Source organism: Theobroma cacao, chromosome 3 (assembly GCF_000208745.1).
Source record: "Theobroma cacao cultivar B97-61/B2 chromosome 3, Criollo_cocoa_genome_V2, whole genome shotgun sequence".
NCBI lineage: Eukaryota > Viridiplantae > Streptophyta > Magnoliopsida > Malvales > Malvaceae > Theobroma > Theobroma cacao.
In genome coordinates, this window is record NC_030852.1 from 31,207,555 (window position 1) to 31,316,768 (window position 109,214).

Here is a 109,214-nt window from a genome sequence, read left to right on the forward strand (position 1 = left end):
CGATTTTTCTCTTTTACCAAATACTGTCAATCTCGCTACTCAACTCTTTTTTGTCGTCCTAAAGAGTAGATATGACATCAATATATGTGTTTTGGGTTCTCGGATTTATTGGTTTATTCATAGAACCTCAAAGTTGAGGGGTTGAAATTGATTAGACATATTTGTAAATTAGAACACTGTATGACTTTGGTAACTTAAATCTACCTACGAGCAGGCAAATCAATTAGTTATTAAGTATTGCATTACTGGTTTTTAGACATTATGTTATTGGTTTTTAGTTATTACGAGACTGATTTTTAAGTATTACGTGATTGATTTTTAAGTATTGTATGACTGATTTTTAAGTAATGCCTAAGTCACACAATACTTAAAAACTAGTTACGTAATGGCTTACTAACCAGTCATGCAATGTCTATCAACCAGTCATGCAATGCTTAAAAATTTATAATGCAATACCCAAAAACTAGTTAAGTAATATCTAAAAAATCAGTTATATAATGCCTAAAAATCAGCAAAACTATTGAATTCCATTTAATAAAATCAAGAACTTCAAACAATACATCATATTCCATTTAACAACATAATCAACGAATATACCTACTTGGCGTAGAATACTCAAAATACTCAAAAGGTTTTTCTTCATATATAAAAAAAATTCTAAAATGGTTAAAAAATTCATATCACTCAAAAGTTGTCTTCGTATGTTAAAAACCACTCCAAAATGCTCAAAATGTTTAAAAGTTTTTCTTTCTGGTAAGGAATACTCCAGATATGAATAGTCTGACGAGGAAAGCTCAAAGGATATGAGTTAGTTTGAGGTGTGAATCTAAACATATGGGTCAGTTTCATTAAGGGTAATTTTATTTAAAATTAACTTTTTTTGGCTAAAAATAGTTAAAATTATAGAGAATGCTATTTTCAAAAAACACTTTATGTATGAGGGGTATTTTTAAAAAGAACCCTAAAGATAATTCTAAAAATTAAAATTACATTACTAGCGAAGTACTTATAAACTAAACGCTGCAATATTATCTTTCCTATATTTTAATTATTACTTTGTTTATTTACCAAATACTACAATATTATCTTCCTTACAATCACATTCCTTGTAATCATATTACTTATAATCACATTGTATTGTAAAGTACCAAATACCACTTATAGCTCTTCACATGGTGATTTCATTTTTTTCTTTCTTTACCTCTATTGTTGTGTACATGACATATACTATATATGGTAGTATTAAGTAAAGAAAAAAGTTAAGAGTAATGTGCTCTGATCACTTGCATACAAGAAAAAAAATTAGGTCACTCTTGATTTAGCTCCAATCTGGCAAGATTTTTAACTCTTTACCTATTTTTTTTATAATTTTTTAAAAATATATTAATTACTTAATCTTGTGCATCATAATTATTACATTTCACTCCTTTACCTCTCATAATGAGTCGGATATAAAAAATTTAAAGCTTAACGTTATTTATACTTACTAAAAACAGATCGAGACTAATGAATACGTACAAAAAAAGAAAAATATTTTCCATGATTTTAATGTTGTATTACACGTTTTTTATTTTATTTTGTTGATCATGATTTTATGTATGGTTCAAAACGAGAATTGGAAAAGCAAGCACAATGACTTGTTTTCTACTTGCAATGAGTGTTCCTCGGGAGTGATCACCTTAATTTTCTAGGTCAAAGATTGTAAGCTTAATATGCCAAAGAAATGGAACTCGTAACCTACGTGTAGTCTTTTTTTAAGGGTCGTACACCTAGCTGTCTCTCACACCCACTCGTAACTAACGTCCAATCCTTTTGGGGAAATTGAGAATTTATCTTAATACCATTTGTTGATCAATATTTATGACATGCACATGCCCATACATAATTGCTTTCCGTATATTGATTAGCTATTTTTTGGAGAAAAAGAAACATATATATTCTTGACACGAAACAACTTTTTTTTTTAAAGAGCGACATGAAACAACGTAATCATGCAACACTTTCTAAATACTTCAATTATTACCTTCACTAAACCTTAACCTTTTATGCTGACATATTCTCATTCACTTCCCTCGTTCTCAATGTGCATGCTAACTAATTGCTATGGCTATTAGGGGGTTATGCTGACATATTCTCATTCATTTCCCTCGTTCTCAATGAGCATGCTAATTGCTATGGTTATTAGGGGGTCGACGATCTTATAAATTAATAGAGAATATGTATATACTTAATTTTGTTGTTCATTGATATTATGAAATAATATATATTGTTTTAGGGTTATGATTGATTGTACTGCTATTATTATTATTGTATTTTTGACAAGCAAAGATGAAGATTTTATTTTAAAAAAAAAGGGGAGGGATAAGTATATCCCCTTGCATCTTTACAAAGGGCCCGCAGCAACAGCAAATCCCGCAAAATTCTGTACGTTATTGTCAAGAGAACCACTAATCTATACGAGATCTATACAAGCTCATTACAAGTTACGAGCAGTTACCAAAATATTAGCCATCAAACGGGTCCGCCAGCATGACAGAGAAGGACATTAGCTTAGACAAGGACCCCGTGACAGAAAAGCAAAAGAGCAAGGATAAAGCTTTCATGACAAGAAATACCTCCAGGCAGGGAAGTAACCAAGAAAAAAGAACTCAAATAGTGAGTGCAGCCTCCAATTCCTGTTCAACAACTTGAGATGACCTGCTATCCTAAATCCAAAGAAAGTTCTCTGGCCTGAGAATGCCTTCTTTGACTAGGGAATCTGCCTCATCATTTGCCATATGCAATATGTGTTTAATCTCCCATTCACTAATTTTACTAGGAACATTAAGAGTTTGGATTACTAATTGTCTCAACCTCTATGGCACATCACTAGGAGAAGTGATTCATTTGACAACATTTCTATTATCAGGTTCTATAAGCAGAGGGTGAGAGGTGCACCATCTAGAGGCGGTATAAATGAGGGCAGCTTCGCTTACTGCCATTAATTTAGTCTTGTTAGAATCACAGATGCCAACAGATTTGGAAAAGAGAACCAGTACATCCCCGTGCTCATTTCGTAGGATACCACCAATCCCCGAGTCACCAGGGTAGCCTCTTGAGGCACCTCCCTTGTTAAATTTTAGGCTTCCCACAGGTGGTTTGGTCTATGCCATCTTTTCCTTGGCGTTCCTATTCCTCACAAGAGTAGTTCCCTCGCTTGGCAGCCTAGCAAGATCACCAATAGAGTCATTATGATTTGGTCATTTTGCATTTACCCACCATGCAACTCTAAGTTTCATAAGCTGAAAGATTTGTTCCTCATCCCAAATTTTGTCGTTAAAGATGACATTATTTCTTGTAATTTAAATGGTCCATATGATGACATACCAAGTCATTCTCCATATCTACCCATTGCTATGCTAACAGAGTTGGCAACTTCCAGCCAGGAGAGGAAGCAAACCAGAGGGTCTTTATGAACAACCCAGTGCACATTCCATAAGGCTCCCCGCTGAACTATTATTAATTATAAATTTATTGGAATATATAAATCTAAAAGTCGTCGTTTCAACCCTAGCAATAAAATTTTTTGTGAGACTACTACTAGCTATTACTGTATTATATATATGGTCTGCAAACTAAATGTTTCATGGTCCATGATTTTAATTAACATGAACAACCTTTTCTCTGTCTCTTTTTTGTTCATTTTTTTTTAAAAAAAAATTGTAAGTTCATTCATACAGGGGAGTCGATAATTCCCCTACAAAGGTACATCATCTCATAATCAGTGATTTGTATATTATGCCTGGGAACAACAAGCGAGCATAATAACCAAATCACCATCTTCCCTGTGTCCCATAGCATGCATGATTTGCATTCTACTTACTACACTTGTTTCATGGGAGAAAGTTGTAAATGGACAAAACACATGCTCGAGTACTCTCTGCTGGACCGATTGCATCTTTGGCTAGACCATTACAATCGCGAGTCTGGCCATTCAATAAACGACAAAATTTTCAAAAAAAAAAAAAGAAATAACCGAGCTCTAAATTTTTTTTTGAAAAATAAAGCTTTGTTCCTCCATTGCCAAAATGCCACACCAAGTTATTTGCTTGTTCGGTAGAAGAGTTTGTTGGGCATGAAGGACTTGGCATGGTACATATCATATTTATAATAACAAAACTATCATGCTCATGACATGAAAATTTAAATTAATATTTTGGTATAATATCTAAAAAGTTTTCGAATTATTTGAAAAATTTTAAACAAATACTTATTGTTTTATTACGTTTAATCAAATTTCTATATTTTTATTTTAAATCAAATAATACTTATAATTAACTATTGATTAAGTTTTGTTAATCAAAATATCACGTGATATGTTGACATATCATAATAAATGATGACATGACAAACGATGTGATATAATAATATGACTATATGATATTTTTTATTTTTCACTTTTCACATCAATGTCAGTTAACGAGGACATAAAATAATAAGTAATATTTTGATTAATGATAATTAATCAACCATTAGTTATAAAATTTATTTAATAAAAAATAAAAATACATAAATTTGATTAAATATAATCAAAATAATAAAAATTTATTTAAATTTTTTTAAATAATTTAAAGAATTTTTAAAACATTGTAATTAACATTTTTATACGTGACGGGGAGAAACCTTTTTCTGATTTTATCGAAACGTTGAAGTCATTGTAACTTCAAAGCGCCGATCAATAATTGATGCTATAGATAGAGATGTTCCAAAGGTTAAATCGAAGAGTTCAATTATTCTGGCGTAGGTAAAACTCACATCAGAAATAGGATATAATCCATGATAGAAAGGGTTAAAAGTTAAAACCATGGCCACATTCTTATAGGTCAGGGTTATTTACCGGAAAGAGATTTTGTAATTCTCTTTCTCGCAAATGACATTACAACTAGCTAATTGGATTTGTTTTGGAAGATAATGTTTAGTTTAATTTATAAATGGGTATGAAAATGACAGCTAGCGTCATTCTTGGAAAAAAAAGGGTTTCAATTTTTTGTTCATCCAGAAATATTACAAGATTCAACAACTTAAGTTGTTTGGTTTAACCTTCTTTATATATATATATATATATGTCCTGCATGGTAGTGGAATATCTATGTTGCAATTCAAAATATTAATTATTAGGTCCCATAGCATCAGAGATAATTGGCAAATTAATATTATAAAACAAGTAAAGGTATTGAGCTCACAACTCAATGTTATATAGACATCTTTTTGATTTCATGTTAATATATAGAATAGTTCAGCACAGTCGTGGTACGGAAAGGCTTCCTTACGAAGGAAAGTTTCCCTTTCTCCGTGATCAAACGTAATGCTTCAGATCCAAAAATGTTTAAAAATTGTCTAAGTCTTAATTAGCCTACACATTGAGGTTGTCATTTGAGTTTTAAAATGTGGTTTGGGGATATAAAGGAAAATGTCTACTAAAACATTTTCCTCCACTCTTTTTGTGTGCGCAAAAATATGATACAAGGTTCGAAGAAGAATGGCAGATAAAGGAGAAGGGTTGTTGATCATGCCTCTTTGGTTTGTCTCCGCCATATATAATTTGAAAAGAAATTCGACCCCTATAGACAATTAATTGATTGAAAATATAGCCAATCAAACATCAATAGTTAGTTCTTTCTATCAAAAAAAATATATACAAATTTTGTGCGAACTTGAATAATTCATCAGCTGAATGCACATGAGTAATACTATTTCTGGAATGTTCTAACTTTCATAGCTTTAAATTGGGGGACAGGTTTGTAATCTCATGTGCTCTATCTAGCACCTCTCTCTCTCTGCGGGTTCACATTTTCTATTTTTGGGTGAATCTGTTTTTGCTTACCTGGAAACCTAGAAGAAAGGAAAAATGGGAAGAGCCCCATGTTGTACCAAGGTGGGCTTGAAGAGAGGTCCGTGGACAGCCACAGAGGACACGTTGCTGACTAATTATATCAAGTCTCACGGTGAAGGCCATTGGAGATCTTTGCCTATAAAGGCTGGTATTTCTCTCGCTCATATTTGCAGCTAGCATTTCATTTCTCTAATTCTTGGACCATGGCTTCTTGCTTAGTTAACTTTTTCCAGCCAAACTGTAGGCTTATTTTGTTGCAAGTTCATTAATTCCCTTAGTTTTGGACTGTTTTGGCGTGCACTCCACTCAGGGCTGCTTCGGTGTGGGAAGAGCTGCAGACTAAGATGGATGAACTATATCCGACCTGATATTAAGCGAGGAAACATCACTCCTGATGAGGATGATCTCATTATCAGGCTCCATTCTCTTCTGGGCAATCGTTGGTCTCTCATTGCCAAAAGACTTCCTGGCCGGACAGACAATGAAATAAAAAATTACTGGAATTCTCATCTCAGTAAGAGAGTAAAAAAATCGGAAACCAATTCAAGCAATTCCAAAGAAGCATCAAGAAGCAGCCGTAAAGCAAACAAGACTAGTGAAAAGAAGCAAAAGAGTAAGGAAAAACAAGAGGGTGCAAATCCTACTGCGACGACCACAGTGCATCAGCCAAAAGCTAGCAGGGTTTCACCTTTTTCAGTGCTAACGGGGAGCAGCGGTTTTGACAGTAAGATAAGTGGGCCATCTAGCTGTGGAGAAGGGAGCAGATCAGGAGCTAATAGTGATACCGATGTCTTTGATTTTCCCCCTTATTGGCCTGACGGTAATGCAGGGGCAGCTACTAATAGCGGAAAGGCAATGGTTTATGATGAAAATCAACAAGAATTCCCTTACGGCTTTGACACCGGAGTAGGAGATGGTAACATGCTTGACGACATTTTTCAGGAATACCAGAAGCTTCTGGTGGTGGATCATGACCCTGGCGAAAGAAACTCCTTCGCTGATTCTCTCTTGATCTGACGGCGTTGCTTTCTTCCCACGGTGGTGATAATAAAGTTTTGTCTGTTCTAAGCTATCCTGATAGTCCAACATTTTGACCAAATTTCTTCAGTCTCATCAAGCTACAATCTACTTTCAATCCTAAAAACATAATTATATATGTATTTATCTTCACCAACAGGTATATAAATGAAAATAAATCTACCTATATATCATTTATTAGCTATATTCTGCGAGTTGTTCTAAAGTAAAGTGGAAGATAGTAATTCGAATTGTAAATAGGAGAAAGAATAGGGAAGAAAAAGAGGATCAGCCATTTCAGTTGTAGATCAGTGTTCACGGTACTCGATGTTAACTCTGGGAATTTGGTACTACCACAGCCGCCCCAATCATTCCACTGATCCCAGGAATAATAGAGCTGGTGAATGACGTATCTAATTAGTCTAACTCTAGCCCTAGCTAGCTACTATTTTTTCCTGGAAGTCCTTGCTCCATATCTTTGAATTTGAGTTCTAAATCAAGTACAATAGAATTCAAATATTGAAAAAATTATATTTTTCAATAAAATTTCAATTATAAAGAAACAATCATATAGCATATGATCTTCTATTTAGGCCACTTGCCATAGTACTTTTGACAGTGTGTTGATGTTGAACCACTCACTAAAACAGCTTTAACAGGACAGTTTCATTTCCAACATTGTTGGTGGAGAAAATAGTAGTACATGGTCCTAGCTCCCACTTGTCGGAGGGAAGCCATCCCGACAAGCTTTTAATTGGCATACCATCTAGACATCTCAACATTTATTATGGCAATCCAGACAAGGAGGAGACCGTAAAAGTTTTTCTATTCATCATTTATATGACAATTTATCATAATTTGCTAGAAGAATATATATACACAAGATGTTGCAAACAAAGCATATGACAGTATATGTTAACATGGAAAGGAAATTATTTTTTGAATAATTAAAAATTAATATGTAATTCTCTTTGACACATGTAAAAGCCTTTTGAACTTTAATTACACAAAAGAAAGTATATATCTTCCATCTCATAAACTTCATTTTAATTTTTAGATTTAAAAAAAATAAAAATATAAAAAAGAAACAAGGAAGCGAAGTCTAATTAGTGTTTAATCTCTATAATCAAACATATCCAAGTTTTCCGTGGAGTATCAATTAACATCAGTTTCAAAATTTGTCCTGACGATGAACTGTTCTTTCAGCAAGCCTCAAACCCCATTTTTTGTGGCGTCTTTTAACTCAAATCTTTCTGAATTTCATAAAAAGATGACCGAAGTTGGTCTCAGTACAAAAATTCTCTGCTCTGCCTTGCAGGCTTGAACCATAGCCACTGTTAATTTTCCATGTGCCCTGTTAGTTTTGCTCAGCCATAAACGCATTTGTCTGAAACCAAAAAGGGAAAAACGAAACGCTACTGACTGATGATAGTTTGTGGCCCTAGATGTTAGTATCACGATGAAATCATTCATCACGCACACATTTTTATAATTTTGTGGTGAATGTTAATGTTTAATATTCTCCAAATTGTAGGGATTAATTGTATGTTTTGGCATCTTCCTGAATAAAGGAATTGCTCCAGCAAAATTTAGCGGGCACCACTTTTTTGCAACTGGGTTTTATTTATTAAGTCTCAAGCTCAGCTGGTATTTTGTTCCCATGCTTCTGACGGAGCAAAATTTGACATGGGGCCTCCTGTACTGAGCTAATATTTAGGGTCTTTTTTGGTTTTGTTCCTCATGTAAATGCATTTAGCCGGGTTTATCCTGCAACGAACCTTCCTAATGAGTTAGGCTGGTTTTAGTTGTCGGTTAAGAGTACCTTACGGTGGGATAACAAATTAGAATTTTATCTTAGTGCTATATTGCCGAAATAGTGAACCACCCATCTTGGGCACCTCAAACTTTATATTAATATATCATTTGACTGGGCACTTTGCCCTCCTTTGTATATATATCATCTGCCTTCACATTCGTGATCATGAGACACTACCCGTTACATTCCTTCCCAAGGGCCACAAGTCACCCCAGAATGACCTTCGGGCCTGATGATGCAAAGTAGGATTCTTACTTTGTGTGATAACCTCGTGGTCAAATGAACCCTCTGAGGCATCTCCATTGGTTGGTCGACAAATATTCATGTGAACCTGCCTGCCTCTCCGAACAGGAGGGAAGATTATCCGTCCCCAACCGCCCCCAAGATCAGCAAGAGCTGTTTCTTCTTCTTGATCTTCTTCATCATTATCTTGTTCTTCTACTTGATGGTCTTCATCATTATCACTGACAAGATCAGTTTCCATAACATCGGAGTCATAGGCACTTGAATGCACTTCTTCATATGGAATGACATCAGCAGTTTCTTTTATATTAACTAGATCCTCTGTCAAGTTAAAAACAGATTTTTGAAATGGAAAATATCAGAATTAAGAGCTCTCCTAAATTCTAGGAATTAGTGTAAGCAAAGTGTGCTACTAGAGTTAAAAAGGTTAAAAAAAAGGAAAGATGATGGTGGAGACAAAGATGTACCATAGTCAATTTCAAGATCTTCCGGATTCCTCTTAGCACGCTGCTCTTTCAAAGTCTCAAATTTTATACCATCAAGAGGCCAAGATTCTCTTCTGAAATTTTTAATAATGGTTAAAATTAACAACATGAGACAATAGAGGGGAAAGGGGATGATGACTAAAAGTGTGGTCTATGCAGGGTTTGTAAAGACACTTAAGAGGTGTTAAGGAAAGACCGAATGACTCAAACCAGCAGACATACATGTTGCTAGAGCTTCAAATTACCGAAAAGAAAAACATTTTTGTAAATTACCCAATCCACAAAACAGCTGAGAATACTAACCGAGGTCGTTGTCCTCTTCTGAAAGCAACAAAACAAAACTTTTCATCTTCAAAGCCACGTAAAGGATCACCCTTGGAACGCTACAAAATAGTGATAAATGAAGATCAGTGAAAATTTCCTTATTCTGAGGCTTTCAAGATAAACTCTTCCAATTCCCAGAAAAATATATAATTGCAATGTAAAATATGTGATTCAGATTCTACTTTGAACCACCATGAGACAAGATAGCATGGACCTAGGTATTTCATGAGGAGATTAGCGCATTTATAAAAATAAAACATACTAAATCTTAGGTTGAAAGAGAATAGCAGAGCAAAAATATTACAAGCTCCCAGCATTGACAATTGCTGACTTGCATTAACATGGAATACTAGATAAGTCGACAAATGATAAATGAATAAAGGAGAAACCTTGTATGCACGTTGTGAAGATGTCCTCTGCAAACGCTGAACAAAATGACAGTACTTTCCAGATTTCTCCAATGGACAACACCCATCATGAGGGCACTGAATCAAGAAAGTTATTTAATTATCTTTTTAATGAAAGAAAATATATAAGTGAGATTGTGCAGCATTTTTAAGTATGGAGAAAAAGAAAAGCAGAGGAGACACAATCATACTTACCGGAGCAATAATGAATGCACCAGTTCTAAGATCGATAAGGTCCTTAGAACCTTCCTTGTTTGCCTTGGCTTTACGGCATTTCTAAGAAATCATAACTAAGCTATCATATAAGCATAGGGAAAAAAGAACAACCATAAATAAAACACATAATATTCACACAACATAACAAATTTATTTTCAAAAGAAAAAATAAACTCACTCTTTTTTCCATCCACAATATGTGAGATCGCATCTGAGATATAATATTAGATCCATGTGGTGTTCCTGGTTCAACTAAGACCTGCCAACAATCAAAATTTACGAAAACTGAAATATATAGGACAGACAACGACCAAAATAATATTACTACAAGGATAACAACTTATAATCTGCAAGTCATAGCTAAGGTGCCTTAAATCATCTCATCAAGTGTCAGAAGGGCTTCCAATTCAGGGTGGCATGAATGACATACATTAGTTTGTTTCCTCATCCATGGCACAAAGAGTGATACAAACCATTGATATTCCCCCAGCAAAATATACAATGACAGAAATATGTCAATAATTCGAAGAACATACCAGGACATCCCGTGTCAGATTCCAAAGTTGGCGCACTATTGTAATTCGGTCCTTCAGGGATGGTACCTCTCCAAGCACATAAGACTTTAACCCATCAAAAGAGGCATTTTATTTTGTTAGTACCAAGAAAGGGCATATCTCCAAAAGATTTCCAAAAAGAATTCATGGCATGCAGCAATTAAAGCAGTAAACTAAACAGAAACATTAATAGGCCACATCTGAGCCTAGACAAAACAATGACAAATTTGGGCAGAATTACAAACTTACAGCAATTACAAGGTCGTGTTCCCTCTCAGACTTGCTGATATCTTTTGTTAGTGTTTGAAGGCTAGCATAGCTATGAATAAGGGGCAAGTTCTTCAGGCCTAAAAACAAACATAAAGAAATGGCATAAAAATATCAGAAATTGCCCAATTACGCCTTAAATAATTTTGCCACACAAATATTAGGTACGATGATGAAAACTCTCTATGCTCATTATTTGCAATAGTTCCAATCTATTCTATCATCAAAAAGAAATCATCATACAGACAATTAGTACTGTCAACTCTTTTCTACCATCTGTCAAAGACACATGCTACTTTGATGTAATGCGCTTATCATCAATCATAAATGTTAGAATATCCATAATTATTTCATACTTTCTAACTTACAATTTACATTACCATGATGCAGCCAAAGTGCTAATCAGCTAGCTCTGTAACAAATGCATCAACTGCTCCCAACTACCATCAGATTTAATCTCAACGAAAATGTGAATATGAAAAATTACCTTGTATAAGACTTCGACCCGCACGCTGCATGGATTGAGATGGTTCCACTATGTTTATTTTCTCCACAGTTTTAGGCCAGACTTCTCTTATTGCCCTATAAACCCACAAAGTTTATTACTGAAACGAATTTTATATAACCTCAAGACAACTCAATATGCACATATATTTGCAGATAAAACCCAAACCATTTCCTACCAGAATGCCGAACCGGTGCCAGCACCAAAATCCAAAACTTTTGTTGGAGAGAAACCTGGTAGCCTTCTCCTCACCTAGCAAAAGCGTCAAAAACAAAAATTTACCCAAATTTAAAAGCAAAACAACAAATTCCACCTCTATACATAAATGCCCAGAAATGATCAATCATTGGCAATTATGGCACAAATTTTTATTATTAAGGTTGTAAACTTGTAATTTAGAGGAACAAATTTTTGGTACCTCACCAAGGACCCTATAACAAGCAGAGTAAACTGCGGGCATCCTGGAAGCAACATAAGCAACGGTCTCATCATCTCTATAAGTGAGACCGATATCGCCATAAGCACTCTTGATTTTCCATCTCTTTGACTGCTCCACTGACTTAAGAGGGTCCTCAACGAGCTCCTTCGAAGTCTCAGCCGTCAGATGCAGATTCACATCTTTAATCTCACTAAAAGACTCCGATAACCGCAACACTTTTCTCCGCATATAAGGGTCCTCTTGCTCTGTAACCCAAAATCCATAAGCCCAAAATATAAAAACATGAAGAGCCTTTTAGTTCGAAGATATTGAAATGGTCAATAAATTCACATAGATAGATAGATCACCTCGGAGGTATTTCTTGATGGCTCGGCGAAGGCGAACGGGAACGTCGAGGCAGCGTTCGGATTGTTTGGCTGCAGCACGGAGGGACTCGGGGGTGAAGATTTTTTGGGTTGTTTCTGAGATTAAGGATGCCATTGTTGGAAACGGGTGCTTGCTTCTGCGAGTGAAATGACGGAGGTTCGTGCTTTTGTGCTGAGAAGGTTTTCACTGTTAGGGGTTAAGGGTTTTAGTTTGTTTTGGGCTATGAAAATGGACCCATCACAAACTTCCAATAGTAGAGTTTAGAATCCAAGAAACCTTCTAACTCTTGGGCCCAAGAAATAAAATGCATTTTTTTTTGTCATTTATATATTTATTTTTGGCATTTTATTTAAACATAATGTATGTTCTTAATTTTTGCCTTCCAACATATAAAGAGTTATGCTCTATTTTTTTTTTTTTTACAATTGAAAAATCATGTGCTGATCAATAAACTAAACACTCAACCAATGAACCAAATGTTGGATACTATTAATAGTGACAGTAATAAACATATCTTCTAAGAAAATGAACATATAAGAAGATGATATTCCAATATCTCAAGAGATCTAACATATTTTCTAATAAGATTTTATTTCTCTAACAATCTCTTCAATATCTCAAGAGATCAACATATTTTCTAGTAAGATTTTGTTTCTGTAAAAATCTATCAAGTCCTACACTTGTACAATATATAAATACATTGAAATTGAATGCAAATGTGCAGACCTTATTTTCATCTTCAATACTATTTTCTGTTCATTTTTTTAAACAATTTAGGTCCTCTAGAAGGCTGATGCATATTTATCATTGAGTTTGTAATTCACAGATGCCAGGAATAAATTCAAAGTCTCATTTGCTTGGCCAACAAAATTTCCCTGGATCTATGTCTAGGGCTGAAAACAGCAAGATAGAAGACAAGGGTAAAGGGCCATCGAAGACAATAAACCAACGGGGCTAAGGAGATACTTAGGAGCATGAGAAAGGTTCTGAATACTTCAAAAGTATTGTTTCAGGTGCCTGAAGACTGGCTTGTGGCCAGGAAATGGCAGCATTTACTAAATATCTACGCTTTGGCACATGAAGGGCTTTCTTTGTTTTTCATTGAAATGAATGTAGAAACTTCTCAGTACTTTCGCGGAGCAAAGATTGATCGCTTGGCACAACTTGTATGTCTAAATTTTTTTGAGCCATTTTCAATTCCCTTGGAAATTATCTTGTCTCAACACAGTCATTGTATCATGACTTGTCTTGGCATTAAAATCTTTAAAAAGACAACATTGCCACAAAATTGAAATACTTACATCGTGTTATTAGAATTAAACCACAAAGTTATGATCGAGTGTTGAGATGATGATACCACCTTTTTCCAATTGTTCGGAGAAAAATGGGATTGAGTTAGACAGTATATCAACCTCCAAAAAATGGTATTGAGTTATATAGTATATCAACCTCCAATCAAGTTATAAATCTGGCAGCTGAAGCCATGAGTTTCGCTTGAGGGATGGTTGAAAAAGAGTGAACTAGCATTTCAACATAAGCATTCAAGACACCCATGTACTCGAAACAGTTTGAATTCCACGTGTTTTTGACTCTCGGTACTTGCACTTTTCTCCTCCTATGCGTACTCTTGTTTTTCTTTATTTATAGGTTTCCTGCTATACTCCAACAAGTTTCGAGGTTTAAGCTCGAATCAATGGAAAAAGATGCAATTTTTCAATGACATGAACAAGATGACTAAAGAAATAGAGAATTCTGCAACTATGTATCTATGGCTGCGATATTTTGGACTGGATGAAAAGGAACCTTTGTTTGGGAAAACTTGAAGATTGGGCATCCATTGATCGCTTCATTCTTCTCTTTTCAAAGGAAGTAACACCAAAAGCTTTATACCGAATTAAGCAATTCATCATACAATCACAGAATCTAAACAATTAAATAATAATATGAGAAAATAATGAAGAATAGTCTTTCTTGATAAAGATATTTTAAAAATAATCATCAAAATAAGTTTAATTATTTTTAATCATATTTAGTCATGACTTGATAAAAATGCCTTTAAAACTATTTCAAATAAATTAAACCATTCATCACAATTTCTCCTCATTTGTGTTTTTTATTTTTCTCTCACCATCCCAGTCTCTCAAATTTTATCGATTTCTCTATTCGGCATTTATCTGCTATACTTCTGATTTCTCTCTCCCGCATTTTTAGATTTTTCTTTTTTACGCTTTCAAGATACCAAACAATAGTTTTGATATGCTTGGGTAAGTGGTTATTTGAAAATTTTGATTTTCAGGTATTTTGGATAAAACTAAAACGGTAGAAATGATCACAGATGTTTGAAATAGCTTTTAATTAAATCAATTCGGGACTTAAACATCAATAAACTCAAAAAATTAAAATTTATAAACTTATGTTTTCAAAGAAATTTTTTTTTTATTTTTAGTTGAAATAGGTGTTTTAGATAAAAAAATTTATATTTTGATTTATGAAAATATGTTAAAAATACTTTAATCGGTGTCAAATTGTCTAAAAAAAATGAAAAGAGTTGAGAGGATTTGAAATTTTGGTTCGTAAGTAACAACAATATTTTAAATATTAAAATGCAACAAAATGTTTTTGAATATGGCATGTAATAATAATATTTTTTCAACATGGTATGTAACAACAGTATTTTTTTTTTCAACATGACGTGTAACAACCTTTTTTAACCATGACGTGTAATATATTTTTGTACATAATGTGTAACAACAGTATTTTTTTAACATGACGTGTAACAACAGTATTTTTTCAACATGACGTGTAACAACCTAACTATAGAGTATCATATGTTTTTGTATATAGCGTGTCACATGTTTCTGTACATGGTGTATAACAACCTAATCATAACATGTCACATGTTTTTACACATGACGTGTAACAACCTAATCATGACGTGTAACATATTTTTGTACATGACGTGTAACATCATAACGTGTAATTTAACTAAAGGTAATTTTATCTAATTTTATTAAAAATAATTAAAATTATAAAGAGAACTATTTTTAAAAACATCTTATCTTTAAAGATTATTTTAATTATTTTTAACAAGATAAAATTATGAAGAGAACTATTTTTAAAAACATATTATTTTTAAAATTTATTTTTAAAAATATCCCTAATAATATTCTAGAATCATTTAAGACCATTTCTCTTTTCTTTTGGGTGCAAATTCATGATCCTATTGATGACATTCGACTTTGCGTAGTGGGGTGGTAAAGTGAAGATTTCTCACCCCTTTTCTGCGTTCATTGTTCCTCAAGGTTTATATTTAGTCAATGAATTGCCCGAGCAGTGACAGAAAGGTACCTCTGCAAGAATTGAAGTTTATAGACCCCTACAAAGAACTGAAAATTGTTCAGAATCCAGGCTAATAATCTAAGATAAGTACATGATTTCACTTAGGTTGAGCTAAACATATTTAGCATGATGAAGAATTTCATTATATACTGAAGAATCGAATTGCTGTCGATTCAAACACCTGCACTTTTAAAATAGAAACATATTACATTAATTTACATAAAAAAAGGGTTCAAAATCAACAAAAAAACCAGTACATACTTCTATAGCCCTGAAGCAGCCTGATACTTAATTATCTTGTTATTGAAGTTAGTATTAACGTCCAGTACCATGATTTATTTCACTCCCATGTCAATCAAAAGCATTTTTTCCCATACTCTCGTATCTTTCGGTTCCATCATTTTCTTTGTGCCTCAACTTTCTCTGCTTCTTCGATCACGCAAATCCTATTGAAAATCCATGATCCTACATACAATGTCTTCATATGAGGTCTACCATGAAGGAGAGGGCATTAAAAAGCTGCGACCATAGCTGGCGAAACTCCAACTTGAGCACCCATTTCCTTTTCTTCTTGTTCTTGTTCTTCATCTTCCTCCGATTCCCACATGAAGTGTGCGTAAGAACCCAGCACCATGCTGCAAAAAAAACCCAGAAATTAAGTTTGATTTGCAGAGATATATAATAATAGTAGAGTAGAGATAAAAGGAAGGTGAAGAAAGTTACCAGTCATCAGGAGAAGCGGCGACGGCTCTGTCGAAGTAAGACTTGGCTCGGGTTTCATCTCTGTGTCTCTCCCAGATAAACTTTCCGTACAAAGACAAAACCTCTCCATCTCCAGGACTCGCTAATATCGCTCTCCCGTAATACTCCTCCGCCCTCTCCATATCTTTTTCCACCTTCAGAATCAAAACCAAACAACAAAGAAAAGTCAGATTATTTAAGTAATACAAATAAAAAACTAAGAAAGTTATATCAAAATAATATAATATTAGTAATATTTGTTACTGATGTTGGAATTACCTCGTGCAAGAACCTGCCGTAGTTTCTCAACAGAAGAGAGTCGCTGGGATTTAGTTTCAACATTTCCCTATAATAATCGCCGATCTTGCTCTCATCACCGAACGAATCATCTCCGTGATCACCGCCGGATTTCCCGCCATTTCCGAACCCGTCACCGGAGAACCCAATCTCCTCCATCGAGATCCCGAATTCCGGCCAAATTGACTCGAAACTCGCCCGATCACTTCCTTTTCCCGTCACCAACGTTCGAAACTCCCTGCCTACTTCACCATCCGACAAATACTCCTCCTCCGGTATCCCCGCCCGAAAACACCGAGATCCGCCGGGAATCCGAGACTCCGATCTAATGATATCAGTATCGGACAACGCTCGCCTCATATGCGTGTGAGTCTCCTTCGGCTTCCGTTTATTCATAGGGAAATGCAACGAGATTATCGGAGAACAAGGGGAGCAGCCGGCTCTCTCACAGGAGTAAATCCCGCCGATCGAACTTTGACGAGAAAGAGAAACTTTGGGCGAACTGCACAGAGCCGGAGACGGGACCGGAACCGAACCGGCTCTCAAAAGAGCAGCTTTCATAACTGAAGAACGCTCGGGTTCAAACTTCTACACCGATAGTAAAGCTTCGGCCTTTTGAAAGGGGGCTTCATGTTATATAAATAGATAGTTACGAGCCGTCGGACGTGGTGACGGTAGTTGACTTCAAATAAAATGAGATAATGACACGTGTTAGAATGAACGTGAACGGAGGCATGAACGTGGCGTCGGCTATGGCGAAGACTGGAAAACTTTTTCTTTTTCTTTCTGGGGTCACGAGAAAAGAGTGATTGAGTAAGCTGGTGCTGCCACGTGTTATGATGGGTCCCGCACGAAATGGTACGGATACTGTAACAGTGCGATGCGTGCTGAAGCAACGAGCTTTATAGAATAGAGATTTTTTTTTCTTTTTCATTTTCCTTCTGATAATATTAGAAACCGAATAACTTTACTATATAATATTTGTTCAAATTTTAAGTAGATTGAGTGAGAAATTTGAAAAGATAATGAGCCAACGTTAGATATTAGAATTAAGTATTTGTATAAGTGAAAGAATCTAATTTTGAAGAATTAAAAAAATGTCATTTATTATAAAAGGTCAAAAAAAAATATTTTTTTTTCAATTTTCAACGTCGAAACATTTTATTTAATAAATTAAATGCATAACATTTTGTTCAAAAACTAAAATTTGAATTTTTTTAAAATAAAAATAAAATTATTTTTCAGATTTCAATTTATTTATCAGCCATAGTACCCTCTAGGTGCATGGTAAATCTCAAATCATGTATATTATGAATTTAAGCTTGGTTTATACTTTATATATTCATGGAAAAAGGGAAACAAAGTTCATTTTTGAGTTTTCTTTCTTTTTCATTAATAGCAATCCCCAACCTCCAACCACATATTTGGTTCTGGAATTCAAACTCAACAAATCAAAGGTCAAAGTGTGGAGTAGAATAAAAAGACTGGGATATCATACCAAAGTAAAAACCAACCCATCTTATCTTAAGCATAAAATATACTAATGCTCGTATTACTAATAAATAAAGAAAACAACGTTCTCTAACAAAATACAAAGGTGGATTTGCACCTCATGGGCAAGGCGGCGAATGGATTTCGTTGTTTCTGTGTTCCCATTCCGTGTTCTACCCAAGAGCCAATGAGACAAAGGCCTTTTTTTTTCTCAAACAGTGTTTTGTGGATAAAGGAATTAAATAAAAAGTTATAGGATGCTTTTCAATTAATAATATGGAATCTGATATTATTCGTCTCGTTTATATAAAATTAAAGTACTTTATAAATGAGTTAAAAGTATAATACAAAGTAGTAATCTTAACATATTTATTATCTAAATTGAATGTTGATAATAATTTTTTGAATATTATTCTTTTACATGTTTTGTTTGTAATTGATAAACTATTTATTTTAATTGATAAATTATTTAAGTATAAAATTTATTAATTTAATTTTGATGAATAAATTATATAAAAAATTTATTTTTATTATTAAATTTGAATCAAATCGAGTTTTGTAATAGTATTCACGATAATATTTGAATATTAAATTTTATAATTGAAATTAAATATAAATACCTCAAAATTAGTGAATATCTTATTAGTTTCCATTTCTAATTTATTCTTTTCTTTCCTTCAAACAAAGCTTCATTAAACCAAACATTAAATATAGTTTATTCGTTTAGCATGTGATTTAGATACATGGGCACATTTTCCTTGCTGCTGTTGGACTTTGAAGTTTATATAGAGTACAGTGCTTTACTTGGATATGGGACCACCGGCCCCATGTGATGCCACGTGCGCAGTTTTCAATGCACTCCACGTGGAGTGAACGGTCCATGTGGTCTCACATGACAAGTTCACTGCTCACCCCGCCTCGGCATGGTTCTTTTACGTGCCATCTGGACCGAAAAATTAACTCTCCATCTCATCTCTTTTCCATCTCCTTATCTCCACCCGTTGGGCAGTACACGTGTCTGATTTTATTAAAAGTAACGTGAGTAATTTTTTAAGTATTAAGATTAAATACTCCTTTCCTCTCGTTATTTTATTTATTATTTTATTGTGTTAAAATAAATTTTTTATATTATAAATTTATCTTTTATAATTTGTAATACGTGTTCATATTAACAAGCATTAAATATGTATATTAAAATTTTATTAAAATCAAAACTTTGATGAAAGCACCTTTATGATTTTCGAAAAAAAAAAAACCGTTACTTTTTTTTAATGCTGGAATAACTTTCAAGGTCAACTCTCTGTTAAAATTTTATTAAGATGAAAAAAAGTACAATAAGAGGACATACACCTTACCCTAAAAATTACATGTGAGATTGTAAAAAGAAATATTTCTTTCCTTGCATATATTTTATGAATACATGGGATAAGTAATATTACTCCTTTACAAGACTTAATAGCAAAAAATAAATTAGGACTCTCAATAGAGGTATTACTTTATTTGTATACTTTGTATGGATACATAAGATAAATAATATTACTCTTTTAGAAGAAATTCATTGTAAAAAATAAATAAAGAGTATTACTCATTTATATTTATTTAAATCTAACATATAAAAGATTCAATTTGTAAAACTTCAAAGTGACATTTAATTCACATTCATAATCGATGAATATGAAAAATTCTAAAAATTAAATGTTTCAAACAATTCCAAATAAAAGTTAGAATATATCTAATATCAAACGAACCTAGACTGTTTTTTTTATCAAATGCAACATAACCATAGCATTCATCTCAATCAATATTTTAAAGAAATTGTGGTCATGGCATAAAAGTAGTCCTCTCTCAAAAACAAGTAGCTCGACTTTCAAAGAATTTTGGAATCAAGATTTTAAGAGAAACTAAATATAAACATACTTGTTGATTACACACAACTCCTCCACACAGTTTGAAAATGGTCTTTAGCACTCTCATCTATGTTAAATTTGATTTCATTCATGTTTGGCTTAAGCTATTTAATGATTTTTAATATATGAAAAATAAAAAAAATAAAATGTTTAAAATGAAAGAATAACAACAAACACTTATCCAATCTTTATCAAGAGGCAGTTTTTTATATTAACCATTTGGACTTTTCCTACCAAGTCATTGTTAATTTATACCCAAGCCCTTATCCTCATGCACTTGTTTTTTTATTCTTAGTTCTTCAGTCTACCCGTTGTTAGGTTGTCTATGATCCTAGACTAATTTGAAGGCAACCGTGGAAATCTAGATATATGATCAGAAAGAGACAAACCCATTCTATGGAAATTAGGCCTCGGTATGTCCAAAAACTAAATTGCAAATGAGATGAACATCCTGGCTTACCTTTAGCGCAAATGAAAGCTTGCCGGACTATGGGCCTTACGTTAGCCCAGATTACATGTAAACCGGACCCTCACTTCATTGTGGTCTTGTGGATATTAATACATAAAAAACAATTTGCTTACGTCACTTAATATGTTTTTCATAATTTTGTACCATCTATTACAAAAATCTTAATTCTTAAATAATAAATTTTCACAATGAAAATAAAAAACTTAACAAAAAAGTAATACGAATATATAAAATTTATCACACACATAACATAAAATTATAAAAAAAAATCAAGTAGATATTAAATGCGGATAGAAATATTTTGTTGTTAGTACACATATTGAACTTTTCTAAAACAACCAAGTGAGCACCAAATGGACTGAGGATTTTTGTTCTCAATACATATATGTTCAATCTTTCTAGAATGAATCCTACTTCAAATAGAAATAGCTGTACTAGTGAAATTGGACTCCTTCGAGGTCAAGGATTTAATCACATCCTTTGTTTAAAGTTCATTCTCCCCCTTTCAACGACGCTATTCTATTTTTCTCTAAGAAAAAAAAGACATTATTTTATCATCATGGCTACCTGGTCTGCTCTCCCGAAATCTATCTTGATCGTGGTAATGAAAAAACTAATAAATCTTTCTGACAAAATCAGATTCAGCAGTGTTTGTTCATCATGGAGATCAGTCGCTCTCCAGGAACGCTTCCAGCTCCTCCGTTGCGCACCTCCAGGCTTCATAATTCCCGGCTCTCCGAATAACTCATGCAAGGCACGCTGCTTTTTACCCTTTACAAAGATCAAGCTCTGCAACGATGGTGATACCCTTGTCCACAATAACTTACCTCTGCTTTCACTTCCAGATAAGAGTCAGTGTTGCGGGTCTTACCAGGGATGGCTCGTGATGGTGAACCCCAACCTAGACATGGCCATGGTAGACCTGGTTTCAGGTGTTAGATTCAGACTCCCTGGTGTCACGACTCTCCCTCCAGTACCTCAAGCTTTAGCCTTGTCAAAGACTCATGTGTTTTACTCCATTTCCTCTGTGAACAAGGCTTTCATCTCCTCGAGCCCTACCTGCAGTGTCCCTTCCAAGTGCTTTTTCTTTGTTATATATACTCGCCATCATGCCTTGGCCTATTGCAAACTAGGAGACACAACCTGGAGCCCCTTAAAATCTACAGATTCAGTTGGCAAACCGTTTAATGGTTTTACAGATGCCATATATCACAAAGGACAGCTGTATGCGTTGCATGAAACCGAAAAAATCTTTACCTGTGAGCTCACTGCCCCTTCTCCAGAGATGACTGAGTTCTTAGCCAGTCCACACAGATTTATTAACAAGCAGTGCTCTAAGGAAGTCTGCTACCTCGTCGAATCAGGAGGAGAGTTACTGCTTGTGTACCGCAGGAAAGATAACACTCGCACCAGAATAGGTTACAGAACAAGGATGTTCGAAGTATACAGATTAGATTTCAGTCTGAAGAAATGGATTCCAGTAGTAAGTTTGGGTGAATATGCCCTGTTTTTGGGGCGTAGTCAGTCTTTCTCACTATCTGAGTTGAAAGTGGGAGGCATTAAAAGGAACCACATATATTTCATGGATGATTGTATTCATGCTGATCACTATTACAAGAAGGACACAGGATATGACATGGGGGAGTTCAATTTGGAGAGCTCAACCATTGATTTCTACCCTACCAGCTTCAGGCTACCTTATCAACCTGGGTTTTGGGTCACTCCAGCACTGCAATCAAGTCTTACCTTAGGCTACAAATCCTTTGATCTATATCTTTCGAGGAATTTTGATTCTTCATGAAATATATACCCAATGTACAATTTCTGTATACATGCAGCAATAGGATATCTCTAGCAATTTTACATCCAAATCATAGACATTAGAATGTGAAACTGCTGCTTAATCCCATTGCCACTGCCCTCCTTTGTTTTCTTTTATATTTCTTCTACTTGTTTAGGGTTTTTTTTTAAAAAAATTCTCAAGTGGGCTTTACGATGTCCTTGTAAATACCATTATGGTATTTTATAATCTAATATCAGGTTCTATCCAATTGGATTAAATAAGATTAAAATATTTTATAATCAGGTTCAAACTTTAATTTACTTTTTAATGAGAATTTTAATTTATTAAATTGATTTTTATTCAAATATATAAAAATTGATATTAAATTTATTTTTTAATTCGAGTTTGGATATTAGATGTTGATTTTTGATCTGGTTTAGAAAAATTACGAATAGTTAAATTTTAATCAGGTTCGAATTTGTTGATTTAATAAGAGAAAACAGGATAGCAAAAGAAAATAAAATTGGGAAGAGGAGTGTGGATTACAATAAGAAGCCCAACCTGAAGTTAGGGCTGAAGGCCTGAAGCAGATATGTTGTTTGTGAAGCCTAAGCCCAACGTGAAAGAAAGAAAAAGGAGAGATTTTACTTATCCTATTATGCAACCCGTGCTGTGCAATAATTTTGGTTTAAAAATATTACACACTTACTTTAATTATATATACAAATATTCACGTATAATGTAAACATCCATTTTAAATACATTTTTATATTCAGTATAAATTTCTTCGGTACCATTTTTATCATTAGGATTGTTTGAAAAATTAACCTTTATGTCAAAACACTTTTTTCAACTTCTCCCAACTCTTTGGTGTGACACTTTAAATTCTTCATCATTGTAGGATTTTTTTTGAAAAATTATCATTACAAATTTTCATGAAATTTCTATCATTGATAAATTTTTAAATAATTATTTTTACTCTTTTATAATTTATTTATTGATTTATTTATCTAACAAATTAACGAATATATTTTATTTTAATTAAAAAAACAGATAAAACAAAGAAACATTATATTTGACAAATAAAAAGGAATTTGGGCCAAAGCAACTGGGTCTATCCATCAACAGCCCACTCCCATCTCCTCCTTTAATTTCTCTGTTTTCTTAATCAAAAACGATGTCGTTTGGCTAAGTTTTAATCACATCAATCAAAACCCTAATCCTCATGTTCTCGCAAAAGGCGCAACCCTAACCCTCATTTTTTCCACATCCCTTTCCCTCACTTGAGCCGCTGCTCTCTCATTACTCACTCCTCACTGCCGACGCCGTCGCCTGTGGCGCTAGTTTTGCCGCCGGTGATGTTTTTCCTCCATCCTCTTTTCTTTTCCCAAACTTCTAGATCTGTTTTTTGTTGGTATTTTTTGTTATTTCAAAAAATTTTAAAGCAAAATTTCGGATCTATTTTTTTTATTTCAGCTCTTTTTCTTGTTAGTGTTTTTCATTTTGTGCTTCATTAACACAAAAATCCAATATTCAAGAACCCTTAAATAGGTTCTCAAGAACCCTGAAACCAATACAGAAAAAGCCAGAACCGCTTTTTGCAAAAACCCTGAAACCGGTTTTTTTGAAAACCTTCAAATCGGTTCTTCAAAACCCTCAACGAACCGTTTCGAAAACCCTAACCAAAAAACCCCTATTACCGGATTAGAAACCCTACATAGCAGCCCCCTTTCTCTCAGCCCTCTCTTCCTCGGTCTCCGGCGCGCCTTCGTCAGCCTAAGCCTTTCCGACAGTGGCTCCCTCTCCTTCGAAAACAAACCTAGCCACCATTCTTCTTGTCGGAGGGCAAGGTCTTATTCACTCTTAAAACTGTATAAATACCCCGAAATTATCCTGTCCGCATCACCCACCTTTCTCTTAAAAAAAAAAAAAACTTTTCTTTCTCTCTTTCTCTAATAATTCATTAAATCAGGTAGTTTTAATTGAATAATTCTCATTTAATTTTTTGTTTCGTTTGCATTGTTTTAGCATTTATAAGCTCTCTTCTCCAATAATTGATCTGAAAAATACATAATCTTTGCTGAATTGAATCTAGAATTGATTTATTTTGTATTTAATGTGTTATTTTTTATTAGGGTGTTTTTAATTCTTTTAAAAAGTGTCAGATTTAGTTTTAATAATGGGTGATGATCATTGGTGATTTTTAAAAGGATTAGATAGATTTCTAACTTCATATTATTGGAGTATGTGTTGTTGGGAGCTCAAGACTTTTTTTTCATTTTCCTGGAGTGGTTTTTAAGTTGCTTCCTTGGGAAAATCGTATGAAGGGGATTGCTGCATCTGTGAAGGTCTGAGGATTGATACGTGGCTTCATCCGGGGTCTCTCTTTTTGGACTTCCATATTAATGGACACGTGTCATTACGACACGTGTTTTGGGACAATTGTTTCTAATATAAATTACTTGAAGATTATTTTAAAAATTTACTAGATCTTCCTATAAAAAAAATTATTAAAATCTGGAGGTAAATGAAAATTTAGTGGGTTTCTCACATAGCAGTCCCAGCAACATTCTAAATTTTGATTTGATTAAAGAAATTAATTTAATTAAATATTGAGATACACACATTAATAATAAATAAAAGGATCAATTATAGATGACTATTTTCCTTAAACAAAATTTATGCAATAAATGTTGTACATATATCAATATTGTCTTAAAAGTGATGGTTTAAGAAACTGTTATAAAGTTTTGTATCCTCCAACGACCAAATTCTTATAAAACACATTAAACTACTAATACAAATATAATTAAGAGATGTAATATATTTTAATTAATTAATTAATTATGTAACTTTTTCTAGTTTTTATGGTACAAAACACTAAGTACCAAATAATTGAGATTCATTAATTAAAGTAGTATTAACAACTCATTTTATGTAAATGTTTATGTGAATAAATACTCTCTCCGCTTTTAAATATTAATAATTTTTTATTTTCACAAAAATCAAGATAAAAATTTTAATTTGATATAATTTATATTAAAATTTGAAAACAAACTATTGATGTTCGATGATTTATAATATAAAAAAGTAAAATATTAAATGTTTTAAAAAATAAAACAAATTTTTTTTTGAAATACCTCAAAAAAAAATAAAATAAGAGACGAATAGACTTTGGAAAACCTTCTAGAAAGGAGTTCAGTCATTAAATAAAAGCGTACAGTGTTTTCAAGTACCAATGATTTGAATGAGTATCCGAAAGCGATCCGTTGGACTAGGAATAGAACAATTTTATTTTTTATAATAAAAAATACAACACTCTATGGTCGACTTTATATGGCTTAAGGCCATCACAAATTCCTCTTAATTTTCTTGGCAACCGCCATGTGCAAAAGCAACTGTATATGGTAGCATTAATCATCAACGAAAAGCTACGACGAATTAGCGAGGAAGAAGGGGCCCCTCATTAGGGGCATTCATGTCCATTTCAAAATGTCTCCATATTAATTACTCTTGTTGTCACTAAATATTTGTTTTTGACATAATATTTAAAAAATTTTAAATTATTTAAAAAAATTTAAATAATTTTTATTATTTTATTACATTCAATTAAATTTTTATAATTTAATTTTTAGTTAAATAAATACTTATTATGATTAATGATTATTAATTAAAATATTACTTATCATTTTATATCATATAACGTTGATGTGTCCTATTGAAATATCATAATAATAATGATATGATATAATTATATAATTATATAATATTTTTTACCTGTCACGTTATTATAAAGTATTTTGATTTATAATAATTAATTAATTATTAAATATAAATATATATTTTATTTAAAATAAAAATATATGAACTTAATTAAATATAATAAAAAAATAAAGACTTGTTTAAATGTTCTTAAATAGTTCATAGCATTACGTCTTTTTGTCTTTCTTTTATTTTTATACAAATTAAGATAAAAGTTTAGATTTTAATGTATTTTACATTAAAATTAAAATATTTTTATAATATAAATTTGTTTTTAATATGGAAAAAAGTAAAAAAATCATGAAAATAAATTTGAAACGTAGGAAAAGGAAGAGTTTTAGGTGTAAAAATAATTAAAAAAAGAATTTCGAATATCTTAAAATAATTAATAAAGAAATGGAACGGAAGTAGTAAAATTTGAAATCAAAGTACTTTTAAAATGGTGTTCGGTAAAAAAAGTTTCCGTGAAAAAAAAGGACAGAAAGGAGTAAAATTTGATAACAAAGTAATCATGAAGACTGGTCTGTGTCAAGTAGCTAAATAAGGTAGGTTACTCTTGTGATGCAAAACCAGCTACACATGCATTCACGCTTCTACCAAACCCCTCTTTTTATGCAAAATCACATTTGTTGAAAAAGGAAAAAGATTGCAAAGCTCTCCTTCCAGTCTCTCTCCCTCATTCCAACAACTACCTCTCCCCACACCCATCTACTCTCCCACGCCCTTTGAATGCTAGGCCAAGCCAACCCCCTTCCTTCTTTATATTCTCGTCTCTACCATTTCAGGTCGACCCCAGAGCTTTTATTAGCACTACGTTTAACTCTTTCGATCAAATATAAACTAAATTTAACTCACCAGTCTGACTCTTTTTGCATCTTATCTCCCGAAGAAAGGAATGGCACCGGCTTCTTTCCATCACGAGAAAGTTTGCGTGATGGATGCCTCCGGTCGCCTTGGCTCCACCCTGGTTGACCGGTTGCTGCAAAGAGGCTACACTGTCCATGCTGCAGTTCAGGGCCACGGTTAGCGTCCAGAAATTATGCCCCTACCCGGCTTCTTTTCTTTCCTTGGTGATTATCTGGTTGATTATCTGTAGTACTGTTTTATGGTTATAGGTGATTTGAAATTCAATGGGGTGGCAGCTGGTGAAAACAAGAAGCTGAAGGTTTTCCGTGCAGACCCTTTTGACTATCAGAGCATCATCGATGCTCTGAAAGGTTGCTCTGGTTTGTTTTACGCGTTTGAGCCTCCAGAAGACCACCTCGCCTATGATGTAAGTAATTGTGTCACTCTTATGTTGATCTTCTTCATCAGATTTCTCTGGAAGTTCCTTGTTCTGTACTTTGATTCTCAATCATCAACACATAATCATGTTTCAGTTAATCTTCAAAATGTTAATTTCCTGATGATTTTCCAAGGAAGGTTAATCAGTAACAAAAGAATCAGTGAACTGAGGCACCTGCAATATGCGATCCAAGCAATTAAGATTTTTTCCTTTCTCTTTTTCCTATTGGCCAAACAAATATATTCTTTGTCCCATTACAGACATTTTCCACAAATTCATGCACTTTGAAAGGCCCTGAGAAGAGTATAGAAGTGGGGTTCGTCTACGACTCTTCCTTAGGTTCTGCCACTTATCATCACTTACTTGTAGTAGCTACGTCTGCATGATTTGACAGAATTTGAATAGGGATTTTAAATTCGAATCTTAATATTTCTTTAATAATTTGTGAATATTTCTATATGTAATTACTATAATAAAAAATCGATCGAACTTAAAAACTTTGTTCAAATCAAGAATTGATTCTAATCCAATATACATTTATATGTTTTCTACTATTTATAATAATTAACAATTTATTATTTTTCATTTTTTGCAATAGAACTGAACTTTCCAAAATGGGAAGAAAAATTTCAACAGATAAATTGAATTATAATAAAAGTACTAATAGTAATAGCTATAAAATCTATAGCACCATAACTATGAACTATCTCTTTAAATTAAGAAGATTATTTTACTTCTGGAACACTGAAATTAAGAATTTGGGTGCAATAACAATTTTGAGAAAACTGGCATGGATTTGGTGGCAGGAATTTATGGCAGAGGTGGAGGTAAGAGCAGCACACAATGTGATAGAGGCATGCGCTCAGACGGATACGATAGACAAGGTGGTCTTCACGTCGTCTGCAACCGCTATAGTTTGGAGAGACACCCCTCAATCTGTTGCTTCGGATTTGGATGAAAGGCACTGGAGCGATGAAAATTTCTGTCGCAAATTCAAGGTATATCAATTACTTACTACTACTATTTAATTATCCTTCCCTCTAATTCTAATTAACAAAATATTCTTCTACTAGTAAATGACATAGTATAATTCATAAATAAAGATGTTAATTAAGAACAATTATTTTCGTGTTTACTCACGGATACAATTTTGGACCCTGCTTAGGTTGTGTTGTGCATGCAGTTATAAATTGAAACATTGTAATTAGGTAAACTCTATCTACGTTTTTAATAATTTTAACTAACCTTCTTTTATATGACACTTTATGGTTTCTTTTTTTTAATTAATATTTTTTAAATATCTCTTTTCTCAATTAATATCATGTGGATAACTTTTATTTAAAAATAAAATAAATTATTAATTTTGTTTAACAAAATTATAAAGATATTATTGTTTGTGAACAAATAAGTTAATTTTGAATTGAAAGTATTTTATTAATTTTAATAGACAAAATTAACAATCTAACTTAATGAAAACAAATGTTATTCACATGATATTAATAACAAAAAAAAAAAAAGAGATATTCACGTGAAGCTAATTAGGAAAAAAATTATAAAGTGTTATCTGAAAATAGTTGTGAAAATAATTGAATTCTTTTTTTGAAAAGCAATAATAGCTTTCATACCTGTAAAGAACTTACAAAAACTACCCTTAGCACGATAATAGTGCTGGGATACCCTTCTTTGTTGCCCTACATATAAAGAAGCATAAATACAAAGTACATGGTCGCAAATATAGGTGGAATTTACTCTTATAATTACGCACCTGTCTTTGAACTTTATTGCAACTAAATATTGCAATAAATTTAACTTTTGACTTTATAAATGATTAAAAAAAAAAAACAGTTGTGGGAAGCCCTATCAAAGACGCTGACAGAGAAGACAGCTTGGGCATTGGCAATGGACAGGGGCATCAACATGGTGTCCGTCAACGGGGGACTGTTGACGGGGCCTCATCTTTCCATCACGAACCCTTACTTGAAAGGAGCGGCCGAGATGTACGAGGCTGGGACGTTTGTGACCGTTGATCTGAATTTCTTGGTCGATGCCCACATCTGCGTCTTTGAAGATGTTTCATCCTACGGTCGATATTTATGCTTCAACCACGTTATTAATCGGCACGAAGATGCTGTTCAGCTCGCCCGTTTGCTAACGCCTTCCGTACCTTCCCCTGCTCAAAGGTTAGAACTTTTGATAATAAATGAAGTGAGCACAATTAAATCTATTGATTCGGTTGGTTTTGATTTTGAGTTTTCTTTTCCGATTAATCAAATTAATCAATTTATAATTATAAGTATATTTTAATGTAATTTTATTTATGTTTGTTGAAATATTTTAATATTTTTAATTATGTTTATCGGAACTTATGATATTTTAAAACATTATAATTTAATTTTAGTTACTTTTTAATTAATATGGAAGAAAACCAAACTAAAAAAAATTAACATTAAACTTGAGTGGAATCCGATTATATTGTTGTCATAAAAGATTTCTGGATTTGTGCAGCTACGAGGAAGCTAACATGATCATCCAACAAAAGTTAAGCAACAAGAAGTTGAACAAGTTGCTGGTGGATTTTGAGAGTGAAGCTCTGGAGACTTGAAGACAGAAGCAATGAAATCTTCAATCATGTACTCTATCTTTCATCAGTCCTCACCCAAATGCAAAAATATTTGATACCACGTCTTAATTGGTGGAATTTGTAAATTATCCCTCCAAAAATGTAAAAGGAATGTCTCTAGTTTTGGGCTTTAGCTCAGGAATTGGAGACTAGTGGTTGTTTGTTAAGGAATGTTAATGCTATTTCTTGAGTTCCCATTATCTATTCAACTCTCTGTCTCTTTCATTTCAGTAAATTTTACAATATTTGGTAATAAACAACTAACATTTGACAATCAAATTGAATATTCCAAAAGATGAATTTTTTTCTTTGACAAATTTCAATGAAGATGTAAGAAATCTTATCTAAATTTGTTTAAACAAATGAAATTAACAATTGAATTTTCATTATTGCTTGGTTTTCTTTTTACAATTGACTACCACAATCTTGTTGATGCTACCTTTTTTTTTTTATTTCTTCTTTGATATAAGGTTTTGTATTTTTCTAAGGAAATTTTGCTAAGAAACGTTTAAGGAAAATGAAAAACCGATTGATTTATGCTTTTTAGAGAATGATTGTAATTGGAATTCAATAATTATGCTTTTAGTGATGCCTAAAGTTATACTAGTCAATTAGTCATGGTATCCATGATTACTCTAAAAAAAAAATGATCTTGTAAGAATATTTAAAATTTATATTTAATGCATTATCATTGTATGGATTTTAATATATTATCACTTTATTAATAAATAAATTTAAAAGTAAAAAGTTTTCTAAAATAAATATTTATAATTTATATATTTTTTTAATTTTTATATTAACATATCTATGAAGTGGCATTATGTGATTAAATGATAATATATAAATACTATATATCAATAATACATAAAAGTGTAAATCTTATTTTTTAAAGAAACAGGTGAGCAAAACAACAAGTATATTAGTATATCAAATTTATTAATTTTCATAATGCCTTTAAAAAGAAAAAAATATGTATCATATTTTGTAAGCTAATATTAACTAAATTAAAGAAAAATAACATCAAAATGTTACTTATTTTTATAAAAATTGAAGAATTAAATTAATAAATTCATTACACGAACATTTGTAGTTATATGAATTCGCTTATGAAAATTGTAAACCCAGATATTGTATTAACTATTTTCGATTATCAAACAAGCTTATGAAAATAGGGAAAAAGAAGAAAAAACAATACAGAATTAAGAATTATTAGTTTAAAGAGTACAATTCAAGGCATGTACCGATAGATTTTTTCCACGAAAATTGCAGAAAGAAAATCACTTTGAAGAGAAGGAAAGGACAAAACATACAGAAAAAAGAAAAGGTACGCAAGTTTACGCATATAGTTTCTTTACCAGTTTACCTCTTCGCCTGACTTCTTTGATTGCAGAGTTGAACCATTTTTCAGTCTTTTGCAGAAGTGCTGAAAAACCTTCTTTGCTTTCTCAATTTCTTCTCCTTTTGTTATCTAAACCAAATCCATCTCTAAATTTCATCATCAATTCGGTTCCATATATGTAGAATTCTGTTGCTGTATTTCCACTTTTATTATCCTTAATAAATGTCCTTCTTCCAACATTTTTTGACTTTCTTTTTTTTCTACATTATCCTATGATATTTTAAGGTTGCAGATCTAACTCACATCTTTCTACTAATTTATCCTTTTCTTGCATTTCTATCTTTATTCTGATCTATTTTAGCTGTTTTCGTTCTTTCTTCTTGTTGTTTTCCTCAAGAAAGGTTTTTTTTTTTTATCAAATTTAGTTTTTTAGATGTGTAATCAAATACCCATTTCTCAAGGAAATCATAAAAACTCAGTCTTTAACTTCAATTTTCATCCAATTCATGTGATTTTAGCTTCTGTGTACATCTCCTTCTTCATGTTTTCTTACCAAAATTAGGGTTTTTTCTTTAAAAAAATTCCCTTGTCGATTACCTTTTTTAAAAAAATAACATGGATTACGGTAGAGAAAATGTAGTTCATGTAATTCCGACAAATGGACCTGAAAGTTGGGTTCCAAATTCGACAGACCCTTCAGTTTGGGCAACAGAAGAAGATTACCGTGTTTGGAACAACCAAGAAACCTCCACCGACACACCCTCAAACTCCAGCTACGACCAAAGACAACCTCAATCACGGTCCAATTCGGAACAGCCACCAAACAAGAAATCAAGAAATTCTCAGGAATTAAATTCCAGGTCCAAAGCCATAGGCAAAATGTTTTTCAAGACTAAGCTTTGTTGCAAGTTCAGGGCTGGTACTTGCCCTTATGTTACAAATTGTAACTTTGCTCATAGCATTGAAGAGCTTCGACGCCCACCTCCTAATTGGCAAGAAATAGTGGCCGCCCATGAAGAAGAGAAAGGTATTTTATCCGAGCCAAGAGAGGAATTTCAAATTCCTTCTTTGGGTTCTTCTAGTTTTTCAGGGGAAACGCAGAGGTCATATAAAGGACGGCATTGCAAGAAGTTTTATACAGAGGAAGGGTGTCCTTATGGTGATAATTGCACGTTTTTGCACGATGAGCAGTCGAAGAATCGAGAGAGTGTAGCTATAAGTTTGGGCCCAGGAGGGTATGGTGGTGGCGGAGGAGGAGCAGCAGGAGGAGGAGGAGGAGGAGGAGGAGGAGGAGGAGGAGGAGGAGGAGGAGGAGGAGGAGGTGGTGCTGCTGCTGCTGGGAATGGATCGAATTCAAAGCCGTCTAATTGGAAGACTAGGATTTGTAATAAGTGGGAACTTACTGGGTACTGCCCATTTGGAAATAAATGTCATTTTGCTCATGGAGTTGCAGGTATGGTTTATTGATTGATCGATTAATTAATTAACGAATTTACTTTTTTTTAATCCCTTTTCGGTTTTGATTATGGAAAGTAATTACGGTTTTCACTTGTTTATAATTGGTGTTAGATATTTAGTTAATAAACTAGAATGCACATGATTAATTTGTTCAAAGAGTTTATGTAACTGAAAAGCTCCAATTTAAGGAAAAGGGCTGCGATTGTTAACCTCCTATGAGTATGCTGGAATTGTCTGCTTGGTGGATATGCTCCTGTTTAGCTAACTGCCTCTAAGCGGCTAGTACTTTGGACTCGAGTCTCTACTTTTGTTATGAAGGCAGCCTAATTCCATTTAAACAACCAGTGATATTTAAGTTGTTACCTTGACTACAGCCATCCAATTTACTGATGAGTATCAGGCAAGTTGGATGCTACTCAAAGTGGGACATATGGAAATCTACCTTCATTTGACTGCTCTCAACCTATGCTCTTATCATGGTAGTGTGCACTTGTTAAGTGAGAACCATGAACCTGTAGTTCATCTGCTTGTACCCTTTATCTCTTCTCTTGCTTTGGGTGAGTGAGAGCATTTTGTTATCATGCCTTTGAAATTTGAGAACTTTTGTCTTACTTTTACTTTTATATTTGCTTAAATCCAGTGCCCAATTGATGAGTAGCTAGCGACTCATGACGCAAGATAAATGCTTTGGTTGTTTTTAGTGTTGCAGAGATGGATGGTTTTTCGGTAATGAGTGTCTTCTGTGCTTTAGCATATGCTATTATATATTTTTTTGCTCAGCATATGCTATTATATTTGATGGAAACAAACTTTATTTTCAGAGTTGTTCTCCTTTTCCTTTTGCATTTTCATGTGATAGGGATGAATATTTCTTCTTGTTGCAGAATTACACCGATATGGTGGGGGGCTTGTGGAGGCAGAAGCCAAGGATTCTTCTGCTACCCCTTCTGACCCAAAGCAAGGGGGGGTACCTTCAAAAACTCCAGCAGATACTGTGGCTGTATCAGCCCCTTCAGTTCCGCTTTCAGATGTTTATCATCTTGGAGTTCCTTCACAGAGGACATCTCTTGTAATCCAGAGGCCAGGACAAAGAGCTCATCAGAAATGGAAGGGCCCAGACAAAATCAGTCGGATATATGGTGACTGGATTGATGATATTGAATAAACCCTGTTCCTTTAGGTACTCAGGGAAAAAAAAAAGGAAAGAAGAGATGGGAGCTGAAATTCTTTGCAGTAAGAAGCTTTTTCCTGGGAAAGTGAATAATTTAGATATTCCTAGGACAGTTGGGTCATGTACCTTCAGCTTATGCCCTAGGGAAATCTTCTTCTTTGCTCACTTCAAGTTTTTAGTGGATCCCTGGCTTATTGGCATCTCAGCTGCATAAATTTTCATGTATGAATATTCCCTCCCTGGCTTGGGAATATGACGTCTGTATTACTGCTGTAGACTTTCTCCTTTTTATCAAATACTATAACTATTAGATGACCCTTTTGATATGAAAAGAAACTTTATTCCACTTTGCTAAAGTTACCATTTTTGTTCTTCATTCTCTCTCTCTTGCCGTAAATATCAGTTTAATTATGCAGTACCAAACTTTTGAGCTGAATTTGGCAGGCATTTAATTTTGTTCATTTGAAGATTGCTTAGGAATCAGGAATCATCATTTCAGTAGGACTATGGTTTCTGCACTACATCACTGGAGATGGAATTGATCCCCGGTAGCAATCTTTTGTGGCGGGCTGATGGTGTTAAAATGAATCAGAAAAATCGTAAGCCCAAAATTAAAAAGAGGGAAAGGAGCTCCGGGGAAATGAACCAGCTTAACATTCATCTAGTTCTAACAGTTCAAACGATCCCAATTGCATCAACAATTTTAAGCTTCCCTGGAGTTAATGCCTCCTGTTTTCTTGCAACAGACAGTAATTAAGGAAGAAAACGGTGATTACGAGGTATGAAAAGAGTAGCTTAGTATATCTCTCTCGTGAAAGCAAGTTTTAAGCTGTGAACTTTTTTAGAAAGGAGACTTTCACACTTAGCTTGGACCAGACTGTCCGTAACCAAAACCACATTTTGTAGTTTACCATGTCGTTGGGTTAGCAAGAATAGTAAAAAGAGCAAGGACACATATTATTCAGACAAAGCTCCACATCCTTCTCACAAGGACTCGCTCAATAGCCACAATGCTTACCAAGCATCAGCTTTCCAAATTAAGCTTACCACTTTTTGTCATACTCATAAAAGACATCGACATGTGTCCTTGTTCTAACACAAAAACAAAGGAAAAATCTAAGCAAATAAAATAAAATCTCATTTTCTCTCATCAATGCAAAAACACAAGGCCGGAACGACCTACACTCCGGCCGCTGCTACCCTTTTTGTTCAATGTCGACATATTCTCCCTATGCTCAATCACCCTCATCAAACTACAACCCGCCAGTACCTATAATTATAGCTATAATTTTCGTCCTTTTGTTCTTCTTTGGTTTCTTCGCAATATATTTTTTTAGGTGTTTCGTGCACAATCTTGTTGTTTTGTGGAACCGACGGCGTAACCCTTCGGGTGCTCTAGTTGGCACAGCAGGTGCAAATATGAGTAATGGCCTTGATCCTGAGCTGATACAAGCTTTCCCAACATTCTCTTATTCCAGTGTCAAAGAGTTTCGTCGCGAGAAGTATGGCCTCGAATGTACTATTTGCTTGGGAGAGTTCAGCGATGAGGACATGCTTCGCCTTTTGACAATTTGTTGCCATGTTTTCCATAAAGAATGTGTTGATCTTTGGCTTGAATCACATAAAACATGTCCTGTTTGTCGTGGGGAGCTAGATGTGCCTAGGAAATCATTGGAGAAGTCCCCAATACTTGTTCAAACCAATTCCATGCATGAAATTGGAGCAAATCAAAGTTCAGTACAAGATGCTGTTTGCATTGACATTAAAGAAGACAACAATGAGGAAGTTGATGGGGGAGAAGCTGAAGCACAAGCCTCTTCAAATACAGGAGAACAACATCATAAAGAACGTGACCAGATGGAAAGATTTTCGAGGTCACATTCCACCGGGCACTCCATAGTTAGGACTACAGAAGAGGAGGATAGATATACTCCAAAATTGCTTGACCATGTCAAAACAAAAATTGTAAGGGGACATAAATCTGCAGGAAGTTGTATTGCATTTGGAGATTTTTCAAGCCCTTTGGACTACAAGAACCGGAGTTTTGGTGAAGCATCAGAGACTGGCCGAGCAGACATGGATAAAGTGTAAGTTTCTAGAGACTGTTTTTATTCTCTTTTGTTCATAGAAAAGCTCATTTTTGACATGATCTTCGGAAATTCTGAATAGAATTTATTACAAGCATTATGTGACAACCTTCTCAAGTTCTCATGTTTCTTCATAGTTATCGGCGGCCTTATTAAATATTCCATGAACTGATAATTGGCACATTGAAGTTTTCAAAAAATGTAGGTAGATAGATGTGTGGCCTTTTTCCCAAAGGAGATAATAGTGAGAGAACTGAAATAAGGAGGATCATTCAATCATAACTCTAATTGAAACCAGTGGTCCACATTTGAGTTCATTTATTTATTTGCATTCTATAGAATTCAAACTCATTTCTTCCAGTTATTGCTTCTTAATGTTCTGAAAGATGAACAATGAAGTTGCAGATTTTGGTATCTGTATTCCACTTTATTAAGCAATTTCTAGTGATACCTTTCTGTAACAATCCAAAAGGTTTCAGGAAGGTCCTTTCTGCGAGCATTGCTTTTGATGAGTTGCATTTGCACCAGTCAGGCTTGATACAGACTGTACTCTTTTGATTTTGTAGTAGCTCATGAACTTTGCTACAAATTCTGTTAGCAGGAAAAGGTAATGTTTAGTTCCATGGGGATCAACTGAAGGCATCATATGCTTTACAGCACTATCTATATTGTCCTTGGCTAGGGTTATGCTGAGTAAGAAGTAAAACTGTTATTTACCTTCTATTGTGGCAAAAGAAAACCGAGACAATTTGCGCATTCTGTTGCCTACTACTTCATCTTTGTAGCTTAGTTCTGCACTAAAATCTTCATTTGGCTTTGACTATAATATGCAAAAGAGGGTGTCAGAAAACTGGTATTTTACAGAACAACAAAATAATGGGATTGCAAAATTTTAGTTTATGCTTACAATTTCCTGGTATAAACTTTCTAAATCCAACTGAGTTTGGCTGTCCAGAACATGCTTTTTCAGCTCTGCCACTAGAGTCTGAAGAAGAGAAACATATTGATTTGGATTGCGAAGTCTAAATTATTCATAAATGCAGGGCAGGAAGATCTTACACCTAAAACAAACTCTCGACAGATATGGTGCTCCATTAAGCGTATAAACTTCTTTCTAACAAGAAACAACCTGCAGTACCAAAGCCAAAGAAGTCAATAAATACGAAAGAAAGAGATATGCATTAATGGTGAAATAATTTTCAATATTGCAACTAATTAACAACAGCAAACTTCATACTTTCAAAGCTCACAAGAAACAGAGGGCAAAACAAGTTTCTCATTTTGGTGTGGCTGGGAATGTAATTTAAATAACTCATCTTCATTGAATTGCATAAATGTGGAGGTTTTGTTGGCGTTTGCACATCAAATATCAAATTTCCTGTTATATAACTTCATTTAGCTGTCGACCTGACTGCTAGAAAGGCATCTTCAAAAGTAAATATTCCATGGTTAAAAAATGCTAGTATCTGCTTTTCTAATCGTTAGAACCAGTCTAAACAGTAGCATACCTACTAATATAGGTGTTTATGAGAACATCTGTTTTATTTTATCTTTTGGGGATGTTGGATGCTTTAATGTTTGGCTAAGATTGACTTGTCAAGTCTGCAACACAAACTGATAATTAGAAGTTTCTGTGAACCTGGTCAATTTTTTCTGTGGAAAACTTAAGATACCCTTTGCTGAAGCTTTAGTGGTAGGAGTAGAAAATGGTAGTGAACTACTCACATGTTTAGGCTTTGTTCTTCAATGATACTTTTGGCCATTATTGCAAGCTCATCTTCCCAGCCAGTCATAATTGATTGGCCTTCGTTAAAAGGGTAACTGTAAATACAGCATCACCAAGTTATAAAATTAGCTAGAAAGAACAAGAAAAATTTTAGATGGTTTACAGACAAAACTTCAATACCATTCGTTGTATGCTGCACTGGTGACAAGAACATATTATAGTTGACAGACTAAGTTGGCTTCAAAAGTCGGGCTGATAAACCATTCAGAGTGAAAAACCATCATGGTTAGGGGTTCTTTCACCATATTAAGACAATTTGAAGGGAATAAATCCTTGGTGCTATTTCTTTTTGATAGAATAATGCAGTTTCCACCATGTCAGACTACAGTGGAATGCCTGCACTTTGTTTGACTTACTCTGCCAGCCATGTGGCCTCGAGTGAACGAATGGCTTGCCTGAGGCAATGATTGGAATTCTCTGCTATGGTTTGGGCCAATGTATGAGGTAATTCAATATCTTCTTGTTTAGCAATGAAGTTTAAGACTCCAACAATCTGCAGAGTAGATTATGGTAAAATTAAGGACTCAAGAAAGAGCTTCAAAAATCAACAGAATCAGCTTCTTGAGATGAAATAGAGAACTTACCTCCTTGTTTGGAGGTGGAGGAAGATGGATAACTCTGCAGAGAGGCGTGAGAATTTGGAGCTTACAGATATCAGAGCAGCAAAATATAACTTTATACTGACCCTTGGAATTTTCTAAGAACCTTCGAATTTGGGGTTGAGCATTCTTGGATAATTTTTCTGCCTGGTGGAAAACAATCGCTGCAGAAACCGGTTTGTGCATTAGCTTTAGAAACCTTTAGAATTTCTTCAGGTTCTGGATGAAAACGATGTACACAAACCGCACCTTTGGCATTTTCAAGATTGTGCTGCAAGGGTGGTTGCTTTGTTAAAGCATTGTGTGTCTCCTTAATTATTAACAAGGCCACTTCTGTTGCATAACCTCTTATATCAGATTCAGAGAGGTCGACCTCTATGTGTTTAGCAGATGCTTGTACTCTTATCTGAATGCTCGATGTTAGCCCTCTTTTTAGTACACTCTTTAACATGAAGCACAAAATGATATTAGTACGTGGAATGAAATTTTCAGAATTTACGCATACAGCAAATGTTGCAACCAGGAAATTTAGAAACAAGTAAAACAACTTCTGGCAACTTTGGTTAGACTTCAGACCAAGGGGCCATTTGACAGTTGAAAGGGAGTTTTCGATCTTTACATTAAATGATGGGCGAAAAACAGTCACAAAATGGTGACACTAAGTTTCCAAAGCTTACCTCCAAATCCAATGCTTGGACTTGCTCCCTTGTCTGTTAAACAAGATAAGCAATCAACACTGAAATTCTTCTATTGAATGCAAACCAAACATTTTAATAGAGTTGTGTAAAGTACCTCTAAGATGTCCAGTCCAAAATTTTCTCTAAGCAGTGCTAGAGCCATTGTTCACTTCCCTATTCCTGGGAATCCATCAATTATTACATGCTTAGCATCTCCAACTGTCACCTGCAAATTCATCAATACGAAGCAACTGTCATTACAATTCCCATACATCTTATCTCAGTATCAAATATCAATCCCTATTCCCTCAGTTCTGTCTAGGTGCCATTTATAATAGTACATGCACAATCTTACTAGAGTTTCAACCTTCTCAGCTATTTCTCTGTGGCAGATGAAGTCCTTCAAAGCCTTGGGTTGATATTTCTTTGCCCAAGTGAATTTCCGCTGCTTTTTGGGAATCTCTTCCTTGGCAACTGAGTCATCAGACTGTCTGGCCTCCTCCGGCTTTCCTCTTTGTAAAAACTCTTCTTTCAATGAACTTGAATCAATCTTCTTCTTGTCCATGTTTGCTTTTGTCATCAAGGAAAACCTATGCTCAGTATTTTCCTTTACCAATGCTAGGCAGTAAGGTGTTTGCTAATGCCATGGTGCTAAATCATCATCCGGATTCGAAGCACTTCCTCCAAAATTCAAGAGGGTAAAATCATCTTAAATTGAACGTTCAAGGTAATAGGAGAGGGTCAAAATTATGATACAATCCCTGGTTAGCAGCTTCAGTGTTCAATATCGAGTGGCAGTCTGCTGGTTTGATAATTTCTTAAGAAAGCAGTGGTCGGAGACATCAAAGCATGGTGACAACAAAGAGAACATGGAGAAACAAGCTACGATCCAAACCATGAGAGGAGCTTCTTGGCTACTTCTGGGGAATGGGGGAATATTTTTCTTTGTCATTTTTTACTGAAGGTGACGGACGCATATCAAAATCTTAGGACAAACCATCTCAAATCATCAGGAAATGATTTGGGCACGAGCATTTTGTCCTACCATGTGTTTAGCTGCCATGCTGTTGAGAAATGGACAAATTTTATAGTTATCCAATGGTTTAGTTCTTTTTTTTTCCTAGTTTTCTCCTGAGAAATCAAAGACACTATTTGGCTTATGTGTTTCAGCCTCTTGCAAAAAAATCCTCACTTATCTTTTCTTCTTTTTTTCTTCACAATTTAAACTGCCACTCCAAGCTTCTTGGAAATAAAATTACATGAAGAATAAAAGAGGGGTTTAATTGAATATTTCTAAATTCTTTAGGTATAAAATTTGGATTTATATCTGATGTACAGTTCAATATATGTGTAACATTCATACCCTATCACCTAATCATGAAAAGTCATTTCATAAATGCATAAAAGTAAAAATTTAAGATTCATTCAAAATAAATATTTTTAAAATTATTAATATTTATTTTTGAGAATTCCTAATTTTAAAATTTATTTATTACCGGAATGATAACATTTGATTCCTCCATAACCATATTGTATAAAATATATATACTAACGTTACATCAAATATAGACCCATAAAATTTAAGGTTAATCTCATCCTTGTCTCTAACAGTGAGTTGAGAAGCTGATTAAAATAAATGAATTTGGCTGTCATTTTGGGCCTATATCAGTACAGACTATTCCAGGCTACTTTTGGGCCTTTTGGGCTTTTTCCAAGTTGTTCCCTTGTTCCCCTCCTTTACGGGCTTGTGACCCATGGTTGTCAGTTAGGAGGCTAAGTCGGTCAAGTTTCGGTTACAAAACAGCGGGCCATCTAACCGATTACCAAAAACTGAACCTACAAAAAAAAAATCCCAAACAAATCTTAGCGGTTGTCTCCGTTCTTTCCTTCTCTTTTTCTTTCGGTTTTTCCTGATCCTAGGCAACACGAAACCGCGCATTCTGATTTTAAACTTTTCGTCGATGGATTCACTACCAAGATCTTTCAATGCCAACAAGCACCTCAAAGAACAGTTACTCCCTTTCTCTCTCTCTCTCTCTGAGTTCTCTTCTTCTCCCTTTTCCTTCTTTGATTTTATAATAAATCTTAAATTTGTTTTTAAACCCTAACCTACAGATTCGTCAGCAATTTGACGGGATCGTCGATGCTAGAAATCTCCGCGCTTTTGACCACTGTCCCTGTAAGTTTTTAACACTTCAATTCCTTTTATTTATTTATTTCTCTAATAAATTTTTTTTTTGCATTCAGATTCTAGTACTTTTGCGGCCGTCCATCTGTTTTCAAGCCCTAACTGGTAAATTTATCGATTCTTTGACTTTTTTTTTTGCAAACTATTCTTAAATGTATTTTGTAAAATAATAAAGAGCTGAGAAATTTAAAAGTTTTTGCCATTCTACATTTCATATGAGCTTTTTTATGAATATGTTTCAACAGATGGTGATACCAAAGAGACCTCTTTAAAGAAAAATGATACTGCAATCGTTGCTTTTAAGAATTTAAAGGCTTACCTAGCCACATTAGTTATGGATTCTGTCTTCATTGTTCTTCCCACACTTTTACTTTTCACTGTAAGTATTCCCAACAAGCATTCGAAACATTTCGTTGGAATCCCAGAATTTCACTTTTGATTAACGTAATATTTATTGCATATGATAGGTTCTAGCTGAGTGGATATATGTATGGATGATTTTGTTATCGTTGTTGCTGATTTTCGTTATTGCAGGCAAAAGGTAGAACTTGTAAGTCGCTTGTACTTGTTACTTTAACTGTCATTAATCATTTTTCCATGGGGAACCCATGGAGGTGGCATATATAAGTTTCTGTCTTTGATTTAAAAGTATATTAACTCAAAACCTTGCAATACAGATCTCCTCATTCGCCTTACTTGGAAGGACCTAAATCTTTTAGGATGAGTATATCATCGTATAGGGTTGCTATGGTTAGTGTCTTACCTACTTCGGTATTCTTTATATTGTTGTCTATTGAATCAATTATCTTTAATTTGTGTTAACTTTTTTTGAATAGAATAAATGTTGAGTGGGAAAATTATTGCAGATGTTTGTTACATGCTTGTGTATCTTGGCTGTTGACTTCAGAATATTTCCTAGAGAATTTGCTAAGACTGAGACTTATGGTACTAGCTTGGTAAGATATTGTCAAGCTATATCCTGTAATTGGTCATTAATAATTTTCTTTCAATCTTGTGCTTCTTTTTTCTTTCTTCGCTATCAATTTAGCATTAAGTAGATTGTAGTTCTTCTGTAAAGGGGAAAACCATGTTAACATTTTCATACATAAATCTTTTGTTGTTATTGATCATACATAAAACTTTTGCTTGTATTTGCATCATAATTTTATGTTATTATCCTGGTGGCTAGCAATCTGAAAATTTTATTAAGTAATGTTAGTGAACCTTGCATAATTTCGTCAGATGGACCTTGGAGTTGGCTCCTTTGTACTAGTGAATTCAATTGTTTCACGGCAAGCGCGAAATGTCTCATCATCAATGTGAGTTATCCTTTGAAAATAGTTTTCCAGATGTTGGTATTAACTTGTTATGTATAATGCTTATCATTGTAAATTTTTTTCTTCTAAGCCTATGTTTATAACTGTGATGTCACAATTTTTGTTTTTGAGTTTGCAGTATATCTATATTAGGTATATGCTATGTCAGATTTATGTTGCACTAATTTTCTTAAATGCTTCTGAAGGGATTGGTGGAAGGCAGCCCTTAAATCTACGAGTCCACTACTACTGCTAGGATTTGCTAGACTTGTTTCTACAATGAGTGTGGACTATCAGGTAGAATATATTTCTTCATTCTTGACTTTTTGTAATCATAGTTGTTTGCAATGGCATATAATAAGTAGTTTTCCACATCTGCTTACTTAATATAAAGAATGGCATGTATCATCTTTACATGCTTTTGAGTGAAACAGATGGGATTTTGCAAGATGTGTAAATACATACTGCAAACCTGTTTGTATCCACAAGCAGAATTCCATCTGTATTTATTCAAACATTTTGCATAATTATTGTAGTATTTATACAAACTGGTTTGAGTTAATGATGTCTTTTTGAATGTTCACAATTCAACTATTCACCTGGTGATGATTATTACATGATTCTTTTTTTTTAATTCCATTTCTCCCTTGCAGGTACATGTGGGGGAATATGGAGTACACTGGAATTTCTTTTTCACACTTGCTGGTGTATCTATCCTTACATCCACAGTAAATGTTCCCTCAAAATATTCTGGAATTCTTGGTTCAGTAATTTTAGTTGGTATACCTTTCTATTGATCAAGTTTGTTGATATTTCTGGTAAATTCTGTTTGATTCTTCCTGTACAATAACTCGGCTTTCTAACTTGCAGGGTACCAAAGTTGGTTGAGCAGTGGGTTAAATGTGTATCTTCTTTCTAACAAAAGGGGAATGGATATCATAAGCAGAAACAAGGAGGGAATTTTTAGCATATTTGGTGAGGATAATTAGAAATATACCTTATGGTTTGTTGGTGTAAGCTGTATCGTAGTTTTTGTTTGCATTTGCAATTTTATTCTTAGCTATGTTCTTTGTAAGATTCCTGTGATCCCAATTCCTGAGCAAAAATAACAAACTGTATTTTTTGCATGATGAGGTTGATCTTTGATTCAAATCTCACCAAAAAAAGAAGCTTGTATTAATTTGAGGGAAATTGGAAAGGATGGAAAAGGGAATTCCCTAGATTAATTTTAATAACATTTATTCCATTGGAGATCTGTGTCTTCTTGACTTGTTCCACAAAATAATAGATTGGTCATTGTTCTATTCATCTAAAGAGAGAAAAATGGTTTTGCAATCTGTGCAATCCCTTTGATTTTTTTTTTTGTACTGCTTGTCAGCACATCATCCATGCAATGTTTTCTGAAGTAATTATTTGTTGTCGTTCCCAGGATACTGGGGTATGTATCTTATTGGTGTTCAGGTGGGCTACTACCTCTTCTTTGGAAATCATTCCTCTGTCATGCTGAGAAGCAACAATGGAACACGAATTAGAGTCTGGCTTCTTTCTATTCTGTTTTGGTATGTACTAACTCACAAATGATTTTTGTTACCCCAATATTGGTGTGTCCGTTCCCAACAAATTGATTGCTCATAAGGTGACCTGATCAATTTCCTCAATGTCTGTTGCAGGATTCTAACTGTGCTTCTAGACAGGCATGTTGAAAGAATTTCACGTAGAATGGTAGGATATATTTATAATGAGATTTACTATTTTATAGAACTATCTTTGCAATTAAAAATCATGAAAGCACTTGTTTCAATTTCTGCAGTGCAACCTGCCTTATGTTACTTGGGTGCTGGCTCAAAATCTGCAGGTTATTCTTATTTCCTCCATTATTTAAATATTTCAAGAATTTAATGGCAATGTTCATCATCTTATGTGGTATTAAGCTCATGAAATATAGAAGCTGTCATTGATTTTTTTGATTTAAAATATATAAGATCAGGACTTAATTATTTACAGAATAATTTAATGTTTATCTTTCTTTATGTAGTTTTATTTTTAGTTGTGATTGGGCACTTAATTGAACTATTGGTTTCTTAGTGTAGTATCTGTTTTCACATTGCATGGAATCTCAAAATGTACAGCTCTAGTATGGTTTTTGTGTATAAAAAGAGGCTTGGATGATGGTTCAATGTGTTATTTATGTCAACTATTTGTTTGAGTGAAAAAAAAGAAGGGCATTCTTTGACTTTGAGCAATTTTCCCTTTCTTTTAAGAAATGTATAATTTGACGGTGCTGTGAAACTTAGTTGGACATGTCTACGTCTATGTGTTGTGCAGAAATGGTGAGACTTTGAGGAAAATTTTTTTGTTTTGGCTTAGTGCTCCTCATCCCAACATTGATAGGAATCACAGAATCAAGTATCAACCATGACATGGATAGAAATTTTTCAGTCGAAATTATCCACATTTGTTCTACATCGGTCTCTCAAGAGAAGAACTTCACTCTTCAGAAACTTGTTACCCAAAGTGAGCCCATGTCAATTTACCTCCTTTTGTGTCTTTAATATAATCCTCTAACAGAGATGCAATTAATCATGAAAGAGAGCTGAAATGCTTGCTGAGGTTTCACATTAATTATGAGACTTTGCAAATCCAAATAATAGAAATATGTCCTAGTCGTTTTGAATTGTGATGGATGTTTATAGTTTTAATATTATCCATAGTCACATGTAGTGCATGGCTAACAAAAAGTTTACCCTTGTTTCAGCTTTTAGCAATACTAATGCTTTCTGATTATGTCCCTGGGAGCAAAATGTCAGCTCTTGAAAAGGCATTTGATCGGAATTTATTGGCTTCCTTTCTGCTGGTAAAGGAAACATCCTTTCTTTCACTCGCTTGTGTGCTAATAAAATCATTGTCTTTCTCCTCAGGCTCAAAGAAATAACAGAACAGGTTTTCTTGCTTTATTTATGCAGGCTAATGTGCTCACAGGGCTGGTAAACTTGTTTGTGGATACGCTGTTTGCCTCCTCAGTATCAGCTCTTCTAATCCTGATTTCCTATGCTTTGACTTTGTCTGTTGTCATGGGAATAGTAGATTTTTATGGTGTTAGGTTAAAATTTTGGTAGGTCGACCACCGTTCTATCTGTTCAAAATGTTTTATGAAAGCTGTAATGAATTAATTCGGTTTTGTTGTGCATTTGAAACAAACCACAAATTCATAGTTGATATTGTCTCTCTATCCAATGCTACTCTGGTTGACAGATTATTAATATTATGGCCCCTTAAAAGACCAAGCATGCCCATGATCAAACACATGGAAATGCACATGCATGTCCATGTCATGTTGTGCATGTATACGCCCATGTGGCACATCTCATCATTGGATGAACACAATTCACAACTAATAGAATGATGGCATGTCTCTATCGTAAGTAGTTTTGGAGTTTCTGAGGTGTAGATAAATACTGACTCTTTTATTTGTACGCAAAAGAACAATGCTGGAGAGGAAAATCTACTAAAAACTTAGCCAATTAGTATGAAAAAGGGGGGTTAGAAATTAGATTATGGAAGATTGCTAAAGTGTACTTTGGTGTAGGAAGCTGACGGCACATGGATAACTCTGCAGTGGGTCTGACAAAATTGGACCACAGTCCAAGGTCTTCCACCCTCCTCCACCAGTCCTCTACACCAGATAAGGCGACAATTCCCTGTGTTTCTTGTCTCTCTCTTTCTCTCTCTCTGTCTCGTGCACACGCGCTTGTGCAAGCATAGGTATATTCTTTTACGCATATACGAATTCGTATTTATGTTTTAGACAAATTGACATGTATCTATTACACAGACACCGGCATGCAAAGTAGTAGCAATGACTCAACGTTTTCTTATATCATTTTAACCATAAAAGGCACCCCCTATTGTTAAAATTCGATTAATAGGTGTTCATATCATCGTTCACGGACGAATTAGAAATATACTATAGATTAAAACAAAAGTAACAACACAGGACCCGATATACCAATTGAATTATTGTTTTAAAATCAACCTTCGTAATTATTGAAAATGGGTAGTAAAACCATACTTATTGCTTTTTTTGTTGTGTAGTTGGTACCATGATAGCTAGCATTATATACAAAGAGAGCAACCCAAGCACAGAGCATTCGTATCAGCATGTTTTGATGTTTGGCACAAAGTTGCAAATTCCATTATGACTCTGTCAAGCCTCTAATAAGCAAAATTTTCACAACGCAAGCAATCATTATTCACAAACGTTTGTTTAGCAATTTTTTTCATAAGATTTTTGGGCTGGTTTTTTGGTCCTTTTGCCTTGTTTTTGACTAATATCAGTCATTTTTGGATCATTATTTTACTGAACTTTGGGTCATCAATCATTTTCAATTACATATTTATTTATTTATTTACCATTGTCCTTTTTTCCATAATTATTTTCGGTACATTTGAAGATAAAATTGATTGGGAAAAGAGGATTTGAATATCAGAAACATCTCATGTCCTTCATGGAGGAGAAGCACGAGAGGCTAAGCGGCTACTCCTTCGGTGCAGCTTCTCATTTCATGAATATCTCGCTTTCAAAATGCTGACATCATCGGTATGGGTGCTTTCCAGTGATCATGAAAGTGCTGAAAAAACTCACTTTCCATAAATCTAATAGGCCTTTAATTTAACCTAAGCCCTGATTGTCATGGGTTTGCAGTCCTGTAGCCGATTCCACTGATTCTCACATTTCCATTACTTGCATTGTCTGAATGGCAAAGTCAGATGATAAGCGGCCTAGGTAGAATCCAATTTTCATGAACCAAACTAGAAAATTCAGGAAAAATATTTTGCCAATTATGCTGCAGAGATGGGTTGTCAAGCACATGTTAAACTTTCCATGTAAATAATGTGTATGAGAATCTAGGGTGCGTGAGCCAGTCCTTTTTTTCTCTGCAAAAAACAACACAGATTTGAATGTGAAGAGTAGCTTTTACCCAGCTTGTTGTGTTGTTGGTATGCATATTTCAATATAGATTTGGGTCCCCCACACACTCCATTGCAGAGGCTGTGCCAGTATTGACAGAATCTATGAAATCGGGAAGACAAAACCCAAAACAAGGATGAGTGAAGAGCTTCTTTCTTTTTCCCTCACTTTTTGTTTGCAGAAAAGAACTTCTCCTTTTCCCTGCCCCTCTCACGTGCACCATATATATCTTTCTCTCTCTATACATTACCCTACCGAAACCCCAAAGCCAAAGCCCCTCCTAGCCTCATTTTAACCTCTCTTTCGTCTCTCCATCTCTCTCTCAAAATTTCAAGCGCTGCTGGTTTTGTGCTAGCAAGTGACTTTTGTCTTTAGAATGAAACTAGGAGCAAGTTTCCAGTATTTCAAGTCATATTATTCGGAGGTGTAGATTGCGGAGAAAATGGCACTTGAAACTCTTTCTTCCAACGAGCTGTTAAACTTCATTATCTATGACACTATATCTGCAACCCCATATAGCAGCCATGACTCTTTAGTCACTGATTTCTCATTGGAAAATGGCTTCAGTACTTCCCAAGAACAAGCTAGTTCTTTGAATTGCTTTCCCCTGGTGACTCCGCAATGCCGCTCAACAGGAGTGGAAGCTACTGACCGGAGGCCGAACTTGGCTGTTCAAGGTAGGAAAAAGAGAAGGAGAAAGCCGCGGGTTTGCAAGAACAAGGAAGAGGCTGAAACACAAAGAATGACTCACATTGCTGTTGAGAGAAACAGGCGAAAGCAGATGAATGAGCATCTGGCTGTTTTACGCTCCCTCATGCCTGAATCTTATGTCCAAAGGGTTCGTCTTCTCCATCCTTTTTCTTTGATCATTCTTGAAGCATGGTTCAATGTTATAATGTTTTCTTTTTCCTGTTAACTCCACTACATTACCATATATTATTTAATTACTGAATCCATTTCTTTAAGAAAAATTGCTTCTCCAAGGTTTAAATAATTGAGACGATATACTTGAGTTGTAGAACTGTGATGTGATTCAGTACAGTTCTCCAAAAGTCAGGACTGATTGGATTCTAAAGCTAAATAATAGTCTGGCATAATGCTGGCAGCAAAATTTATCAGAACTAGTCAAGATAAAGTTCAGCTAGAATTGGCAAATATTAAAAGAATACTATTATTGCCTTTTGCTATACTTTGGATTATTCTCTTGTTTGCTAGTCATGTAACAACTGAAATTATAGAAGAAAAAAGCTGTTCCCATAACATCATGGAAATAGAAATTTATAAGGATATTGCAAAAGTGACCAGCTTTCTCCTTTATTATGATTTCACAAGAATTCCATCACCCCAATCATGATGGTCACAGCTTTACTTTCATTTGCGGTTTCAATATTTTCATCCCCTAGTTTGAAGTTATAACCCTTAAAACATAAATGATTGTTTTAATTGTGTAGGGTGATCAAGCGTCCATAGTTGGTGGTGCCATAGAGTTTGTCAAGGAACTTGAGCATCTTCTGCAAACCCTGGAAGCTCAAAAGCTTCAGGTACTGCAACAAGTACGACCAGCCAGCGAAGGAACCACCAACTCCAAACTGCTACCACCACCACCGCCACCATTTGCACAATTTTTCATGTTCCCTCAGTACACCTGGTCTCAGATCCCTAGCAAATTTACATCAAAGACCAAGGCATCAATAGCGGATATTGAGGTGACTCTGATTGAAACTCATGCTAATCTTCGAATCCTGTCAAGAAAAGGTCCCAGGCATCTTTCCAAGCTTGTTGCTGGTTTTCAGTCACTTTGCCTTTCCATCCTCCACCTTAGCGTCACAACCATGTATCCATTAGTTCTCTACTCTATCAGTGCGAAGGTAATATGTCAAGATATGCACTTTTTTCCCCCCATCACCGCCATCTTTCCTTTTTAAGAAAAATAATATTCCCTTGAAATTTCAGAATACTCCTAGTATCAAAAATCTGTAGTCACTGCAGATTTTATCCGAATAAATATATAAAATGGTTTCAAAGAAATTAAAAATTGATTTATAATATGGTTAGTCCATCCATATTTTGATTTCCTTAATTTGAGCAATAAATAGCCTAGTCGAGATGGTCTTCAATTATTATAACACGGTGGTGTGGGCAAGTGCTGTCTCTTCACCTGGCATATACTTTTGTTTTTCCCTTGGATAGGAAAAATGTCATTTTCCACAAGTTTAGAAAAATCAAATAAATTTTTAGAAGTTATAGTAGTACTTAATGGCCTTGAAATTATTTTCATATGGGGAAAGATGGCAAAGAAGAAAGATTGTTTTTTTCTCACTTACTACTGGTGCTTCCTTTGTTTAATTGGCAAAACGTCTTCGTCTGTATAATTTCAGAAACTCTCACATGCACAGTTTTGGGCTAAAATTCGAAACATTCTGAATGCAGGTTGAAGAAGGATGCCAACTCAGTTCAGTAGATGACATAGCAGGGGCAGTTCACCACATGCTCAGAATTATTGAGGAAGACGAAACTGCCTTATGTTGATCAACTTGTGCTAGCTTACCCAAATTATCCCTTAGGTTTATGGTGAAATCCCATAATGCCATCAATTTTTTTTCTTCACTTTTTTTTTTTATTTGAGAGAGAGAGTGGGTGGATTCTGGCCTTCTGGGTTGGGTTGGGTTGGGTTGTCAAGAGTTTCTGCAATTTTCTTTTTTTTTTTTTTTGGTTTAGTTTTTATTGTTCCTGTATGTAGTTTGAGTCAAATGAAAAGTGTGTTTTGAGTTTTTTTCTTAGTCTTGAATTGCCAGGATGTTCATCTGGTAAAGTAGGATGTTTTATTAAGAGTGCATCAAAATAGAAACTTTGTTAATTACTACTTGTTTTTCCCTTTAAAAGCCAATGGGGATGGTCTCTCAGGTCCCATGCATGCTTACAATACGCTTTGTTTTACATATGAACCTGCAGCTGGCTTGCCTCTATCCCGTCTCCCAATAATGAATTAACCACACTTTCCAGTTCCACAGGTTGTCGAGAGTTCTTGATTCTATTGCATTCCTGTCTTTTGCACTACAATCCTTAAGCTTAATCCTATTAGATTAAAATTTAGGGTCATGAAATATATAGCATGGATATATATGTGAATGTTGAGATCTTGAGTGAAAAGAATTTTCTTTTTTTCTTTTAAGTTGAAGGAATGTTGAGACAATATTAAAGATAGTTTTGTAGGTTGTTCAGACAAGATATCTCTCACTCAGTGTATTAATGTAGTAAGAAAAACAACTTCGCAACCGAAAATTCACTAGAAAATTAAATGAAGTTTTTACTAGCTAGGTCTATTCTAGAAAATTAACTTAGTTCAAGACAAGAAAATGGCATCCATTGGTGTAATTGTAATTGGTCATGAAACTATTAAATTTCTTGGTATCTCTACCTTGATACATAACGTTTACCCTTGTGAATTTAAAATTGTATGTACTGGTGAATAGATGTTTCAGCAGGAAGGCAGGCCATTCTTATACATGTTGTAAGGAATTGCCAGTGAAAACACCTTGGAAAAAAGTCTCACAAATTAAATTAACTTTGTTTGTTTTGTTCAATACCTTGTAAGAAAATCCAAGTACACAAGCACTTGATTGGCTGGCCCAATGTGTCTTATCTCTCTCTTCTCACACAAGAAGACAAATTTTCATTTCTTTGGTTTTTAATCTCGGTGAAGGAAATGGAAGGTTGACATTCACAGAAGTTGTGCTGCAAGGGCCGGCCGGGAGGGGAGTGTGGCCTTGGGAAAAGTGATAGGGTTTTGTAGTTTACAAGAGAAAAGACGCAGAGGGTAAGAGGTTTTCGTGGGATCGACACATCTTTCCTTTCAGCCTTCATTTTTGTTTCTTTGTGTAGCAAGAATCTGTACCTTCATTAAGACTTATGTCTTCTTGTGTTATTAGACAGGGACGTCGGCGGATGGATCTGGACAAAGTTACCCTTACATTACTACTATATTAACTTTGTTTCAAGCAGTAATCTTTATTTGGTGAAACTAACAGATTAGAACATTGAACTGGAAATAGATAAAATGGCTTCAAAGTGTGCATCTGTGTGATTTTTTTCAAATGATATAGAACAAGTCTGAAAACATCATCCATAGTCAATGTTGCACTTTAGCCCATTTTAGTTCAGACACACCCTCATTATCTTAAAGGCTCTTATTTCTTTTCCTTTTTCAATGTGAGATTCTATACTGCATACACAGGTTTTCTCATGCGTTCCTCCTAAAATTTACCTCCATGATGAACAATGTTTGTAACAACATATCCTAGTTGATTTTTGACGATGTTTGTTTTTCCCTTTAATGGAAATTTGAAAGTTAAATAAATTGTCTAAGCTAATAAATTTAAAATAAAATATTTACGTACATATATGTACCGAAAAATTTACATTTACATTTACAGTTAAAAATAAAATACGTGCATATCGATTGTATAAACTTACACTTACATTTAGCTCGAAATACGATTGGCTTTCTTTGTAAAGAAATTTTTTTTCTCCTTTTAAGGAATTGCCAACACACATGATTGTCTGTATTTTGTTTGTACAATGTCATACAACAGTATCTTATTTAAACACTGTCTCCTCTCCAAGTCCTTGTTAACCACATTTGTCACTAGGAAACTTTTCCATGCAGCTTTCTCTTTGCACATTACCCTTTTTGTGCTTGTTTTTTTAATTTGGAAAGGCTACATTCCATATGTGTAATTACTCATGCCTTATCTGTCATTGCAAAATGTGATAAGTACCATTTTTGCTACTTAGTCATGTTAATATGTATGTAACACATATCTATGTATGACCATGCATGTGGAACATATTGCCAAATGAAACATGGAGCAAACAGGACTCAACAATCAAATAAAAAGGAAAAAAAATTTGTATTTGATGTATCATCATTGAATAAATTTTATACATTATCAGTACATTAAATTTTGTTATGTATAAATAATATACACAGACAATAACAAACTTTTAGGCCCCAATTTGTTGGCCTAGGAACTCATTTGGGCCAGAAGAAGCAAGCTCTTCTTGAACCCATTGTCTAATGGACTTCGGTCTTAGTCTGGGCTAAAGATAATTTGGATTAAAAAGACCAAAAAATGGGCTGTTCAACATTCCCAGAGCCTCATCTCTCTAAGAACACATCAGGCCGAGAAAATTAAATCTACCTGTAGGGGGATGAATGATCTGACTTGGAAATTCCCTCTAGACGTGAAAACAATTAGGACCATCACTTGTTTAGCAAAAACCATGTTAATCTAATAAAATTCTTGTACCATGGTTAGGTCGGGATGAGTGTATATCCAAAAATACCCGCCCCCCAGTGACTTAAATTTAATCATATTCGACTTATTAAAAAGAAAAAAAATTCAAACATAAAGTTAAATTCATGTATATATATATATATATATATATATATATATATATGTATGTATGTATGTTTGTTTGTTTGCTGTAGATTTGCGGTAAAAGGACTTAGGCTGGTTATATTATAGATTTGTATGGTTGATGATGATGGATATGTTTTGCTTTTGTATCTTCCTGATTTCTTGTTTACTTTTATTTCTTTCCTCCAGTTCCCATTTAGATACATCAAGGAGTACTTTGGTATCAAACCAATGGTCAGGAAAGAAAGTTTGTATGTATCGAATTGATAGAAAGTGGAAGCAAATTGTAACCAGGAAGTAGAAGCAATGGGAAAAAGAAAGAAATATTACTGACAAATTACACATTGAGATGTCTTTGGATTTCATAAGAAGATTAATATATAGTCCTTACTTAGGCTAACAGAGTATCTACATCAATAAATAGATATAAATGTAAGACAGTCACACAAAATCTCTTTACCTCTTCATGATTATACTGCTATGAATATGATCGGTTTCTGTCAGAAAGCTATATTTAGAGAGGAATAGCTGGATCTCTTACTCTTCCTTGCCTAGTGAGAAAGAATCTACCACTGGAAAAGGATCTCTTCATTGCAACAGGGTTCATTACACAGTGCAACACCCTCATTTTATTGCTAAGCTTACTGCCTTCCGCTGATTGTTTCGATGATCCGGCAATACCTGATGAGAAGTGGCACTCTTCGACTCTGCTGTCTTCCTCTTGATTCATATGCAAAATGTCAGCAACTGAAAGTTGGCTTTGACATGGATGATCCATGGAAACTGATCTTCTCATCTGTTGATAACTTTCTTCTCTAATCTCAATCACGCTGTCCCTTCCTTGCGCGTTGCCTAAATCGCTGAAAGCACGCGATGGGGTTTTTGGCAATCGACTAAGATCACTCTGAAATCTGTCTACCTCCTGCATACTCCTCCTTCCTGAGTCTTGTGCAGCAGCTGCATATTCGTTTGTCACGGGTTGCCTATCCTGCAAAGATTCATTGCCTGGAGGACTTTCTGTCACTGCAGGTGGCAATGGAAGTGGTGAAGCACTAATAAAGATTATATTAGCACGGCACAAAGGGCAATTTGAGTGAGACCTAAGCCATGTATCAATGCAGTGGACATGGAAAGCATGGCTACATTTTGGCAGAAGCCTTAAACTCTCATCTTCTTGGAACTCACTGAGGCAAACAGAGCAATCAGTTCCTTCAATCAAACCATCACCCTTTTTGTATTTGCATACTGTAATCGACTTGATCAAAGCCTCATCCAAACCGGTTGTTGAAGTCTGCCATGGCTCATGCACAGATGGGCTGTGATTGTCTTCCAATACTTCACCAGGGTCATGATTCTCTCTTCTTCTTGATGGGTCAACATTCCCACAATATTTAGATATTATTGTGTAGTAACTTACTAAAAGAAAAGCACTGGCCAGAATGCCAATGATTGCAATCACAAGAGGGGAGAAATTTGGGCCTGAATCATCATCAGGAAATTCTATGGGAGGTGGAGGAGGGAAAATGATGTAGCACCATTGTGGACAATACAAGCTACAAAAACCTTGAGAGCAGTCTTTGGTGTTCATGTATGGCACCCAGGTTCTTGGGTTACCGATAGACCCCATGACAAGTTAAGGAAAACTCTACTGCATTAAACCTACTATCAATTCTAACATAATATCTCTCTTCTTCCTATGCAGGAAGGTTTCAGTTTTCAACAACTATATAATGAGGATGAATAAACAATTTAGACCATTTGCATCCAACCCCTTAGACAACAAAGACAAAAGCTGGAAATTTACAAGAACCTATTTCTAGAGACTCTTCAGAAATAATAAGATCATTAGTAAAGAAAGTATCAAAAGATTACCTTAAAAATGATGCAAACAGGATGGCCTGAAATGTTTTCATCTAAGAAACGGTTAGAACAAAAAGAGCAAAAACACAATGCATTACAATTGGACACTACATGTGAAAGAATGCTAGACAGAACAGAGTGTAAGCCTGTGAGGGGCTCCTGTGATGCAAATTTCATGAAGAGACAAGAAGGGGTGGAAAAGCAGCCCAAGGGGCTTACATGGAAAGCAAAGCGAAGACAGCCAAAACAGGAAGAGAGGTACTAATGGGTATTTCCTTTTTCTTCTTTTTCTTTCCCTTCTTTTCTTTTCTAGCTCTTCTCTCTCTCCCCTCTTTTTTGTTTTTCACTCTTCTTTTGCTATCTTTTGTACGTGAGGATAATGATATGTTGACTAGGGGGTGATGTTGGTTGGGAATTCATAAAAGTAATCAATGCTTTTATTATTATCGAAGCCGGTAGCAGTTGAAGTGAATATATTGCATATTTCTCGTCTTTATAGTTATAGGTGGAACTGCGGAAGCTTGTGATGACTTTACATGTATTCCCTAACCGTAAGTTAACAAGATTTAACCCAAAAATTCTGAATATCTGAATGACCCAATGAGCCGTCAGATTGGGTGTACCAGATGAAAGTTCAATAATGCAAAACTACTAGTTTTTTGGCACGAAAGGCAAGTAATGATCTAGCTTTTTGCCATGAGGGAATTTGTGCCCAAATCCTGAAAAGACAGGTCACACACTCACAGTCTCCCAAGGTAGGCCACAAGACCAAATATTTTCAAGGGTTTGGGGTCAAATGTAATCCCTGTTTTCATCACTTTATTTTCTTGACCTCAGTGAAATGAAGCTCCAGGGCAAGATGTAGTAGCCTTTTTCATGTTATATAATAATAGAAAAGCGCAACAGAATAAAAAAAGTAGGAATATTTCCTGAGACACTAGACATAATTATCCCAAGAAAAATAAAACGTAATGCTCCATTGTCTCTTCTAAATGCATCAAATTGTTGCTGTGGGGGCCTCGGCAAAAGATCTGTAAATTCTGACCGAGATGAGCATCTATTCTCCCACATTTCATAATCCAAGTGCCACTTCTTTTCCTAGCCATTGAAGCAAGGGACTTCGATTTTCTTACAATAAGACTAAGGTAGGAGCAAGTAAAAGAAAGATGGAACTCAGGTGACACCCAGAATGTTTAATCAAAAAATGACACAAAACTGTTTTCCAGGTCGATTCAAAGATATGAAATGACTTTTCTTTACTAGGTAAAGTTGTTGTCAAAACTAAAGATATAGAACAATGAGAAATAGGCGGTTTTAGTCAATGAAGAAGCTTTCTTTTAGTCAAGTGTGGTGACCAAGAAGCCTCTTTCTCTCTAACCAAACATCATAGTGTCGTCTGCCTTTTCTCTTCTTTTCATTTCTGCTTTATCAGTGGTCTCTCTCTCCAAAGTCACACCAATCCTCTAAACCCTCAGTGGCCTATCATAGTGACCTATTAACTTTAATAATCTTTGCCACCGTTTCTTTTTTGCACTTTCCAAAGCACCATTTGTATAAACTTCTGATAATCTTATGCAACCAGAGAACCATTGTCTCACCAACCCGTCAAAAAATAGTTTGTAAAAGAAGAAGCAGGGAATGGAATTTTATGATACAAAGAGATAGATGTGCCCACCATACCCACCATAGGGAGATAGGTCTGAGATAGCATAAGATTCCAATTAACTAGGAGGAGAAAAAGTAGATTAAATTAATCATCAAAAATTTGAAAAGCCTATGATCATTATGTGTTAAAACGATTCTGATAAATGTAATCATAACAAGAATAATACTAATAATAATAGTAAGATATTACCGAATTAGAATATAGATGTCCTTTTTTTTAAAAAAAAGTTCTGTTTAAAGTATAGGTATTTAACATGATCATGTTCCACAATCCACAATAGTATCAGTTGAAGTAAAAAGTTTGCTGTAGAAACTGATAAGAAGTGCATTCCTGAGGTGGAAGACGAAAAGATAATAGTTCCAGCCATGCGCAGTGAAAAGCAATCAATGCAAATGATAGAAATTAACATTCAAACATCCGAGTCTCAAGGAGTAATGAAATGTTTGATGGCTGGAAAAGAGTCTGGGTAAAAAACATATGGGGGGTGGGGGAAAGGGGTTTTTATGCAGTGCTGTGCTCTTATTGAGAATATATGAAAGAAGAGAAAGCATCTTATGAAATGGTAATTTCATGTCAACTGAACATTGTTGAGGTCAAAATGACATGTGGGTTGGGCCGACTGGAAGGATTTTCTGGTCGGGTCGAATGGTGATTTTCTCTTCAAATTTAAGTCAATATGTGTTTGGGAAAGAGGAGGCAAGAGGGAGAGAGAGTGAGATCATGTGTTTTGGGACGTATACTCAAATTTATATATAAAAAAACAGGTGTTTATTTTAACAATTCATCATACGAATCGCTAATGATAGCTGTCAGAAATATTTTATTTTTATATAATCATAAATCTATGAAATACATATTAATAAAAGTACTTGATAAATCTTTACTTGATTAGGTTTAAAGTCTCATGATACGGTATAACAAACATAAGTATGATCCACGTAATTCATAAGTTACATTGTCAAAAGACACAAATTTCTTTTCTTCCCTCTTGTCTATCTTGAGCCCATTAAAGGAAGAAACAAGTGGGAGACTTCGTGTGGGCGCAAGAACATGCGAAGTGTGAATACCATTGCTAGAGTGATTGATGAACTGGCATGCCAAGTTGCAAGGAGTCGTGCCTGACTCCCATTGCAAAGGAAACTAGGAAACACCATACGATCCCACAGAATTGTGGGGTTGCTTATTTCCTGCAGAATTCAGCATTCAATGGCTTCTGGTGCGCCACTATGTTATAATATAGCTAAGAGACACTGGAGACGACTAAATTTGAGTCTTATCAACAAAATTAAATGGTGAAATGAAGAGAAGCCGCTTTTTGGCCAACCATTAAAATCAATTCCCCAACCTCCAGATGGCAACATCATCTCTCAAAACTGATCACTTTCAATCTTTAAAACGGATGAACAACGTGAAGCTTGCTTAAGTCCATAAAACCTTTGGTCCTAGGAGAGTTAGCAGTTAGCCATTATTATTTATTAATTACTATTCTAAAACACTATGCACATAATAATTAGTTTATGCTTCAAAGCCTCATAAATTTACGAAGGCCATTTTTCAGCTTATACGGCTGCAACGGCCTCATTGTTTATGCCGTCTCAACAACCTGATTGCACATTGCAACCCTACTGGATTTCCTTATTAATGCAGAAGGCTACTCGACCATGAAAGAACGGCAAGATATAGTTTTCACTATTCACTCTTTTAGATAAGAAAGTGAAAATTGGAAAGACAGGAAGATTGAAACACTACTTTCTGGCATCCAATAAAAGTAGAATCTTGATGAACTTGCACGCAAGACTTCAAGTTGGGTATGATCAGCATTTCCCACAATTATGCGTTCACCAGTCAAAACATGGTCCAAGTTAAAACTGCTCTTGGTATTCATATATTGCATAATTAAGCTAAAAAGGAAAAAGGGTGAACCTAAAAGGCAGTTTGTATGCTCAACTACATCATAAAGATACTGTGGCCGCAAGGAATTATTCAGACTCCAAGAGTAATTGGCAACAAAAGGCAAAACTTTAAGGTACAATGATAATAAAGTCGCATGGTACAGCCAACCTGCCACAACTTTATAAAATTGAAATATATAGCACATACACATCTAATAACAAAAATGTAAAAATGACACATGCACTGTAATCTGATTGAACAATGACACTGGCATAACTAATGTCAACATGCTTTGTTCACAGATAAAACAATAAAGAGAAGGTATACACACTTTTCACAAGAATACAATAGGCTAATATCCTATCCTGCCATATAATTTTTGTGACATTAGCACAAAAATTTTCACAGATTAATACTATGACCTTCTATGATGCAAGAGACAAAGGCAATTTAAAAGGAATTTCCATGAAATCGTACATGCAATACAAAGCAGAGAAATTTAACAAACTTAATGAAATGAGGAAAAAAAGGTAAAGTTCACCAATGAAAAAGGATGAATTATTAGGTGAAGTTAAGCTGACTAGGCTAATGAAGAAGCATTTTCATTTTTTCCAACAACCACCAGCCGCCAACAATAAGAGGAAGTAAACACTGTATTCTCATCCCAAAAGAAATCAGCTGGTAAATGGAAAATTAAAAATAAATAAAACATTAGAAACCTCGACAGAGACAATTCATTGGTGACATAAAGGATGAAGGCTTCATAGATGTTATTCCAAAATGTTGGATGGATCTTGACTAAGAATCCACGACAAGAAACACTTGAACAAAAATTGATCTGACAACATATAGACTAAATCAAACCGATCCCACTTGTTAAGAATTTGGAGATATGATGGCATCTCATGGAAAGTCAAATTATCATGCAATAACCACAAGGTTGCTCTGAAAACTAATTACCCGCACAACATCGCTCCCCCTACTCTTTCTTATAACCAACCCTTTCATTAGCTACCAGCAGAGGTCAATGGATTAGCTCCAATGCTCCATGCCACATTTCATTTTTTAAGACAAAATACCTCATATCTGCATAATGCGACCAAAGCAAGGTGTTAAAATGGAAAGCTGGAATAGACATTTCTCTAAATAATCATTCAAGACAAAACAATTCCCATCTTATCAATTGAATATATGTAATATGCATAATAAATAATATGGAACTTTATAAAGATACAAATAAAAGGAGAATTAGAGAGAATGTAAACATTTACAGACCACTTCTATAGGCAGGTGACAAAACTTTCGACTTAAGTCTCATTTGTACACTAATTTGCAAAAGAAGGAGAAAGATGAGGTCCAAGCGAAGATCTAAGACTAGTCAGTTTGACCCTCACGCTCCTTTTCCTCTTTCTTTTCACCTCCAGATTCATCAACATTCCTTTCACTGAATTTTAAACGTAGAGGCCGATCCATCAATTCCTACAAAAAGAAGAATGATGAATTCCTTAAAACCATTTTTTAAGAAAAAGAACAATAAATGCCAAAATATTGGAGCTAACAAGATCAAAAGGCATTGATGTATGACAATGTTTATGGTCAAGCTGGTTCTTGACTTTACAGCTTATGGTTGTTTTAGGTTACAAAATCAGCTAGTAACAATTAAGAGGTAAGGGTTCAGATTTATGCCTGAGACTTGAAAGGAGAGAAAAGTGTAGCTATCTAGTAAGAATTATAACAAGGTGGAAGCTATTAGTGTGACTACAGAGACAAGTTTCTGTGAAGTGATATATGACACTTTTTATTGACAGAAAACATCAAACTTATGTCCTAGACAATCTCACAATACAAAAGAGTTCTACTCAGCTACCACCTTCATAAGCCTCAACACAAATGTAGTTAGCCTAGGGATCATATAAACCAACATTTAAGGTCTATGGAAAGTGTTTTCCAATAACAAGCATTAAATTGTGCAAAAGGATGCAGAGTGCTGAAAAGATGGATTCAATTTGATTACCTTCCCATTTAGAGTAGAAATTGCAGCGTCAGCTTCCTCCTTTGTGGCAAATGAAACAAAGCCATACCCGGCAGACTGTCCTGAAGGGGTACCAAAAATAACCCTAGCTGCAACTGGGTTAAAGGCAGAGAAAAATTCTCTGAGATGACTAGACCTAACTTTCCAAGCAAGATTGGACACATAAAGCTTATGGTGCGTCTCACGAGGAGGAACAATTGGCTGTGGAGAAGGTGAAGGTTTCTTGAATCTCCTAGCAAACTCTACCCTAATAATTCTCGCTGACACTTCCTGCACCAGAAATCATACATCAACATGCAGAATAAGATACATACAATGGAAAGCAATTCTCTTGTTTTATTCCTGATGACAATGTATTTCTTTTTCCTTTTTCATTTTTTGCTCCACCACAAGCTCATACAACAAAGGTAACCCTCAGCCTTCCAGAAACCAACACTCCCATGGAAACAGGCTCAAACCCAGAGTTTTAAAAGGAACTCTCCCTTAAAAGAAGAACAGGTGCTAATTAATTCACAGGACATAATTGAATGTCTTAAGAATTATTAATCATTCATGTATACACCTCAAAAAGACTATCACAAAAGATTTCTTTTAGTCCAATGTAACAATGAAAATGTGTAAAAGGATTTATATTTTCCCTCGGGAAATAAAAAACCAAGTTGATTAACCTTTCAGAGAATAAATGAGAGAAATTAAGTAAAGATTATAGAAGACAAATTAGCCTTTAATCATAAAAACCAAACAAAAGACTAAATAAAATTAAAAAAAAAAAAAAAAAAACTTACATGAGAATCGAGTTTATCGACAGCAGCCTGAGCTTCTTCTCCAGAAGCCATTGTCACAAATGCAAAGTTCCTACTTCTTCCATCTTTTTGCTTTATAATCTAAATGGCAATCCACATAACCAAAAAACCCATATCATAAATCATTACAAAAACTAAAAAATAATAAAAAAGGCAATTAATTTAATAAAAAAACAAAAGTTTTATAGAGAAAGAAAGAACCTCAACATCTGTTACGTTTCCACATTGGCCAAAGAGATCTTTGATATCAGCAACCGTATAAGACCATGGCAAATTCAACACAAAAAGCTTTCTTTTCACATTTGATTTCTGGGTTTTCTCTGTTTCAGCCTCTACATTTACTTCCTGAACTGTAGAGCAGAGTAGAAAGCCCGGCTTCTTTCTGGAATTGGTTAAAGAAGAGATGGAGAAACTGTGGGAAAGGATAGAGGCAGACTTGGAAATGCCGGAAGTTAAGCAAGAGAGTTTTGTGGGTTTGGGACACAAGAGGGATTTGGAGGAAGAAGAAGGGCAACGTGCGAAGGAGAGTCCTGCAACTGCTTCAACGGCCGCCATTGTCTTAGAGTTTTCGAGTTTTCGTCAGCAGGAAAGATTTCAAGTGGATAACAAGAGTTGAGATTTTTATTTGGCGGGTTAACATGGTCATTTCCTTTTCTGATTTTTTCTTTAAAAAAACGAAATTATGCAAATTGAGAGAAAATGACAAAAAAGAAAAAGGAAAAAAAACAAACAAAAAATGATCTGCACTTTCAAAAAAAAAAGGAAAAGCATTTTTTTTTTTAAAAAAGAAAAATTAGTATAGATATTTAAATAGAAGAAAAGTTAACTCGAATTAGATTGTTAATATTCTTTCAAGATGAATGTAATCTAAATTCAGAACAATCCATCTATGTTTTATTTTGTAATTTGAAAATGTATTGATCAACATTAATTCTCATCTTACTTTTTAAGTTATTATAGAATTTGAATTCAATCTTTTTATAAAGTTTATAACTTTTTAAGTTATTATAGAGTTTTGAATCTATTTTTTTGCATAAAAACTATAACTTTTTAAATTATTATAAAATTTTAAATGCATTTTTTATAAAAATTATATTTGATGCATTAACATAAAACCATAATATAATCAACCCATTCTACTTAAGGACAGACCTCTCTCGTACATTAAAAGTCACTCAAAGCACTTAACAACGCTAATATACCCCCTCTGCACAGAATTTTGATTTTTGATTCATTAGATGCTCGGACTTTTCTTTGTTTATTATGGTTCAAAAGAGAGAAAATAAAAAGGGCATTTAATAAAGGGATTTTTTTTTTACAAAATAGAGAGACAAATTGAAAAAGAAAATTAGAGTAACATTTTTATCTAATTAAAAATTTTAAATTATGAATATTTATATTTAAGGACTTCTTAACTTTCAATTTTGTTTAATAGTAAGGTGTCACTTTTTTATTGATGAATTGTGTATCAAATATAAATATTTCTAAGTTAAATTATACAATTAGTCATTATATTTAATTTTTATACAATAATTTGTAAAAATTAAATTTTTGTATTTTTTTAAATTAATAATATAAATCTAATGTATTAAAAAAAATTTATTATCTATATTGATATGATGTTCGGTTGTATTGACGTAATATTTTTTTATTAATGTGATATTGAATTTAATGACATAACAATGATGATGTGGTATTTCACAAATGATGTAATAATAATGTAACCAATAATTGACATATATTTTAAAAGTGTGAAAATGAAATTATCTAATGTGAACTAATAGTTCTAAACATGATTAAAAAAGAAACAAATAAAAAATATAAATAAGTTTTTAAGATTTAGGGAAAGAGTATTATAAGATGAGGAATTGAATTTCTATAATTTAGAATTTAAAGTAGTAAAAAGAGTATTGTGAAATAGATAAAAAATATCATGTCATCATTAACAGGTCATCGTATTCATGTGAATACCGTGTCAACATAAATAATAAAAAAAATTTATTACTATTAATAATTGAATTGATCTTGTCAATTTTAGAAAGTATAAAGATTTAATTTTTACAAATTATTATATAAGCACTAAATTTCCCATTTAGTTAAATTATGGAGCTAATTGCATAATTTTAACCATCTTTTTAATATACCTTTTCCAATATTATAATAATAATCTTGAATTCTAGTTAAATTAAAATACATAAAATTTAGTTAGATTAGTACAATTAATCTTTGCTTTTAATTAGATTAGGATATCAAATACTAATCAAACTAGGGTAAGGCTCCTATTAATTGGCCTGAATGTTAAAATATATTTTTAAGTTAAGAGTGAGTTTATTGAGCACTTGAATATAGAAAGAGTGATTTTGGTGTAAATAAGATAAAAGGTTGTCATTGTATTAGGCTTAGGTCATAAAAAGATCGAATCAAGTAAATAGATCTTGGGTGATTCTTTAAAGATTATTCTTTTATTTTCACAACATCGAAACATGCACATGTTCTATAATTGAAATTTTTGAATTCGATTTTTTTCTTTTAAATACCAAGTAAGTTTCCATTACCTTAAACTTTCCATTATGAAATTGGAAATTGGGTTAATATCATGCCTAGCCAAAATAGTTTTTATGTCTTCAATTCTTGAAATCAATCGTGAATTTTACATGTGCCCAAGGAAGGGATTAAATTTTCGAGGATTCAAATTAAGCTTAATCTTCCCTTGATTTCATACCCATCAGAATAGTCAAAAACATCAATTTGGCACATCTATGGTATCCCAAATTTACACTAAAAAACAACATGATCAAAGCCTTCAAAATCAAACTAAGAAATGTGTGGTATATGTAGCAATTTTTATGCAATGACAACAGCACCATGTAATTTAACAAATATTCCCTTCTTTGGCTTCTTTGGATGTTTGGAATTCAAATGGCACGTTCTAAGGTTACCAAATTTGTTCACAATTAGGATATACTCAAAATTATCCATTTACATATCTCCCATGACTAGATGCCACATCCTTTCCTACAAAATTTACCCTCCCATTCAGAGAGGAAAAAAAAAAAAAGATAAGATCTGTCCACGTATATTTGAATCAGCCAAAGATAAATATGGTTTAGAAATTGGATCAGGTCACGGCTTAATATAGAAGCCATATAGATTTTTAAGAAATTTTTGCCAAGATTAGCTGGATACACTTTGGATGGATTTTTTGTTTTGAATAATCCAGATTTGCTAAAGATAAAATGAAGGAAAGAATCCATGTACAAATTTATTTCCTGATTTTGAAAGGATTAGGTTTGTAGTAAATGGAAAGTGAGATTTTCTGTTTACGATTCCAGGTGTTCTCAGATATCTCCAAAGGACTCCCTAGCATTCTTGTATAAATTCCCATTCTGACAGTCTCATTTGTCACAACATCCATTGCCTTCTCTTGATTCTCTCTTACCTTCGTTGATTGCAGTACTGAAGATGACTATTTGCATTGAGAGTCCTGAACTAACAGGTATTTAATCTGCTTTTCATCTCCATCCCAATCTTTTATTTAAGATTCAATTGTGATCATTTTGTTTTAATCTTATAGTGTCTTTTAATTATTTGTTTAGCGGCTACTCTAGGAGACGAGAAGAAGATGCAGACTGATGCTGATAAACTGGCATCAAAAGAAGAATTTGCAGTGCCCGAAAACAATGCTTTTGGGAAGTCATTCAGGTAAATTAATTATTTTCTTAAACTTATATCTCAGGTTTATGTTATGGATATAGGTTCCTGGAATATCCAATGAACAAGACTCGATAATGGGTGAAATTAATGGTTTGGCAGGGATTATGAAGCAGATGGTGAAAGGAAAGACATTGTCGAGCAACACTACAAATTAAGTCATATCAACCAAACCTATGATTTTGTAAGTAAATTTTTATACAAACAATACATAAATATATATATATATATGTATCTAATTAAACAAATAATGGATGACGGTGTAAGTTATTGCTTAGGCATTGACTACTTTGCAAACAAATGTAGGTGAAGCGGATGAGGGAAGAATACAAGAAGCTTGATAAGGCAGAGATGGGAATATGGGAATGCTGTGAACTTCTCAATGAGGTTGTGGATGACAGTGATCCTGACTTGGATGAACCTCAGATTCAGCACTTGCTGCAGAGCACTGAAGCAATCAGAAAAGACTATCCTGAAGAAGACTGGTTGCACCTGACTGCTCTTATTCATGGTAAACACCCCTTGGATAAGAAGAAATTAATTCCCTTTTATCTTCACCCGATAAAATTTGACAATTAACTTACTTATCCGATTCCAACACGTTTCAGATCTTGGAAAAATCCTTGTTCTTCCAAAATTTGGAGGGCTACCTCAATGGGCTGTTGTTGGTGATACATTCCCTGTTGGATGTGCTTTTGATGACTCCAATGTTCACCACAAGGTTTTTGAAATCTTTGCTTTGATCTTTAATCATTTTACCAATTGAAAATATCAGGTTATATGATCTTAACTCAAATGAATTTATAATTTCCAAAATTTTTGCTGCAGTATTTCAAGGAAAATCCTGACTTCAACAATCCAAATTACAACAGCAAAAATGGGGTCTACTCTGAAGGATGTGGGCTTGACAATGTGCTCATGTCATGGGGGCATGATGACTATATGTACATGGTGTGCATTTCACTCCATCAATCAACCCTCCAAACTAAACTCACTTAAGTCTCTCGATACTGTTTTTTGCACAAGTTTTAGTTAATATCTATCTCAAAATCTTTTAGGTGGCCAAGGAAAATGGAACCACATTGCCTTCTGCAGGATCGTTCATCATCCGATACCATTCCTTCTATCGTAAGCATTCACAATCAAGTTGATTTCTTTCATGCGATTACTCACAAAAATTTTTGTTCAATTTAACTGATAGTATCATTTTCCTTCCCGTCTTGCTTACAGCATTGCATAAGCATGGAGCGTATACCCAGTTGATGAATGAGGAGGATAAGGAGAACATGAAATGGCTTAAAATATTCAAGTAAGTGTCCTCTCCCTTCTTCAATTTGTTATATTATTATTTTTTTTTCGGTAAAAGCTTATTGACTTGCTTTTATAAAATCTTGACAGCAAATATGACCTCTACAGTAAGAGCAAAGTTCTGGTTGATGTTGAAGAGGTCAAGCCATATTATGAATCTCTTATTGCAAAGGTAAGCTCCATTTCCTTTTTCCTTATACTCAGAGCTTATGTCTTCAAAGACAATTAATTTTTCTGAAAAATTGTTTGCAGTATTTTCCAGCAAAGCTAAACTGGTGAAACTTCAAGGCTCTAAGAGGGGATTGCTGCAGCTGCAAAGCTTGTCCTGATCTAAAGAGAAGTCAGTAGGACGACTGGATGAAGTAAAATGTCAATTAAAAAAGAATTGTTGTATATATTTTAATAAAATTCTTGAATCTTAGCTTTGATTTTTATCTCAAATTTGTTTTGGGTTGTTGTTCTATATTTTTAACTCCGTCATTTTTGTGCCCAAATCCATTCTAATATAGGGACGATCTCCACTAACAAATTAACGCACAAATTACCATTTAAACAGGCCCTTCTGCCCCATGCAAATGGACCAAAAACAGAAAAGATGCACTTTTAATTCAACAAGGCATAAGCCTGTGAAATTTGGCTGAATCAGAAATGCGTGGTGTGTTTCTTGTACAAGTCGTCAAACGAGTTCAACGTTGCAAGAAAGAAGCAAAGCCTAAAGGTAGCAGGAAAGCAAAAACCAAAGCATAATCTTTGCAGGTTCAAGCCTAAAGCCTAAAGGCATTTGGGAGTTGGGACGCATAACCGTCTTCTTTCTAAGTATTCGTCTTTTTCTTTGCTCTTTCCTTGGTAAATACTATAGTTGTGGACAACTAATCTCTTTTGTTTCATTTTCTTCCCATATCCTGTACAAGGTATTCCTTTTCAAAAAGTGGTACCCAAAGTGATTAGACTTGAAGACCTAAATGCCCCTTTAAAAAATTGTTATCAATTTTGCTTTACTAGCTTTCATGGATCCAAGGCAAAGAACAAAAACTTGTGGGGTTGCATGACAAAAGCTGCATCGTGCAGCCAATTTTTTCAACACGTATATCTTTACTCGAGGCAATTCCCTTTCCTTTTCATATATTAGAAATTTTCTTTTTTTGAGTCTTTTTCATTATTAGATCTCAAAACAACACCCCAGATAGCTCTTGACAGAACAATTCTCCAAACAAAATGGCATTAAGCAACAATGTCATCGGTGCAATCAACTTTGTTGCTATGCTGCTCTCAATTCCAATCATTGGTGCCGGAATCTGGCTTGCAAATCAACCAGACAATTCTTGCGTGAAGATTTTGCAATGGCCTGTTATAGTTTTGGGGGTCTTAATCTTGGTTGTAGCTATCGCAGGCTTTATAGGAGGGTTCTGGCGCATCCCCTGGCTCCTTATCGCCTACCTTGTCGGCATGCTCATCCTCATCATATTGCTTGCATGCTTGGTTGTTTTCATCTATATGGTTACCATTAGAGGTTCAGGCCACCTTGCACCTAGTCGCGCGTACTTGGAATATCATCTGGAAGATTTTTCAGGCTGGCTTCAGCGAAGAGTCAGAAGTTCTTACAAGTGGGAAAGGATAAAAGTCTGTCTCAGCTCGACAGAGATGTGTGCCCAGTTGAACCAGAGTTATACAATGGCTATAGATTTCTTTAATGCTCATCTAACTCCAATAGAGGTAAATCTCAGTTTCTCTGCTTAGTTTCAGATCATTCCATAAATCCCAAAGCCGAATATGGACTTCTATACGATCAAACCTTTCTGCTTGCTAGACTTATCCGCAGTCCCAACGGTCTATATGATTATTTCCTGATTTTAACATCTTTCGAAATTTCTCCTGTTATAGCCTCCGTAGCAAGGAATTTAGGCAATGTCTGCTTCTTAATATTACTTCAAATCTATTTGCGGAAATCAATAGCAAGAAACTTAATTTAAGGTATATGAGGACATGAATCTTAATGTATTGCAATACTTCAATATGGGGGCTATGCTATTTTTGAAATCTCCTACTTTTTTTCTGTCAGAATTCTTGAAATCTTTGGAAATTGGGAGTTTTTTTTTCCTTTGTTAGTCATGCTTAGCATAAAATCATCTGATCAGACCAAGTTTTCTAAGTATGAAAGTAAAGAACAATTGGACATGGTAAGGTAATTAGATTCTCCAACCACGAGTTAATCTTCTTTTCCAAAGTATTCTCATCTTATCTTTATTCTTTATGCCTTTTCTTTACAGTCTGGATGCTGTAAACCACCTACTGAATGTGGATACACGTTCGTAAATCCATCAAACTGGATCAGCCCCATCAACAACATAGCAGACCCGGATTGCATACAGTGGAACAATGACCAAACCCAACTCTGCTACAACTGTAATTCGTGCAAAGCAGGATTACTTGCAAATCTGAAGGAAGAATGGAGAAAAGCCGATATAATACTGCTTATAACTCTTATTGCTTTGATATGTGTATATTTGATAGGGTGTTGTGCCTTTAGGAATGCCAAAACTGAGGACATATTTCGAAGATATAAACAAGGTTATACGTGAGGATTCTAGGTGTAACCTGATCGTGGGGCCATTGGGGTTGGTTTGAATGGAGTTTTTGATTTTATGACTTTGTATAAGCAGATTCTTTCCTTGTTTACATGTGGTTGAAAAAGTGTGTTGGTACTGACGGTTTTCATTACAGGGTAGAAATTTTATGTAAAGCAGTGGTGAGCTGTGCGCGATATGCGGGTGGCATCGAAGATATTGCTTTTACTCAATCAATACACGAGAACATGGACTTTGAGGGTGGGGTTCATGACAAATTGTCAATCACTGTCTGACAAGATATAGAAAAATGTCTGCATTTCAATGACAAAACTAAGAAATTAATCATGCGCTTTCGGCACGAATCTCCATCACTTCTGCCTCTCTTCATGTAAATCTTAGTAGCTAAGTTTTGAAAAACACGATTACTTTTCCAGGAAATCATGAAGCATGGGGGGTAGAAGACCTGAAATTTGGAAAGAATTCTAAAATAGAGTAAGGCTAAACAAACATTGTTAAGCATGACTGGGAATGATACTCCTCCGAGAAACAATACCCCAAACTGATCTCCAGCAGTATGCTGAGCACTTCTAAGTATTATCCACCTTCACATCAATCTTCTCGTTGCTCTTTTACACAGGCCAAAATCCATTTTCCATATCTTCAAACATTGCAGACTCATGGAGTGTTTTATAGAATATTTGCTGTCTGTTTAGTTTCAGAACAATGAGAATTCGCCACAACTGAGCCATTTGCCCCGGAGTGTTGATGAATCTAGTTTGAACCCCTTGCAATTAAGTCATTATCAGCATTGCGATTTTCAGATTCTCAGGAAAATAACACTTGGTTAACATAAACAAATTCCGTCGAATATCAGGTGGAAATTAATACAAATTTTGCTTGCAAGATGTACAACACGGGAGATATATACAAGTTCAGATCTTTCCAAAGAAGGGATTCAAATCATCGTGATTTGTGCGCCTCTAGCTGCCTAAAATTGGATATTTAACATCATGATTCATGATCGTCAACATTTTCTTCATTATTTTTGCTCGCATTTTTCTCCAGTCTAAGCTATTCCATTTCCTGTTCATTATTAGATCTCACTCTCAGGCAACAAAGCCATCCCCAGAAAGATCTTCTCAGAATCCTGTCACCAAGATGGCAGCAAGCAATACCATCGTTGGTACAATCAACTTCATCACCTTGCTTCTCTCAATTCCAATCATTGGTGCTGGAATCTGGCTCGCGAACGAACCAGACAACTCTTGCGTGAAGATTTTGCAATGGCCTCTTATAATTCTAGGCATCTCAATCTCGGTCGTGGCTCTATTAGGTTTCGTAGGAGGGTGTTGGCGCATCACTTGGCTCCTCATCGTGTACCTTGTCGCCATGTTCATCCTTATAGTACTGTTTGCGTGCTTGGTTGTTTTAATTTATTTGGTCACCAAGAAGGGTTCAGGGCACCCTGCTCCAGGTCGCACGTACTTGGAACATGACCTTGATGATTTTTCTGGTTGGCTTCGTCGAAAAGTGGCAAGTCCTTATAAGTGGAATCGGATAAGAGCCTGCCTTAACTCGACAGATATGTGTTCTGAGTTAAACCAGAGATATCGCATAGCTCAGGATTTCTTCAATGCTCGGTTAACCTCTATACAGGTAAACTTCATTTCATCTTTTCAAGTTTCAGCTTTAACAATTTTCTAATGAAATTTCCAAAAGCAAAGAATTAGACAGAGCGATGTCCTTTGATTCTCCAAACCATGAACAATTATTCTTTTCAAAGGGTACCTATTTTGCATTTTTACCTTTATTCTTCTGTTCCATTTTTTTTCTCTTTTTATGTTCTTTACAGTATGGATGCTGTATGCCCCCAGCTGAATGTGGGTACACGTATATAAATCCAACGTATTGGCTTACTCCCAACAATACAGCAGCCAGCATGGATTGCTTGCAATGGAGCAATGACCAGATGCAACTTTGCTTCCATTGCGATTCATGCAAAGCGGGATTACTTGCTAACTTGACCAAAGAATGGAGAAGTGTAGACATCATATTGCTCATTACTCTTGTTGTTCTGATATGTGTGTATCTGATAGGATTTTGTTGTGCCCTTAGGAAATCTAAACCTGGAGATGGAGACACATCTCCCAGACGCAACAAGGAAAATACCTAGGACCGTCTTGATCTCCTTCCAACTACAATACTTGTTTTTGTTGTTTTTCTTCATTTTTAAGTTGCCATGTTGGAACTTGAAAGAGATGGGATTCATTTGGAGTTGGAACTTCAAATCCAAATATTATTTTTATCCATGTAAACTAGTAATTATCGAGATTTGGCTTTGAATGTTGTGTAAAGCTGAGTGCTGTTCCTTTGCGTGATTTGCGGAGGCAACCGAAAGATGATTGTTAATTTGTCTATCACGAGGAATTAGCAGGGCAGCAGCAAGTATTTGTGGGGTTTCAGCATTCATCTCCATCATTGTCTCTTTTTTTCTTTTTTAATTAAAAAAATTACTTTAAATAGTACTAATATATATTTAAATCTTATAAGGTTTTCTATAGCAAATTATATATAGCGATAAATTCTAGAAAAAATAACCTAATGTTAAATCATATTCAATGTTCTAGAGCTAAATAAATGTAAATAAATCGTATTTCTTCCATCTCAATTTCTTTATTAAAACCATTAACCATCTATATTATTAAAAAATTAATATAAAATACATCTCAAATCTTTTATTTAAATTTTTGTAAAATTTTAAAAAAAGACAACATTTGAAGACCATGAGAGTACTAAAATTTCTAACTTTATAGATGAACGAGGCATATTTGGGCTGGGTTTGTAAGTTTCATCACAAATGTACGTAAGCCATCCTGAACTCAGTCTACACAGGCGAAAGAGGATTTGGGCTTTCACCATTCATCACGAACTTCCCAAAACTGTTACACTGGACTATGACTCGTGTTGACCTGCTTTCTTGATTGGGTCTTTTCGTTTTCTGGATCTAAAAACAGCCCAACCTCTTCAGCAGCAGCGCTGAAAAACATCTCGAGAGTCCAGACAAGGACCCCTGCACACTTTCGTTTATTCGACTTTCAGTAGAAAAATACGAGAAGCTGGATTCTTAAATTTTTTTTCCGATAAGATTGTCCGCTTTACGTGGACAATAGCAATGATTTGTTTTGTTTCGATCATTGTCCCAACCCAAGGAAACAACAAGAATTCCCAACAGTGGAGCATTTGCTGGATGGTTTGGTGAACAGTGTTCCCGATGCTTGTCTTTGGTCGCATTTCAGTGTCTCATTCTAGAGCTTTTAGCAATGAATCAATCCTGTTCCGACTGGAATTTGCCAGATTCTAAGAAAATTATACCTTGTTAACATAAGTACAATTTCTGTCAAACATCACCTAGCTACAAATTTGAAGCCGTTCTATGAATCTGAGAAAAACTTTGTTTTGGATCCTGAAAACTACCCCAAATTGAGCAATCTTAAAGAGCATGGTATACGGACCTGATGACTTGAGCAAATCCGTTTCTTACAAGTCAGAAGGTCACATCTACAGAAGAAATTCAGGATTAGCGTCCCATTGAGACAAATTTTCTCTTCGAGTCCTATGATCTTCTAACAGGCCTAGGATTCTTCAACATTTTTATACCATAGAAATTACAGAATTAATTGAAACTCCCATAATAGAAATGTCATTCATGTCTGCTAAAATCGAGGCAATTATTTGCAGGGACTTTGACTCGAGTAAAGTTAAAGCCCATTGCTGAAGGCTGAAGACTCGTACGTTCTAGCCAGAGCGCACAAGCAACGGAAATTTCCTCGCCGCAACTTGCACTTCACGCGTAAGGGTGGGGCTGCTCGGAAGGACTGGACAGTTCGGAAGTGGGTCACTAAAGGACTCAGACTTGAAGGCTTCTTAATATAAATAATAATGGCCAAGGGAATATCATGAGTTCATCAATGTAAGCGAAGATGTTGACTTTGAAGTACAACCCCACCTCTTCCTACAAGTTCAGGTCAAAATAAAAATGTGGCTGTAAATGAACGCTGGCTTGAATTGAACAGGAATGAGGATACGAAGTTTCCATGCCTCAAAATTTGAATTATGGGCACAGGTTTTAAAATCAGAGATATTTTTGGTCAAGATGTGACTGGCCCTTCCCAAGGCTAAGCCTCGTGTAGGGAATTACGATAAAAATCCAACCATAAAATGTACCAACAGCCCTGAATCAGGCTCGTCACAACACTATCAAGAGACGGTTAATACCTAAACATTCAATACCAACGTGTGCAATTTGTCACGACATGCAAATCTTTGCTGAATCTCACATCCCTTGTGTTACAAACTAATATTGTACATTTATAAAAATCATATTTTTATTTAATAAATCAATATTTCGTGACAAATACACATGTTAGAATACAAAACATTCGTAATCCATAAACATCAAAATTTTTTTGAAACTTTTTTCCCATTTTGATAGCATTCCATTCCTGAAAAAATGGATTGTGTTAAATAACTAACTATTGTATACTCTTAAATATACGTACACCAACTTTGACTTTAGATAAATTAATTTAAGTCAGAGTTGACGTGTTTTTTCATGTTCTGAAATCTCAATTAATCGTTCACCAGTGCTTGCATTAAACTAGATTCCTGTCTCCTCTGCAAGCAATCTTGAATAGGCTTAGGTGACTCTTCTAAAATTTGAAGGCTGGATCGAAAAATCAACTGAATAATTGAGCCAACTCAAAACTACCCGGAAGTGATATATATATCTCTTCTTGAAGGTCAAGAAAATTAATGATATTGATATCTTACTTCTATTAAAATTCATTTGGTTGCCCTCAGGGAATGATGTCGAATTGAATTAATTGGCATTAATTAGGAGAAACTGGAATCCCATTTCAAGTCCTAGTCACACATGTCAACAGTAGGCTATGTTTAGAAATCAATGTTAGCATAAAACAAATCAGGCTCGAAAATGGACAAGCACCCGAAATTTACAAAACAGGTTGGAGTACCTAAACTAATTAAGGTGTTTTTAACATCAGAACTGACGAATATCTTAACTAAGGTTCTCAAATATTAACAATATGAAAACATAATAACCCAATTAATATTTATATTAAATAGTGGTATAATAGTTGAGCTTGATGAGTGATGACCCCACTTAACTCAAGTGGGACAATTAATGGTGACGACTCTTGCAGCCTCTTGTTGGTCAGATAATGCCACCCGAACCCTATCCAATAATGCCCCGAGTCACTCAACAAAAACTAAAAGCCAATCCATATCCAAATAATGAAACACGTTGGACTGTTGTTCAAAATCATATGCAATTCCAAAGGAGTTTGCTTTAGGGGCCGGAGAAGGAGGTCCCTCCAAGTTGTGTTCCATGACTGATTATTGAAAAAAATATGACCCCAACCCCACACATCGTGGGGTAGGGGGGAGGGGGTTGCATCATAATTTTTTTTTAACCAACTTTGGCATTTCGTAAGGGACCTAACATCAGTCTGTCTAGTGTTCCGTTCTTATCCACTTAATTGACATCTCCATGGCCTTGACAAAAAATTTATAAAAAAAAAAAATTGACTTGGCCCATTTTTTACATGGATGGACACCCCCGATCTCTTAATTTGTCCACAAGAAAATGGCAAATCTGTTGGTGACTTCGAATTTAGTATTATTGTTATAGAATTATGAATGTTCTTACACAAGTATTCTCGTCCAGGATTAGTGGGAATCGAAATGTTAGTCTTGGGATGAACATGATATGGGTTTCTTGAGGTTTGAAGAGAGAGAAATGACTCTAAGTGGATCAAATTTCATTGAGGAGACCGGATAAACTGGCTGACAAGTTGGTCGTGATTTACTAGCAATGAATTCAATGTCGACGGAAACAGAAAAAACAAATCTAGCTAAATTGCTCTTTCAATGAACAGAGATTTTCAAGGCAACCGTTTAGCGCATTTTAGGCCAATGTTTTTCATTGATCAGGAGCTATCCCTCCATCACGCCTCTCGGTGGACAGCCTCAGCCCCACTTCTCCTACAGCAGTGCCTGTTGTTCTTTATTTCTTTCAGAGGGAAGATGTTCAATTTTGATTAATCAATCAGGTTCTAGCTTTTTTCCAAACCAGCGCATATTCACCTCTGACTTCATTTCCATACGACAGATTCGGCTAACCTGGACTCTCCTCGCTCAATCCTGCCAGCATTTGGGGTTTGTCCTTTCCCTTAAAAATAAAAACAAAAATAAACAAACCCTAATAACAAATGAAGATATGAAAACTGAAAATGGGTTGTCCATTTCCTCAGATCATAAAACAAGTACAGCACATTTTAAAAGAATCAAAGCAGATGAAAAGTTGACAATTCAAAATTAATGGTGCCCAAAAGAAGAAAGAAAGGAAAAATCACAAACAGTACTAGTCAACAAAATAATGCACATCATTATCAGCTGAACTGAGATATCTAGAACCTATTCATGTCCTGAAAATATTGTTTTGTAGACAAAATTAGGTAATATCTTTGGTGAACTGATACTGGACACACCAATCAATGTGAAAGAATGGGATGCTCATGGACCCACAATTTAGAGATTGGGAAAAAAAAAATTGACAGATGCCCATCTGCTCTATATATCTAGCAAATAAGCATGGGATAAGAGTTAGTAAAACTAATGACATCATGGCTTAGGCAAATTGATTAAGATGGGTCCATATTCACTTATAGCAACACCCATTTGATGTGTATTTTATTGCATTAAAGGAAAGTGAAGGGTGCAAAATCACAAAAAAAAAAAAGCATAGCATCATGGATCATGCATTTCGTATGTAATACTAGAATGTTAGGGAACTTATTTTTTTTAAGGACTATATTTTTTTTTTAATTTTGAGAGATGGGGGGAAGAAAAGGAGTGATGGGCATTCCATCAAAAGCGACAAGCAAATCAACACAAAAAGGATGGTAGAGTGATATCAGTTCGCCACTTCCTTTTGAGCTTTTTTTTTTTTCCTTTTATGTGATATCCTACAAGGCCTCCACCATTGCCACTAACAACATTTATATCTAATTAAGATGAAATTAATCATAAAAACTTTCATCCTTTTGGCTAAGACCAAAAGCTGAATGAAGTTTGCTAACTTGTCCATTTATTCTTTTACAAAATCCCCACTTCGGTTTGCTTTTGATGGTCAGTTACATGGAAAAAATGCCCATTGGAAATAAATCCACATGTTTTTTGTGAGTAGACAGCAGGTTTTCATGTGATTTTGCGTCGTGGGTTTTTAGGTAACATAGCCACAAGGCTTGCTTCTCTGTCCTAAACAGACTTCCTCATCGGGGTGAAGCAAAGTGGAATGCACACATTACGCCTTCGAGTGCAAAGACTGCCGGACTGACAGTTCAGTTCCACCACCAATGTGCACTATCTTCCTTACTACTTGGCCCAGAGCAAAGTCGTTGCATAAGCAGCAAGGACAGAACACAACATTAGGATCCCCTAGGTTCCTGTGGCTTAATAGTCAATCCGCATGTATGTAAGGTTATTTGTAAATATGAAAGAGAAAAACAAAATTTGTTTATGCACAGAAATTATTTGCAATTTGTGGAAATGGCATTTCACACTTCCCAGTTCATAAAAGTAAATATCAATATCATATACGTAAAAAGAATTTATGTGAATTTATGTAACATATGTATATTTTTTCTGTTATTTAATTATTAAATTATAAATTCATACTTAATTTTACCGTTATTATATTTTAATTAAAAGAATTAAATTTCAAATTTTTAATCTTCAAAGTTTATCGTACCTATTAAAAGACTTAATATTATCTTTTGGTGAAAGGAGCAAATATAAAATTAAGCCTAACATAGACCGTACCGTAGTAAGGTCATTAAACAAGATTAGCTGATTAGGTATTGGCGAAATCTAGAATTGGTTAAGTGGTGGGCATGGCCTAGATGGGGAGAATGAAAGCAAATTGATATCAAATGCTACTTGTATTAATATTCCAATGAGAAAGATTTTTTTTTTTAATTTTGTGGTAAACTTAAAACTTTGTACCTTCCATTCCAACAAAGGTAAATTTTTTAACAAAAGCTTGGGCAAAATTATCAAATTTGAGAGTATTTGACAATTCAAACAAATATGAAATTAAAATTGATGATCTTGTTTTATTGAATATATAATTTTTGGTTTAAATTAACTAAGTCAAAAGAAAATATATTAATAAAAAACCAAAATTAGCTTGTCTGAGCCCTGAATTGAATGTTTATTTCTTCGGTACGAAGTTTTTAATGTACATACTTACTGGCAAGTTTTTCCTTTGACTTAATCCTATTCTATGCGAAAGTAGGTGCACTGCAATTTTTCCTACCCCCGAGGCCCAAGGTAGCCCCCTCCCCTTAGCCATATAAATTAACAAAAAAGAAAAAGAAATATCTTTTTATAACTAAATATACCTACTTTTTCATTTACTTTTATTTTCTTTCCTTTTCTTTTTTTTTTTTCTTGTCTATGCATCATTACATATAATCATTTCTTCATATTTTGATGGTATCATTTTTGCTTAACAAAAGATATACCACAGAAATTTAAAAGCAAAAGACCATTCATCAAAAATGAAAATAACAAAAAGAAAAATTCTAGGAAAATAAAAACCTCAAAAGCAACAAGCTGTCATTAATTTCACAACTTATTTTATCAAAAACATTTGATCGATAATTTTATATTAATTTTTTGAATTATTTTGAAAATTTAGATTTCATTCAATTCATGATAAATATATCAACATAACTAGGAGGAGGTCAGCCTCCAACCACCAAAACAAATGAATTCTTTCGATCGAGCAAAATAAATTTCACAACAATCCAATTCTTACTAAAATCATTTTATTCACATTTTCTTTCCTTTTATCGAAACCATCCAGCATTCATTACTTTTGAAAAAAGGTAAAAGAAATAGTCCCTAAAAAAACATAAATAAATTAAAAAGAAAAAAGAAAAAAAGCAGCCCAAAAAGAATCCACATCATCATTCACCGATGGGTATTGGTTTTTTTTTTAATTTTGCCATTCTAAAAGAATCTTGTGGCGTATGGTAATTTCACACGTGGAGCATGATGCTTGGATACGTGGACGGTTCACATGGAATTCCCAACTCTTTCACCGAAACGTGGCAAGAGATTCTTCAATTTTCCGGCGTCAGCGTTGGGAAAGAATAAAAAAAAAGGAAAATAATCTCCAAAAAACGACAAATGCAGCCCAACTTGGAGCTGCTTATGTCCCCAAGAAAACCGGTAAAGTAATGCGCTCACGTGTCGCTTAATAACATGCTTAGATAAAGATCTTTAATTTTATATTAGTGTTTAATTTTATGAAAATACTTTTATAGAAGAATGGGAGTATGATTGAAATATAAATAATCTATTTTTGGTTGAATCTATCCACATTCTGGATTCTTCACGTTCTAGTATGCTTATTTTTTAGATTTATCTTTTTCATAAATTTTTAGATTCTATTTAAATGTTAATATTTTTTTACACCTTTTATCTCTAAATATTTATTCTTCTTTAAATTTTACAAAAAATAAGATAAAAATTTGTATTTTATATTAAAATTTTAAAAAAATTATAATATAAATGTTTAATGCTTTATAGTGTAAAAAATAAAAGATTATATGAAAAATTAATTTGTAATATAGAGAAAAGTAAGAGAATTAGGTGTTTAAAACTGAAAAAAAGACTTTATAAGCCAAAAAAAAGCAAAAATAAATGATAAATACAAAAATCATACAAAAAAATATAAGTGTACGTAATATTTTGAAGTATTAAAAAAATATTAAAATGTTACATATTTTTAAGAATTCATTATATGCCAATAATCATTTTACCTTTTGTGTCTAAAAAATCGAAAACAAACTTAAAAATTTCAATTTAACTTACCATCAAGAAAAAATAAAAAATACTAATGAGAAGAAAAGAATAATTCTAAAATATGTGCTTATTTTTCTGAAAATTTAAAAAAAACCCAGAAAAAAATTATGTAAAAAATGGTAAAAATCTGGGGTGTATTATTTATTAATTTATTTTGGATAAGGGCCAAAGTCCAAAGATTTGAGTTAAGTATCTAACGTGTGGTTGGTAAAATTAACAGCATGAAAAGTGAAACTTGAACATAAGAGAAGAGAGAGCGAGTGTGTGGCAAGGGCAGCTGCACCACATGGCAGAGTCACGTGTCCGACAGGGGGTTCTCACCACGTTAAGTTTATGACACTTTGCAGGTATTTATATAAACCCTGTATTTCAATTTGTCAATGTGAAAGAAGCAAGTCAAAGGTAGAATCAAAGGGGAAAAAGGTGGGCGGTAGAAAAAAAGTACCACCTGAAAAATATTTAACTGCTCAGTGCTCACGGTATTTGCCAGATCTTTCAGGAGACAGGTCACGGTATCTTTGTCATATCCTAATTAGCAAAAGCTAAAAGCAGAGGGAACACAAACCGTTTTCCCCTACTATAAATACCATATATTCTATGTCCTTGAATATTTATTTTTTTTATAAAAATTAAGATAAAAAAATTGATCTTAATATATTTTATATTAAAAATTTAAAATATTTTTCTGATATACATATTTACGTTCAATCAACCTTGATAAAACGTTTGCTATGTCTTTACAATGGTTTGATGATTGAAATGTGAGAAGAAAAAAAATAAGGGAGTAAAGAAGAGGGGGGCCTGATTCCAAAATGCGCCTATCAACTCCGGAATACACAGCACCACCAATCCAATGTGAGGGCATGTTTTTGTTGCTTATATGTTTATAAATGGGAAATGCCACAAAATACTCCACCCACTGTCCCAATACATTCAAAAGCCTGCCATTTATTTTCTTATAAAAGTTGAACCAGAGCTTGTGCTGATATGTGGCCACAATATTCACCCAAAATTCAATTGGGGAGGGCCCACCGACCCTTACCAATATCGTTAGCTCGCCCCCATCATCAAACCCCCCCAATTGCAAGATCTGAGGGTCAGAATTGAATCACAGTTAGAAGGGGGCCCACGACGTATAGAGAAAGGGCCAAAAACCAACTCACTCGGCTAAAAAGCCAGAAAAACCAAACCGCCTTTCTGACACATGAAAATATAAAAACACAACTTCGCTAAGGGGGGAGGGGCGGCTGACCTACTCGGCGATTCCAAGAATCTGGACACACCCAAACGCAACCACCATTGCACGTTGGACAGGTGCGAAACTAGGCAAACCCCAAAGTTCCAAGTCCCCCACCACACACGTGCCACGACATAGATGGGGCCCAGGAAGTCTAGAAGTTAATCACCACCATTCAAAAGGTGAAAAGAAAAACCTTCTTAAGGGGGAAAGCAATCAATCATACAAACATAACAAAGGTAAAATCCTCTTTATTCCATTTCCCATAGTATAAACATCCACTTGCCTCCTGTAACGAGGAGTACATGGTCTTTTTCTTTTTTCTTCACTAACCTTTCCCTAAAACCAGAAAAACCCCTATTTACATCTTTCATTCCCCATTACTATTTTGCCAAAACCTTTATGTATAATCACTCTAGAAAGGAAAAGCACCCTATTTTATCTTAAAAACTAAAAATAGAAAATGTAAAAAGCTTACAGCATGCAAGTCCTTAACATTTGGTGGCTTATTTTTTTGCACTTCTTTTCCATCCTTTTCCCACTTCTATCTTTTGCTGCTTCTATACACAGAAATACTAGCGAGAGAGAGAGAGAGAGCTTAGGGGAGTGTGACAATGCCGGCTCTTTTCAAGGAAAAAGGTTAGGCATGGTGACCGATGAGTTTTGTATATGTGGGGGGGGAATAGGGTAAAATATATTTTTAGAACTTGAAAAAGCACTATGGTTATAGAGCACAGGCTAATATTCTATGATTAGTCCTCCCATTGGGGCTCTGTGGGGAATACCCTTTCTTCGCTTGGCAGTTCGGTAATTAACCGAGGTTGGAGGGGGTGTTGAAGGACTAAAGCTCTGCACTTTGTTGCTAATGTTGTTTTCTTTATTGCTGTTCTTCAGCTTTCCATGGCTGCTGCTGCTGTATGAATCCTCAGAGTCTGATGCCATGGCCAGGTGCCTCTTCTTCTTCTGGAAATTCTTTGATGTTCCAACAATCTGCAATTGGAAACATGAATGTGCAAACAGATTAGATTTCACAACAATCAGGATTTTACCAAAAACACATTCAAAACTTCTTTGACAGCTCTTTGGGGTCAAGACAAACTAAAATGCATTATCGTTGATTACAAGGACAACTCAAAATTGAATAATGATAAAACAATAAGAGAGAAAAGCCAATTGAAAAATTAGATTTACTCTTTTTCAGAAACCATTGTTTCACATTGCCTCTCCTGGCTACTTCCCAACGCCATGAAAACAAAAAAAGTCAACATAGTTTCACCAAACAAAATTAAGCTTAATTGACCATATTGGTTTTGCTTGGAAAACTAACACCTTCACATATCCCACAATTTCTCAGCTACCAAACAGCACCATTGACTACCAACAAAATTAATTTTCAAACAAAGAAGAGCTGATTTACCTTGCAACCAAGAGAGCAGAAGCGGAAGGAGTCCACAAGGCTACGGTCACAGACCTCACAGGTGTTGGTGACACCTTTTCCAGGCCTAGGCTGTGGCCTCTCATTGAGGAAAACAACCTTAGCACTGTTAATAACATAAGTTTGGACTCCAGATATGTCCAGGTATTTCTGTATCTCAGACACCCTTATCACATCATGGTATGAAGACCTCCTAATCTGTCCAAAGAAAACAGTGCAAATCACATCAGCAAATTGAAGTAATGTGGAATTTTCGTAATGAATTGAGAAACAACAGGCAAATCCCATGAGAAATTCGTGATTTGTAGCCTTATCTGTCAAGTAATGCAAAATCAAATTACACTCGTTCACGAGAAAAACATTTGGCTTTGTTGTTTAAAACAGATGAGAAAGCCGGGGAATTTTGTGGGATTGGTTATTAGATCGGAAAACTACCATTGATTAGCAGATGAAAAGGAGTCCTTTTTGATTCTGCCAAAATGCCTTTTTACAAAACAGAGAAAAGGCCTTGAAAATTGAGTCAATGCCTGCTTGGATGCTGAGAAAATGTGTAAAAAAAGAAAAAAAATGGAGGCTTGGGAAAGTACAAACACTTGCCCTGTACCGGGGCTAGAGTTCTAATCTTTTAGTACTTTTTAGAAAAACAGAACGAGTGTAAACCTGGCACAGAGCTTTAAAGAAATGTGCTTTAAATTAAAATTGGAAACAAACTCGATCAAGAAAGGACAGAGAACCGAAGCCCGGAATTGGAAACCTGAATGCCAAAAAAGGGGATAGAAATAACAGGATTCCCCTCATCCCATAAAAGGAAATGACACAAATTTCAACAAAAAACGGAAAATAGTTAGTATTTCTTTTGACAAAAGATGAACTCAAAACCAAACCAAGATGAAAAGATTAGATTAAAAAGAGAAAAAAAAAGGAAAAGAGGAAAATGTGAATTTGAAGGAAAATTATTGAACCTGAATATAACGATGATCCTTGTGATACGATAGGCAGAAAGAGCAGAGAGCACCATTCATGCAATCTAAGCAGTACATATTGCATTCACTCTTGTGAGAATCAACATGAAGCTTGCATTGAACAAAGAATTGCTCTCTTAACAAAGGCTTCAGCCATGGAGGCCACCTGTTGTCTTCTTCATCAGGTCCACCAGCTCCCTGTCAAACACCGAAAAAAGTTAAAACACCATTTTCATCAACACGCATTTTTTAATGAATACCCAGATCAAGAAACCAAAAGAACAATGTGAAAAAGTGAGTTAAAAAGTTGAAAAGGAACCGAACAATGAGGTAAAAAGAGAAGAGCTTTGAAGATACCATGATTCTCCTGTTCTTGGGCTTGATTTCACGGACAGTGGTTTCTTGATTTTCGATCGCCAGCTTGAACTGATTGAAAAGAGAAAACTCTAAGAGTATACTCTGTTTTTCTTGGTTTGAAATGGAATTTTGAGTGAGATTTTGAAGAGAGAAGTGGAGGCGGCGAGAGAGAGACAGAGAATGGGTCTTAAGTTATTATGTAAATAAAATGGAAATACACAAGGGAAGGGGTCGTTCTTATCTACACAAAGTCCACATCCGAACCTAAATCCGAAGCTAAGCCCTCGATGGGAGATGCGTTGGGTGCAAGGAACCGACCTCCTTCTTTCCTTTTTATTTCCCTTTCATTTTCACACACACTCTCTCTCTCTTTGGTCTTATCATTTATTTATTTATTTATTTTTCTTTTAATTTTCAATTTCTTTTTTTACCCCTAAGTGTGTGATTATTTAATGCCTTTATTGTCACTCACTATTATTGGTGATCAACATTTTTTTTAGTGATGTAATTAATTTAAATAGTAATTATTGATATTATGGTTTTTTATAATTTTTCATAGAATGGATAGATATGAATTTATTTCAAAATTTTATATTTAATATCGTGTGTCTTTATAAAATATTTATATCAATCACTTAATCAAATGTTATCATCTCATTAATATATTAATTTTAAAAAATAAATATTTATAATTTTAAAATTTTTTATTGTTATATATTTATAAAGTAATACGTTCTGATTAATTAACAATGTATAAATATTACATATTGATAATACACCGAATATAAACTCTTATTCTAATAGTACATCTAATGTATTGCATTTTGCTTATTCATGTCCATGTTTTTTGTCTCAATCCTTTGAGTTATTTTTTTAACTAATTTAGTTTATCTCATTTTGAATAATTCTTTGTCACTTATGTTTTGTTTAATTTCCTTTAATTAAATATTATGACAATTTCTTTTACAAAATAAAAAGGGAATATTTACATAAAATAAAACGGGGCAAACCAAGACAAAATTGATTGGGAAAACCTAATTCTCTATTGGGATGAAAGCTTAGGCATGTAGAGTAGGGATGAGACAGGTTGATATCAAGGTTGGCCCTAATAGCATGGAGTTTGGTCTCGGTCGGCCATCTCTTATTAGCAAACAAACCTATGCATTAAAACAGCTTGAAATTTGCTTGAAAACCACCTCCCAAAGAAAAATGCTCACTAAAATTATATTCACTCAAAGTTTTTGCTAGGGAAACAAAATCAACATTGTCCTTTTCAACTATGTTAGTTTATTTTCATATGTATATATATAATTTATATAAAATTTATTGTCAGTGAACCAAATATTACATATTATTAATAAAATAAATTAAAAGTAGAGAATTCTATAAAATAAATAGTTTTAATTTCAAAAATATTTATTTTGAAAGACAGTAGAACTTTTAGTTTTATATATTTAAGAAGTAGCACAATAGTATATAAGTATTATAGGTTGACAATGCCTCAAATATGTATGTATATCATCCAACCCATTAGGATTAAACATTCATCAACTTAGCAAATTGATAGAGATATGGAGAATGTTTAAGAGAGTGTTAATGTTCATAGAACTTGAGGAGTGATATTTGTAAATTAATTAAGGGCCAAATTTTTACAAAAAAAAAAAAACACATGTAAATTGTGCTTGAGAAAAGAGACTTTAGGTACATGACTAAGCGATCTCATCAATCAGTGTTGACTATAGTACCCGAATTTATTAAAGTTTACCAATGAGTTGATAGAAGACCAAATGCATGAATCATTTGTGATCTCAACTTCCAAAATGACATGGTAAACTACCAAATTGTTTCCTTCCTATGCATCTAGGATAAGGCATATTGATTGGTATTAGTCTAATAGATATTGCCTTACATGTTTCCCTTAGACAATGACCAAAGAGGGATTTGAAATGCAATCCACTTGGATTTGCTGTAAAGAATGAGGAAGAAGAAGGGAAAGAATGAGGGGGGAAAAGTGAATTAGAGGGATCATTGATCCGTTGCCCTTGACATCTTGCATTTCAAGTAGATTGAGTTTTACATTTATGTAACTATATATGTTAAAAGGAAGAGGAATTTGAAATTGATTTTTCGTTCTTTAAAATTAAATTTCTATACTACTTATTTAAAACTATTTTAGAGATTTTTAGTATTTTTAATTTTTTTTTTAAACAAAACAAAAAAAATCTAAATTAGAATATTAAATTTGTGCAAAAAATGGAAATTTCAATTTTCTTATTTTCTGATGCAAGAAAAATGTTAATGTCCAAAATTCATTCTAATATTATATAACGCCCTGGTTGAATTTAATCTAGGTATCATTTTATAATTCTATGCCATTGTTCTTATATCTTAGTGGAGCTAAGTCTTAAACTTTGATTTTCCCTTTTACTTGTTGGCCTTGAAGATAATAACAATAATTAATCATAATAATAATAATGCTTAAACTAATTGGCTTGTCTTCAATTAATCCGTAGGCTATGGGTATCATTTGATGAGTATCCAAAGACATCTTAACAATAAATTAAGTTGGGTTGGACATGCTTTTATTTCAAATACTTTGGCTGAAATCTCATTTTAATCTTTTTTTTTGTTATAAAATTTATCTATTTTTAGACATTTTAATGAATTGAGAGCTTCTAAAATGTTGCCTTCATCCGAAAAAAAAATATCAATAGATTTGCATTTTTAAAATTTTATAAAAATATCATAATATAATATGTTAAATTTTATATAACATCAATAATTATAAGATGCTTCGTATGTAATAATATTGTAAATGTTTTTTTAATGGTTTTAATTAAATTGTTTGTTACATGCAAGACAAAAACTAGTTTTCTTTTAAATTACAAATAATAAAACCCAAATTTCACATTACCTAAGACTTGGTCTTAGCTAACAAATAGAAGGTTTTAATTATTTTTTGGCAAGTATAAGGTTATTCTTTGTTTTGTTTTATTATGATAGGAAGCATTTATTCTTGAGATATGTTTTTATGATAATTATGTATGCAAGAATAGGATGCTCAATGGAAAAAGTAAATTGAAATATTCTCAAATAATTGTTCTCCAGGTAAGGTTACTACAGTACTTGACAAAATATCTAAATTTGGTTTCTTAAGATAAGAAGAGTTATTGGGGTCCACGAGAACACTCATACTTGTTCATAATCAAAAAGAGATTATGAATGGGCAAATTCAACTTGGGTCTTAAATGCCACAAAGAAGATTAAAAATAATAAGAATAATATGTAAAACAAAAGAGATTTTTTGACTTGGAAAGATCAGGCCACTTGAAAGATACAAGCCACTAAGCACGCCATTATCTCATATAGTAAAATATTAATTACAAAAATAATTAAACTAATCAAGAGGATTTTGAGCTTGTGATTGCAGAGAATCACCCAAGTTAAGAAGAAGAAGAAGAAGAAGAAGAGAAGAAGATCTTGCTAATTCAATAGGAATGATTACAGATTTCACAAATCTTAGCATGAGATTTCTTCGGAAAGACGATGGGGTTTTTTCCAAAAGTCACCAATTTTTTAATGTTTGTTTGTTGGCAGACTGTTGCAGTGAAATTTCCTTGAAAATGCCCATGAATTATACCAGAAGAAGTGGAAAAAAAAACTGTTACAATGAACCTGATATTTCCTTATCTTGACATGAAAAAAAATAATTGATGTAGGTGTATGTATATCTTTAGCTTTAAGCCAGAAAGAAGTTTCTTTTTTTTCTTCTTATGTTTGTGTAAGTTTCCCCTACATGTGCAAATGTATATAAGAATCTAAGCTGTTGGAACTTGGAAATACATGCCCCAAAAAAGGAACAAGGGTAAATCTTACCTTCCATGTTAAAAGAGACCTGGGAAAAAAAAATTAGATCTGGCTGGATTCTCTGGATAAGTTACTATATATTATGTTCAAAGAGAAAAAACAAATTAAAATGCATTGCAGGCCCACAGCCATGGAATAAAAAATTTTGAGTTTTCTTTTTTTTTTTTGTTTTAAACACCAATCCCACACTTAAAGTGGGGTTTGAGGAACTGTTTGATTGGCATTTTAATTTGTATTTTTGGTTATTCTAAACTATAATTTATCCCTCTCTTTTTTTTTTTGGTAGACAAAAATTTTGCAATCCAAGATTATTCTCTTCTCTCAAGTGATGCATTTTGTTGTTGAATTTGAACCCCACCCCCCTTTTTTTTTTTGCATTTTTCCAATCAATAAAGCTTTGAATTTGAATTGCTCTTTTGGCCTGATAATTGTGAGCCAGAGTTTGTATGTATTAAAATTTTGAAGGTCTCAAAGTCAAAGACATTAAGTAGATTGAGTTTCCAAATTGCCCAAATCCAAGCAAGTACTTTATGAGTTAGAATAATTGGGGAATTTGAACCTTCTTTCAAGCTTCATCTTACTCTCCAACATCCCTGGACAAGCAATTGCATCTTCTAAGGAAACAAGCAACTTAAACAAAATAAATGGAATTTAACCCATTCCCAATTAAATAATTATAGCTTTCAAAATTGTGAACCAACCTTGATAAATAAGTGACACTTGAGTTTTTGGTTTATTAATTGATGTATAATTTCTCTGTCTAAAAAACAGAGTTCGAATCTCTCTTTTTTAATTATAATATATATATAAACCTTGACAAATAAGTGTTAATATTTTTGGCAAAAATCTTCCATAGTGATTTTAAGCCAATTTGAACGAAAAATAATGGCACACCAAACATCAATTATTGCCATCATTGTAGACAAAACAAAACTCTCTATATTATCCTCTTAACTCCAAATTTTTATTCAATTGAAATTTGAAAGGAAGTCAAGCAAAGTAGGCTTTTTCTTCCCCAAAAAACAACAAACAATAGCTGAAAGGGAAAAAAAAAGAATTAATTAGGGAGAGTTGAATTTTGCTCATGATAACTATCAGCAAAAAGCCCCTCTTTCTCTTTGGCCTCTTTTGCCACAATTGATTAAACAATTAAATTGCCATCAAAACTTTATCTCCAAAAAAAAAATCCATTAATTAAATAATTACAAAAAAATGATAAATATAGAAGAATTTTTGCATATGGGTTGAATTTGACTAGGGATGGCTTGTACTGGAGAAGTCAAAGGCACAAGGTTTGAACCCACAGACACGGCACACCACGCACGACTAAAAGAAAAAATAAATAAAGCAAGATTGGTGCTGTTTGATGCTACGTCGTTTTTCACACCGTGTTTTGGGTGTTTTGACTCCCCAAAAAAAAAAAGAGAAGAAAGAAAGCTACGGCTTCTTGGGGTCATCCCCGCGAGGGCCCCCCACCCCCTCTGTCCCAATGTGGGACCCACTTCTATTATTGCGATTCTTATGTGGGACCCACATTCCCCTTGCTTTGGGTTTCTGTGAGCCCCTTTTTTTTTTGTTTTTTTTTTTCAGCTTTGAGAAATCTCATGGCCGGCCTAGACGCACAATCTCCCTTTACCCAGAGTAACACCAGAACATTAACATACAAGTTAAAAGTCTCTGTAGGTTTGCGTTCTGGCCAATGAGATTGTGCCATGTCATTACGTGTAGAGTTTGACTTTGACTAGACAAATTCTTTTCTTTTGCCTAGCTTTGACCTTGTCTTTTCTTTGAAGTTGCCCAATTTAAAGAGCACGATATGAAATAGTTATGTTTATATTACAAATTAAGAAAACAAATAACTTTTACATAGCATTTCATGTCATCATTCACCTTAAGTGCTCTTGTCACGTGAGTATATCAAAAACAATATTAAATCTTGATGATCAAAATACTTATTTTTTTTAAAATTAAGTAACCAAAGGAAAAAATTTTACAAAATTAGATAACCCAAAAATATAATTTACACTTACTTCTAAGCATCAAAAAGGCTGCTAATTGTTTTATAATGTTATGGTCAAGTTGGGACGAGAGATGTAAATGTGGACAACAATGTTTGCTTAGTTTAAGTAATAGATTATTGATTGAAAAGAAAAGAGAGAGAGAGAGTGAGAGAGTTTTGTAAATTTCAACGAAAGAAAGATAGAAAAGGATTTATAGTGGGGATTGTAGGTTCGAGCAAGTTGCCATGAAGGTGGTATGATTTTCATTGCCACGAGAGCCAACAAAGTTGTTCCAATCTTTTTGTCCTTATGCAATCTTTCTTTGTCACAACTATGTAAAAGGTCACTTAAGCTAAACTACGTCTCAATTCTCATGAATCTAATCTCACTGCCCCTTTGGTGTGAGAGAATTATTTTCTACTTGCTTCTCTTTCTTCTTTTCTTTAGTTTTTTCATTTCATTTTCTTTAACAAATCATTTTTGAATTTACTTAAGTTATAAGCTTGATTGGTTTCACGATTTACGAATGATGATTTTGATCTGAATTTGGAATTCTTTTTCTATGTAAGAGCTTCGAAAATGTGAAGCCAAGAAAGGCCGACGTGCATATATGGTAGAATACGATCGTGTCGTGATTGCACCAAATAAACAACATTCTTCGGCCGCCGTATTTGCTTTGTGGGGGGGCGGATTTCTCAGAGGTTTCCTACATTATTTTTCTCTTTTATCTACTTAATATTTATGCACATATATTAAAAGAAAAGTAGAGAATCACGAAAGCCAAAAGTGGAGTCTTAGCCTGAATAATTGATTGACTATAGGACTTAGAAAGAACGTACGATATTGCTTTGCCTTTCACTTGTTTTACTCTTAACTTTTTCAGTTTTGAATTTGATTAATTTTAAATTCATCCACCCAATTTTCGCTCCATTTAACTTTCTTTTTCATATGGTAATAATTCTATTGGAGAAAAAAGATGTCGATTAGCTTAGATGATAAAAGAATCCAATTATGCAATTCGTTTTTTAAGTATTTGGATGTTGTTTTCGTTACGGATTGAGGGCTCAAATGGGTAGGCCACAATGGGAAAAAAAAACAAAACAAAACAAAACAAGAAGTGAGAGGATTTGTTTGACTGTAAAGAAAAGAAACTTCATATGATAATAATTGTATTGGAGAAAGAAGGTGGTGATTAGCTTAGATGATAAAAGAATCCAAATGCAATTCGTTTTTCAGTATTTAGATTTTGCTTCCTTTGCGGATTGAGGACTGACAACGGATAGGGCGAGAGGATTTATTTATTACTATAAAAGAAAGAAGCTAGGCATTCATCTTGATGGCAAAGAATATGTGCCTAAACTAAAAGCTATCCCCATTAAAAAAAAAAACAAAACTAATGAAACCTTGAAAGGAAAATTACACGTGAAAGCTCAAAGCGAATGGGGAGGGAAAGCTAGAAGAACCTAACCCATTAAAAAAGAACCTCGGGAAGAAAGGTGACCTTCCAACATGCGTGAAGAAGCTAGTCCTCACATTAGTGTTTGCATACTTTTTAGTTTTTATCATGACACAAGCAGTTTAATTTGTTCCCATCCCCTTTTTGGTGGCGACTTTGCATTGCTTCTCTCCGATCACGATTACCCGTCCTTGATTTTTTTTGGGGGTTAACTTTTGTTTGGTTTGCCGAAATTCTCACAAGGAATCTGATAATGACAGAAAAAGTGAACCCAATCATGGAAACCATCCATTTTAATTTTGTAGTATTAGAGTGCTTGGTGCATTAGTGGACTTTGAGGGCTGATGCCAATTAGTTACTTTGAAAAGATACTTCTCGGGGGAAGTATCTGACGAGGAGACGGTGCTTTTTAACAAGTCTAACGACAAAAATTGTGATGATTCTTAGATAATCATAGAGAAATTAAGGTATCCGTTTTGGAAACTTATGAAATTGATGACTTAGAGTTCACTTGGTTGAGTAATCAGGACTAACCCGTCGACGAAAAGTTAACATAATTCAAAATATAATAACTTTATGTATAAAAATGATTAAATCGTGTCATTTGTTAACTATAAAAAGTTAAGTTTTTAAATAGTCAATCCTTCATAATCTTATTTGAATCTTGTATGCCGAACGGAATAATCGCATTCCCAATCTGTTTATAAGAAAATAGCTGAAAGAAACACTTCCTTGTATATTCTGACCCAATTTCAAGATCCATCAGGGTCCATTTATTTGCCATTCCTGAAGATTTATTTGCGGGGGGAGCTACCCGAATCTCTCTAGTCCTGTCAAAACAAATTGCCTGCTAACATTTTTTGGGTTACATTCATAGAAGAGCAGAATATGAAACCAGAACTGATGGAAATGTCATTTGGAAGCTGTGTATGCTTGATTATGTCTCGTTTTATTTTTATTTTTTTGAAAATGAAGATTTCATTATCAACAGGAAATAAAAAATTCCCTGGAGAAAGAAACAGAGCAACCCCTGTGAGAGTCGATACAAACCAAAAGGCAAAATGATTACAGAGACCAAAAAATTATGTCCTGCTGTTAGAGTTATAGTGTTAACTAGTTAGATTACAACATCTAAATTATAGTAGAGAGCATATATATATATATAACTAATTTTATTCATAGTCTAATTCTAATTAATTAATAGTATTATAGTATAACAATAATTAGATATTGTAATTTAACCAACTTAATAAAATATAACTCTAAATAAATAAATTGTATAATTATCTTAGCAAAATAACAAAAAAAAAAACTTGAAAATCAATCAGACAGGCAATGGAATTCGGCAGTCCTTGACTGAAGTTCCCAATGATGGCTTTGCTGATAATCTGGTACCGGTAGAGTTGAATTCCAAGTCCAAAGAACAACGAGGCTCCAATTCTACACGATAATCCCACATACTTGTTCCTTTGCATCTTGCCTCCAAATCCAAGTTCAAATCGAGACTAATCTGTCCCTTCTTTAGGTCTTGCTCTATTTCCTGTAGAACATCATCATCTATGGAGAGCGCTTTGTTACAACCTTCCGGACTGAATTCAACTTCAATTACAGCCTGGTACTTGGTCTTCAAAACCAATGGCTCTGCCATTGAAGCACAAGAGACGAGACTGGTGCGTTTGTAAAACACTAACAAATCAAAAGGCTCAATGGAAATCTCTATATCATTCTTTTGTTAATCAAAACGAACGCGGCCGTCCAATTGGCAACCAATTGATTTTCCATCACCCTGAAATCGATTACGGAACATGAATCCAAATGAAGAACAAAATGGGGTCGATTTCTTGCACCATAGTTTTCATCTACGTGTATCCCGGTCAGAGCAAATGCAGAGTATGATACAACGATCAATGTGAATGTCAGGAAAACATAGAGGTCAGAGGACTGAAAATTTTCCTCGCATTGACAACGGTTGCCTGGATCATGTGCATCAATAGCTTTACAAAATCGACATGTAGGCCTTTGCTTCCAGGCCATGATATATGGTTTCTATGGGATGAAAATTGATGGCGAAAAAGTGAAAAAGGAACGCGAATTCGGAGGGTCAATTAGTGTTTGTATTGTCTTCTATTTTAACTGTGACGTACAAATTTACCAACTCATCCTAAAATTTTAACTGTGATCTCTGATCTCAGTGGTTTCTCGGCTTCAGGTAATCAAGCTAGACAAAGTTGGTGGCTGAAAAGTGTCACTAAAATGGTAACCTTAGTTGTAACTAATTCATGAATTTTGACAACTATATGTAAGGATCAGAAAAGGCTTTCGGTTCCTCAATTACTTTTTTTGATCGATACTTTCTATAAATATGTTTGGCAATAATTAGTAGTTTTGGAAAGTATTAGTCAAATTAAGTAATGAAGGCAACAAAACTAGGGAAAAAATTGAATAATTAAGCTTATATGGAACAAAAAGAAAAAAGACATCTCTCTGTCTCTCTTTTTTCCATTTACACCCTTCTTTCACCTGGAAATAATTGGCATGCAGAGAGGCAGAGGACACCATTGTTCAGGTAAGGTTAAATGCAGATCAAAATGGGGAATTTGGGTTTCTTCTTGTCTTGCTCAAGACCCTATATCTCATATGATAATACCCTAAACCAAATTTGAGATATACCAGTTTCCTTTTAAAATTGCATATTTTTGTTCATATTTCAAGTTGCTGAATTTCAAACATAGTAATGGCCCTAATGGGACTCCTTGCTCATCCATGCCCAGGGTTTAAGTTAAATTACCCGAGCCAGGGGAGTCCTTGAATTTTGTTTCAAGGGTTTCTATTCAGACGCTTGATGCTTGGGAATCATATCAAAATTTGACTACTAACTGTATAGAGTTTTAGATCGCTTGATTTAACAAGATCATGGGCCTTGACACAAAAATGGTCTGGGGACTGAAGTTTAATTATGGGCCTATTTCCCAAAGTACATAGCACTACTCCTGCAATAACTCAAAAAGAGACGCGACTGGTGGATCTAGCCCACAGCATTTATCATGGTTCAACTTGATTTTTTTTGTGTTTATTTATCCAAATAAAGGTTACTTTTTCCATTTTTAATTTGCATAGCCACCGATGAATCCTAACACCTGAATTTAGGTAGTAGTTGCACCCGACCCGACCCTCGAAACCGCATGAAAGAAAGAGTGATACAGTATTCCAAACATATTTTGACTTCAATGTAATTAATATTAAAATTTGACTTAGGACGATGGTCCAAATATATATATATATATATATTATTATATAATAATAATATAATATATATATATATATATTATATATTATTTCTTATTAGGTTATGTTCGTAACTTTACAACGACAATTCTAGCATGGAAATTGTCATAAATAAAATGTTAAGGGGACCACAGTGTTCACATTTTGTTCCTCACGTTTTTTGAAATTAGTAGATTGGAAGAGATTACGCCAGCCCAACACCAAACCCTTTAGGCCTTACACATTACAAGTATTTTAAATAAGATCACTTCAAACAAAACAACTAGGGTCAAATTAATAAAAACCAGTTCTTAATTAGTTTCTGAAGCTGTGATGAAAAGTGGCAGAGTAAGAAACAGAGGTTCCGATATCATTCCATTTTCCCAGTTGTTTGGTCGAATATGTTTCAGACGCCTAACGGGTTGGTTTGTCTAGAAGCAATAATTAGCAGCTGTATCAAGGTGTGATTGATGGTGGGAAAACGTCGGTGGTTTGCTGTGCAAGAGGTGCCGCCACCGGTGGTAGTTGAACTATCGTAAGAGGTGGTGAGGTGGCGCGGTCGCGTACCTCGGTGACATTAGGAGAGCTGACTTGATGGCTTAGCGGTTGACGCCTGCGTGTTGGTTGAGCTATCAAATTGCTTTTGATTGTTAATTAGATAAAACTGTCTCAACTTTAGTTTTAGTACTTTCTGTAGTATAAAAATGTTAAATTGGTAACAGTCAGGCATGCAGAATGAAGTTGACGCAGGTGGATGTACGCAAGTTCGTGACTAATTTTTTTTATTAATAGTGTTTGAATAAAATATAAAATAAAAAAATTAAAACAAAATATGTTGAATTAAAGACAGTGAGTAAATTAAAAATAACTACAAATGGAATGATTGAATAAAATATTTATATATATATATAAATTTTGATTTTAATTTTTAATTTTATCACTTTGAATAAATTAAAATTCCATAGATTTAAATTAAAAATTGTACTTAAATCGTTATCGTAATTTCTAATCTCTTCTCTAACAATAACATGTCATTCATATGAAAGTTTAAGTTTCTTTTTGAGTAATTAACAAGATAAAATCGAGATTGAGATTATAATCTTTTGTTGATGTTTAAACTCAAAATAAATAAAAACTTGCACAATCGACAAGGTGTTGAAAAACAATCGTTTCTTTAAAACTTATGAATGTCAGAGCAAGAAAATATTTATACACGCATGTACATACTTACACGTAATTATATGCTACAAAAATAATTTCTAGATATATCACCGAAAAGGTGGTAATCTAAAAATAATATAAATAATATATAGTTGAAACAATTGGCCAAAGCGAAGCCAAGTATACCCTGTGGCAATATTTTTTGAATTTGCTAGGAAACTACAAAGGGTTGTGACAGGAAAATTGAAGCCTATAAGTTAGATTAGGGTCGGTTTGTTGAGCTCAAAAAGCCTACAGAGCTACGGCCTTTTTCTTCTCTCTCTATTATTATTTTCACAACAAATATTTATCGTTCTTTAATTTGCTGTCTAAGTTTTTATAATCTACAGTTTATACCATCGGTGTGTCTTCTTTTAATCATTCATCTAATTCCTATATTAAGTTATTAACCCAACCAAACGATCATCCTTTGGTTTTAATATTTGTAAGGAATGGATCTATATTAAACTAAGATTACACACATGAAACTCCATTAAAAAAAATCAAATGTTTTTAGAGAGGATTAGATGTGCTGTTTCCCTTCTTTTAAAAAAAATTAAGATATGAAAATAGTTAATGAATTATTTGAAATCTAATGTGCAACTTGTAATCTCTCGTAGCTAGTTAAATATAGGAAGCCTATTAAAGTGGGTGATTCAATTTGATACCACCCTACTTAGTCCAACTTGATGATTCTATGATGAGTTTAAAAAACACGTGGTATGTCACAATCTCATAAACTTTTTTGTCTTTTTTCTATTAAAAAAATTTAATCAATATTAAAAAATTAGTAATAATAAAAAATCATACATTTGAATAATTAAGTTATTTTATGTCATTAATGTAAGGATGAATTTTCAAACATCTGGTCCTGACTTGAAAGTCTTATCCACAGCTATTCAGAAATCAGAATCATGCGAGTGCTAGCCTTATTAATCACATCTCAATTTGTCAATAGAGAAAAAAAAAGAAAGAAGAAGCGAAAACCACTGTTATTAATTTGTATTTTTGCATGAATTCTCCTTTACCCATGTTTCTATCACATTACGTTACAAGGAAGAGAAGATTTTATGTATTTAATGCGTAAAAGTAATTTTTCTTATGTCCCGTGCAAACCGTCAAGCTCAACACTGACCAACCCCTAATTGCGTGTGCAAACAGTTAGAAGTTTAATTCTATGATGTTTATTTTTTTTATTTTTATGAATATTAAAAAAATTTTAATTTTGATATATTTTGTAATAAAATTTATAATATAAATGTTCAATAGTTTTTAATAAAAAAACTATGTAACTCAACATATTCATTCTACAAAGTTATTTTTGGGATATTTTCAACCAAACGATCATTTAATTTTCCTATAATTAAACATATATTAATCTTTAGTAGTAATTAATAATGAAATTTATTTATTTTATTTCTGAAGTCTTTGACTGTTTAAATTATAGTAATAACGATAAAATATTAAAAATCTTGATTAAAAGTCAAAATACTGATCTAGAAATTCTCGAACAATGGTTCAACAACAAGTCTATCACCCAATAACAGAGAGAAACCAGTCAAAACCGTACCAATGAAACATAAGGTGGAGGTGGAACCCAAATCGTCAAAAAGATCTCATTAAGGAAAAAAATAAAAATAAAATATTTGACAAAAAAATAACCAAAGCGGACCACGCCAATGTCAACATAGCACCTGTTACCTAACCCATTTGAGTGAGGGACCCAATGAACCATGACTTTCGAGTTAGATAACTAGTTACATCTTCATCTCACTTCAGTTGCGAGAAATTCGGTGCATGCATTGTATAAGAGTATGTTGTATTTATGTACGAATGATCATTGATTTGACAATCATAATTAAATTTACACGGTTCGTTAGCAATTGGACAAAGCAAAATGTCGATCGCTTATAGGCGGCCTATAGCAGTAAGTAATAGATCTTTGGCTTCCTTTGAACTATACTCTCATCTTCTACTAGCTTCTTATTCTTTTATCTATCTAATCAAGTCTTTAATATTTAATTTTTACTCAAAGAAATGCTTAACTCTAATCATTTAACAAAAAATTAATTACTATCAAATATTTTTTATCCATGAATATATGATATAAGTAATTAACGTAATCGGTACTTTTGATCAAATCAATTGTTATATGAATACATTAACTTGTTAAGTCACATGTCTCATGAGTAGAAAATGTCCACTAACATTAATTTGACAATGATTAATTTTTCATTAGTATTAAAATCTTATTTGAGAATAAATTAAAAATTAAGTACTCGATTAAATATAATATATAAAATGGAAAGACCATAAGACATACTTTACTACTATTTAAGCTTGGATTTTCATCAAATTTTAAAGTGGTGGGATTGTTTTGACCATATACTTTTAAGAATGGTCAAACTAAGAAAAAACCAAAAAAAAAAATCAGTAAAACATTAAAGGAAAACATTGAAATGATCAAGAAAAACAGGCCTCTCCGAGGAGTTGATTGGCTGCAGTCAACAGATGATTTGTTACTCAAATGCCATTGAGTGGGGCCAATGACTTGGATGGCCAACCATGATCAGTCCTACTCCAGATGTGAAATGTGTCTGAATTAGATTATATGCCTAAGCTGGCTAAGCATGTTTTCTACGTGTGAGCAAATCACGTATTTCTGCCTACCGAGTCGTCAATTGCCACACAGTAATGGCATTCCCTTAAATAACTACAAAATCACTGGGTAGTCTTCAAAAGTCAGGTCCAAAACGCAGCGTTCAGTCCACCAAGGCAGCAAGGCTTACTAATCGACGCCCAACGAGTACTAGAAACTAACTACGGTTAAAATCCTAACCTGATATGGAATTAACCATGGTTACTTCATCTGCCCCAATCAAAACCTTTCCTTTTAAAAACCTCACCCTCACGAACACCACAAAGAAAACTGCGAAGAAAAGTGAGAGGGAACCTAACAGAAACAGCAAGAAAGCGCAAGAGCTTTCTCGAGAAAGTGCAATACAAAGAAAAGGAGATACCTTCAGTGAAAGAGATGGCGTTTTACGTCGACGAAGAAGAGGTCTGGAAATGTCCGAAGCATCCTTCGAGAAGACGCCGAAGTGGAATCTGTCCGGTCTGCCTCCGAGACAAACTCGCTTCTCTTTGCCCCGAATGCGCCCACGCGCGTCCCTGCGCTTGTAGCGCAACCACTTCTTCTTCCTCGTCATCATCCTCCTTATCTCGCTTCTCAGCCGCGGCGGCCGTGGATATGCCAGGTGTCGGCGCCGTCGGTCGAGTTTCTAATCTTATAGAAGGCGAACCTGCTTTCCGACGATCCAGATCCCTGGCGATTCCCTTTCTCCGATCGAAGCCTGAGAGTTTAAGCGAAAAGAATGATTTGGCGGGTATTAAGAGCAAGACGCCGTCTTTTTGGTCGATGTTTAGAGCTAGTAATAAGAGCAAGCGACACGAGAGTGAAGATCATCAAAGAGAAGGAGAGAAAGAGAGAATAGCGGCGGAGGAAGAAAGGAGGAGGATGATGAGGAAGTCAAGGTCGGTGGCGGTGACATCACATTCCGGCATCGGAGATTTGAAATCGTCGCCTTCCACTAAAGGGAAAGGCTGGTATTTCCCGAGTCCGATGAAGGTTTTCAGGCAAACTAGAGTTTCCAAATTGGTTTTCCAAGAACGCTCTCCTTTGTATAGAGGTTGATTTATTTTTCCTTTTTTTTTATTTTTCTTTTTTCTTTATAATTTGTAGAGTAAATAAGTAATGTCAAAATTTAACAACAGAAACGAACGAAAATATGACTAATTAATATATTATTTATTTCCTCCTTTTTTTATTTTAAACTTTTCGGAATTTAAGGAATATAACGAAATACTTGATTGAGTAATTTCAATTTTTTTAATTGATTGAAATTTGAATGTATTTTTTGGGGGGGATTATATCATGTGTTAATTTTTCTTCTGCTTAATCATAGTGTTTTTTTTTTAATTTTGTTTTCACCCTCAAAAAGTTTTTGGGTGATTGATTGAAGGGGTGGATTTAATATTAATTGGATAATTAAACTCTTAATCTCTTTGTGCGAGGCAATAGTCACAAACCTATATGATTTTCATTTTTAAAAAAGAAATCCTTAAATTCTCATCACAACTGTTTGCACTATTACAGAGTTGACAATTTTGCATATGATTAATTGCTAATGAGATTACTATGGCAACGGAGTGGTTCAGCTAAGGCACAAAACTTGCTAATCACTCTGATTTAGTGGTTCAAAATTAAGCCATGTTCTTGACAAAAACATATTTTATATATATCTTGGAAGTTATGGCCCATTCCCCATCGAATAAAGTAATAAACACATCTTAATTCTATAATTTATTGCTCTAATAAATAACAAGGAATTTGTATTTCAAGGGAGCCTCCAGCTCATTCCACAATGAATGTGAGAATTTTAGTTTGGTGTTATTTCTCGTAAGTATAAAATTTAATCAAATGTTAACTCTCCAAGAGTATGGGTTTTCCTTCCCATTTCCAAAAAGAAAAGTTTGTAAATGAGGTTTTGATTTTGATAAATTTTATATTTCAAATTTGAATTTTTTTAACAATATAAATACTCAATACTTTTTAATATAAAAATTTAAATAAAATCATAAATTCATAATATAAAAAAAATGAAAATATTAAGTGTCTATAAAATTATTTTTATTTTAAAACATTCGAAAATAAAAAATTAGACAAAACATTGCATTTGGAAAAGATGGAAATGGAAGTAACTTAATTGGACCCACAAAACAAGTGGTTTGAAGAGAAAATCATGAGAAAATAATCACAACTTGTACTGTCTTAGAGATGGAATGAGTGGGGGAAAGGAAAAAAAAAAAAGAAGAAGCAAATCCAGACTTGTACCCCAAAGAGTACTTATTCAAAGAGAATAAGACCAGCTTTTGCCATGATGAAGTTTGGGTAACTAGGTGAGGTAGGGATGGCGTTATTAATGGAGGTTTAGGCACTTTTTCTTTCAACTTTACAATCAATTCGCAATAATAGTTTGTTACTACAGCATGAATGTGGGCCCCAGTAATAAGTTTCCTTCATGCAATTGGAATGGAAGGAATGAAGTTTGGTTGAACAAAGTATAATGTGTCCAATATCTTCCTAGCAATGCTTATAGATGAAATCTGTCCAGGCGTTCCCCCAAAAAGCAAAAAAGAAATAATAATTCAAATTTAGGGTTCAATCCAAATTTAGACAATTCAAAACATAACAATATTTAAGTTATTCAAAATAAATTTTTTGTGGGGTGGGGGATAGTTCATTTTCAATCAATCTTATTTGTTGTTTGTGCTATAAGGATAAATACTGAAATAAATTTCTCACATAACTTTTTTTTTAAAAAGTTTCCTCAATAGTTCACATTAAGTAACTGTTATTCGAATTAAAACCTTTCGCAACAAATATACATAAGAAATTTAATAATTAATGTCAATAATGTCATAGATTACATAAGAAATTAATCTCACAATAATTTAGGGGGCCCCTTGCAAAGGCATCCATTCATTTATCTTCCCACCTATCAACTCTATATAGTTGTTTAAGTTTCGATGTTTTGAGACATTGAGAAACAAAAAGCAATAATGAGTTGTATTTTCCAATAAGTGTGACATGAATTTAAAGAAAAAAAAAGGCTACCATGAATTTTTAATTCCGAATATAGCCAATTCCTTAATCAAACTTATAATGTTTGATAAATTTAGAAACAAAAATTTTCTTGCAAAAATTCCCTAACTACTACCTTTATTGAAAGTTTTACTGCTCATATCTCCAACTTATTACAATAATTGTTTCCTATTATTGTCACCTAATTATAAGTATTTTTTTTTTTTTTGCTTTGTTATGTTTGGTGTTTTTGATATCATTATTCAATTAAATTTGATGATAACTTTAGATATATTTTAATAATGATTCAGAACTAAGTATTATTAATTTAATAATTTTTGGAATCTAAATTACATGATTTTTAAAAATTTAAATTCAAGTTACTAATAATGATTAACTTAAATAATTATATAAATATTACAATTTCAATCTTTTAAAACCTTCATCTCATTAAAACAATTCGTCAATTAGAGCATCATGTTTTCCTTACCAAGTTTACTGATAGAAAAAATGGAATTATACCCAAAAAAGCTGTGCACCATTCTACAGCGAAAGGTGGGGGAGGCCGACACAAACATAATTTCTAACCAGAAACGTCTGCCAAGAAAGACACTAGACGTTTTCAGAAACTACTCAATTCTTATTCTCGTGGGGACCTTCACAACCTTAATGCTGTGAATGTTTGGATTCAGAATCTGCAACTGGATTTAAACCATGATTCCAACCCCCCAAACAGCAATATTCTATACAAATCTGCAGAACCTTAGCACATGTAATCTGAATACCAAGATCCTTAAAGGAATAAATTAATCCAAAGCCGACCTCTAACTTGAATATTAAGGGTGAAAACTTGGTGTATTGGTTGGAGAATTGATCCCTCTTTTGCTTGTGCAGGTGGAGCAATCAATTGATTTCTTTGCTGTTATTATATTGACATTAAAGATCCATAAACGAGCAGACCAACTGTTAAATCTTCTAGCCACCAACTTTAAAGCATCCTCTTGATTTTCTTCTTTATATTAATACAACTTAAATAGCTGTGTGTTTGTGGTCCTTTTATTAAATGAGATCAGCACACTATTTACCACAGTGTCTTTAACTACATGTTCACTTGGAAATAAAATATTTTTGTCCTTTTTCAATATCTTATTTTATTTTATAATTTTATATTATTAATTAAAAATATTAATCTTTAAATTTAAATCTTAAACTCTAAATTCGAATAATAAATAATAATAATTTTTCTAAAGGCAACAAGTTGCCCCTTCGTTTGGTGAAAGAATTTTCACGTTGGCCACACTAATCAATTTGTTACTAAGATGAGAAAAATACCCAAAACAACTTTTCAACTTTCTCTTTTGAAATATTTTCCCTTTACATGTCGTGATTAATTCATTTTGGTTGGGTGTGCAAATAAAACAAACTTTTTTCAGTACCCCTGCTTTCCTGCATTCATTTTAGGCAGTTGACAGTCAGTCAGCTATCATCTATAGAGCATGATTGCCACTTTATGTTTGCAAGTTTTTTTTTTTTTTGGGGTGGGGGGTGGTGCTGTGGGGAAGGGAACTAATTATATTGAAAGCAACAGAGAAACAAAGAATTTGATGCGCCAAAGTCCAAAGTATGGACTGACAGAAAACTAAGGCTGTGTATGAACTGCAAAAGCATGTTAAAGTATGTAAATAATAATGGTCTTTAAAGTCTCGCAGAGGCAGGCAAGAAAGATGGCTGGATGGAGAAGCATAAGGAGGGTAGGAAACTTGGGCGTGTGAAGAGAATCTTGATTCTTGGGTTTCTGACACGTGGGGACTTAAGGTCATGGATATTATTCAACCCAAAAGGCCAGAAAACTGGAAAAGGGTGTTCGACAGTATCATATATCCAAATTGCAATGGTGGCAGCAATTGCTTTTGACAAACTGCCAAACAGAGCAGGACAAATGCTGAAAAGGCTTTGGAGACAAGCTGCGTCCCGACCACCCTCTCAGGTTGAGTTAGTCCTCCGCATCCTCACGAGGGAAGCTAGACTCACTCACTCCCTGTACAGTCAAGATCATCTACCTCAATTCTCCAACGTCGATAACATTATTAAGAATACATCATCCACGTGTTATGATTGTTAATTTTGCCCCCAACTTACTATATATATATATATTTTTTTTTTAATTAAAAAAAAATTTAAACATTACTTTTCAAGTAAGAAAATATATATAAATTAATAAATCAAATATTCAAATACAATCTTAATTTACTATCTAAACTTACTTCAATTTAACAATCAAAATCTATTTAACCTAATAGTTTAGGATTCAATCTTGCATAAATCTTTTACTTACTTCGACTCGGTTATCAACTTTCATCATATCAAACAATTCAACAACTATATTTTTTCATTTCTATTTTCACAAGATCTTAGTATTATTTCTTGAGTGTCAGGTATTCTTGTTATATTTTGGGTTTTTTTTTTTATTTAATCCAGGAGCCTTGTTTGTAAGTGAACTTGCACTTGACACAATTAACTTATAAATTTCAAGATTTGAGACTGATCAATACCATAGAGAGCATATCCTATTACCAAAACAAAAATCGTCTACGCTCATCTCTGCTCCTTCCTTGCTTCGTATATAAATTTTTGCGACCTGCTTGTTTAATGTGTTTAATGTAAATAACAGGTTATCTAATATTATCTTATCTTTAATCCCGAACAGAAAGAGAGGACAGACAATTTTTGTTCCCATTGTCAACTAGACTAAGAATCATCCATTGTAAAGACAGTCAAAAAAGCAACCATTAAAAAAAAGAAAAAGTTGTCAGTTGAAAACGCGCATTGTATTGAGAATAGTCCGCATTTGCATTCAGCGAAGGGATGCCCAAAGTAGATTTAAGGGGAGTTCGACGAAGACAAACAGCTTAATTTGAACGTGAATTAGTCAGCCCTGTATAAAAGTATTTTCTTTGACTGCATGCCAACTATCAATTCCTATTAGTCACCGTCTTGAGTCTTTCAAACATCTTGTAGCTACTATAAGCTCAAAATTCTTATGGAAGACAGAGAGAATTAAAAGTAACAAATTGCCACAGTTTTCAGCTATCAATCTCCCAACTCGAGTCACGAGGGCACCGAATCTGGTTCTGAAAGTGCGTTTCAGTTCTTATTGACCTTGAAATTCAAAAGCTTTGTGTTTTTTAATAAAATATCTCTTTGTTAGGATGGCTGTTATAATACTTACTATATGGATTTTAAACAATTTTGTCATCTATTTCGTCTAAAGTTATATTCTAATTCAATTATTATTAAAAATAGAAATAATGATTTGCACATTTTTAATTATATCGTGGGGTTCCAACTTCCATGTACATTAGATGCCCTGAATGAAGCTAATTTTCTAAACATCGGCAGAATCTTGGAGGGTAAATCTCTAGTAACTTGAAAAACCAACCATTGACCATTGTGTTTCCTCAGCCACAAGAGGTGAAACTGAATCGTGCATTATTGTTACCCCACCATGTTCTTTAGAGGTTTGCGGTTATCGGACGCTTCTCTTGAGATTTTATGAGAACGTGAGATGCAAGCAAGCAAGCGTGGTGAATGAAGGGAATTACACATAAACCAATGCCAGGGAGGGGATATTTGTCGGGGTACAATGTACAGGCAGGGAGAGTACACGAGAACACGCCTTTTTGCACAACAACTGATGCATCCATCTCTCACTTTGTAGTTTGTACGTACCCTGTGATCAATGATCGATCTCAAATGAAGTTGTCCATTGTCCAAGACCCCCAGTCCGAGAGAGAGCCCACGCCCCATTATCCAGAGAAAAAGAGTACAACTATCTCCTTTTCTAGCCCTACCAATCTTTCTTCCTCTCCCTATTGTTAATCTCCCCTCATCAGATCATGCATCTATCAACCCTTCTTCAACACGATTTTTGCATCATATATTCCTTGCAATATATATGGATGAATGTTAGTAATTGTTTGAAGTCAAAATGAAAGGGAAAAGTTAACACAAGGAAAACTAGTGAAAGAAATGAATGAGTTAGGATAGCCATCAACTCCATAAAAATCTCGTAAAATATGTGAGGTGTTCAGTTCAAAGCAAATGTGTGTAAAGCAAAGAGTAGAGAACCCATCATCTTCTTCTCCTTGGAGGATCGGAACATGGGGGTTAAGGCAAGTCATGTGGGTAGATGCCCCACATTGAATGTGTAAGTGTCGTTTTGGTATTTGGTTCGGCACTATGGAGAAAAACAAAAAAGCTACAACTGCTCTCCTTTCATTGGAGGTCTCAAATCAGACATCTAAATCTCTTTCCTTTTCCTTTTCTTTTTCTTTAACGCATGTTAGGGACTTGTGCCATTTCAAATAGCGACAGACATATGCACACGAACGCCTATTTTTTCATTTTATTTTCTTAACAAGTGGGGGAAGGAGTGCCTGTCAGGTGGAACCAGAGGTATTGATCACGAACGTGTCAAGAAGCTACTCGTCCAGTTAAGTGTGGCTTTCCTTTGTCTAGAAGTTGGATAACGCGCTTTGCAACGAAAATCGAGACCATCTTTGGTCAAAATGACTGTGTCTCCTGTTGTTTTAGTTTTAATTTTTGGGGTCCCAAGTCCAAACAACTGCTACTTAAGATTTTGGTTATGACTTAAGGACCAAATGCCATTACGAAGTGACATGGATAAGATCGGGCGCCCTCCATGAATTTCATGTTGGTGCTTTAAAATATGCATGGGAAACCCAGTATTTAGTGACAAGATTTTGGGGGAAATAACGTTTTAAAAAATTTTCACCCCAGCCAGGCAAACATAGCCTGTATTGGCCCCCCGGTTGTTTTGTTTTGCTTTTGTTGGACTGTATTTGCAGTTGGTGCCCAAAAAATCTTTAGGCCCCACCCAAGAAAAACCTATTCGGCCTTGTCTATCCAAAAATAGGCCCAAAACCCTTCAAACCCGCACGGAAACCTCCTCCCAACGTCCCATCATACATCCAAGTTTTTTTGGAGTGGAGCTGACCTCCAATCAATAAAGTGCTAGCACAGATTGAAGCTGTTCAGCCGTCAAATCAAACAGAAAAGAACTCAAACCTCCAATTGCCAAATCTTTTGCCAGTGGCCCAATTGGACTTCCATGTGGTCCCCAGTCACCACCACCACAGTGCGATTCTGATATGAACAGTCATTTGTTTTGGCTGCAGAAGAAAAGGTTTTCGAGTGTTTTCATGGAGACACGAAAAAAGTGGAGTAAAATTATGCTGGATTATTTTTTATATTATCTAGATATCAAGAGGGACCCCGTAGTTGTCCAAAACTCCCCAAAGCTGAGATGAAATTTTTTTTCTCTGGTACTAACTTCCCTAGTTTCAGGTTCTAACGTTGTGGCCTCATACAACAAAAAGTTGGTGCGGGCGTTGCTTTCGGTTCTGGACTGCTTTCCCTGAATGGGCCCTAATTTGAAGCTCAAATTGGGGTAATATCAAAGATTATTACATTCCATTTAAACCTAGGGCTTGGCCCAGATTGTTCGCCCTCACAAACCAATGGTTCGCATTCCGAACAAGGAAATAACGTTTAGAAAGAAAACCAAAGAAACACTCCAGATTCTTTGATCATTGTTTCTGGCTTTTCCCCATCAACCCTCTCATTCTCTGTTTCTCTGTCTCTCTGGCCATGGCTGAAGCCAAACAAGCCCTGATCTTCACCTACGGAACTTTGAAACAAGGCCATGGAAATCACTATCTAATTGAAGACCTTATCCGCCAAAAAGACTCCGTGTTTTTAGGTGCCCATGTGACCCACCAACCCCACCCACTTGTTATAGGCCCATACGGTATCCCTTACCTCATCAACCTTCCTGGGCATGGCCATCGAGTTAAGGGCGAGTTGTACTCCGTGTCGACTCGGGGACTAGCCCGACTGGATGAACTGGAAGGCACCAGCATCGGACACTACGAGAGGCTGCCTATTCAAGTGTATGAAGAAGAGAAAGGTGGCGTTTCGGTGGCTGCAGAGTCGTATTTCGCGCATAGGGATTTCGGAGAGAGGTTGTGGGAGCGGAGAGGGAAGGTGGGTTTGAACGAGTTCGGAGAGAAAGAGGGAAAAGGGTATGTGAGCAGAGACATTAGGCCTCAGGAAAGTAGCATTATTCATGATATTACATTCTTTGTTACCATTAATGAATAATTGTCTTTTTATTTATTTATTTTAGATTGGAGATAAATTAAATAATTGTATTCTTACAAGTTACAGTTAGTTCTGAAGCAGTATTGTGAACTGCTCTTTTGGCATTTTATTTTCTCTTTTGAAGATCAATTTGCACTTCAATGATTAACTTCTTGCTTGAATCAAACCCTTCAATCTTGGATCTCCTTTTTCTAGTTTCTCTAGGTTTTGCTGCAGGATTGAGTTTGCATCTCCATTGCCATCTCCGCTAACACAATCAGATGATTACTAGTAATATCTTTGTGCATCTCGGAGAACTACCCAATTTGTTTTCACGAAGTCACCATTTTCCAAATCCTGTTTCTCCTAGTCCTAGCTAATGAAACAAAACCAGCTTGAAATTTGAGGATATGTAAAAAGTGAAAAGATAGGAAATAGCATTGGGCAATCCACGGTTAAAGCCAAATATCAGAATCAGAAGGCTAGGACGAAACCCACATTTGCTTGTTTGATGCTGATGTAGGCTAGAAAATATCGAACATGAGCCAATCTTGAAAGTTGATCAGGCCTGACAGACAGTATCTGATCTGGTCTTCCAAGCCTAACTAGCACTAGACCCGATTTTCCCTCTACTTTGGGCTCTCCACATTTTTTAAAATGAAATTAAAGAGATAAATAATCTCACATGGTAATTGTTTGCCAATATGTGGATAATGAATCGGTTTAAAAGGCAAGAAACCACATCGTCCAACAAGAGTTTTATATTTAAAATGAAAAAACTTCCGGCTGCATGTATCAGTATATCACATTGATTAAACTAACAAACAACTTAAAACATGTGTTTCATCGGATAGAGAGATGCAGACAGACAGAAAGAACAAACAAAAAAAATTGAGAAGGAGAGAGGTTAGATGGCGCAGAGCTGGTTTTTCTATTAGTGATATATAGGATCCACATAGAGAAAACGAATTTAAAATGGTCCAATTGTACCCAACTATCGCAGTTCTTGGTTTTCCGAATGCTCCCACTGGCAATCATTTCAACCAATGCAAGGTGCAGGTGGGGGTGGGAATTTGTCTACAGTTCACATCTTAATTTAGACATGATTAGCTTTGCCCCAGCAGCTCACATGACTCTCTCTCTCTAAGGGGCTGTATCCACATTTCACAATGTTGGGTTTGAACTTTGAATCAAGTCCTGGGATTCTAAAGGGTAATCTCCCCAGAAAAGGTCAAGGAACGGACCAATAAGACTAAAAAGAACATAAAAAAGTGAAAGAGATGAACCTGTTTATAAGTCAAAAACAAAGAAGATATCTTTTTGCCAAGTAAAAACGATGGATGAACATTGTCTCAGAAAGAGAACAAGTTCGATCTTGGTATTGTTAAAGACGTCAGAGATGATGTAGTGAGGAGAATGTTTGGTATCAATCTCGCAATGGCGCGGAAGAGAAAGGGATCCCACTAGCCAAGCAAAATGAGATGGAGTGACCCCACCAATGGAGGGATGAGAAGGGGAGGTGCTCTTGCATGTGATTTCCCACTACTCTCTCATGCATGCGCTTTTGTAAAGGGAGGAGTAGCTTGTTTTGTTGGAGATACAGAGTCTGATGTCTTTGAAATGAAGGAAAGGGTTTCAGACCTGAAAACGAGATAACATTAATGGCTTCCTCGTAGTTTAACTCATTCCGCTTATTGAATCACAGAATGCTGTCAGTTTTCGATATGGTGGGGCAGAAACCTGAAAATGATTATGGAATCGTATAATTTAGAATCAACCAGTGGAAAGTCTGTAAACAAAGACATTGCCAAATAAACATTTTCACCGGTCTGGTCCTGTCGCAAGTTCTGCCCTTATCTGATCTTGCATGTGTTTTGGCTCTCGATCAAAATGTTAATAACTTAATATTTCATTTCCTCCATTTCTAAAAACTACGACATTTGTCAAGGCCAGACTCATTTATCTCACACTAATTTCCTACTAACATTAATTTCCAGTTGGCATACAAATTAATTGCAGTCCATTTCACCTGCATAGGTTTAGTTTAGTGTGAAGGGTTGATTACAGGCAATATATAGTAGACTCATACATTACGGATTCATAGCAGCCCTGACTCAAGCAGGATTTGCATCTTTGCAAACTGTATTTACTTGTTATGAATATTCCTGCCTCGGGCAATACCAAAAAAATAAAAAAATAAAAAAGTACTCCAATTCCATATTAATAGACATTGCCAGTTGTACACAAGCTTGACCTTGGATCCTATGTGAAAGTAATAGATAAGGCAAGTGAACAGACTTCTGCCTGCACTAATTGGTAATGGTGGCTATTCTTTTCTCATTCTTTTTGTTAAGGGTACGGAAAGTTATTTTCTTCTTATTGGCTATTAAGACGAATCCTGATAAAGATTTGCTTAATATGGTGGATAATAACATCACATCCACAATGCTAATTAAGGTATTTCTACACCTACTAATGTAGCAAGTACCTCTTCCTTTCAGTGCTTGGTTGGAGAGCACCAAATTTCACATGGAGAGATGAACTAGTGACTGGTATGCAAATTGAAAGGTAGTAATTGTACTGACTTTGCTAAAATTCTCTTCCCCCCCACCACCCCCGCC

At 34.3% G+C, this 109,214-nt stretch overlaps 17 protein-coding genes and 1 pseudogene across 23 annotated transcripts; 12 read left to right on the top strand and 6 right to left on the bottom strand.

The window, feature by feature from the left end:
• Window positions 5,669-7,259, top strand: LOC18606011 (transcription factor WER). The gene is made up of 2 exons (XM_007039389.2): window positions 5,669-6,020; window positions 6,183-7,259. Exons 1-2 carry the CDS (start codon window positions 5,888-5,890, stop codon window positions 6,887-6,889), a joined length of 840 nt encoding a protein of 279 aa, XP_007039451.2. The 5' UTR covers window positions 5,669-5,887; the 3' UTR covers window positions 6,890-7,259.
• Window positions 8,764-12,704, bottom strand: LOC18606012 (methyltransferase-like protein 17, mitochondrial). Of its 2 annotated transcripts, none has more exons than XM_018116845.1 (12): window positions 12,493-12,704; window positions 12,125-12,390; window positions 11,885-11,958; window positions 11,689-11,783; window positions 11,184-11,281; window positions 10,917-11,000; window positions 10,559-10,639; window positions 10,360-10,440; window positions 10,147-10,242; window positions 9,737-9,816; window positions 9,416-9,507; window positions 8,764-9,269 (listed from the first exon to the last, which is right to left on the bottom strand). In XM_018116845.1, the coding sequence occupies exons 1-12, from the start codon at window positions 12,623-12,625 to the stop codon at window positions 8,869-8,871; spliced, it is 1,581 nt and encodes a 526-aa protein (XP_017972334.1). In that variant the 5' UTR covers window positions 12,626-12,704; the 3' UTR covers window positions 8,764-8,868. The 2 variants fall into 2 exon arrangements, with proteins under 2 accessions (XP_017972334.1, XP_017972336.1); XM_018116847.1 differs by having other exon boundaries at window positions 12,130-12,390; window positions 12,493-12,686.
• Window positions 15,905-17,506, bottom strand: LOC18606014. Its single transcript, XM_007039398.2, has 3 exons — window positions 16,871-17,506; window positions 16,574-16,746; window positions 15,905-16,485 (listed from the first exon to the last, which is right to left on the bottom strand). Exons 1-3 carry the CDS (start codon window positions 17,447-17,449, stop codon window positions 16,362-16,364), a joined length of 876 nt encoding a protein of 291 aa, XP_007039460.1. The 5' UTR covers window positions 17,450-17,506; the 3' UTR covers window positions 15,905-16,361.
• LOC18606015 (F-box protein At2g26160) lies at window positions 21,315-22,556 on the top strand. Its single transcript, XM_018117127.1, has one exon. The coding sequence runs from the start codon at window positions 21,315-21,317 to the stop codon at window positions 22,554-22,556; it is 1,242 nt and encodes a 413-aa protein (XP_017972616.1).
• Window positions 26,965-30,414, top strand: LOC18606016 (cinnamoyl-CoA reductase 2). The gene is made up of 5 exons (XM_018118514.1): window positions 26,965-27,322; window positions 27,416-27,573; window positions 28,392-28,583; window positions 29,431-29,765; window positions 30,091-30,414. The coding sequence occupies exons 1-5, from the start codon at window positions 27,196-27,198 to the stop codon at window positions 30,185-30,187; spliced, it is 909 nt and encodes a 302-aa protein (XP_017974003.1). The 5' UTR covers window positions 26,965-27,195; the 3' UTR covers window positions 30,188-30,414.
• Window positions 31,536-34,529, top strand: LOC18606017 (zinc finger CCCH domain-containing protein 12). The gene is made up of 2 exons (XM_018118449.1): window positions 31,536-32,997; window positions 33,887-34,529. Exons 1-2 carry the CDS (start codon window positions 32,160-32,162, stop codon window positions 34,165-34,167), a joined length of 1,119 nt encoding a protein of 372 aa, XP_017973938.1. The 5' UTR covers window positions 31,536-32,159; the 3' UTR covers window positions 34,168-34,529.
• Window positions 35,358-36,827, top strand: LOC18606018 (RING-H2 finger protein ATL29). The gene is made up of 2 exons (XM_007039402.2): window positions 35,358-36,260; window positions 36,740-36,827. The coding sequence occupies exons 1-2, from the start codon at window positions 35,386-35,388 to the stop codon at window positions 36,816-36,818; spliced, it is 954 nt and encodes a 317-aa protein (XP_007039464.2). The 5' UTR covers window positions 35,358-35,385; the 3' UTR covers window positions 36,819-36,827.
• LOC18606019 lies at window positions 36,970-39,887 on the bottom strand (annotated as a pseudogene).
• On the top strand, window positions 41,146-46,106 carry LOC18606020 (uncharacterized protein At4g17910). Of its 4 annotated transcripts, none has more exons than XR_001927221.1 (17): window positions 41,146-41,333; window positions 41,438-41,501; window positions 41,570-41,615; window positions 41,756-41,889; window positions 41,978-42,051; window positions 42,188-42,260; window positions 42,377-42,466; window positions 42,753-42,829; window positions 43,033-43,123; window positions 43,480-43,606; window positions 43,697-43,801; window positions 44,256-44,385; window positions 44,497-44,548; window positions 44,637-44,681; window positions 45,152-45,340; window positions 45,582-45,680; window positions 45,790-46,106. XR_001927221.1 is itself a non-coding variant. In XM_007039407.2 (16 exons), exons 1-16 carry the CDS (start codon window positions 41,284-41,286, stop codon window positions 45,940-45,942), a joined length of 1,410 nt encoding a protein of 469 aa, XP_007039469.2. In that variant the 5' UTR covers window positions 41,146-41,283; the 3' UTR covers window positions 45,943-46,106. The 4 variants fall into 4 exon arrangements, 2 of the variants coding, with proteins under 2 accessions (XP_007039469.2, XP_007039470.2); XR_001927220.1 differs by having other exon boundaries at window positions 45,194-45,340; XM_007039407.2 differs by lacking the exon at window positions 45,152-45,340.
• LOC18606021 (transcription factor bHLH71) lies at window positions 47,652-50,703 on the top strand. Its single transcript, XM_007039410.2, has 3 exons — window positions 47,652-48,633; window positions 49,247-49,663; window positions 50,226-50,703. Exons 1-3 carry the CDS (start codon window positions 48,238-48,240, stop codon window positions 50,322-50,324), a joined length of 912 nt encoding a protein of 303 aa, XP_007039472.2. The 5' UTR covers window positions 47,652-48,237; the 3' UTR covers window positions 50,325-50,703.
• LOC18606022 (E3 ubiquitin-protein ligase Os04g0590900) lies at window positions 53,523-55,384 on the bottom strand. Its single transcript, XM_018117285.1, has one exon. It carries the CDS (start codon window positions 54,840-54,842, stop codon window positions 53,730-53,732), a length of 1,113 nt encoding a protein of 370 aa, XP_017972774.1. The 5' UTR covers window positions 54,843-55,384; the 3' UTR covers window positions 53,523-53,729.
• Window positions 59,372-62,080, bottom strand: LOC18606023 (RNA-binding protein CP33, chloroplastic). 2 transcript variants are annotated; one of them, XR_001927075.1, is made up of 5 exons: window positions 61,671-62,080; window positions 61,452-61,550; window positions 60,649-60,936; window positions 59,910-60,113; window positions 59,372-59,720 (listed from the first exon to the last, which is right to left on the bottom strand). XR_001927075.1 is itself a non-coding variant. In XM_018117287.1 (4 exons), the coding sequence occupies exons 1-4, from the start codon at window positions 62,022-62,024 to the stop codon at window positions 60,009-60,011; spliced, it is 846 nt and encodes a 281-aa protein (XP_017972776.1). In that variant the 5' UTR covers window positions 62,025-62,080; the 3' UTR covers window positions 59,372-60,008. The 2 variants fall into 2 exon arrangements, 1 of the variants encoding a protein (XP_017972776.1); XM_018117287.1 differs by having other exon boundaries at window positions 59,372-60,113.
• Window positions 64,659-66,951, top strand: LOC18606013 (inositol oxygenase 4). Its single transcript, XM_007039393.2, has 10 exons — window positions 64,659-64,965; window positions 65,066-65,171; window positions 65,283-65,364; window positions 65,487-65,691; window positions 65,789-65,901; window positions 66,009-66,131; window positions 66,239-66,308; window positions 66,411-66,489; window positions 66,579-66,660; window positions 66,741-66,951. The coding sequence occupies exons 1-10, from the start codon at window positions 64,932-64,934 to the stop codon at window positions 66,765-66,767; spliced, it is 921 nt and encodes a 306-aa protein (XP_007039455.2). The 5' UTR covers window positions 64,659-64,931; the 3' UTR covers window positions 66,768-66,951.
• On the top strand, window positions 67,514-69,166 carry LOC18606024 (protein TORNADO 2). The gene is made up of 2 exons (XM_007039414.2): window positions 67,514-68,201; window positions 68,756-69,166. Exons 1-2 carry the CDS (start codon window positions 67,704-67,706, stop codon window positions 69,065-69,067), a joined length of 810 nt encoding a protein of 269 aa, XP_007039476.2. The 5' UTR covers window positions 67,514-67,703; the 3' UTR covers window positions 69,068-69,166.
• On the top strand, window positions 69,435-71,517 carry LOC18606025 (protein TORNADO 2). 2 transcript variants are annotated; one of them, XM_018117286.1, is made up of 3 exons: window positions 69,435-70,027; window positions 70,153-70,711; window positions 70,908-71,517. In XM_018117286.1, the coding sequence occupies exons 1-3, from the start codon at window positions 69,960-69,962 to the stop codon at window positions 71,226-71,228; spliced, it is 948 nt and encodes a 315-aa protein (XP_017972775.1). In that variant the 5' UTR covers window positions 69,435-69,959; the 3' UTR covers window positions 71,229-71,517. The 2 variants fall into 2 exon arrangements, with proteins under 2 accessions (XP_017972775.1, XP_007039477.2); XM_007039415.2 differs by having other exon boundaries at window positions 69,435-70,711.
• Window positions 80,470-83,358, bottom strand: LOC18606027. Its single transcript, XM_007039417.2, has 4 exons — window positions 83,001-83,358; window positions 82,644-82,841; window positions 81,664-81,879; window positions 80,470-81,236 (listed from the first exon to the last, which is right to left on the bottom strand). The coding sequence occupies exons 1-4, from the start codon at window positions 83,001-83,003 to the stop codon at window positions 80,985-80,987; spliced, it is 669 nt and encodes a 222-aa protein (XP_007039479.1). The 5' UTR covers window positions 83,004-83,358; the 3' UTR covers window positions 80,470-80,984.
• LOC18606029 lies at window positions 97,693-98,677 on the top strand. The gene has a single exon (XM_007039420.2). It carries the CDS (start codon window positions 97,822-97,824, stop codon window positions 98,479-98,481), a length of 660 nt encoding a protein of 219 aa, XP_007039482.2. The 5' UTR covers window positions 97,693-97,821; the 3' UTR covers window positions 98,482-98,677.
• LOC18606031 (putative gamma-glutamylcyclotransferase At3g02910) lies at window positions 105,785-106,788 on the top strand. The gene has a single exon (XM_007039422.2). It carries the CDS (start codon window positions 106,102-106,104, stop codon window positions 106,612-106,614), a length of 513 nt encoding a protein of 170 aa, XP_007039484.2. The 5' UTR covers window positions 105,785-106,101; the 3' UTR covers window positions 106,615-106,788.

What these genes read in the sequence shown, in the direction of transcription:
- LOC18606025 (XM_007039415.2), top strand. Translation starts at nt 70,073, where the DNA reads ATGATCGTCAACATTTTCTTCATTATTTTTGCTCGCATTTTTCTCCAG. An exon ending in CTCGGTTAACCTCTATACAG is followed by an intron (nt 70,712 to 70,907) that starts GTAAACTTCATT and finishes TGTTCTTTACAG; the next exon opens with TATGGATGCTGTATGCCCCC.
- LOC18606014 (XM_007039398.2), bottom strand. Translation starts at nt 17,449, where the DNA reads ATGAAAGCTGCTCTTTTGAGAGCCGGTTCGGTTCCGGTCCCGTCTCCG. An exon ending in ACGGCAGGTTCTTGCACGAG is followed by an intron (nt 16,747 to 16,870) that starts GTAATTCCAACA and finishes TTGATTCTGAAG; the next exon opens with GTGGAAAAAGATATGGAGAG. An exon ending in GCCGCTTCTCCTGATGACTG is followed by an intron (nt 16,486 to 16,573) that starts GTAACTTTCTTC and finishes TTTTTTTTGCAG; the next exon opens with CATGGTGCTGGGTTCTTACG.
- LOC18606015 (XM_018117127.1), top strand. Translation starts at nt 21,315, where the DNA reads ATGGCTACCTGGTCTGCTCTCCCGAAATCTATCTTGATCGTGGTAATG.
- LOC18606020 (XM_007039407.2), top strand. Translation starts at nt 41,284, where the DNA reads ATGGATTCACTACCAAGATCTTTCAATGCCAACAAGCACCTCAAAGAA. An exon ending in CGAAATGTCTCATCATCAAT is followed by an intron (nt 42,830 to 43,032) that starts GTGAGTTATCCT and finishes ATGCTTCTGAAG; the next exon opens with GGATTGGTGGAAGGCAGCCC. An exon ending in TGCTGGCTCAAAATCTGCAG is followed by an intron (nt 44,682 to 45,581) that starts GTTATTCTTATT and finishes CCCTTGTTTCAG; the next exon opens with CTTTTAGCAATACTAATGCT.
- LOC18606029 (XM_007039420.2), top strand. Translation starts at nt 97,822, where the DNA reads ATGGCGTTTTACGTCGACGAAGAAGAGGTCTGGAAATGTCCGAAGCAT.
- LOC18606011 (XM_007039389.2), top strand. Translation starts at nt 5,888, where the DNA reads ATGGGAAGAGCCCCATGTTGTACCAAGGTGGGCTTGAAGAGAGGTCCG. An exon ending in ATCTTTGCCTATAAAGGCTG is followed by an intron (nt 6,021 to 6,182) that starts GTATTTCTCTCG and finishes CACTCCACTCAG; the next exon opens with GGCTGCTTCGGTGTGGGAAG.
- LOC18606013 (XM_007039393.2), top strand. Translation starts at nt 64,932, where the DNA reads ATGACTATTTGCATTGAGAGTCCTGAACTAACAG. An exon ending in GCTTTTGGGAAGTCATTCAG is followed by an intron (nt 65,172 to 65,282) that starts GTAAATTAATTA and finishes ATGGTTTGGCAG; the next exon opens with GGATTATGAAGCAGATGGTG. An exon ending in ATGAATCTCTTATTGCAAAG is followed by an intron (nt 66,661 to 66,740) that starts GTAAGCTCCATT and finishes AATTGTTTGCAG; the next exon opens with TATTTTCCAGCAAAGCTAAA.
- LOC18606012 (XM_018116845.1), bottom strand. Translation starts at nt 12,625, where the DNA reads ATGGCATCCTTAATCTCAGAAACAACCCAAAAAATCTTCACCCCCGAG. An exon ending in GTTATAGGGTCCTTGGTGAG is followed by an intron (nt 11,959 to 12,124) that starts GTACCAAAAATT and finishes CGCTTTTGCTAG; the next exon opens with GTGAGGAGAAGGCTACCAGG. An exon ending in CTTCACAACGTGCATACAAG is followed by an intron (nt 9,817 to 10,146) that starts GTTTCTCCTTTA and finishes ACTATTTTGTAG; the next exon opens with CGTTCCAAGGGTGATCCTTT.
- LOC18606021 (XM_007039410.2), top strand. Translation starts at nt 48,238, where the DNA reads ATGGCACTTGAAACTCTTTCTTCCAACGAGCTGTTAAACTTCATTATC. An exon ending in CTGAATCTTATGTCCAAAGG is followed by an intron (nt 48,634 to 49,246) that starts GTTCGTCTTCTC and finishes TTAATTGTGTAG; the next exon opens with GGTGATCAAGCGTCCATAGT. An exon ending in TCTACTCTATCAGTGCGAAG is followed by an intron (nt 49,664 to 50,225) that starts GTAATATGTCAA and finishes TTCTGAATGCAG; the next exon opens with GTTGAAGAAGGATGCCAACT.
- LOC18606022 (XM_018117285.1), bottom strand. Translation starts at nt 54,842, where the DNA reads ATGGGGTCTATCGGTAACCCAAGAACCTGGGTGCCATACATGAACACC.
- LOC18606023 (XM_018117287.1), bottom strand. Translation starts at nt 62,024, where the DNA reads ATGGCGGCCGTTGAAGCAGTTGCAGGACTCTCCTTCGCACGTTGCCCT. An exon ending in GAAACGTAACAGATGTTGAG is followed by an intron (nt 61,551 to 61,670) that starts GTTCTTTCTTTC and finishes ATTGCCATTTAG; the next exon opens with ATTATAAAGCAAAAAGATGG. An exon ending in TCGATAAACTCGATTCTCAT is followed by an intron (nt 60,937 to 61,451) that starts GTAAGTTTTTTT and finishes TTTCTGGTGCAG; the next exon opens with GAAGTGTCAGCGAGAATTAT.
- LOC18606017 (XM_018118449.1), top strand. Translation starts at nt 32,160, where the DNA reads ATGGATTACGGTAGAGAAAATGTAGTTCATGTAATTCCGACAAATGGA. An exon ending in TTTTGCTCATGGAGTTGCAG is followed by an intron (nt 32,998 to 33,886) that starts GTATGGTTTATT and finishes TTCTTGTTGCAG; the next exon opens with AATTACACCGATATGGTGGG.
- LOC18606024 (XM_007039414.2), top strand. Translation starts at nt 67,704, where the DNA reads ATGGCATTAAGCAACAATGTCATCGGTGCAATCAACTTTGTTGCTATG. An exon ending in CTCATCTAACTCCAATAGAG is followed by an intron (nt 68,202 to 68,755) that starts GTAAATCTCAGT and finishes TTTTCTTTACAG; the next exon opens with TCTGGATGCTGTAAACCACC.
- LOC18606016 (XM_018118514.1), top strand. Translation starts at nt 27,196, where the DNA reads ATGGCACCGGCTTCTTTCCATCACGAGAAAGTTTGCGTGATGGATGCC. An exon ending in AAGACCACCTCGCCTATGAT is followed by an intron (nt 27,574 to 28,391) that starts GTAAGTAATTGT and finishes ATTTGGTGGCAG; the next exon opens with GAATTTATGGCAGAGGTGGA. An exon ending in ATTTCTGTCGCAAATTCAAG is followed by an intron (nt 28,584 to 29,430) that starts GTATATCAATTA and finishes AAAAAAAAACAG; the next exon opens with TTGTGGGAAGCCCTATCAAA.
- LOC18606018 (XM_007039402.2), top strand. Translation starts at nt 35,386, where the DNA reads ATGTCGACATATTCTCCCTATGCTCAATCACCCTCATCAAACTACAAC. An exon ending in CGAGCAGACATGGATAAAGT is followed by an intron (nt 36,261 to 36,739) that starts GTAAGTTTCTAG and finishes AAAAGGTTTCAG; the next exon opens with GAAGGTCCTTTCTGCGAGCA.
- LOC18606027 (XM_007039417.2), bottom strand. An exon ending in AGGATCATCGTTATATTCAG is followed by an intron (nt 81,880 to 82,643) that starts GTTCAATAATTT and finishes TTCTTTGGACAG; the next exon opens with ATTAGGAGGTCTTCATACCA. An exon ending in TCTGCTCTCTTGGTTGCAAG is followed by an intron (nt 81,237 to 81,663) that starts GTAAATCAGCTC and finishes TTCCAATTGCAG; the next exon opens with ATTGTTGGAACATCAAAGAA.
- LOC18606031 (XM_007039422.2), top strand. Translation starts at nt 106,102, where the DNA reads ATGGCTGAAGCCAAACAAGCCCTGATCTTCACCTACGGAACTTTGAAA.